We start from the raw sequence: 142,773 nt of genomic DNA, 5'->3' as shown, positions 1-142,773 counted from the left end.
AGATAAAGGCCGTGCTCGACATGGAGGCACCCAAGACTCTAAAGCAGCTTCAGTGCCTCAATGGCAGGATTGCAGCCTTGAATAGGTTCGTGTCAAGATCGACGGACAAGTGTCTTCCGTTCTTCAAAGTTCTTAGGAAGAAGGGACCGTTCGAATGGACGGAAGAGTGTGAGCAAACGCTGGGGCAGTTAAAAGACTATCTCTGCTCAGCACCTCTACTCGCGAAGCCATTACCAGGGGAAAAACTCCATTTGTACCTGGCGGTATCTGCTAGCGCCGTCAGCTCGGCACTGATCAAGCAGGAGGGCGCAAGCCAGAGCCCCGTTTATTACACCAGTAAGGCCATGACCGAGGCCGAGACCAGATATCCCCAAATGGAGAAGCTGGCCCTCGCTTTAGTCACCTCGGCCCGAAGAATTAGGCCATACTTCCAAGCGCACACGGTCGTAGTACTTACAAACCTGCCCTTGAAGAATATCTTCCTTAAGCCTGAAACATCAGGGCGTCTGATGAAGTGGGCATTGGAATTGAGCGAGTACGACGTCCAGTTCGAGCCCAGAACTGCGATGAAAGGACAAGCAGTGGCCGATTTTATCGCAGAGCTCACTCCACCACCTCAGTTGGTCAAATCCGACCTCCCGTGGACGATCTTCGTTGATGGGTCTTCTAACGAGAGGGGGTGCGGTGTAGGAATCCTCTTGCTCGCACCAGGAGGTGAGTGATTCGAATATGCTCTGCTATTCAACTTTCGGATCTCAAATAATGAGGCCGAGTACGAAGCACTCCTAGCAGGCCTGCGCGTTGCCAAAGATCTGGGGGCCAGTCACATAAAGGTCTTTAGTGACTCCCAGCTGATTGTAAATCAGATCAAGGAGGAGTACCAAGCGAAGGACCCCCGGATGGAAAAATATCTGAGCAAGGTCAGATCGCACCTCGCCCAGTTCACGACTCACGAGGTGAGTTAAGTTCCAAGATCTGAGAACTCTAATGCAGATGCCTTAGCCAAGTTGGCGTCAGCATACGAGACTGACCTGGCTAGGTCGGTCCCGGTCGAAATCCTAGACACTCCTTCAATCTTGGAACCAGATGTGATGAAGGTGGATACTCCGTCACCCACTTGGATGGATCCAATCGTGGAGTTCATCAAAGGAAGCCCACCGCAAGAGCTGAAGGAGCAAAAGAAGATGACGAGAAGAGCAGCTCGGTTCACGCTCCGAGAAGGAGTGTTGTACCGACGTGGCTTCTCCCTGCCTCTCCTCAAGTGTGTGACTCCCGAAGAAGGCCTCTACATTCTTAGGTTAATTCATTAAGGGGTGTGTGGAAACCACTCCGGCGCCAGGTCGTTATCGGCTAAGGTAATTCGACAAGGGTACTATTGGCCAAGTGTCGAGCAGGATGCAAGGCAGTTTGTGAAAGCTTGCGACAACTGCCAACGTTTCGCAAATATTATCCACCAACCTCCCGAACTGCTCACCCCCATCTCGGCCCCATGGCCATTTGCCCAGTGGGGGGTGGAAATCATAGGTCCTTTTCCTTTGGGCAAAGGGCAAACAAAGTTCGCCGTTGTCGCTGTGGACTACTTCACTAAGTGGGCTGAAGCCGAGACACTATCCCACATCACAGAGTCCAGAATCACATTGTTCATATGGACAAATATTGTGTGCCGCTTCGGCATACCAAATGCTATCGTGACAGACAACGGAAAACAATTTGACAATGCAAAGTTCAAGGACTTTTACAGAAAACTTGGTATAAGCCACCTCAGTTCGTCCCCTGCGCATCCAAAAGCGAATGGACAAGTTGAAGCAGTAAACAAGATCATAAAGCGAGCACTTAAGCTAAGGTTGGACTCCAGAAAGGGAAGGTGGGCCGAGGAGCTACCTGAGGTTCTGTGGTCATATCGAATCACCCCACGGGAGTCAACTGGCGAAATTCCGTTCTCGCTAGCCTTTGGTTCCGAAGCTGTTGTGCCAGTCGAGATCGGCATACCAACAGACAGGGTAGAACAGTACGAGCCAACGAAGAACGAGGAAGAGCTACTCCTTAACCTGGACTTGTTGGAAGGGAAAAGGGAAATGGCTCAGCTGCGCTTAGCAGAGTATCAGAACAGAATGGCCAGACATTACAATGCCCGAGTTCGACCTTGAAGCTTCCAAGTTGGACATTTGGTCTTAAGAAAAATTCAGAGTCGTGCTGGCACCCTTGACCCAAGTTGGGAGGGACCGTTCGAAGTCAAAGGCATAGTCCGACCTGGAACTTATATGCTGGCCGACTTGGAAGGAAGAGTGCTTGCGCATCCATGGAACGCGGAGCACTTGAAGCGCTATTACCCCTGAAATGTCAAAATCGTCCCAAAATGGGCTTGTCAAAATTTTCAAGGGGCGAAATTTTCAATAAATGGAGTTATTTAATTTCATAACTCCGAGTTCGATTAGAAATTAAATGGGGGCCACGGACTCCCATAGGACTTAAAATTGATCAAATTCGATCCTCAAAACCCACGAGTTCGAGGTGCGATGTCAAGATCAATTACAAACCAAAATGCAATCCTTTGAACGCTTAAGTTAAAAATGCGATGTTGAAGGTTCAAGAAATTCAATCCTCTAAACCTACGGGTTCGAGGTGCGATGTGAATATTAACAACGGACACCAAAATCAACCCTTTGAACGTATAAGTTAAAGGTGCGAGGTAAAAAGGTTCCAATTGCTTCATGTTCTTTCGGACTTCCGAATTCGAGGAGAAGTATTAAAAGCTGATAAAAGAAACTCTCAAATTCAAACCTTAAGTAAGAGGTACGATGAGAAAAGAGTTGAATTTATTTATTGATAAGATCCAGCTTACAAAAGTAAGTCAAAAAAGTTTAAGGAAAAAACAATAGAAGAGTCAGAGCTAGAGGTAGAACTGCAATTAAGTATATGGAAGGAATTCATTAATTGGAGGACAGAGCCAAGGCTTATATAGACCTTGCAGCTCTGCCCAAAAAGAGAATATATATAAACACAAGAGAGCCTCAGCTACTTCCGAGGTGGGAGGACAGCTCGCCTTGGGAGCCTAGAAGGTTAACCTCCTGAGACCCATCCTGCTGAGAAGGAACCTCCTCTTGCGTTGTGTCGATCTCATTGGGCTCTTGGCTAGGAGCGTCCTCTTCTTCCATGTCGGAGTAGTCAGAGTCCAGCTCCCTAACATACTTGTCCACCAGCGGTTGGGGGCCAGGAGTCCCGTTAGGCCCAGAAGCCCACTTCTCAGAGTATTTCTTCTTGAGGTCGCTGAGATCGATATGGAGGTAAGGCATGTCGGAAGCAATACCCTTCATCAAGAACTTGAAGTCGGCGTCGCTAAAGTCCTTGGCGAACCCATCAAAGTCTGGGTGTTACCGGAACGACTCCTCCAGCAGAGGTCCGCAGGTGAGGCACTCCTTCAGGTCTTTGAGCTCGGCTGTGAGACGCCCAATAGAGGCATCCTTCTCCTCAAGAGCTTGGGCGAGATCGTCCTTCTCCTTTAGGAGCTGGAATTTCTCCTTCTCCAGCCCCTTGGTGATCGCATGGGCTGCTCGGAGGTGGGCCTTGTGCTTCTCACCCTCCTTCTTCAAAAGTTCGGCCTTGGCATCCACCTCGGCCCTTAAGATACCCACCTCACCTTGGGCCTTTAGTAGCTCGCCCTTCAGCGTGGTGCAGCCTCTAATGCTGCAAAAGAGTTCTCCCTCTCCTTGGCTGCCAGAGCCTCCCTTCCATCCAGCTCAACCTTGACCAAAATAGCTGAATGAATGGAAGCGACAAACGCCTGCGAAAGTCAAGGAACACAATGGTTAGATCAAGCTGGGAATCGAGAAAAGATAATAATAAAAAGTGATGCAAAGCAGATCTTACCTCGGCAGCGTTATCGATGGTCCTCTGCAGTACGGACCCAGGATCACTCACGAACTTGGATGCTCTCCTCAGACAGCGGTCCAAGCACGTGGCCGAGATGCGGAACACCTGGTCCTTCACCCCAGAGCTTGACGGTTCCATCCTGAACCGCGTTCGCACGTCGAATGTTCCCCCCATCCGAGCTACGGGGTCGTCCACCAGGTCAGCATGGCTCGCGGGCAGGGTCCCACGAGCCTCAGCCTCCGAGGGGGAGGAGGTCTTCTTCTTCTTTCTCTTTCTCCTCAAAGGAGACTCTCCCCTCACCTCGTTCAGGGGAGATACATCAAGCGCCTCGGACTCCTCCCTTGGACGCTTATCTTCAGATAGACCCCCGGACAGGTCCAGTTTGATCACGGGGGTGAGAACTGCAGAGGATGGGCCGGAGTTACCCTGAGCCTCAGTCCGTGGCACCGAAGGCGTCACTGGTTCAGGGCTCACCACGGTCTTGAGGGCGTGAGCACGGCCCTTGGATTTGCGCTTCACACTTCCAGTGAATCTGCACACCATTGCTGCAAAATAAACAAGTATAAAATTAAGGATTAAAGGAAAAATGAAATCAAGACCTAGATCGAGCACGGTTTACCGAGTTCAGAGTTCGGCCTTGAAGCTTCAATTGGCCGAACTAGAGGGTTGTAGTCAAGAAGCCCCGACTGCAAGAGAAGCTTGTCGGTGACCAAGGTTCCGATCTTCCTGCCCTTGGGGAAGTTCTCTTTGTAGAACTTGAGTGTGTCGAAAGTGGCTTGATCGAGCTCGGGGATCGGCTTTGCCAACCTGCTTGTCGGTGACTAGGCACGTCAAAAAAGGCACGACCTGATTCGTCCTTTGCCAACCACTCTCCAGAGGCAAAGAACCACTTGCCTACCCATCATTTGATGGAGGTCGGCCCCTTAACTATGCCACCCGCGCCCTTCCTTGCGCACATATAGTACCGACCTGATTTCTTGGCTATCCTCTTAGCCTCAAAACACCCAAGAAGCTGGTCGACACTTAGCAACTCGGCCTCATCCTCATCCCGAGCTCGCAACCAAAAAAGAATGGCTAAAGCAAAAATGACACCCCACCCATTGGGGGCCACTTGAGCAGGAGCCAGTCCGGTTCGGTTTAAGAACTCCTGAGCAAAGGGATGAAGGGGAAGTCTGAGACCGTACTCAAACATCTTCAAATAAAGAGTGACCCATCCCTCTGGAGGATTGTCAGCTCTTTCCCCTTCCTCCGGAATCCTAAGGAGGATGTTATTCGGAATGTTAAACCCCCTACGAAGGGGTCCAAGGTAGTGCTCGGGCATCCTAGAAGGGTACTCCAGACCCTGGCCCGAGGTGGAGGTATCGCTATCCTCTTCATCATCTGAAAACCTAAAGTTCTCTATTTCCTCCAGCTCAGACTCTAACTTACGAGCTAAGACCTCCCCAGAGTCACTTGGCTTGGGGGGCGAACTACTTATTGTCCGACCTATACTACGCAGGCTATCACTACTGGTGGGGGAAGATAAGAAAACTACCATGTTTTGAAAGAAGAGTAAGAGCAAAGAAAAGTGACTGACCTAGAAGAGAGGGTTCGAGTTGGTTTCAGATCGAACTCCAGAAATTCAGGAAACGTAAGGTTTGACCTGAAGTTTCGGCACTATTTATAGCTGATCGGAAAAACCTCTGCGCCGTACACGTGTAATCAACGAGCGGCTGAGATCTCCTCGGAATACGCAACGACGAAACGCTTGAGTACTCCGACAACCTGACAGGTCGAAATGTATTCCGCAACAGTTATATTCCCTCTACAAATAGAAAGTCGCCACGTGTCCAAAAGAGATTCGAAAGGACTTCTCTGTCAGGTCGAGATCGAACCTAGCAGAGAGGGGGCCAATGTTTGGGGGTAAACTTACCCAGGACACGTGGAGGACCATGATTCGTGTTGGTAGAAATTAGATAAAAATGATTGCTTAGGTCCACCTCGGTCCCGCCGAGGTGAATCGAGTTTGCCCTTTAAAAGATGAAGTATGGGCACCAAAGCTCGACCTGATTGTGGTCCGACCTGCTCGGAACCCGACAGGTACGATATGAGAAAAGACATGTAACCGCCGGTAGTGCGTGCTGTCGGGCCCATTACCTATAAATAGAGAAGTACATTTCGCGCTCAGGTATCGAAGCTGACCTCGAACTAAATAAGGAGTCCGATCTATACTGACTTGAGCGTCGGAGTGTTCGCCCTCTTGTGCAGGTCCACTCTAGTGTTCAGGTCGAAACCGGAGATCGGGTTCGAGCTCGATTCGTGAAGAACCGTTGTGCAGATTCCTGCATAAACAACAAGTACTCTTCGAAGATGATTGGCAAGGGTGACTTATGGCAGGGCATCTATTTGCTAGCTCTTCGGCCGCTGGTTTCCCCGGTTTCCCATACTGTATGCACTAATAGTCATGTTTCCGATACACATGTTTTGAACTGGCACAACAAATTAGGACACCCTTCTTTTACACATTTAAATATTCTGACGAATGTAATGGGTTTTGGTTCCTCTGTTTCAGCTGTTGATTCTTGCTTAGTTTGTCCATTGGCTAAGCAAAAACGGTTATCATTTGTTTCTAATAATAACATTACTGCATCGACTTTTGATCTTTTACATTGTGACACCTGGGGTCCTTTTCAGTCTCCGACATATGCTGGTTACCGTTACTTTCTCACACTTGTTGATGATTTTTCTCGGTATACATGGGTGTTTTTGATGCGGCGTAAGTCTGATTCTCTATCTATTGTGCCTCGGTTTTTTAAGCTCATTGAGACTCAATTTGGGAAAACTATTAAGAAGTTTAGGTCTGATAATGCTCATGAATTGTCCTTCATTGAATTTTTCAAAGTAAATGAGTTATCCATCAGTATTCTTGTGTTGAACAGCCTGAACAAAACTCTGTGGTTGAACGAAAACATCAGCACTTGCTTAACGTAGCTCGGTCTTTATTTTTCCAATCACATGTGCCGATTACTTTTTGGGGAAAATGTGTACTCACTGTTAGTTTTTTTATTAATCGCATTTCATCACGTATTTTGAATTGGCAAACACCTTATGCTCAGACTATATGGCAAAGAGGCTACTTATGATTTTTTGAGAACATTTGGATGTCTCTGTTTTGCCTCTTATTCTCGTGTCAACAGATCTAAATTTCATCCACGAGCTACACCTGCTGTATTTGTTGGATACCCACCAGGAATGAAAGGTTTCTGGTTATCTGACATTGAAAATAAAAAGTTTTTTGTCTGCAGGGATGTTGTTTTTAAGGAATCAATTTTTCCTTTTCATTCCATATCTAGCAAGTGTTGGGGATACTGATCTGTTTTCTGATATTGTATTACCCAAGCCTTTTGATTTGCCTATTGGACATACATCTTCTGATAGGCGTGCTGCACACTTGGATGTTGATGGGGCTGATATTAGGATTGATACTATTCCTACTGCTGGATCTGCTGATAATGTTGTACTTGATGTTTTACCTTCTGCTGCCACTGCTGCCTCTACTGATATTGTTGTTGATGCTTCTGCTGGAGTTGATATTATTTCTCATGATTCCATTGCTGCTGTTGGTATTGATGTTATAGTTCCTCCTTTGGTGGCTCCTACTACTAGTCTTCGTAGGTCTTCTCGGGTACATCAGCCGCCTTGTTACTTGAAAGATCATCACTGCAGCTTACTCACTTCCAGCCCTTTGCCTTCTACGGGTTCTCGGTTTCCTATACAAAACCATTTGACTTATGATTGATTGTCTCCTTATAGAAATTTTGTGCTTAATGTTTCCACTGATTCAGAACTTGTTTTCTATCACCAGGCTGTACCTTTTGCTCATTGGCGTGATGCCATGCTTGTTGAACTTCGAGCCTTGGAGGATAACAAGACTTGTTCTGTTGTGCCTTTGCCATCTGGACATCACTCAATTGGCTGTAAGTGGGTCTATAAAATTAAGCGTCTGATGGGTCTGTTAAGCGCTACAAGGCCAGGTTAGTTGCCAAAGGCTACACTCAACAGGAAGGTATCGATTATGTTGAAACCTTTTCTCGCGTTGCTAAGCTTGTCAGTGTTAAAGTGTTGCTTACTCTTGCCGTTTCTTTGGGTTGGCCTTTAGTCCAACTAGATGTTAATAATGCCTTCTTGCATGGCGATTTGTTTGAAGAAGTTTACATGGATCTTCCTTTGGGTTATAAGCATTCTACGGTTGGCACTAAGGGGGAGAAATTAGTGTGTCGTCTTCACAAATCCATTTATGGTCTTAAACAAGCATCTAGGCAATGGTTTAACAAATTTTCTCATGCCTTGCTTACCTTTGGTTTTAAGCAAACAAAGTTTGACTATTCATTGTTTGTTCGGGGTTCTGGAGACTCTTTTCTGTCATTGCTTGTTTATGTAGACGACATCATCATCACTGGTGCATCTATTTCACACATTGACTCCCTCAAGGCTCATTTGCATGATACTTCCAAACTGAAGGATCTTGGTCATTTGAAGTATTTTTTAGGACTTGAATTGGCTCGCTCTACTGAAGGGATTTTTTTGTCCCAAAGGAATTATACTTTGTACTTGTTAGAAGACACTGGTTTTTTGGCCAACAAACCATCTCTCTTGCTGTTAGATCCTAACATCAAGTTACAAGCTTCAACTGGTTCTTTATTGCCTGATCCCGCTGTGTATCGACGGCTTATTGGGCGTTTGCTTTATCTTACAATATCGCGTCCTGATATTACATTCGCTGTGCACAAACTTAGTCAGTTTGTGGCTCAGCCTCGACATTCCCATCTTGTTGCTATGCACTCTTTATTCAGATACTTAAAATCTTCCCCTGGACAAGGTATTTTACTCCGGCGTTCACCATCTTTCCAGCTTCGGGCCTTTTCTGATGCTGATTGGGCATCCTGTCTTGATTCCAGAAAATCGACCACCGACTAGTGAGCTTGTTTCTTGGAAGGCCAAAAAGCAGACTATGGTCTTTCGTTAGTCTGCTGAAGCTGAATATCGGGCTTTGGCTGCCACGACTAGTGAGCTTGTTTGGTTGTCCCATTTGTTGGCTGATTTGCAAGTTTCCATCCAGCCACCTGCTCTTCTTTTTTGTGATAACCAAGCGGCTGTGCACATTGCTTCTAATCCGGTGTTTCATGAAAGGACCAAACACATCGAGCTTGATTGTCATTTTGTTCATGACAAAATTCTTGATGGTTTTATCAAGCTTCTCCCTGTGCGTTCTGATATGCAACTTGCTGACATTTTCACTAAACCAGTTACTGCTTCGGTTCTTTCTTCTCTGCTGTCCAAGATAGGTGTTACTGATATCCACTCTCCATCTTGAGGGGGAGTTTTAGGTTTATTACTTTCTAATATATTTTAATTGGTTAGTTTTGTTTGTACAAGTGTACTACTATTATGTACAGGTGTTTTTCTTGTTTCGTTCCAGGTAGCCTATATATATGGCTTACTGTTCATTGAATAAAACACCAAGAGTTTAAGTTACTCTTAGTCTCGATACATTTCAGAAAAATGTCCACTTGCGAATTGTATTATATTATTCCATTTAAAAGAATAGTCTTGAATCAGATTGTATTGAAGTCGTTAACTGAAGTAAGTTTGTTCATCGAGGAAGATAAAGCTGCAGACAGCTAGACGATAGAAGGTGGAATGGGGTCGAAAGAGGGCGCGAATTAGGAGAGAAAGTCTACACTTGGCGACCCAGGCCGGCCTCAATCAACGGTCGGCGCCGAGACCTTCTTAGTGCCGAGGGCCTAGAACCGTAAAGGTTCTCTTCGACCATTGTGCAGTTCGATCTGATTCTACCCGGCCCTCGATCTGACATTAGATCCACGATGAAACATACGTATCCAGAAGTTCAGTTCTCCTGGACACACTAGGATTTGATTGTTGTAATTCCTAAAGGTATTAGACTTCGATTTCTATAAATAGGAGTGAAAATCAAACTAGTATGCCGAAATACTCAACTCTCCCTACTTAACTACTCCAATTCTGACTTAAGCATCGGAGCATGTGTGATAGGAGTCACACCGATCTTTAGTGCTATTCGATTTTGCAGGTTTTGTCAATCTCTTTTATTCTTGGAGATTAATGCAAATTTTAGAGGTAGACCAAATTTTTACATCAATAAGGAATGACATGTTGATTGACTTTTTCGAAACTTTGAGTTTTTTCGTGTCGTAATTGGGTTTCCTTTTTAATGGACAAAAGATGCATATGCCACTTAATTTATTTTTACTAATTAATTAAATCAAACAACCTAATGGACAAAATTTTCTAGGCAATCTTGAAATTGCCTAGCTTCTACCACTTGAGTAAAAATTTATCTAATTCAATTTTAAAATTTGAATTATCATTGGCATCATTAGATGCCAAAAACTAAGATGACAGGTATATTATTAGATAAATTTTTGTTATATTGAAATGATGTGACAAATCTTTGAACAAACTAATGGATATATGCTAATGACAATGATGGAATATAAACATAATCTAAAGTTTAAAGACACAATATTTTTTTTTTGTTTTCAAATTTAAGAACAAACAAATACATGGCTTAAAATAGAAGAGATAAATTTATAATTTAACCAATATTTTTATTGAGTTCAACGGACGTGATGGGTGATTCGAACCTCAAATCTTTTAGTTAAAAATTTATATTTTAATTAGCTAAATCGGTTAAAGTATGTTTTGGTTGGCAATTTAACCAAAAACTTAAACTATATATTAGTTTTTCAAATTTCAAATTTTATTTGGTTATATTATTGTACTTTTGTGGGTTTTGTTTTAGTATATGAATTTTCATACAAATCCATTTTCACTTATAATTGCTTTTGGTATTATATATTTAGGGTTAGAGTTTTGTTTAGTATACATTTCCTGTGGAGACTTAAACTCATGATCTCTTAATCAGAAATTGATGCGAATTATAATTGAGTTAAAATTTATGTGGCATACTATTATTTCTCTTACATTAACATACCATGAAAATTTAATAACAAAATAGGGAAACTGATTGAATTGTGTTGGTCCGATTCAATTTTTTGGTATTCATATTGTTAACAAAATATCGATTTGAATGATGTTGTATTAGAAATAAAATTTTAGAAGTACAAATATGAAATTGAAAGAAACTTGCTTCGTTCTCTTAACTTTTTCTTTCAACTTTGAAGACAGTGTCTAATAAATCTAGGTATATAATAAGTCTTTGTACATTCAGTTTTGTGTCTGCTAAGACCATAAATTATGTAGAATATCTCATAAGTCATAGATTTAATTGATATAAAATTGAAAATTTAAGGACAACCATTAGATTGAAACTAAAAAATTGAATACTTTTTAAAGTTTCAAAAGCTAGCTTATTAGACATACAACAGTCTAATAAAGTTGATCAAACAAAGAATTAAACTATTGACATCGAGATCCCAATTTTATACTGGTGGGTGGTGGGCGTAATGGGCTTATGGTCGAATGGAGATACCCTCCTCCTCGGTTCGAGCCCTGCGAGACACGTAGTCGGGGCTTCCTCCCCTTTCGAGGACGAGTCCCGCAACGTTGGTTACAATATTGGTTGGTCGTCGATACCCCGTCCGGTTATCTTAAAAAAATTTAAAAAATTTATGGATGTCTTTGACGATGATATTTCTTTAATTAATAAATTATTTTTTTCAGTTCTTAGATGAGTTATAAACCTCTTTATTAGTATTTATAAATTATAATTATATTAATGACTAATCTATGATATTTTGTTTATGTTAAAAATCACTTTTTTTGGTTTTACTTTTGTTGAAGTAACGATCTCGCTTTGACTTTTAGTTTGTAGCGATTTAGCCTATGTATTTTTAAATTTGTTATAATTTAGTGTCTGAATTTTAGTATGTAACAATTTAGTCTTTGCAGTTTAAAATTTTTATGATTTATTCTATACGGTGGAAAATATTGTAAGAGTTAATCAAATTCTTTATATATGTAGATCCATAAAATGGCGAGGGACTAAATGTTATTTATAAACTAAAAAGCCTAAATTGTTAGGTAATAAAATTTAACACTTAATTTTGATGAGATTTTCCATGGTAGAGACTAAATTATTACAAATTTTAAACTACGAAGACTAAATTATTATATATTAAAGTTTAGAGACTAAAGTGTCCATAATTCAAGAGTAGAAGAATTAAATAATTACAAACTAAAGCTTATGGTCTAAAATGTTACTTTAACTATAAAGTATAGAACCAAAAATACTCTTTATCTAAAATTTATTTTAATATTTCATTAATATTTATACTCGATATCCATCCCTCAAATTTAATAGATATGTATCACAAATATTTTAGTCCTATATACGTATGTTTTGAGTTCAATACCATGTAATGTGGGTCAGCGTCTGGTTTGAAGTCTAAATGTCGATTCAAGTCCAATCCAGATCCGATCCAGACTTAGTCCAAGGTCAACTTTTAACTAGTTCAACCCAGTCCAGTCCAACCCATCCATCAATTAGATTAAAGGGAATTTCAAGTAAGTGGTTAAACCTTGCAATCCACTCAAGAAAATGTAAATTTGTTTATAATTTTGCAAAAATGGCTAAGGATATATTTTGAAATTTGAAATTTCTTAGTTTTCCCCCACAATGCCCTCCCTATGTTTTTTTGGAATTTCCAAATATTTAACCACCCGACAAACTTTCTTTTCAATTCAAATTTTGTTCCTACCTTCAAGGGATTTTAGCTTAATTATTTTAATTCTTTTATTAGGAATTTCAGTTAATTTAAACGTATTACTAGTGTTCCACGATCCTCATCTCATCATTCTGTCATTCTACTGTATCTTCTTCTTTTAAGCTCCTCCTTCTTTCTTTGCAAGAATGATGAATGTAGTAATTACGTTAAAAGGAAAAAAAAATGGGTACAACAATTTCAACACCTTTAAGATATTATAAGAATTATCAAAATTATATGGTCAGTAAATGTGTATATATACCAGTTGATGAAAAACCAAAATTAGAATACAATACACGTATAAATCATAATGCAACTCAATCATCAAAATTAAAACGTCTATATATGCATGTACTAATAATTCAACAATTAACAAAATATGAAAGTTAATAGATGTATATATCAATTCAAGAAACAACCAAATACGAAAGTGAATACTAGTACATGTATATCCTAATAATTATAAAGTCTATATATGTATGTACCAATAATTCAACAATTAACAAAACATGAAAGTCAATAGATGTATATATCAATTCAAAGAAACAACCAAATACGAAAGTCAATACATATATGTACTACTCTACAACTATCATAAAAGCTAGTACATGTATATCCCAATAATGACCTCACTAACAATGTATTATTCCTCAACTATCTTGCGACCCTTTCATTTTCTCCGAAACATAAAAGTAGGATCAGCACACATATTCCTTGAGTTCTTACGTTCTTGGTAGATTCCTTACATGAACCCAAATTCCTTTTTAGGGTCAACTTTAGTATGTTTTATCTTACCTCCAACTAAGTCTCTCCCACCCCTCTTTTTGTTTGTCTCTTTCAATTTCTTATTCTTCTTTCCCGAGACATCATCACATTCTCCACTATTCATTGGAGTCTCTCCTAAGTCCTACAATCTATATATATTAAAGATAAATCAACTATGTGAGATTTTTTTAAAAAACAAACAAGCCATTTATAAATTGTTGCATCTATACCTCTTTTTCATTGCTAAGGTGGTTGTGCAAGTTTCTCTTCGATGTCCTATTATTCCAGCACCCTTTAATTGTTAACTCTATCGTCAAGATATTTCTCCTCTAAGTTTTACCGTAAGTTTGTTGGAGTTAGATATACTCCTCAAATTTGGTTATTAACAAGACGCTCATGTGGTAGGTCCCATATTTATATATCTTTTAAAATACACCTGAAATTTAGGAAGACAAAAAATATCTTTTTAAACTAAGTTTTTTACGCAGAATCAGAACAAAGATTTTACCTTCCTTAAACAGTCGGAGTGGTGGGCAACAGTCATCGATCTGGCGACGATGGGACGCTTAGATCTTGGCCAGTACAGATAGTGCAGCGATGGGGAGGATTGGATATGTGTCAGAAGGAAAGATGCGGCAGAACGACCGAATCTAGGTTAGGATGGTATGGTACGACGGCAGGAGGATTGGATGGCGCGACGACGGGTTGAGCAATGTAACGACGAGTTGGGCAACACGGCGGCGGGTTGGGCGACGTGGCGGTGGAGTGGGAAGTAGAGAGGGCGGTGGAGATGGATAGGGGTGGTAGCGTGAATGGCTTGTGAAAGAAAAAGATGATTAGGAACGGCAGTGTGAAGGACGCGTGAAAGAAAAGGATGATTAGGGCCAAACCCTAATTTGTTAAAAATCCAATAAAAGTAAGTTGATTCCTAATTATATTTACTTTTTATTTGGAAATTTCTATTTTAGATGGGTAAATTTCAAAATCTACCTCAACACAAAAAAAATTCATTTTGCCACAATATTTGGTCATTTTTTAAAACGTGTTATTAAATTTGGCCATTTTACCCAAGATTAAGTATGAATCTTCATCTTTTAAATTGGACCGGTTCGTGAGCCAACCTATTTAAATAGTATTTGGATCAACTCGTTGGGCCATTCAAAGGCCCAATCCAATAATTATTAATATCAATATTGTATAATATATAATTATATTATTTATTTATTATTATTAAAAAACCTATTTAATAGACTAACATGCAAACAACCTTGACATTTTCAGTTCATTTAATTTGCTAACATATTAAGGGCATAGGTAAGGAAATTATCTTCCTTCCCATAATCTTTGTAACTGTGATGATGTTTTCCTTTTTGAAATTTGTTTTTTTTAGAAATACAAAATTTCTTCAATTTTAAATGTTTATTCTATTGTCATTGAAAAGTTTTTAAATTATTTTAAATATATTTATTATTAAACACATCTATTATTTTAAATAAAATTTATTGAAATCTTTTAAAAAATCACACATATACCTGGTTTGAAAAATATTAATATTTTTAATAATTTAAAATAATTATTATATGGGTCAATTCAAGTTTGATATAATATTTGACCCATCGCGTTAGGCTCATGAATTGAACTATAAATCTAGATTTGAGTTGTCAACCCGACCTAAACAGTAGATGAGGTCTATAGAATTTTGATCGTTATTGGTCAGATTCTGATAAAGCTTAGGAATTGATTTCTATAAGTGTGATATTTTTAGTCGAGAATATACACGTCTAAGATTGGATTTTAGGGTTTGTATAGAGTGAAACGTATAATTGAACCTTCTATATACGCAGCTATTGTGGAGGAAATGGTTTGACTTTGATACCGTAGAAAAGCGAGTAGAAAACCGTCGGATCGAAATCGGATGGCGATGGCGTGATGTTGTTGCGATTGGTGGAATTGAAATCAGCGTCGGAAGAACGCGAAACAGGGAAGAAATCCAAGTCCATGAGATAATGAAAGGAAAGAAGTAAAAGAAAAATCTCGCAATAATCAACTCAGCAGTTGAATGTTGGATTCCGCCAGTCCCGCCATTCGACGCCTCTTCTTCGATTCAATCCCTCTTCCGTTTGCCCTTCCCACATGAACACGACCCCATAAAACAATTCGCAAAAACGATCCATAATTGGATCATTATTCAATTATTATCCATAGAATTAGCAGAGAGAGGTGGAGAAACAGTGGGTGTGAATTGAAATGGGGATTTTTCTTTTCCTGTTTTTACTTAATTGATTAAATGGAAGTGGTGTATTTACAAGGGCGTGTGTGTGTGATTTAAGAGTGCGAAGCGAAGCCGGCTCTTCTTCTTAACTCTGGTTTTCATTTTCACTGTACAGAGCCAACCAAGTTAATCCTTCCCACACGAAATCTCTCTTGGTTCTTCGCCAACGACCCTCTCTTCCTCATCCTTTATTGGTATCGCTCTACTACTTGGATTCTTCTTGTTCTACTCTTTTTCTCTCTCTATCCTTCTTTGTTTTCCACCTACCCGATCGCGGGGACTGGAAATTTTGAGGAACGGGGAGATTTCTACTGCCCCTTGATGTGATTTTTGTTTTTGTTCTCGAGATAATTGGATTGGGTTTTGAACCTTTGATCGAGTCTGGCGGCGTCTGAGATCAATTCTGTCGTTTATTTTTGTGTATTTTTGAGGAGGGGAAGGATTTTGAGGATTGGGTTTTTGATTTGAGGACATGGGTTGTTTTCCTTGTTTCGATTCGAGGGAGGAGGAGAAGCTGAATCCTGAAAAGGAAAGCGACGATGGCAAGCAAGACCATCCAATGGTTCCACCCAACATTTCCAAGTTTCCTTCCGGTTAGTTTCTCTCTTCTTTTCGGTTCTTGATCTGACTAGTCTCATCTGGAAAATCTTCTGAGTGTTCCTGATCTAGTTAAAACGCTTCATATTTATTGTTCTTTTTCTTTTTCTTTACTTCTTTTAGCCCAAGAAAGGCTTCTCTCGCGTTGATTTAATGGAGAGAAAGATGTGGAGCTACTATTAGTGGACCCCAGCAGGGGTTTCTTAAATTTGATAAACGGGTGTTCTTTTCCTTTGAGGAATCATGGTGAATTCTGTAGTGTGATATATCTGATTGATAAGTTAGAAATAGGGATCAGAGTCGCAATCAATTATTTGTTGGGTGAACAAATCTGGCAATTGTGTTCTTTCAAATTCTTGTACTCAGAATCAGTTATGTTTGTATGATAGCTAATAGGGTTTTGCAGTATTAGGTTTCTTTCCACTTTGCTATGGCAGCTTCATGATCTTTTCTGTAAATAGAGTTTTAATACTTCAAACCTTTTTCCCCCTATTTTTATGGAGGACAGATCCCAAGCTCTGAAATGTACTAGGGAGGCTGCATGCTTCAAATGGATCTTTTACTTCTTTATTCTGATGGTATGTTTGCTTGCAGGAATAGAGAAACTTAGATCAAAGAGTAATGGAGGTTCCAAAAGGGAACAGCAGAGTCCCAAGGATACTCCTCTTGTCAATATTTCTGCTCAAACATTCACTTTCCGTGAGCTTGCGATTGCGACAAAGAATTTTAAACCCGAGTGCTTTATTGGGGAAGGAGGATTTGGACGTGTATACAAAGGGCGGCTTGAAAGCACAGGCCAGGTTATGTGTCTATATTTTAAGGCATCATATCGATATTGTTACAGAAATCGGGGATTAAAATTTCAATTTTGTATTAGATTTCGATGTCTTTGCTTTTATCCTCTAGTAAATTAGGATTTCCTTGTGCAGGGAAAATAGTTTGGTATTGATATTTTTTTTTTTTTTTACTTGAAGGGAAAGGGGACATGAAATTGAATTAGTCTTGATTTGCACGATACAGTATCAACCTAGGAAATGTAAGAAGAGTGAAATTAATATCAATTTGAACTTCGAAGAAATCATGAGTTAACTGGAAATTGTATGCATATTAAATCAAGATATTATGTCATGGCAGCTTGAATGATAGCTAATAGGGTTCTGTCATGCCTGAATATCGAGATATTATCCCCTCAACTACTTAGAATTTCATTGTTAAAAACAAGATATACTTGTTTCTTATAGTAAATTAGAATTTCCTTGTGCTGGAAAAATAGTTTGGAGTTGATCTTTTACTTGAAGTGAAAAGGGGTAATCAGATTGTTGGAATCAATTAAGTCTTCCTGACTTGTATAATACATATCCATAAAGAAATGCTATCTTGTATCTACATGATTTGTTAAAGAAATATATCTTGTCATATATGCATTAGATGCATATGCATGCATATATGCATCATAGGACTTAATACTGCCCTCATGTTCTTTAAAATCACATTTTATTAAACTGGCACCAAAGATCGTGATAGGGTTCTACTTACCATCTTTTGAAATAATTAGTAGAAGTTACCTGCCATATTACAGGTTCTTTAGAGTTGAGATATGTTTTATATTTGTATATTTTGAAGGATACTTTGATAATGATACTGGAACAACCCCCCCTCTCCCGCCCTCTCTATGCGTAAACAAGCTCGATATGCAAATTCTTCCAACTGAAGAAAAGACTTGTCATGCTCCTGAATCTTAATTGAATTTATTTTTCAGAAATTTGAGGAACAATAGATTTATAGATGTATAGGTTTGAGAACGGTACAATTCCTTCATAATATAAATCTAGAGATTATCAACCAAATTGTATATTGATCTTGGTCTTCCAGTAAGATACTGGCAGCTGTAGTTGCACTTACATTTAACTTAGAGCTTTGTGAATTGGGAGGGGAAAAATTATTACTTTTGAGCAATCTTCCCCCTTCAATGGTAGTTTCTGATTTATATCTTTACTGCAGATTGTGGCCGTTAAACAGTTGGATAGGAATGGTCTTCAAGGTAACAGAGAATTTCTAGTGGAGGTTCTCATGCTTAGCCTTCTACATCATTCAAATTTGGTGAATCTGATTGGTTACTGTGCTGATGGGGATCAACGTCTACTTGTGTATGAGTTCATGCCTTTGGGATCGTTGGAAGATCATCTTCATGGTAACATTTTCTCCTGACTTGAAAACTTATCATCTAGATGGACTACGTGAGAATAAGAATTCAATATATGAATAATATTTTTAGGAAATTATTCATACACCACACCCTACGATTTAGCAAGGACTCGAATTCTTTAATGTTTTTTCTCTATTATTGTGAAATTTTACTTTTTAGCAATAGAGAAGTGAATTTAGGTCTGATATTGATTGTGAGCCACTGTAAACTCTCACCTTTGAACTTTTATCATGCTTCCCTACCTTTCCATTTTTCTTGTTAGTTCAAGATCGATTTAGTCTGGAATATATTTTTGGGAAGGGGGCGTGAGCCTTACATTGGATAAGATCTAGCGATTGGCTTGAGGTAGTCTTGCACAATCCTACTTGTGAGCACTATATGATCTTTGAAGCATAGGTGCCATGAATTTTTTTGAATTCTTAGTGTGTGGGATTTCTGGTTCGGTCATTCTTGATCTAGCATTTGAGATTAGCTTTTAAGTTCTAGTGTTGTGAACCTATTTCAAATGGTAGCCAGATCACTAATTGTCCTGAAATGTTGTGTCAAGACCATTCCATCCGATGAAAGAGCATGCTAGATAGGCCAAGGGACTATTTCTTGAAATGGGGTCGAATTACGGTTTCATGCTATGAGCTAAAAACAGTTTTTCTGATCTAGATTACTTTTTTTATGATTTATTATGTGGAAATTATAAGATACTGTTCGAAGCTAAATCAAACCTTTTCTTTATAGTTTTTGGAAGTAATTGTTATCCAAACAATACATAAGCTTTCACTTAATCAATGACTGCACATATAAAAACACGACTTCTTGTTATCGATTGTAGTTTTGGCTCGATGTCTTTGGAAAATATTCTACTTATTCTTGTAAACCATTGAGTTTCATGGAAAGGAACAGAAGTCAATGTCTCAGATATTTCATTTTGTGTGTGGTTATGTGATTCAAGAGAAGCTTCTCTTTGTTTCCAATGTTACTCATTCTTAGGATTTTGTGAGTGTCTATAAAATGTAGTAAATCTGTCATCTCAATCATCCCATTTGATTATATTTTGGAGTCATTTATAGAAATGTGCATAATAATGGTGTATTAACTTGTTACTTGATTGAATCATGTAAACCCCATTATTTAATAAAAACAGGAATGAGGAAGACCCAGAACAATAATCAATCAGAAATAAAAATTATAGAATGCGAATAAAATTTATAATATTGTCTTCATTAAAATTATTTTAGAATTAGAATCTAAATGTAGAGGAATACCATGAACATTTTTCTACAGATTTTTAGAATGCGAATTGAAGTTAGATTTGGTGTAAGACCTACAAAAGAGTAGATAGAAACTAAGAAAAGGTAAAAATAAAGAAAAAGTAGTAGTACCCACTAAGTTGAGAGAATTGGAATGACATTCCTTATCCTCCCAAAAAGAATGAATCCATGGAAACGATTCCTAATATTTTTATTTTTAGCTTAGGGCTTACAAATTGGGAATCATGCTTTATTCTTGTTAAATTTTTCCCTTCTTTACAGCTCTCTTTCTAAAGATCTCTGTAAGTCTTTATTTTATTACTGCCAACTGGAGTGGGGTTCTGCATTCTCTTTGCTTGTTGCAATTTTTTCTATGAAGAATATCATATAACTTCTCAAGAAAACTTTACGTATTTATATCCTTTTATCATATTTTCTTGATTATAATCTTTTCTTTAAAATCAGAAATTCCACTTGATAAGGAACCCCTAGATTGGAACACAAGAATGAAAATAGCTGCTGGTGCAGCCAGAGGTTTAGAGTACTTGCATGACAAGGCAAATCCTCCAGTTATTTACAGAGACTTCAAATCCTCCAATATATTACTTGATGAAGGATATCATCCAAAACTTTCTGATTTTGGCCTTGCAAAGCTTGGCCCTGTTGGAGATAAATCTCATGTTTCCACCAGGGTCATGGGAACTTATGGTTACTGTGCTCCTGAGTATGCCATGACCGGACAATTAACAGTCAAGTCTGATGTTTATAGCTTCGGTGTCGTTTTCTTAGAGTTGATTACTGGACGGAGAGCCATTGATAGCACCCGACCCCAAGGCGAACAGAACCTTGTTACTTGGGTAAGCCATACAATATTTATATGCTGTAGCACGGACAGACAGGCAATGTTCTGATAAAAGGGTAGTTTAGTTACAGTTTTGTATTGTTTTATACAATGCAGGCACGCCCATTTTTCAACGACCGCAGAAGATTCTCGAAATTGGCTGATCCCCAGTTGCAGGGGAGGTATCCGATGCGAGGTCTCTACCAAGCTCTAGCTGTGGCATCCATGTGTACGCAAGAACAGGCTGCAGCCCGTCCGCTGATCGGAGATGTGGTCACTGCCCTCTCTTATTTGGCAAACCAATCCTATGATCCAAGTTCTCCTTCAGGTCCTTCTGCTCAGCGAGGTTCTGGTGATCGGGATGAAAGACGGAACAGAGATGAGAAAGGTGGAGGGGAAGAAGGGGGAGCATCCGGGCGAAGGTGGGCACTGGATGGTCCTGATAAGGACGATTCTCCGAGGGAGACCGTTAGGATTTTGAATAGGGATTTAGACAGAGAACGTGCAGTTGCTGAGGCCAAGATGTGGGGAGAGAATTGGCGAGAAAAAAGACGACAGAGTGCACAAGGCAGTTTTGATGGCTCAAACGGGTAAGTAATGCAATGCAATTAAAAGAAACAATACAAAACGGAACGAACACCTCTGTTACCTCGTCTCCGTCCTCCCTTCATTCCAGAACGAAGAAACTCCAATGTATGGGCGTATTTAAGGTTCTAAATCGTTGCTGGTATGCTGCTACTTAGTGTCATTGCGAGCAGCAAAGCAATTTGATGTAGGGGTTGGGTTGATCCTATAGAGACTTGGTCAGTACTTTTTCTCAAAACTTTTTGCTCACTTGAAATTTTCCTCCTTTACAAATTCCATACCCAACACATGAGGAGGAAGAAGAAGAAAAAGTAAGCATGGTGGAGGAGAATGTAGAGAGAGAGAGAGAGAGAGAGAGAGAGAGACTCACAAAGAAGGAAAAGAAAAAAAGGAATTGAAAAAGTCAAGGCTTGGCTTCTTTGATTTGCTTTTGTTGTGTATGAATGAACTCAGCACCACAACCAAAGAGATACAAAACTGTTTCAATCAGTCAACTTTGCTATTCTCTTCCTATTATAAACCACAATGAAGCCTTTCTTTCATTACTTCCATTTATAGAAATGTTTAATCAGTCTCGTCCCAAACGAGGTGAGGAATCCCCATTAAAATAGGGTCGAGAAACTTCTCCTATTTCTTCTTTGAGATGGGTACAGGAAATACGCCTTTCCTTATCTCCGTCTCTGTTTTAGTTCTCGACCCTAAATAAGTATATATTATATGAGAATGTATAATATATACTTATTTAGTTGAAAAGGTAACAATTGTGTCCCATTAGTCCACAAGCTTCAAAATTTTGTAACTACACCGGTTTGACATGTTAATTATTAGATAAATGTTAGTTATTTCTAGTACCGTTGATATTTCAATTATCTATCATCTTTTACTTGCAACGACTTCGTAAGAATTACAATTCAACAATATATAGAGATAAGTTTCTTTTAAAGTTCAAGGACATGAGAGAAACGAAGTGAAGTTCCGAATCTGAATGAGAAATGGATGTGATTATAGTAATATAGGTAAAAGTTGTTGGAGAGGAGAGAGAAAGGGCCATTTTGGTAGGGGAGGAGGAGAGAGAGAGGAAAATATAAAGAAAAAGTGGAATTATTAAACAGCACATTGATTGGTTTGGTTTTGTGCATCATTTTTGTTTGCATCAGTAACAGGATGGACCTCAGCAGCTCCACAACTTGTGTTTTTTAGCTGTTCTGGTAGCTTCTCTTTCTCCTCTTTCCTCTTTCTGTAAATTCCATATAACACCATTTGAAGTAACCCCAATATGAACCCCATTACATTTGGAATCTGTCTCAAGCCAAAAAAGAAAAAAAAACAACTTAAATCATATGAGAATTTAGTTAATCTCTATGCATGATTTGGGTTTTAACGAGTTTCAATTTAGTTTCTATGGTTTCATTTATGGTTAACTTTTATATGTCAGTTTCAATTTACCCTACTCACTTTCTTATAATATATATATATATATGTTTGGAGATTACTTACAGCAATGCATATATCTTTTAGGAGAAGGCCATAAGCAAACCACATTATGGCACTCAATGTAAGGAAGAACGACAATGGAAATGGCATAAACTCAACACTCTTTGTTCGAACAACTTGTCTCTGCAAAAAGGAAAAACCAACTACATTAGTGATATCCACGTACCTATTTTTTGAACATGAGATAAACAAATTCATAATACGACCAAAAGTTACTAAATTAATCGTATGTGCCTAAGAAGTAATTAAGTGCAAACAATTTCCGCGTGACAAGAGACCCAAAAGGGAAAGTTTTCCAAAAGTGTAGAAACTTTTAATACCAACGTCGTTTATATTCAACTATATCATTATTTGATCCATAAAGGCATCTAATTATATGAATTTTTTCCATAATATTGGAAAGATGAGAATAAATGCTGACCAGAATGCTCAAAGGAGCTGCAAAAACAGAGACAGAAACAGCCACACAGATCCACCCCACAACTTTAACACGATCCGAAGATTTGGAAATGAAGTGAATTGAAACAAGGATCAGTCCCAACAGCCCCATGTTCATCACACCAAAGATTCTCATCGTCAACCTCTGCAAAACCCAAAAACAAAAACAAAAAACCGTCCGTCACCGTGTCGATATTTTCATATGTTCATAGATCTGATATCAACAGAGCTAGGAGTTTATCGATATTTCCATTATACTAAAATATAAAAAATGACAACAAATATAATTTATTAAATACGAACATAATGTTAATACGGTAAGAATTTTGATTTATTTAAGAAGTGTGAAATTTATATATATATATATATATATATATATTATCTAGGAGTCGGCGGCTCTTTGACATGTATGTCTCTATACTTTGGGTATGCTTGTCTCCGTACCCATATATAAGCAAAGGATTAATTTGGTTGGAGTTGTGTTCCATGCCGCCTGAACCTAAGACCTAAAGATATTCTTTGAGGTCTAAATTTTTTTTATTTATTTTCCATAAATATTGTTGGTATAGATGTTCTATTGATTTTTTTTTTATTTGGATTTCCAAAAAATTAAGACTTTGACATTTTCGTCATATTTGAGACCTGACAGTGAAAACGAATTATGAGAGACTCACCCTGGCTGGGTCCGTGGCGAAGGTGACAAAGACGATGAAATAGAGAAACTCGATGACGCAGCCAAAGGTGTTGATGGTGATGAGAAGGAAGACGTTAGTTTTGAGGAAGGCGTAGTAGAGCCAAAGGGTGGAGCTGAAGAGCGCCACCAGATATGGCAGTGCGTGGAAGCCCTCGGTCGACCTCTTTCGCCATATTCGGTAGAACGTCGGCCTAAGAAATAATTCAAACAAGCTTAACGCTTCAAGTTCAATTTTTGATGCGCCCACCCTATCCCCCTTCTAACTTTTTAAGCGACAATTTAGAGGGAAAATTAAAAAATACTAACTTTTGAATATAATTTTGTTTTAATTGAAGGCAAATTAAGAGGAAAAGAGAAACTCACAGAGGAGCCAAGTAGACGAAGAAGGAAATGACGTTGCCTGCAAGGGAAAATTTTTGAGTTAGTTGAGAAGCCATTAATGCATGGGAAAAATTTAGAAATTGCAAAAATCATTCAATTTCTTTTCTCATTTTTAGAATTATTTCACAACAAACACAATAGAGAGTGGGGTGAAATTTTGAAAGCCTCATTTTTATTAAAAGAATATATACATATATATATATATATATATATATATTTTAATCATACATGAGTGTGGAAATGATAGTCACATTAATACTTTTTTTAATATATGGTTTGTTTTAAAAGGTATTTTCATAAAACTAAGCTATCTTTCTCGGCCAACCTCTCAAATACAATTGTTTTAATTTTAAACTGGATAAATTCTACACTCGAAACACAGGCTACCCGCACTCAAGCTATGTAATTCTCCGTATCAAGTTAAAAGCTCAAGAAAAACAACTTTTAACTCATTGCTGAAAAAGGGTCTTAAAAGGTGATTTCCTTGACTGGGGTGGTGTAGCTTATATATTTTTCTGATATCAATGTGTGGAATATTATTAGATGAAGAATTTTTAAAAGAAAGAAAGAAAAATGGTGTTACCAAGAATGCCAAATGTGAGTACTAAGAGATGGGGACTCTGAAAAATGGCCATTTTCTTCTTCTTCTTCTTGTTCCTGTTGTTGATCTGAATTAGAGGAATATGGCTGTGGGCTTTAAGAAACCCTAGCCTCTCTCTCTCCTCTGTAGCCCTCTCTCTCTAAAGGGATAATGGGGAAGAAGGCATTTGGAGAGATGTGATTTATATAGAGAAACCCAAGTGATATTCTAGAGAGAGAAACAAGAGAGAGAAAGGATTGGTAGGTAAGTTACCACAAAATCATGCATCCAATCCATTTGCTTTGCTTACTCTCACATACCTCTTCCCTTTCACACAAAATTAAGTTCGATCAAAGTACAAAATCGATCATTGAATAATTTTATTAGCCGATATAATCGTAGCTCAACACTAAAGATAAATAATTCATTCTCTTGAGATCTGAGGTTTAATTTAAATTCATTCCATATTTATTGTACTAAAAAAACTTTTTTCGATCCCACGAATAAAAGATAAGGTGTTTAAATACTATATTTTTGTTCTTTAGTTCATTTTGGATTATGTACTTTCAAAATATATACTTTAGTTGCGTAGCTTTAATTCTTAATTTATTTTAACTCATACACTTCATTTGTAGCTACATTTTAAAGAGATTTTATTGAAGGCTAGTGTGGCTAAAATGTGATCCAAAAGAATGAAATAAACATTAAAAAAAAAAAAATTAAGGGATAGCTTTAATTTAATATTTTATTTAGTTTATTGCTCTAAGGACATTTATTTTAAATATTTTATTGCTAATAACCTCTTTCTTTTAGTAAAAATTGAGTTTGTCCGTCCATTGATTATAAGTTGTATTGGTATTAAATTTATTTTTGGCACTTTGAAGCAGACGAACGTGTTTTTCCATTTAGTTTATATATTATAATCAGTTAATACGTACTTGGATATAACTGGTTAAGACTATCTATATTTCAACTAAAAAAATGTGATTAACTAACTAATTGGTTAGGGCTATCTATTTTCAACTAAAGGATGTGAGTTCGAATCTTCATCCTAAGTGATTAAGGCACTGTTCCCATACCCGTACATGTGCAAGAGTTCATTATTTGGTTGGAATTGCATTTCATATGGCTTCAACGTAATTTTATTTAGTTATGGAAGCAATTATCAATGAAATTTTGCCATAATTAATAAATATAAATAAACAATCGCTATTATCGTTTATGTATGTTTTGCACACAATTTTTGTTAGAAGTGTTGTCTTTTAAAAGTATTTTATAACATTCTCACTTCTGGTATTTTGTTTCCTATTTTGGAAGAAAGAAAAAAATTAGAATTGTTCTTAGTAATTGTTATTCCCTTGAAAATATATGAATGTTTTCAATAACTATTTCTTGTTTATTGTTTTCTCAAATATTAAATTAAAAAATAAAAATTTTACATGAAAATTAACTTTTAAAATACAATATTAAAAATTTGTTTAATTGCATTTAATGTTTTAATATTTTTATGCATTTTATAAATTAAAAAATAAAAAATAAAAAATCTTTAGCAAAGTTTCTTTTTTTATGCATGTGATGACTATTTCTGTTTTTTATTTTTCATTTTTGTTTAAATTGTATACAAAAATGAATATAAAACTTCTTTTAATTTAATATTTGAGAGAATAAGAAATTAGAAATGGTTCACACATTTATTTCTTTTTTCATTTAGAAACGGAAAAAAAAAATAGCTACCAATGCAATATATAATTTAATTTAAAAAATACTAGATATTTTTATCAGTAAAATGTTTGATAATTAATGAATATATATTGGATTTGTAAAAAAGAAATCAACCATTAATTTTCGTGTGACTTTTCTTGATGATGTAAAGGCATTTTTGTACTTCCACATGTTGGAAATATGGCAAACTTCTGTACATATTTTACTATATTATTTTTCAAATGAAGAAAACGATGCTTATCTGAAAATCAAAATTAATTGACTGATTATTTATAACAAAAAGGAATCTAAATATTTAATGAAATCTTCTTGAAAGTTACAAAAATAGTAGCTTATATGGACCACTTTTAAGATTTATTTTAAAGGTTGCGGTAAATTTAACATAATTAAGATAAATATTACAAGATTAACTGTTAAGAAAATAATGATAAATATTAAAAGAAAAAAAGCTTCATTAACCATAGAAATATCACAATCTATCCTATCTCTTAAACATAGTTTACCAAACCAAGAAATTGCTATAAAATAAAATATAAACAAAGTAATTAGTTAATGATTATTAAAAGAACACTGATCTTTTAGCTTCTAATTTTTTGTTCAAATTTTAAAACATTTTAAAAATACAAACAATGGATTAATGTAGTCACTAAGCATTATGGATTAATCATAAATATTAGTTAATTAAAAATTGAAATAAACGCATGCTCATTTACCATATTAATTTATAAAAGAAAAATAATATCGTTTCTTATATTTTAGAGCCAAGTAATGATAAACCTAAATTAAATCAAATTTAGTTAAATTAAGAATATAGCTTAATTAATCAAAGACAAGTCGTTCGACTAAAATAAAATTTTAAAATTAATGTCTTTGGTTTCATAAATATAAAATCGAAATTTGAAATTTAGTAGGCAATAAATATAAGGTTAGATTACATCTTTCATCCGTACCCTTTGAAAATTTGTTTCATCTTAATACTTTACATTATTAATCCCAATAAAGACTGTCATCAATGAATTAAAACGTTGATCACATCATTGCCATTAGCCTTTAGGCCATTGAAATTAAAATAAAATTCGCTTAAATTCTAGTACAGTACATCAACATTTATACTTATTTTATTTTATTATTTTTTTAGTATAACAAATGGATCTATTATAATATATCGTCCATGAATGTGAGATGATTCGAACTCATGACTTTTTGATTAGAGACAAGTATCAATTAAACCAAATAATTTTAGATCTCTTACACTCTCAAATCTTTCATTTTAATTCTTCAAAAATTATTTATTAACTCTCAATTAATTATTTAACAAGAATTTTGATTCATTGCAAAATGGAGCGATGCTTATTAGATATCTAATATGTGAATTAAATTTATCCAACCCATTAGTTTAAGCTTTTGGGTTGGGTGGTGGTTTATTATTTTTCATTTTTTTTTAAAGCAAGCTGCTAGTTGTCATATATCGCCATTACCAATGATCTCTTTTACTTTTCTAATAAATAAAGTTAATAAAGGGCGAATGAATTTAAAATTTCAAAATCTTCAGGAGGTAAATGTTCATAATGTCGGCTCTTTCCTCATTTGTTGATCATTGGAGGAGCTAGATAAATTATCAAAAGAATGGGAAATTTTTTATATTCTTTAACTTTGTACATAATTAATGTGCTCTTACCATTTATAAAATTTTGATATTGAGAAATTTTTAAAATCATAACTTTTGATCAATATAATTCTTTTAATGTGTTAAATTATAATTTGCTTTTGTTTATAAACTTTAGAGTTGTGTCTTAATACAGTCTCTATATTTAAAAAAAAAATCTCTAGTAAAAGATTCTAAACAAATCATTCAACTTTCAATTTTTTTTTTTTTTTTTGAAATGATAGCATAAATCTTTAATCTTCATTAGTTTCAGTTTAGCCACATAATCCTTAAATAATATAATCCTTCTATCATGATTAAAGTAGTGGAGGTAACATTAAGACCTTTTTTTTACCATTAACAATTGAGGATTTAACAAAAACTTTTTAAGTTATAGGAATCAAAGTAGTAAGACAAAACATTAATACCTAACAACGTTTGTAATTAAGATGCATGAACCATTACTCTCATTATCAATTGATTTTGAGATAAAACTCATAAATATTGATATGGTATCAGAGTCCAACAAAACTCAAATGAGCGTCCATCCAGTCCAAAAATGAAATCCGACTAAAGATTGTCAAATGATTTTGAAAATGAACTCCATGAATATTGACTAAATACGTCTCGTTCCTCGTTCTCTCAGCGGTTTTGTGTGAACCAAGCAAAGAGAAAGGTTGCAGACATATATCTCCCGATTCTGTTTCTGAATTTGTTTGGGAGTGTTTTTGTTTCACACAGCATTCAATTGAAGAAAACAAATAAAATGAAAAGAAGAGGGTTTCGTGTGGTGCATGAGTGTACAAACTTTTGCTTTGCTTTTTGCCGTTACAACAAAAGAAAAGTAATCGACAAAAAGGATGATCATAACATTCTCTGTCTCTCTCTTTCTACAATAAAAGGAAAGTGTATGGTGGGTGTAATTTGGACATCATCTTCCATTTCCATTTTATGTAAATGGATTTGAGAGCTATTCATTAGGTCCTATTCTATCACTTTTTACACTTTTGTCATCATTTTTCCCCCATCATATTATATGATTTTGAGGGTTTCCTTTATTCTTCAATATATAGCTTTTTGAGTACGACATATAAGATTAGGATTTAAACTCATGTCCTCCAACCGGAGATAGGTGTTGGGAGAATTATAAATAACAAAGGTAATTGGAGTATATATTGAGAAGCAAACACGTAATCAATTTAGCTTTTTTTAAGGATATTTAAGCCCTCTACGGCGTATATTATTTCTTTATCAACCACCGGTGCAGTAGATATTCTCTAGCGCGTCCTTCTTGGATACAACAATCCAATTAAAACATTGTGTAGCTCAAACTACTTTTGTAACCGGAGGTTGAGCAGTACAGAGCTCCATAACAAAGATCAACACCCCTCTTTTGGCCAATTACTTTTGAAAGAGCAAAATATAGAAAATAGATAAAGCGGAGAGAAGAAAGTATGAGTGGTAGGTTGTGTACTCAGAATTGTGGAAACGAGAACTATTTATAGAAATTTAAAGTAGTAACTTAATTAAGTAAAGAAATCATTAACCTCTCTTCAAATACATTTGCAAATCCAATTTGATAAAATTCTCGAAGTTTAAACTCTTCAATTAAATAAAAAAGGAAACTCATATTTAATTAAATATTAAAACGTAACAACAATTGGTGTCTTGGTTGACATTTTTGTTTTCCAAATTTACAAATAATAATAATAATAATAATAATAAAAATGGATTCCTTTTTTCCTGAAAAAACGTAGTTGGTGGTGGGTTATCTTTATGAGATGGAAAAAGGGTTGCTTGTGAGATATTTGATTGATTAACTATATATTTGGAATGAATAGGTCGTTAAAGAAGGGATGGGAATATTTTCATATATTTGTAATCAACTCCTTTTCGAAAAGGGAAAGCTCTATGTATCATTTGTTTCCTAGAATATACATCAATTTAACTCGTCCATCATATTTTAAAAATTTTAGATTTACCTTAAAAAGAATGAAAATTTTTCGATCAAATCCTTGCAAAATGACTCCTTTGTCAATTGATCGTAAGTTTTTTTTTTTTTTAATACAACATATGTGGAAATTTCATTTGAACTCACAACCTTTTGGTCGGAGGTAGTAGGTACTTTAATCGATTGAATTATGTTCAGGTTAGTATTAATTGATAAGCTATAGAGGTAGGTTAAGAAATTAATGGAAATATTCATCTCTTAATTATCTATTAATAGAAATTAATAAAACCCAAAAAGAATGTCAATAGTAATTCTCTTATAAATGTTACTTTTACCCATGTTTTCATTATTTGTTCATTTATGGAAAGCAATTTCAAAACTTTAACCAAATTTTTTAAATAAATAAAATTGAAAATTTTTCTTTTTAGTTTCAAATTTTTGCTAGGAGTCTAGGACTTGAAAAATGTTTATGAAAAGTAGATGAGAAAACGGGAAAAGATGTTAATAAATAAGTATAATTTTTAAGAACATAAAACCCAAGAAAAAGCAAAAAAGAAGGGGAAAAAAAGTTATCAAAGAAGTTAGTAAAACAAAAAAGACAAGAACTAAATTGAATGTCAAGAAGACGCCGAATATTAGAGGACTAAAACATATATCTTGCCTACATATTATAAACAAAAATGGGATGTCTTGCATACTAGAGAATTATTATGCCTAATTTTGTTTTAAGTTTTAACTATAAGGATTAAGGAAAACTTTGTTTAGTTTTCTTCTTCCATTTTCAACTACTTTTCCAAATTTAGCAATAATTATTAGAAAAAGAAAAGATAAATAAATAAATAGGTATGCTAAGCTAGGGTTTCTAAGGATGGAGGGAAGCCATGGGTGGAGCTAGCTAGTTTGATTTCTATATTTTTATGTAAAATTTTCTCTTTTTCTGCCTAATATATTAGCTAGATAACCTAAATCTTGCATACATGATAAAAACAATTCAAATTAATGGTACAATCAACCTCGCACGTGTATGGTGTTTATCAGTATTTTATGTTTGTTTGTTAGCAATACATGTATATCACTTACAAACGTATATCAATGATGGATGTTTTCACTCATAGTTATTAGCATATCAATTTATATAAATAATACATGTCTATTATTCTATCAGAATCGGTGAGTGATAAAAAGAGAATTACATTAAAATGTCCAATTAGACTACACAAAATTTTAACCATTATCATATTTGTCAACTAGAGTTATTGTCTCGTTTGATTGACGAACGTTGTACGAAATTATGATGTTAAAATATTGAGTTCGACAACGACAAAATAATATTGCTTCTATTTACTAAATAGAAATTTGAGAGATACAAGATATCAATTATTGATAAAGACGTGAAAACCATAATTTATTGTAATGCTAATTTTCATATAACTTTCATTATCTTAATATATGATAACAAATGTCTTATAGGGTTGTATTATTAGAAATATAATTTATGTTTAAATTTTGGAAATTGATAAAACAATTGGTAAAACTAATTCAAACAAAAATCAAATCAGTTGAAGATCTAAAAAAAATGAAAATGTAGGAGGAATCTACATCTATAAATATCTGAAAACAATTGTAAAATAATTTAGGAGAAAATAAAAGGAACTCAGTTGGGTTCTAAAAACTGAAAATCTAGGACCTTATATTTCGGGTTGGAATTGTTCAGAGAGAATTTGATTTTAGGAGGGTAAAAATTGGAAAAAGAAATAAAAAACAAGTAGTAATTGTTCGCGTGAAATTCACGTATAATCATTTGGTGCTCTCTTTCTGAGTCTAAACTCAATTTGTTGAAGATCTTTGAGGCCTTCAGCTCTTAACTTGTAGTTTGAAGTTCTTGCGTCTTCAATTCTTGTTGACTCTGAATTTAATTCTCATCGGATGAGGGTGGCCTCCTCTATTTGTAAAGTATTTTACATGGCATTATTTTCGTGAATTTACATGATTTAAGCGCACCTACTTTATGGACTAATTTAATTAACCGATGTCATCAAACGGTCGTAAAAAAGACACATGACATAATTTGTAATTACAATTTTAAATTAATTTGAGGATATGCGTAAATTTGTGATTGATCCTAAATATAATTTTAAAATAATAACGTGACACTTAATATTTGGTCATTTTATTATCAACTAAAAGGTGCTGAGTTCGAATCGAATCATCCTCGGGACGTGTAACAAAACAAAATACGAACACTGTTAAAAATTTTAAAAATATATATATATATATATTGTCAATGAAGTTTGGCCCAATGTTGTATGGGCTCGTAAGATGCAACAAAAAGAATGCGTTGGACCAATAGCCGACCCACTTGCTCGGTGGCAAATTTGATCCACATCAAAATTTATCATATATATCCTTTTATTCAATGAAATTTTCTATATTACCCCCAATAGTGTTTACTTGTTTCAGAATTGACCCTTCAATGTAGGCTTTTTTTTTTCATGTTTTAATTTAATGTTCCAACAATAGTATTACAAAAATATTGGAAGTTTTAAACTTTAAAATTATAACGAGTTCTTTTCAAAAAAAAAAAAGAAAAAAAGATAACAAATTATTAATATGACAGAGAGCAACATAAATTAACAATGTGTTTGATTTAATGTTTATTAAAATAGGCTAATCATATGCAAAGAGCACCTAAAAGAATTTCCTTAGCCAAAACGAATATAGCTCAGTGATAATTGACAAATATCGGTGTGAGTTCGATCCCCCACCTCACATGTTGTACTAAAAAAAAATTCCTTAGTAGTTCCGCCGCATGTTTACAAACTAAATTACCGACCCAACCAAGAAAATAAAAAGAACTTACGCCTAGTTTATAGAAAATAACAAATATATACACACTAAATAAATAAAGTAAAAATGATAATTACCTAAAGTCTAAAGATGTTAAAAGGTTAATTTGTTATAGCTTTTAGAAGTAATAGTTTTGAAGTGAAGCACTTTTCTAAAAATTTCTTTTTCTTTTTCTTTTTTCTTTTTTTGGGAGAAAAGCAACGGTTAAAATATTATTTTAAAAGTACTTTAAGTGCATCGAGAGACGTTTCGCTCAGGGTTTTGAAGTTGAAAAGGTTGAGTTTGTATAATTTATGTTTGGATTGAACAAAGAAATAGATTATCGAAATTTGTGTTTGAGTAACCTTTAAATATAATTTGTGAGTTTTTTATTTGTAGAAAAATGTAGGTTCTATAAATATGAGTTTATATAGCAAAGCTCACATGACAAACATATGTTTGATTTCTTAACATCAAGATTTAGGAGGTTTATCTATGAGCCAAACACAAGTGTTATTGAAATTTTTCAAAGTCAAAATTTCAATATAATTAAGGGTGGGTTTGTTATATATGCTTTTTAGTTTTAGACATTGACTTTTTTAACTACACAGGTGAATCAATTTAAAGTTAATTTTTAGATAATTTGATTTTTAAAAAAGCCTTTTATTTATTACCAAATATGGTAGATTTTTTAAAAATAGTTTTGGTAATTTAAAATCACTTGACAAGTCATACTAAACACACTATGAATTAGAATTTCTTTCAAAAGTGCGGAAAAGAAACATTATTCTTGTTTGAATTTTTACACACTATATAAACATCATGAAAATTCCAAAAATTATTTTTTACTATTTCAAAAGTCATGCCAAACTCACCATTATTGATCAAACCATCTCCGAGCTTCTAAAAAAAAATGTCAACACTAATGCTCTCACTCGTAATCAACTTTAACATATAACATTGTTTCTTCCCTCCAAAATTATAGAATGATGCACGGTGATTCCACCACAAATATATCATCTTCTCTCAATATATATGTCATTCAATCATTAAATAGTTTTGAAATCAAACACGAAAGAATTATTATGAAAATCGTTCCTCCATCAAACAGGTGGTGTGTTTGAAAGAAGAGATTTCGTTTTTAGTATCAACACTTATCGAATTAAGACCATAAAAAGAAGGTGAAAAGCAGAACACATAGCATGTAAATTGCTTCTGCAATTGGAATAAGTAACTTGTAAGTTTCCTACACATTTCCTTTTTTCTTTTTCTTCTCTTTTGAGAATTTTTATGGGAAATTTCCCATAGCCAAAACTGGTTGGCCTTCACATGTTGAATCTTTTTTTCTTCTTTTTTTCCTTTGCTTTTCAACTTTTCTTTGGGGAGTGTGAGAAGAAGAAGGGAAGTTTCTTTCCAAGTGTTTTAAGCTTGAAAGCAACTCTCTTTTTAAATATAATTTTGCGTTAAAAAGAAAAGAAGCAAATTAAAGTACATTTCATGTACCATTAATTTATACGTGCAAGCATTGATCAATTTTTGCAAGTTGTGTTCACAATGCCCATATCAAATTTTACAAGGACTTTTATTCCTATGTATATACAAGTTGAATTAATATAAGCAACATCATAGTTCTTACATTCGTCCAATCAACAAGAATGAGTTTTGAGTGAAGATGTGAATACAAATTCCATATTAATGGGAAGAAGATTTTCGATATATGTGACCAAGACTATACGATATGATTGTTGATGAAACGATCTTATTAAAGTGTAAGAGGCATAACCGACTCAACTTAACAACGAAATTTGTCAAAAGTTATTGATTGAAATCGTATAGAGTATGTGGCTTAACCCCTAGGCGGGCAATTTCATATTAGTATGAAAAATCCCATATTTGAGGGTTTCTATTGAGACGAAATTCAAACAATTCATTCTATCAATTTTCTTTTATTATGATTAATTTATAAGCAATGCGGCCAAAATCATATGTTTGATTAAAGAGAATAGGAAACATCGTGAGTTTTTATGAAAAAGTAATATATTTAGATTATCGGTTTCACACATTTTCACATACTCTAGTAAAAAAAACAATATTATATTATTGAAAATATGTAAATATTTATATATTAAAAATTAGGTCATTAGGATGAAAAAGAAAAAGATGGAAGGTAAAAGAAAAAATATTTGTTGTCCAAATCTCCAAGGTACACAACTTTAATTCAGCGAATAAGATTCCTTGTACAAAAGTTTTCAAAAAAAAAAAATCTTAAAAGTCAATTTTACTGATTAATGTTAATTGTTAATTAGTATTTGTCACATAATAAAATATGTGAGAGTAGAAGAATTTTGAATTTTAGAGTTCAAAACTTAAATCAACTAATTTGATGTATAATTAGTCTTTTTCTAGTACAACTAATGGGATGGAAGATTTGAAATATGACATTTGGATCTGCGAATTACAGTTGAGCTAAGTTTATGTCAGCTATGTTTAAGAATAGGTCTCAATTTGTATATTTTTTAAAGTAATATCATATTATATGATTATTTTTATGACATTGGGGCTTTTTCTTTAGCTTTCATTTTCCGTTTTTGTTAATTTAATAGTAAATTTCTATAAACGTACCGTTTTATTTTGTAATTCTATCTATTTTTTGTGGCCATTACCTTCACATGTTGCTTTCTCATCTAATTAACTTGAGTTTAAATTTTATTCTTCTTTCTTAATATCTCATACTTATTCCACACTTTAAGATTTAAACTAATAAATATTTTGTTTTATTCTTCAACTTTGTATAAAAAGTTATTTTTAAGTCTCGACCCTAATTTTTGTTGACTTTTTAATTTAATCCAATTTTGAAACTCAATTCTCAATCCAGGTTACTTTAAATATTGTCTACGTAAATGTCTACTCATCACATAAACTAACAAAATAAAAAGACGCATCACTTTAAGTTTCTATTAAACGATTTATACTTAGTTTTAGGATTAAAATAAAACATTGGAAATTTTAAGAACTAAAACAAAAATAAGCACAAAAGATTTAATGACTAAAATATAATTTAATCTATTTAAATCATTAGTAGTTGGAAGCTCTCTTGTGTATAATAAAACCTAAAAAATTCATTGTGAACTATTTAAGCGGTTTGTTTCTATCATTCTCGTTTCTCATCGCTCTTTTCATGTTTCTCATTTTTTATATTTTTTTAATAAATAAAAACAGAAACATGTTTGATAAAAATTTCTTATTTCTGGTTCTCTTCTTATTTTCAATTAAAAAATAAAAGTTTTATACAGAAATTAATTTTAAAATTAATTTTTTAATTACAATGAAAAGAACATTAATGGAGAGAATTTCTAATATATTGGCCTCCTTTGTTCTAGAAATTCTCTCCGTTAATGTTCCTTTCATTGTAATTATTTTTAAATACATTCACCCAAGACAACCCAATTAACAAATTAATTTAATGGAAACAACATCAACCAAAACGATTGTTATAAAATTATCATTTTAAAATATTATTAATTTTGTATTAAAACATATATTTGGAAAGTAGCTCAAAAGTGCCTAGCTGTAATTTTAATTTAAGTTTCGATCGAAAAAAGCAATTGACAAATAAACAAAATTATGTTGGCATATAGACTGAATATTTAACAACAAAGGCTGACTGATTTGTTTCACGGGTTATGATTTGAATTCTGTAATAGATTTTTTATACTCGTTTTTTAAAGAGAAATTTTCGTAATGTAAAATTCAAACAACAAACATTTTGAGACTTATAAAGTACTATAAATTATTTAATCAAAATATTATTTAATTTGAAAGTAAAAGTATATCAAAGCAATTAATTTTACTTTCCCTAACAACACCTGCAAAATGAATTGATATATTTATTTTTAGTTTTATTTTTGTTAGTTTCTCAGTGAACGAAGGTTATGAAGCTAAATTTAGGATTAATTTTTACACTGAAAAAATAGTCTTTTTTTTTTTGCTTTTTGGAATCGGAGGGTGTTGGAAAAAAACATTTTCAAGTAAAACTTTCGTTTTTGTAATTGAAAATTTTAGAGAGGAAGCTATTAAAAATACTTATCAAATACATTTTTATTTCTTTTTTAATAAAAAGCAAAAAAAAAAAAATTATCCACCAAACACGTATTTCTTTTTATTTTCTAAAAATAAAAAATAAAAAACAAAAGATAAGATACTGACTCCAAAGAAGCAACAATCTATCAAAACATTACCAAAAATAAATTCTTATTTCTCAAATGTCGTATACCTTTCCGTCATTTAAATTTGGGAAATTTCACTCTCAGAATTTCATTATTTTTACTTACCAAAACAAAACTCACAATTCAAATAGGTCCCAAAAAGACCTAAAAAAAGGAAGGAAAAAAAACTCGAATTAATTCATGGAAGTATACAATACATGCATGAATGATACATTTTTTTGTAATTAATTAACTTATTATCCGACAATGATGATAAGATTAAGTCGGTCACGTCTTTTATTTTAAACATTTTTTTTACAAAGTTCAAAGAATTAAGTTTGCTAACCTCCTAAATTATTTTATTTATTATTATTCTTTTTTCATACACTAACCTCCTAAATTATTATATCATTTGGTGCATAGATAAAATTAATTAATTAAACAGCCTTCTTTTCTTTATTTTGTTAGCTTCCAAACACTTCCTCCAAAGAGGACAAAGATTTTCTATATTAAAACACCATCATGTGTAAATGATTGGTATAAATTAATTAAAGGATGAAGCACTCTATTTTTTATACATATTCTTTATTAATCAGAAGCACTCTATCAATATATATTATCCATTATTTTTTAATGTCTTATAATGGCCCTCCATTAATTTTATTGAATAGTGGTGCAGACTTAATGGGTTGAAAATTGAAATTATATTGATATTTTAAAAAAGAAAAGTAACTCTTGATTTAGTAGAAAAGAACATTATATTAGTTAAAATCTAGAGTCTATTTTGAACTTGAGTTTGTGCTCTTAGGTTGTCTCTTTTTTCTTCCATCGTAAAAAATAAATGTAAAAGAAATATTACCTTTTTAGATGGTGTAATGTTTTTTTTCTATAACATTAATTTTTTTTTCCTTTATTTCACTGTTAGAGTGGAGATTCGAACTCGTGACTTTTTGTCAATAATATATGGTTAAGCTGAACGATGTTTTGACTCAATTATTTTCAGAATAAACTTTTGGCAGAATTTCGCAATAGAAAATAGGGTATCATCAACAATAACTTACGGACAATTTGTTTATTAAAGACTGTATTTTTTCTTTTTTTTTTCTTTTTAAAACAAATATGGTATGGTTATTTTTTCTTTTAATTTTTTTTATCTTATTAGGAAATTCAAGCCTATATTTAATACATTTTTTTTTATATCCGAGTGTCTGGATTACCGCTTATGCGCACCCCGACTAATCTCACGGAACCAACTTGAACTCTAGATCAATAGTAATACAAATTACAACTTGAACCTATACTTAATACATTAAATTTCCATATCTCTAAGTTATGGATTTTTTCGGTCAACTTGAACCTATATCAGTAGTAAATGACATTATATTTACTCGTTTTCCTCAAGTTTGAAGTTTAAAATCTTCTCATCCACATATTTGTTGTAAAAAAAATGTCTAAATTTTTTTAATTTATCGACAGCCGTGTAAATCAAAGTTAGTCCTAATTTTTAAATTATGAACTAGCTAGGTTTTACAAATCGCAAACCTATAAGCCAAACCCAAGTTATACATCGATATGTTCTAAGAACTTATTCATCTAGACTATTTGAATACAAATTGCCTAAATCCACGAGCCAGCTATTGTCTAAAAGTCTTCCTAAGTTAGAACACACAATATAAAAATGGATTAATCGCACGAACTCACATGAAAAATGAAGATAGCTTGAAAGAGGGGCAAAGCCCAAAAAGAATGTGTTAAAAATTTATTCAAAGCGGAAGAAAGTAAAGGAGAAAAAAAAACACACACAAAGTTGAAATTGGGTGTCACAAAGGCAAAAAGAGAATGAGGGAAGAACCTACTACACCCAAAAACTATAGAGACTTTTATAAATTGAGAGGGAAAAAAAATAAAAAGTTGCTTTTTTTATAAAATTAAAAAAGAAAATAATATAATACTAAAGGGAGAGAAAAAAAAAACGAAAAGGCAAAAATTCCACTAATGAAGAGAAAAATAAAATTGAAGAAAAGAAAACACAATAATTGCATCCTTTGACGTTTCAAAGCCTCTTCAACACCCACACGCAAACTCCTTTGACCTCCCAATATTATTTTAATTTCAAATAAATAATTCTTAGAGGGAGAAAAATCTCAGCCGCAATTTGGCTTACGAAAGAAACCTTTTTTTTTTTTCTTTTTTATTTTGGGCTTTTGATATGCTATTGCACAAGTGGTGGGATGAGAGAGAAAGCGAGGGATTTTTTTTTCTTTTTTGTTGTGAGAATCTGTCTTTTTTTTTTATTAAAAAAAAACAGTTTTGTTTTATTTTCTGGAGAAAATAAATAAATAAATAAAAGAAAGGTTTCCCTTCTCCCTACGGAATCGAGAGAGAGTAGTTTCGTCAATTGTCAATGTTTGAGGCTCTCGTTTAACTAAATCTCAACCGTCCCACGTTACTCCCCCTTTTCTCTTTCTTCTTTTTTTCCATATTTGCCCCTCTTACTTCATTTCTTTTTCAAGGATTTTGGAGATATAATTGTAGCAGCTATAATATGTTTAGAGTGAAATAATGTGTGAAGTTTTGGATTGAATACAAATTCGAACCATATAACATATATTTTTATAAAAATCATATGATTTTCACGATCTAAATAAACAATATTATTTTAGAAAATAGATAAATTTTAATTGTGGCTTTTTCAATTTTGGATGTATGGTCCAATCTTAACGAGTTATATAGTTCGAAGAATTTAACTTTAATAATCTTTGTAGTTTAATAGTGGTTTCTGTATTTTTCAAGCTGTCGTTATAATGAATGTTTAATTATGATAAATGTCATAAATTGAAGGGTAATTTTGTAAATTAAAAGATTGAGCACGCAATTTGTAATAACACGAGTTGGTTCAAAATAGTTTTTGTTTTTTTTTTTCTTTTTCTTTTTGTTTTCACTTGAAATTTTGTAGGGTTAGTTTAGTCGTAGGAGCTTTTGAAAGTTGTAGTTTACTTAGTGTTTTTGTTGTTGATGAAGGATTACATGTTTTCAACATGACAAATTACAATCGACAATGCAACCAAAATTTATGATGAGAAAAAATAAAATAAAATTTAACATATTGACAAAACTGTCCATACAGATACAAATGGTTACTCAAGGGCAGAAAAGGTATAGAAACTAATGGTTACATAAGTTCAAATATGAAAAGAAAAAAAATTATAGAAATGTGAATTTCGATATTGATTGATATACTTGAAAATAAATTATAAAAATAAAGCGCATACTATTATTTAATTTATTTAAAGTATTTCACATTCTTAAATAAACTAAATTCTATATATTATTAGTATTTATATTCCTAATGATATTTTTTGTTACATTTTTTTATCGGTCAAAAACATTTTAATTATGGGGTGGAGAAATATCAATACATCTCTTATATAGAATCCAACAAAATCAAAGAAATTAATAAGTGATCAATTAGGGCGGTTAGAGTAATGTGTCAATTCAATTACAATACATAGGATCAATCCTGCGACGATTCAAATTTTTTTTAATGTCATTTTCAATACTGTCTTTAATTTTTTTTTTTTAGATTTTTTAATAGGCTTACTCGAAATCTGATTTCAATAAAAGAATATAGTCGAATTGGCTCGGTTATTATAAAGAAATAATGAAAATTGGTTTATAAAGAAATGTAAAGTTTGTATAGGAAAGAAAAACGAATAGCAATCATAAATTGTTGATGTTGATGATGATGGTGGGAAATACCTATGAGATAAGGAAGCGAAGGCGATACGTTGGGATATGAAAGATAATATGGAAAATGATTGAAATGGAGAAGTAGAGTTGGGGCATGGGGGTGAAAAGAGTAAAATTGGGGGGCATGGTGGGACAAAATAGATATTACAAAATCTTTCAGTTTCAGATGGGGCACTTTTCAAGTTGCCGTTTTTCTCCCTCATTCATCCATCCGACGTGGCTGCCCCTCGTTTTCGGACACCTGTGGGGCCCCCAACTTCTCCTTTATTCCCTCAACTACCCCTCACCCCCACGCCTTCATATCTTCTTCCGTCAATTACCTTTCTACCCTTTCACCCTCTAAATTATTATCAATTTTCCCCCTTTTTTTTTCTCTCTTCCACTATCAAATTTTAAAATGCGAGTTCCCTTGGTTTTTTTTTTTATCTGAAGAAAATTAGGTTAAATTATATATGTAATCCGTAAATTTTAAAAGATTCTTAAACTTTAAAAATTATCTGAGGTCTCTAGAGTTTTCTTAATTAATTTCTAAAAATATTGACATCAATTTTATATTTATTAAATCCCTAAAATTTAAGAGTGTCTAATAGATTATTAAAATTTCAATTTTTTGTGGAGCAGAATTTTGACTTTCCTTTTATTGCATATTTGTTTTAATTATAAATGTTTTCTTGTTGTGTTTTACTATCAAACTAAATACAGATTTGATTTTTTTTTTTAACAGAAAAAAAGTTTCTCAAAGTTTTGGTTTGCTATCACACATATATGTTAGGAAAAATGTAAACTTTTTTTCAAGACAGAAATCTAAGAGTTCATGTTACTTTTATAATTATTTTGAATGTGTGTCCTTTCTATACATTTTTTTCTAACAGATTTGATATATTTAGGGAGCTAAAACTCGTTATCTGGTGGCCAATTTTTATTGTATATCATCAACTAAGATTTTGGAGGTGATGAGGTGAATTATCACCTCACACATGTTAATATCAGAAGACATCATTATCTCAAATGAAGGGAAGAACTGGACGAAATTTATCGTTCCGAAAATTCCAAATAACTCAGCATAATTTGTCGAGTCAAACAATATTTCACACATTGGTCAACCTTGTTAAAGGACAACCGACCTTGAATAGCATGCACAAATACCAAACAGAATCTCCAACAACACGCCGCGTATCTCAGGATGGTTGGAGAGTTGTTGGATTGTAAGTATTGACTTAAGCATCGAGGTGTTAAACTCTATTTTACATATCCCTCCAATTGTCGATATCACTTGTCCGAACTTCACTGACTTTAGATCATTTTTCTTGATCAAATATGAGACAGAAGAAAATATATATAAATTTACATGGAAAATTCTTACCGGAATTTGCATACAATAAATTCATCTTTCTTACGTCTCACAATCATAACCATTTCAAGCAAGACTACAAAAATTGAATTTCTTGCAAAAATAATAAAAATAAATAAATATTTCTCTGACTTCAAATTATACAAATTTGTCTTGATTTTTTTTTTTTTTTGATAGAATCTCCAGCACATTGTCAATCTCTAGCAATTGTGCTCTTCAAAGGGAAAAAAAAAACAAAACGAAGAAAAGAAAAGAAAAGGTAATATTCTAATTCCTTTTTTTTTCAAAAAAAAAAAAGAAAAAGGAGAGCTAATTAATCACGGATTTGATCTTTTGTGTCCATGGGATTTTATAAATAGACATTTCCCAGTTCGTTGTCAAACTACTTTAAAAAGAATATTAATTAATTAATCATGCAACATTATCATGACAAATAAGCAAAAAAAAAAATATCTGCTTTTTATACATAGAAAAAAAAAGGTTAAAAGATGCCTTTGTTCTTTGTACTTTCACTAAAATAACGATTTAGTCTCTAAACTTTAATTTATAACAATTTAGTCCATTTACTCTAAAGTAACAATTTAGTTCCCGAAGTTATTTTGTAACAATTTAATCCCTGAAGTTTAAAATTTGTAACAATTTAGTTCTATCGTGAAAAATCTTATTAAAATTAAGTGTCAAGTTTTATCATATAACAGTTTAATCTTTCTAATTTATAAACATGTTTTGTCCCTCATTGGTTTATCAATCTATATATATAAGAAACTTACAAAAAAAAAATTCACGATAAGGAATATAAATAGTTACAAACTTTAGATTACACATGGACCAAATTGTTACATATTAAAGTTCGGGGAGTAAATCGTTACCAATTTGGAAGTACAGTGACTAAATCGTTACTTTGACCAAAAATGATTTTTAGTCAAAAAATAATTATTTAAATTTTATTTTGATCTTCCTAACTCCCTTATATATGATAAAAATCTAAGTGTATATTGAAAAATGGCCTTGCCAACTTTTTCGAAATTGAGGATTAATTTCGAAAATATAGTTTTATGGTTTAATTTTAAAAATAATGTTAAGAATTCTTTTATTTCACGAAGCATACTTAAATGTCTATATTATTTTGAATAATATCAAACAATAAAAAATTGTTTTATATGTATGTATATAAGCACAAGAAAAAACTATTTAATTTCTGTTTGCATTGTTCTTTTAAGCATTTAAAATAATTATGAGAGAATTTTACTGTTTTTAATGTTGTATAATACATATTAATTAATTCAAAATTACTTTTTAAATACTTTGATTTGTAAAAATTTTAATTTCATGAGGGTGTATTCATAATATTCTCTCTCGAGTGAAGGATAAGATTAAATGAGGAATAAAAAAAATACCATGAAAAAAGGTCCAACTCCAAGTAGATTGTGCAAATCTTTTGATACGCTTCTATAGGGCCAACTTAGCTATCTTGAAAAGTATCATTTATGGCATATTTTTGTATACAATATATTTCTACTCTGTCAAATATACAACATATTTCTACTCTGTCTTTATGAGATTGATCATAATTTAATGGTTAAGATAAATTTAATCTTATTTAAAAGATTTTATAGGGTTGAAATTCTCTGTTCATGTATTTGTAATGTAATATTAAAAAAAATATATTCTTCTATAACTTTTTGTCCATTTTAAGGTTCAAATTTCAAATTAATATTTTACCGACTTTATTTGAAGATCTTAATTGGCAACATAATTTTATATCATGGTATTGATCACCCTAGACGTTATATTACTTTATTTGATAATAATTTCACCTTTGGTTTTCGAAAACAGTTCTATGATTTATATTTTAAAATTTAATTTCACCAAATTTCAAAACAAAAAGGAGAAGAGTAAAAAATAATTCTCTTCTAATTTTCAAATTTTACTTTCAATGCCAACCATACTTAAAATAGGTTACAGAAAATAAATATTAACAAAGAATGATTTTCAAAAATTAATCTATCTTGTTAAAAGAGTCAATTTAAGTCTAATATCATTTTTAAAAAGTTGTTCTCGTGTTATATATATTTTTTAAATATAATAAATTAAATAGTAGGAAGTAATTTTTTTAAAATGAAAAATAAAAAAATTATCCAATATACACAAATTTCTAAATGGATAATGCTTTTGTTTCTCTTTTTCCATTTTTCTCCTTTTTTAGAGAGGGAGAGAGAGATTTGAAGTTTGGGTACGGAAGGTTTACATCGCGGGGGGCAACTTGGGAAGCAATCAAACGCAGCTTGTTCCCCACACCACAGCAATTCAAATATTTCACGTTTCACAAGGGTAGTTTTGTACTTTCCCCTCCCCCAACCATGACATAATCTCACGTCATCCCCCTCATCGTGCAAAGACCAAAATGCCCCTTCATTTGTTTCTAATTTCCGTCTTTACATAATTGAAATTTGTACTTTTTTCTTCAATCACAAACTTGCAATATAGTATTTAGTGATTAATCAAAGGCAATTTTTTTAAGCCAGGGGAAAAAGGAAAAAAAAAAAAAGAAAGGAAGGCTGCCATGTCTTTGTATTATTACTCTCATTCTTCCTTATTAAGTGAGAATGGAGTCACCTTAAAATTTTGTCCTTTATACACGTGGATACGACTAAATACTCACGGTATCTTGAATTTCGATTAGATGAAGCTGCCCCTCATGAACCATGCATGTTGGACATTATGAAATAATAAAAAAGTGAGTAAATGAAACTATGTGAGGAAAAAAAAAACTTTTGTTTTACATTAAAACAATCAATTATATTTGTCTCTTTTAAGTTGGGTCCAAATGACCTAGATTTTGGAGGAGTTCTTGAGTCCAATATTGTGTAACTAAATGTTAGAGACAGGAGAAAAGAAAAACCTAGAGGGTGAATTAGCCTTCAATTTACTGCTAATAAAATCAATTCCATTTGGAGCTGATGTCCCAACTCATGTATGGTGTAACAAGTGTCATGGAAATATAAGATTTAGAGTAGTGTGAGTAGAGAGATACATACTTGTTGGGAAATCAGATGCTTCAAAACAGTTTCCCTTTCTACGGTTATATCCGGTTACCTAAGCCAATCACACAATACAAGAGAAAAATAGGGAAAAATAGAAAACGACACAAAGAATTTATACTGGTTCACCCCAACCGTTTATGGGCTATGTCTAATCTTTCGCTCGGATGCGAGTTCCACTATAATTAAAGATTGGATACAAAGCAGTCAAATATCTCCTCATATATTCATCCTCTAGAGGTCCCGAGATGTGTATTGAGGTTACACTGTCCACAGCCCACTCTGATGCCTGCTCTACAAATGTTATGCTAATCTCAATCTAGCTAGCAACACTTCAGCTGTCAAGTAGTTTGCGTCGAATCTTCCTTTTCTTCATCCTTCTTGAGTTTCCTGCAAAATCTGTTGATGTGTTACTTCTTATGGCAATAAAAACATTCTCCATCTCCACTGCTACTCCCACTGTCCTGATTGCGTCTCTGTTGTCTTTTCCCATATTTTATTTTTCCTTTTACCCTTGCTCTGAGCTACCAATGCTGATTTTATCCCCACTGGAAATGGATGCGGAATTCTTCTCACTCCCCTTTCTTCGAACCTCCTCAACAATTGCAGCGTCACAGATATATGAAAATTTCATACTCTTATCCCCAACAAGTTCGACACCGCCGTCTTCATCGTCTCCTAACTATCAAGCAAAGAAAACAGCAGTTTTACAGCCTTCACCTCGTTTGAAAAAGTAATCTGCATTGACTCTAGCTTGTTCATCAGATCAATGACCTTATTTATGTGGGAGTTCATTGAAGTACCCTCCTCCATGAGAATGTTGAAGTATCTCGTAAGAAGATACACTTTGCTGTTGACAGAAGGTTTTTCATACCTATCAGTCAAAGCCTTCATCAACCCCATTACTATTTTCTGGCTCGCTACGAGACTCGTCACGTTCATTGATAAACATAGTTTGATGATTGCTACTATTTGCCCATCCATCTTTGTCCAATCTTTATCTATTATCCCAGTGATCAGTCATTCTTTCAGGGTTTTATGAATCTTCTTGTACGTAAGAAGATCCATCAATTGCATCTTCCAAAACCCGAAGTTCTCCCCATCAAATTTTAACACCCCCCTCAAAGTAGTGATGTGACTTTTGGCTGGATCCCATGATACTACAACCTACAGCTCTGATACCACTTGTTGGGAAATTAGATGCTTCAAAACAATTTCTCTGGCCTTTTCCACAGTTATATCCACAAACCTAAGCCAATCACACAATACAAGATAAAAATAGGGGAAAGCATAAAACGACACAAAGAACTTATACTGGTTCACCCGACAGTTGATGGGCTACGTCCAGTCTTCCGCTCAGATGCGGGTTCCACTATAATCAAAGATTGGATACAAAGCACTCAAGTATCTCTCCAGATATTCATCCTCTAGAGGTCCCAACAAAAGCCGCCCTAGCTTTAAGTATTATAACACACTATACTTAGGTACAGGAATGAAAAAATCACAATAGAATCAAGATCTAATTATCCCGAATATGTTAATCTTGATCTATCCCAACGCTTCTGCCAATACCCTGAGCCTTTGCCTCAAAACTATCGTAAACTACTCCGAAAACGGCTCAAAATTCGTTGAGAAAAAACCTAAACTGAAGCTGTTGTATTTATAAAACATTGTAACAGCGCCATGGCGCGCTACCCATAGTGTCATATCGCTAGGGACTAAACAAAATGCCCACGCACACCATCAAGATAGCGTAGCATCTTGCCTCTTAGGCCCTTCTGGTCTGAATTAAACCCGCTTCTTCACCTGTTTTTCATTCCTTCTTCGTCCCAACGCGTTCCTAGCTCGTTCCCACACTTAGATTTGGTTCCACCAATCCCAACAATATTCTATTAGAGGACTGCACGAACAAATTCATGGACATGAACGACCTTGAGAACAAGAGTGCAAGACACACCACTTACTAAGGAAAACCTAGATACTAACTATTCTAGGTATGATCTTCTCATTTAGGCTACATAAAATTTAAAGACACAAGGAAAGGCCCCAATGACTTGAAAATGATGGACATGAACTAGATTACGGAATGCACATTGCTTTTTTTTCCCCTAGCTAATAATGTTTAGTACCTAAATTACCCATTCCAAAATAAAATTTTAGAAAAATATAATTGAAGAGTGATGAATGAAAATAAATAATAGAATTTACAATCGTCAAAATAATGATAATGGATCACTTAATATTGAGAATGATGAACACATGGATAACATCACTCCTCTTGATATGTAATAATCGCAATTAAAGCTAAGAATGTTGGTTTTATTTTACCTCTGTTCTAAAAATAAATAAATAAATAAATAATCATAATGAATTTGTTTTTAGATCAATAATTATTCATTAAAATAAAACTCATAAACTCCATGTAATGCACTAATAAACTCATGTAAGCAAAAAAAAATCTTAGGTTTTGAAGAGACAATCTGGTATATTTTATGAACTCATATCATATATTATACGTTGTATCAAAACTCACGCAACAAACATCTCGATTAAACTACTTTTTTATATTTTAAATAAGAGTAAGAAAGTTGGTAGAAATGATCAAACTTGATAATCCCCATAATAAAAAAGAGGAGAAATACCACTGGGCTAAAATTTTAGATGTCTTGTGATTTTTATTCTCATTGGTCAATTCACTGATTTTCTCATAAAAACTTTATATTTTGTATATCAAAATAATGCTTTCGTCTAAATTGTGCGTATTTGAATTAAAATTGTAGTCCAATTGCATGAGATCGTATCTTATAGATAATTGTATAAGTTTAGTTTTGCATATAATACTAAACTTCACATTTATAATATAAATATCTTAATATTGAAATGAAGTAAAGTTTTAAAGTAACTTTGTTTATCTCTCCACCTATCGATTAAAGAAAATTACTAAACCAAATCTATTTAAAAAGAAAAAAAATCGACATTCTTTATATTTAAAACGTGAAGAAACTATTGAACATTATCATGTTAAGAAGTATTAAGTAGCATATATAAATATTAAGATTTTTCTAATCAGAGTACATTTCTTAGAGAATAAATTTATACTCTCTTAAAGTAAATCAAATAATAGTTTAAGAACAATCAATATTAAAGGAAGGAAAACTAACGATCTCTGCTCTAATACTATTTTAAATATGTTAAATCACTCATGAATCCAAAAGTTTAAGTTTATGAATTAGCTTAGAGTATATTTAATCTATAATTTAACACTATGACTTGGATCTATTTAGTTAGGTTGCATGAGTTTTTTTTAGTACAACATGTAGGGTGGGGATCGAACTAACAACCTCTTGATCGGAGATATATGCTCGTCTGGGATTAATGCACTTCTAAAATTGTTCAAAATCAACAAAATACTCCAAAGTCAGTTACAATTAACCAAAATTGAATCACTTTAAGGTTTTAAATTCAAGAAGAAAGTATTAAATTTTCATCACTTTTAAGGTTTTAAATTCTAATTGATTCAACACACAAGTGTAAAATAAAATAAAATGAAGTAATCAGTCTCCAAAACAAATGAGTAATATATAATTTCTTACCATTGCATCACTTTTTCATGCAAGTATATGATTAAAGTCACAACTTATTCTTCCCACAAATTTTAAAACCCAACCCAACCAAGTTCATAGTCAAAGCCTTCCCTTTAAAGACAATTCTACTCTCAAAATTTATTGTCAAAACCAATTTAATTAGACAATTAGACAACTATAAAGAACCATTTCAAAACCAAGTTCAAAGTTTAGATCATATTAAACATAAATTATCTAATCTAAAGTTGAAGAGTTAAAATAAATATTTAACCCTAAAAAAATAATTTAAAGTTGAAGAGTTAGAATAAATATTTAAGCTTACAAATAATCTTTTCACACTTATAACTAGAAAATACATACGCTTTGTTTCCATTCTTATATAAAATAATAATAATAATAATAATAATAAATAAATAATAATCAAGTGTTTCCATTCCATTTCTTTCGACTCAAACTCAATATTAACTACAATATTTTGAAGACATTTTAACTAAAAGGACAATATGTAGCTTTGATCTCCAACTTTTATCAATCTTTTATTTTAATTTTTACATTTGTATCTACTTTCCTAATTTAACTATTAGATCTTATTTTTAGTTCTGTAACTTTGGTTAAATACTACATTTAGTCTCTAGTGACGCATTAATCTAAATAGAAACTATATAAAAATTTTGGATACCAAAATGGAAAAAGAAAGACAAAAACTTATAAACAAATTTAATATTATGCATTAAATATACAAAGGGAGTTTTTGTCGATTTAAACTCAACGCTTAAGACATCAATAATGAACAAAGTCGAAAGTTTAATCTCCCGTCTTCGTCTTCGTATAAAAGGGGTGTCTTTTTTTTTTATATATAATTTAGAATGATGTTGAAGAAAAGTTAATAAGGAAAAATGGAATAGATAATTGAATTGAAATTGGTGTTTGGCCAAAAAAGAAATGAGATTGAGTCTTGTTTACGCCAAACATGTCGTCCAATTCTATTCCTTCTCCTCCTTTGGTTTCCTTTCTTTCTCTATTCTTCTTCTTCTTCTTCAGAGCACCCATTACTATAAAGAACCTTCACTTTCCTTCTCACACTCCCACGCTTCTTCTTCTTCTTCTTCTTCTTCTTCTTCTTCTTTGATTTCCCCTTTCGCTTTTTCTTTCTTTCTCATGATTCTCCCCCGCTTTCTCCCACTATAAGAACTCCCCCCCTCCGTTTGCACGAGTTGCAGCAGATTGGTGGGTCTTATACAATTTCTTCTGCGGCGCCCATGGAGAAGATTAATTTTGTCAGAAATGGCGTCCTCCGGCTGCCGCCTGGCTTCCGATTCCACCCCACGGATGAAGAGCTTGTGGTTCAGTACTTGAAGCGGAAGGTGCTTTCGTGTCCGCTGCCGGCTTCGATCATCCCTGAGGTCGAGGTTTGCAAGGCCGATCCATGGGATTTGCCTGGTTCGTTTTGAGACTTCCATTTCTGTGCTTTTTCTTAAGATTGGGATTGTGGGTGTTGGGGTTCGTTTCTTGAAATTGGGGGATTTGGATTTTGTAGGGAATATGGAGCAGGAGAGGTATTTCTTCAGCACCAGAGAGGCCAAGTACCCGAATGGGAACAGATCAAACAGGGCCACGACTTCTGGGTATTGGAAAGCCACGGGGATTGACAAGCAAATCGTGGCTTCCAAGGGAAATCAAGTGGTGGGGATGAAGAAAACTCTGGTTTTCTACAAAGGGAAACCGCCCCATGGCTCCCGAACCGATTGGATTATGCACGAGTACCGCCTCGGCTGCCCGCCAACTGTTTGCTTTAATTCCTCACAGGAGAATACCTCGCTTCAGGTGATTTTCTTCTTTTCTATGCCATTCTTTTTAACAAAATCATTTAGAATTCAACACAACATCTTCCCTTTCCCAGCTTTAAAAGCTTAAATTATCCGCTTGAGCTTTTGAGTCTATTGGTAGCTTAAGTTCATCTAGAGCCAAGCCAACTAAAAGGAGGAAAGGATTGGTGGAGAGTCAAGTTCATCATCCTGTGTTTAAACTCTATTTCTTTCCCACAGATAATACTAATTTGGAGCTTTAAAACATGAACAAATGGTTGAATATATCAGTAAGCTTTTGGGTGTATCGGTGATTTAACAAGAAGTGTGTTCTTTGTTGGTGAATTTTTGCAGAGCTCTGTGGCTCCACCAATGGAGAATTGGGTTCTGTGTCGCATATTTCTGAAGAAAAGAAATGGGCAACAAAAGGAAGAAGAGAGAGACAGCAGAAAGGCAAGGATTGGGAAGCCTGTGTTTTATGACTTCATGAGAAAAGAGAGAGACTTGAATTTGGCTCCTTGTTGCTCCTCTTCAGGGTCTAGTGGGATCACAGAGATCTCTTCCAATGAATTGGATGACCACGAAGAAAGCAGCAGCTGCAACAGCTTCCCCTACTTCAGGAGAAAACCTTAAAACTTAAAAACAAGACAGCTCATTTTGTGTGTTTTGTTGTAGTGCAGTTGCAGTAAATTTCTGTGATTTCCCATGTCGGAAAATAACCATGAAAGGAAGAAATCCTAGTCCTAGTACTTGGTCCTGTAGTTTTTGGGGCTTCTTGTCTGTGTTCTTATCATTGACATATATCATCAGCCAAATGCCAAATGAGATCAAAAGAAACTGAATCGGCGTTTTAACTTGTTCTTAGTCACCCAGAGAAAGAAAGAAGAAATGGAAGAAGTTTATGTAATGAAATCCCAAGTTTTTCAAATTCATTTAGTAAATTAGTTGAGTCTCAAAAATGGTGTCTTTTTGCTTCATAACTTTGAAATTTTCCATTGTTGTTGAAGCCATGCAGTTAGATGAAAAGGGTTAGGGGAAAGGAGGGGAAAAAAAAGAACAAGAATGTGATCCTCGGAGGATCCGATTAATGAAGAGGTTGCTTTTTCTTTCAAGGAAAAGGAAAAGAAAAAGGAAAAAAAGAATTGACTCTTTAAAATTAACAAAGAGAACCCAATTCCAACAATTGTAAGCAGAGTATATATGCTGATTTTTTAAATCTTCAAATTCACTCGGAATCAGTTTAAAGGCATTGTTTTTTTTTTTTTTTTAATTCGAATCCTCTAATCTCTATTTATATCTTTGTAAATGATTTTTTTTTTAAATTAGAAAAAAGAAAAAGTCAACTTTCAATGTTCCAAATGTCAGAGCTATGTCCCCCATGCCTTCCCAGTTGAAGAAAAGCTATCTTTGGGGAAGCAGGATTTAACAAATTTCTGAAAATAACTCTCTAATTCCCTAAAAAGGAAGAAAAAAAAAACCCATGTCGTTAAATCCAAAAAGTAAAAAGTAAAAAAAAAAAAAAAAAGAAAAAAAAAATTTATGAACTTTTCCCATTTATAAATTCTTCCCAACTGCTCCGTAGATCGAATAAAATACGTATATACTAATTAAGTGGAATCAATGAATTAATTAATTGCTCTAATAATTTTTTAATCATGTTAATCTTTAAGTGATGGAGCCGCGACACGTGTCACCCATGCAAGAGCATGTCGGCCTGCGGTTGACTCACCCACCGTGCCGTGCGTATTATTAATTTAAAAAGTATCTGAAGCGAAGCATAATAAGTTACCAAAATTACTTTTTTATTTTTAAGGAAAAAAATAATCAAATCTCTTTAAACTATTTATTAAAATTTACGTGAGAGTATTATAAGGGGTGGGTAATCACCGTACGCAAACTTGGTGATATCATACCCGTGGGGGTTAAAAGCGTGGGCCACAGACCAATGAATGGCCGCCAATTGGACGCCAAAAAGGCAAAGGGCGGCATATTTTAACACTTGTTTTAATTGCAAATATGAACCCATAATTCATAATTCTGTGATTGAAGGGGAAAAATAAAAAAATTGACCAACAAAAAAACTAAAATAAAAATAAAAGGGTAATGCTCGTCAATTTTTTATTGTATTAATTTTGGTCAATTTAAGTGGTTTTAATCTTCTACTTTTAGTAAATTTCAATAGATTTGGTTAACCTTTTTTATTGAAAGGTTCATTTTTTTTGCCTTGGTTTTTAATTTATCTTAATAAGTCAATTCAACCTTACGAAAACCTATCCTTATCAATCTTTTGCTTAACCTCTTGGGAATTGTTTGGCCCATGAGCTCCAAAATTGTGAATATAAATCAATATTAAGATTATCTCACACTACGAGTTTAATCATTTCGCAAGCTACTTAAACCCAACTTTTATCACGAGTTATATAAACTCAATCCAAATACTTGTTTAATTCCCAAGGTTTTGAGTTCAAAAACACTATCGAGAGAATGGAATGGAGGGATCTGAATAAAAACCGTTTGAAAGGACAACTAGAAATCATTCTCCGTAAGAGAGCGCTATAAAGAAAAATAAAAACATAGTCAATACAAAAGGCGGGTTTTTTTTTTTTTTGAAAAAATAATAAAATGGTGGGCTTGGAATTTCTTGTGATGGAAGGTTAGAATCATCAGCAAAGGCTGTTGAAGTTCTTCACGTCACCTTTTTATGAACAAATTTCATTGTCAAGACAGAGAGAAAAAAGAAGGCAAATAATAATAATAAAGTAATTGGGTTGGGTTGTGGATTGCTGACTTGGGGTTTCTCATTTGTCAATCACGTGGGCAGCACGTCATGGTAGACCACAAAACTCACAGCTCCAACTTTTGATTTTTTTAATTGTGTAGGCCAAACTGATAAGGTCAACAACATTTAAAAGAAAAATGCAACCAAAAGGCAACAAGGGAGGGAAGGGCAGTTTAGGAATTATGAAGAAGAATGACCTATCAAAGAAGGAATTTTCTTTGGTGAATAATGTGATGTAAGTTGACCAGTTCTTGAGGCAACCACTGTTACAAGCTGTTTGTTTTGGACAAACATTAAATAACAGAGGTTGCTTTGCATCCCTGCAACAGAGACATCTATCTGTTCCTCATTCTCTGCTAAACAAAATCATCTTATGCAAATAATAATAATAAAGAAAATTCTCATGGGTGGGGTCTCCACTGGAACAATAAGGATTCCTTCCATGTCTCATACTTCTCCATTTCAATGGTTAGTAAATTCCTGACATTCTTAGACCTTTCTTTCTGCCAACAACTTTCAAGAAATATTGCAATATTCGAGTTATATGAGAACATGGCAGAGATGAAAGGTAATACCTGCACAAAATGCCCACTTCTCACTCCCAGCAGTTATGGAACCGAAAGCGATTGCTGCAAAAGAGGAAAAATTGTTAAACGTGGCAACCAGGGTGAGACTTGCTCTAATAATCGTTGAATGCAGATTCGAAATCTACACGCTTCCCCAAAACTGTTGGATACATGTTCTACCAGCTACATTGTTACAACCTTCTCTAATAAATTCTCTTAGACTTGGGGTCTGGATAGCTCAGCCTAATACACAAAGTGAATGAAGAGAGATCTCTCCATGATGATGGAGGGCAACCCTACCCATACCCTATTTTACCATTGGGAGCGCTATCTTAGCTTATGATACAAGTTGAGCATTTAAGTTTTGAACTGTACAAACAAGTTTGTCCAGAAAATTTAGAAACTGCGCTCGCCTTTTGCAACAAGTGAAGGTATAATGTTGAGGTCTGAAAACAAACAGACTAACCAAGGAAAATATCTGCAGAAATTTCTACTGAATAAATCAGAGCTGTATGCAAAGAGCAGATCAGTCCCACTCAATACAATAACTCGAATTTTTCAACTCGATTAAATAATTTCGGTTCTCGTTTTCATCCGACTTCTTTTCCCTGATATGAATTTGGATAACACAATACATACCATATTCATATTTTCTGCCAATCCAACATAAAGGAGTAACCATTCCAACAAAGGTTCACATATAGTTCCTTCAACCTTCCAACAAGAAGAATTCTGATCATACCAAATCCATCTCATGTTTTTAAGTGTTGTGACCAGTTAAAAATACAATACAGGAACACTACTACAGATTATGAACTTTCTCTTGTAAGGCTTGCCTTTACCCGTTCAGATATTTTCAGCACCAAATTTCAAGAGTGAGTTTGCTCAGAAAGCAAATTAGATCAAATAACATACAAGAGGGAGCTAAGGACTATGAAAAACTAATCATGTTAGATCAAATGACAAAAACAAACAAAAATGATGTGAATCTCAAGGTCAGTAATCCACACTAGTGTATTGTCATCAAGGATGGAAACTTTTGAACACTTCTATCTACTTAATGTTTACTCTTCCCTTCTAGAAGAAGGCCCAAAAAAATGGGAAAATTTGTCACTGCAATGCCAGAGTCGCCAATCTTTCGGATCCCTATGGTGTTCTTACTTATTTTCTCCAACTTGGCTACTTGTGCTGTCTTTGCTGATACCTCCTGAAGATTTAGGAGGAGGTGGCTCAGAACATGCCCTCAGAACAGCCTCGTTCTGGTGAAAAGAAATACACATTTAGAATGCGTTATACAGAAATTCAACAAAATAGAAAAAGGTAGAGAAAATGCAATGACTCTAGAATGAACCATCTATAGAAGGATGTATTTGATAAGTATAATTTATACAAGTCAACTAAACATGAACCTAACAGCCAAATAACACATTTTGCATCATAACTATGACCAAACAAATGACTCCAACATATTATTAGAAAGATAGAATCCACACATGAAGAGTAAAATTAAGACTACAAAATTTCTTTTTTAGCATATAAATTTGACACTTTTAACAGGGTAAATCAATTAAATAAAAAATATTTAATTAAACCTCTTAGTCACTATGTCAAGACTTGTAGAATGGTATAGCTTATGCCTTAATTTATAATGCAATTCTAATAGCTAAATAGTAAATATCTAAGCTGACCCTTGCAATTTTTATTTCATTGAATACACATTCCACTTTCCCACAAGTAAGAGAATCAGCCTGGGCTTTGAATTCCATTCACCGAAGCAGAAAAGCCTTTTTTCCTTCCATTTGTTTATATGAGACAATTAATTATTAAATGAACGGCAGAATGAAAAGGAAAAGGGGAGAAAGCCCACACTAGGAAAGTTACCTCAGGTAGGAGCTACAGAACGAAGATTTTGCCAAAAAAGAATCAAAGATCTACTGTTATTTTTTCGAAGATCTACTGTTAAAAATCAAAGATCTTCTTTTTTAAAGGGGCAACCGTCGAAGATAAGAGAAAGGTTGCCTTCGAAGTCATTTAGAAGAGAACTGGCCCAACTGGAAGTGCTGAAGCCAGTTTTCCAGAAATTCCAAGAATATGGGCAAGTTAAGAATACGTGTTATTCAGATTCAGAGCACGCAAGAGAGAAATATGCTGGTGAGGGAGATCCATTCCTATGCCTCTAAGTTATAAATATTTCTTCTAGGATTGAGGTTCTATCCCTCCTTGGAGGTGGTCCACATATGGGCTGATGATGAGAGATTGTTGCCATTGGAGAGAAGGTAAAGTCTGGGGAGGACAGCCGAGAGAGGGGAGGAAATCTTCAAGGGCATCCAAAAATCTTATTTCACTGTTGTTGCCCACTATGAAAGAAACATTCTGGAAGAAAACATCTTGCGCTCTCCAAGAAAATTCCAAGAGCCTCTGTGCTTCCAAAAGGAGGAATGAGTTTTACTTTCTAGCAATGGTTTCGTGCCATAGATATATTATTTTCCAAAGGAAACCTCCACAGCCATTTTGAAAGGAGGGCAATGAACTTTTGTAATTTCATATTATCAGTGAAATTATTTCTTTCACAAAAAACAAAGAAAAAAAAGGAAAGGAGGGCAATGTTCTGGTTTCCAATATTACCAATGCCTAGGTTCCCTTAAGCATGATTCGGAGTAACATTGCTCCAAAAAACAAGATGGGAACCTCCATTCAATGCTCCTTCCCAAAAGAAATTCCTTAAAATCGTCTAAATGTTGTTCACCACCAATTTTGGCATTCTAAAGAGGAACATCTATGTTAGTATTAATATGAAAATATAGGGAAATATCGGGAATGTTATTAGGATATTAATGGTGGTATAGTTGTAGTTACTTGGTAGTTTGTACGGAAAAAAATTGGTTATAAATAGAGGGCGTAGGAGCTTAGAGGACATGCATAATTTTTGGAAATCAGTCCATAGTGGATTGTGGAGAGAGATAGTCTTCTTGAAAGATTATTGTTGTTGTAGTTTTCTCTTTGATGTTGCAATATAATTCCAAAGTCATTCATTTTCTTATTACTGGATCCTAACAATCTAGTAAGTTGGAAGGCTTGCAAGGACAACTTGGATGAGGATGACACTACCACCCCTCGGGTAGGGGAGTTCTTTTCCATCTATCTAGCTTGCTAGAAATTCTTTCAACAATCAAGATCCAAAAAGAGGCTTCTTGGGGTTTCCATAAAGAGGTACTGAAGAGGTACTAAGCTAAAAGTAGGTAGAAGACCAAACGCTCTAGATACGATTTTAGGCCATTTATACATAGGAGCTTTTTTTGGATGGGACACTGTTTGGGACTAATACCCTACATCATTTCTAGATATAACAACAAAGTTATTGAAAATTTTCCTTTCATTTGTGGTGCTACAGAAATTTGTGGACAGTTCCGTGATCTGTATGAAGCCTAAAAGCTTAAAAGCAGTCCGACCATTTATTCTTAATTATTTGTACCATAGGTGAATTACTTGAGCAGAGAATAACCATGAGACCTATCTAATGCACTAAAAACAATGGGAAATGATGTCAAAATGCAAAAGTACTGCAGAAATAACTTAAACAAATTTCTCAACAAAATGGAAATCACCAATCTCACTGTTAACCATTTTAAGAATGATTAACATGGTTGACCTTTTTTACATTACAACAGAAGTCCATTCCAGTGCATAAACAGAATCAAGCAGGAGAATCTCCTTCCCTGGCTACCCATGTGTTTGCCTCGCTTTGGAAAGTCAATATAGCAAAGAAGATTAAGTTTTTCATGTGGCATATCTTACTTGGGAGAATCAATACCCTGGATCGTATCTAGAAGCATTCTTCTTCCTGTTTGTATCCGCAATGGTGTGTTCTTTGTCAATGTTTTAAAAGGCTTTTGAGGCTTACGCCTTGAGGCCCGTCTCGAGGCAAGGCTCTAACTTTTAGCCTCAAGTCTTACGCCTTCTTTGGACTATAAGAGGCTTACGCCTCGCATAGAAGAGGCTTACACCTCTTTGAAAACGCACTGAGGCTTAAAGTATACGCCTCGTGTAATAATTACAATACTATTAATTTTTCCAATTCTTAAAAAATATCAAAGTTTTTTTTGTATGGAATCCTAAGCAGGAGTTGTAACAATTCAATCTATTACTACTTTTACTACCTAGACTTTAAAAATAAAAAATATTGAAGACAATAATTTATAGAATAAGTAAGTTCTATTGGTGATAATAGTAGTGATGTTATGATGTTTTTTTAGAATTTTTTAGTAGTGATGTTACGATGTTTTTTTAGAATTTTTTTTTGAGTGACAAGTAACAGGTAGATATTTTGATAATTTTATATAACTATTATGTTTGGTAATACTTGACCACACAAATTTAGGATTCGTTTAGTTCTTTTAATTAAAATTGAGGTTTACGCCTCATACCGCCTTGAGGCTTACGCCTTGCCTTTTCAAGAGAAAAAGCTTCGAGGCCGCCTTTAGCCTTTTAAAACATTGTTCTTTGTAAACAAGACTCTGAGAGTCTTGATCACATGTTATGGCATTGCATTTTTGCCTAGAAGATTTGGAGTCAGTTATTTGAGATGTTCGAAGCTTCTTGGGCTTGCATAGAGATTGGGGGGCTATGGTGGAGGAAGTGCTCTCAGCTTCTCCTTTTTGTGAGCAAGAAAGAAAGCAACCTGCCAAAGAAACATCTCTCTATCACTAAAGGGAGTGGAGAAAAACTTTGTCCATCATAATCTTGCACAAACTACTGCAAGCCATCTAAATACCAAAAGTCCCCAGGAATCTGACCCAAAATCTTTGAAGTATACTAGCAATCCTACAAAATATGATCTAGACTTTCCACACCACAGCCTTCTTACACAATCTACACCACTAAGACCCTAGCTGCCTAGTAGAACAAAAGATGACCTCTACATATGGTGTTAATCCTTCCATGGGAGATCTGCTGGGCAAAAACATTTAACCTTCTTGAGAATTTGTACCTTCCAAAGCAAGGAGAATATAAACCCACTCGGGAGACCCTGACACGAGAATTTCCTAGATGGGCTAGGAGACCAAAAACAAATATCTCTAACTCTTGAACGAGGATAGAAATTAGCCAGAAAAGGAGCAAAGAGACATCCGAAGACTCTTGATCAGACAATGGTCGGCCAAACCCAAAGTTAAACGATAAGAATTCCCCAGAGCAAACAAGGATAGATGCTAAGAAAGTGGAAGCACAAGAGGCTATCCCCCAATCAACAATTCTTCTAGAAGAAAATCAACGACCCATCCCCAACAATGAACCTAACAAAGATAGAAAATTCTGTGTATCCCAATGCAACAGATCTACACGAGTCAATGGTTGATGACCTGATCCAAAAAATGGTCGAGGTTGAGAAAATCGAAATCCAAGCAAGACAATCCCCGGTGGAAGATTTCGGCTTGGACCAATCATTCAAGGACCCCTGTCCAGGCGCTCTATTTTTGAGCAACCCTTTTTTTCAGTTGGGCCTATACAATTGCCCTAATGCAGGCTATATCCCTTCCCATGGAGGTAGATCGAGATCAATGTCCCACCGAGGAAAGGTACCTTTGATCCTAGAATTAGAAATACAATTAGAAGGAATAGAACCATACTTGCCACAGAGCATGGATTTCCAAGATCCAATATTATGTGTATTGTATGGTTCAAGGTTTTCATCTTGTTCTTTTTTCTATCCTTTATATCTAACCCACCAAAGTTCTACTCCTTAAACCAACTCAGAGCAAGGTATTGTTCGAGTATTTCCACACAAAACTCCAAAGTTCTTTGTAGCATAGATTCTGACAGAATTTTTTCTAAATAGATATGAAGCACCAATTCATGGAATGGAAAAGAGTAGTAACGCGAGTAATAGAAGAAGAGAGATAGAGAACCTGCCAAACACGAAGAAGCCTTTTTTTGGCATTGGCTTTACGGGTGGTTGTGAGCTTAATTCTCTTCCAGACTAAACCTCCAGAGTCGTGCTTCTTCACAATCTCCAAGACCCGAGTCCCCCAAAATGCACCCGCCATCTCCCTCGCTATGCCGCTGCTTGATTCGGAGCGTGGCAGTCGCAGAAGCTTTATGCTTTGCTAACCAAATTGGCCCAAATATATATCTAGTTCTTACATAGAGAGAGAGAAGAGGGTTAGAGAGAGTGGGAGATAAAAGACAGGGTTTAGAAGAGAAAAACGAGAAAATGGAAGTGGGCGATCGCATAAGTAGCGAATTAGGGGAAGAAGAGACGAAGGATTTTGGAGAGAAGAGATACCCACATGGAATTAGTCGCCGGAATTTGTGAATATGTGTTGTGCGGGGTGACTGCGAGCGAGTCGCCGGAGAGGGCTGGGCTGCGGTACCCTGGTGGCGGCGGCGGAGACCTAAAATGAATGCAGTCTTCAACTAAGAATAAAACCAAGGAGTAAACCAGAGGCGGAAAAATAAAAACATCTTGAAAATGTGTTTGTCTTGTCGGTTCCATCATATCGGGTCGCCCCAAACCGATATATCGAACTGATTTTGGTCGGATTCAGTGAGAAAATAACTCGAATCGGACCGTGGACCGATCAGACCGTTAAATTAGATTCGCTTTACTCGGTTCGGTTATGTAGGTTTTCTCAGTTTCGACTTGTGCCCATAGAGAAAATAGGGAAAAAGTAGTAGGTTGGATGATTTGCGAGGTTTAACAACACGATGACGATGAGAATTAAATTGAAACTAAAACTTAAAACATATTAAATTGAAACTTAGGTAGATTTGTGAGCTTAGTTTTTTTTTTATTATTCAAGCCAACTTACGGCAACTCAGCTGATCTCACAGAATAGTTGTTTGATCCTACAACATTTGGTGTCGGAAAACATATAGGAATTAATTCATATAATAGGTGGTGTTGATGCTGGAAATTTGGTCTCCTTGGTTCTCACCAAATGTGCACAAGCTCGACAATCACGGGACCGTATACCTGCAAAACCAAACAACCCTAATCCAGTATGACTTTACTGGCTCCGATACTTAAGTCAGTGATGAGAGAATTACTAAGTGAAGTACTTAGGGTTTATTTGCTTACCTCTCGTCACTGGATCACAAGGATTCATGTATGGACCTAGGCACCTCAACCAATGGGAGATGAGAGAATGTGGGCTCAGCCAATGGGCCAAGCCCTGGTTGGCGTCGAGTTGGGGTCGAGACCGAGCCCCGACTCACTCGGTCTATCGTTGAGTTTGGGCCTCTCTGGTCTATAGAGGCCCATTTCCTTGACCCTCTCTCAATTTACCCTAATCTCTCTTAACCAATGGATCACCACCATGATAGTTAGATTTGTGACATTAGTTAGTGTTTTTTATTTTTCTTTTTCTTTTTGTGGTGCTTTGGTATTTACTTATGTTGGGATTTTGATTTTGAGGTAGGTTTATATTATAACTTATTTCGAAAGGGTGGAATAGGGGTAGATTGTGACTTTAGTCTTGAGCTTTGTATATTGTATTGTTGTTTTGTTTATGTTTGAGATTTTGATTTTTTTTTTTTCATAAATATGCTTAGAATTATTATGTTTTATATGGTGGGATGGGGTGGGGTAGATTGTGACTTCAGTCTTTAGTTTGATGTGTTGTGTTTAAGATTATAATTTATTTTGAAATGGTAGGAGGTATAGATTGTGACTTTAATTTGAGATTTTGATTTTGACGTATGTTCCATATTGTTATTAAGTTTGAGATTAGGGTGGGGATGGGAGTAGTTATTACCTTTTTTATGTTAGACTTATGTTTGAGATTGGGACTTATGGTAACTTTAGTCTTTGAGATTGGTGTTATGATTTTTATAGTTGAGATTGGGGTTATGATTGTGACTTTAAACATTAGTTTGGTGTATTCTAGTTGTAAATTATGTTTGAGATATAGATTTGACTTATTTCGGGGAGAAAGGAAAAGGGTGGAAGTTCTTGTTGGTACTGGAAGAGAATTTGGATGAAAATAATTTTTGTTGTGCCATGGAAGAAATCTACCGCCTTGATAGCAATTTCGGCATGACCACAATGCTAAATCGTTTCCTATTGGTTGCTCCCAACATTAATACAGCTTCTTACTCAAGCGTACACTTGTCGGAGATGAATGAAATGAAAAACGAGCTCAGAATATTTTTTGCAAAATCTCATGGAGTAAAAAACGTATTTGAATAATCCTCCCACTTCTAAATCTATAGTTACTTTGCTTTACTTTTTTTTTGTTTGTACAACACGTGGGGTAGGAGATATATGTCAATTATCAATGAACTATTTTCATTTTGGTAGTTACTTTGCTTTACTTAAACAATAAATTGAAGGTGAAAAACATTTTTCTTTTTGACATTTCCAACAGTTCTTACATTATTAATCATGCGTTGTCTAAAATTGAAGGTAAAAAAATTTTCTTTCGACATTTTTCCAACCGTTCTTATGTTATTAATCATGTGTTGTGGCACGTTTTAACTTCGTGATTGAAATTGTGACTTGTATATGTTTGAGGAGAGAGAGTGTGGGGTGGGGGTTCATTCACATTTTGTTTGTGACTTACCATGTAGAAATAGTTTGATTCGTGACTTAGCATGTAAAAATATTTTAGTTTTTGACTTATCGTGTAAAAAATGGTTTGGTTTGTGATTTGTCATGCAAAATAGTTTTTTTTTTTTTTTTATTGTACTACCCTCGTAATTAAATACATGTATGTTACCAAAATAAGGGGTATAAATGTAACTAAGAGGGTGGGCTTTGATTTTAAAAACAAAACTAAGTTTAAGTTGCAAAGATTATGCAATAAAAATCATTAAAAGTGTATTTAGGAGTGATGGTAGAATGAGTGATTTTGAAAAAATAGATTTATGTATAATTGATTTTCTTAAATCATCATTTAAAGTGATACCTTAAGAATTATTAAGATACTTAAGATGTGTTTGGGAGTGATTTTGAAAATACCAAAATTACTTCTATCACTGTGAAAATCATTTCTCTTCCCATTAATTATGTTTGAGAAATTAAATATTTGATTTTAAGAAATCTTAAAATCACTTTAAATTGATTTTTAAGGTATCACTTCCGTGGTTATTTTGGAAAATCAATTATACTTACAAAAAGATTTTCAAAACCACTCAATCTACCATCACTCCCAAACACACCCATAATTAGTTACTTAGTCATTGGTTGGTTGTACCATTGATAACTAATTATTTTTTGTACTTGCTTGCTTGGTCTATAAGGACCTGACCTGATATACACCAATAAGAAGATAAAAGATAGTTTAATTTACTCTCGCTTAATAAACCTTTCTAAATTCAATTTTTTAATTTGTTAAATATGTTGAATGAAATGGTGTTGATTTTGACAATGACAGCTGTCATGCTAAATCACTCCAAAACACATTCTAAGAGTCACAAATATGGGCTTCTTTAAGTCTGGCAACTCTAATGACGAAGATAAATTGCAATGCACGTATATATTTTCATCGCTACGTGGCGACAGAAAAGTGAAACTAATGCTAGCAACGTTTCATGATATTGTTGTCATAGTTCTACAATGACTGATATCTAACGACTACAATTGTTTTGAAAGAGTTTTCGTCCATTATTGACGGTTTTTAAATTGTTAAAAAGTGATAATTTTGGTAGTAACTCAAACCAAAGTATCTTTCCAACCCTCTAAAAACTGAGGATGAGATAATTTCTATGTTTGGAAAAAAGTATCACCCATGCTTTTTAAAAGTGTATTAAGAGCTATTCTCTTCCTTTCACGTGCAAGATAGGTTATTTGTTATATTTTACAAAATAGTTTTGACCCTTTTTATTGATAATAAGATTCTACACTCTTTTTTAATTGTCTCGTGGGTTTTTTTTTCCCGAAACAGAAACCCTTTCACTAAAAAAAAAAAAAAACAATCTATTATGTGGACCATTTAGTTTGAGCATAGCAACATTATCCATAATAACACATCCAAAATGTACATATTTTTGTCGTTGAGTTTGTTGGGCTAAAGGTATGAAAGCTCACATTAATTTTTCTCAAATTCAACATTTATGTTTTTTAGTACAACAAATGGGATGGAGGATTCGACCTCATGATCTAAATAGGTGTCAATTATCGATGAGTTAAGTTCATGTTAGTCAAATTCAACACTTGTCGATGGATGGAACTGAAATTTTAACATAATTAGGCTCGATGGTTAAAGAGAAATTTTAGAGTACAAAAAAATGGCTAAATTTTCATTTGATTGAGTTGTATGACCTAAAAAATCAACATAACAACTTATTCATACTAAACTAACATAGGCAAAAGACTAATATACCCCCACGAGTGATAAACCTAAATTAAAATGTGAAATAAACATAATTCAATAGATATTAATCTAACATCCCTTGAGTTTGTAAAAAAAAAAAAAAAAAAAAACATTAATGCCAACTCTAACTCCGGAATCTCAACTTTTCCTGCTAAGTAATTTCATAGAGATCAATCTCTTATGTGATCACTAAAAAAAATCAATCTAGATCATTACGAATTTCATTGAGAAGTGATAGAGATCGTTGAACCACTCAATAAATCTCTTACCTATAGAAATGTAAGTAATGCTTTGACAAATTTTACGTATACCCTACCCCTGTGGAATTTGATTACTTTATTTTAAAATATCATTTTTAAAATGTTTACGTCAACATTATAATTATTTACTATTTAGTACTATAAATTTGATTGAAAATTTTGTAACATGGTACTCTAGACAAACTTGGATTGAAAAGTTTTGTTACCTATATATTAGTTATATATTTTTTAATATCTGCGAGTAATGGGTCAGCTTGCACACACCTCGACTAATCACACAGGATAACCGCCTGACCTCTGAACTTGGTTGCTGAGGAATTACGTAAGAAATTCATTCTTAGGTAGGTGACCGTCATAGAGTTTTAACTCATTCCTTTTAAAGTCGTTTCTACCAATATTATAACAGATACTTTTAAAAGATCACTAAATTGAAAAATATGTGTTCATCAACGAGAGTACAATGTTTTAGTTCAGCAAGTTCTATCTTCTCTCTTAAGAAGGAAATTCTTTAAAGCCCTAAGGACTCGTTTGGTAACCTCTCTTTTCTGGATCTGTTTCTTCATTTTTAATAAAGAAAAATATAATTGAATAGCGCAACACCCATGAATTTAATGATGATCAAATAATATTTACATTTATGTACTGTAATAAATTGAAAACGGAAACAAGAAATAAGAAGCTTGTTTTTATTGTTTCCAAAATTTCTATAAAATTTTAAGAATGTTTCCAAAAAAAATGAGAACCAAGAAACATATTTAGTTAAACAATGCTTAAATTTCTTAATAAACTTTGGAAACGAAAACAAAAAATGGAAACGTTACCAAACAGACTCTAAACAAAAGCACAAAATATCCCTCTAAACATTGATATTGAGCTATGAGATCAAATCACATTTTTTTAGAAAAAAAATACATCAGATTAATATTAGAATAAGAAAATATCAGTTTAAATAACTACATCGCGGTCAAAGTAAACCTAACCTAGCGGTATATCTTCAACCAAGAGGTTGTGAGTTAGATCTCCTCCCCCAACATGTACTCAAAAAGAAGAGAAAAAAAACTACATCACGGAGCCAACCAAAAAAGTCAAAAGAACACTCTTCACTCACGCCACTGTTCATCACGCTCCTCGCTAACTCGTGGACATTGAGTCTTTCTTGCATAGTTGTTTAGCTCGGTCAAAAAGAAACTCATCGTAAATCTCAACTAGTTGATAATTCGGCATCAATATTACGTTTGAGAGATGTTAAGAGAAACAAAGATATTGTCTAACGGCATAGCCATGGTAATGTTGTTTTTATTCAAATCTTGTCTTACGAGATTTTTTAAGTAAAGATCAAATTGTTACAAATTTTAAACCGTAGAGAATAAATTGTTATCTACTGAGTCTAAAGATTAAATGGTTACCAATTTAAAAATATAGAGATTAATTAAATCATTAGTTCGGTAATTTTTTAACCTGGTAATAAATATAATAATGAACTTTGGGGCAGAACCCTAATTTGGCTCTATCGGAGTGCGTAAGGTCGTTCCATTTCCCTGGGACGGAATATCCAGTTCCAAGTGATGGAGTTCTGTTACATAATTTCTATCTATTCAATTTTAATTTTCGTTTTTTTTTACAGCAATTTTAATTAATTGAACGAGAAAGAAAAGAAAAAAGAATCTTACAAGATTTCAACGTGAAACACGTGTGGCTTTTTGTTCCCGTACTCAAGCGTGCGATCAAAGGCTGGCGTGACTCGTGTCGCGACCAATTAATCCCTTTTCCCCAATAACTAACTGTATAAATTAACGAGTTTTGAGTTAAATTACATTTTCTGTTTCATAATTTTAATATATAGTATATTATATATATGAAATATTAGAGCATTAAATTTTTATCCACATATTATAAATTTAGATTTCCATGTATTAATGAACTTGACATTATAAAAATCAATCGACATTTTCACCAAATTACAGATATATATACAAAATATTACTATGAAGGTAATATTAATATTGGTAAATTTTAATTTATTTGAAAAAATATAAAATATTTATATATTAATTTAAATACATTTGTTATTTTTATAAATATCCCATAAATATTCATGAAGTTGACACTGTTTTTTAATCTGAGTAAAATGGAATTAATACTTTATCGATATTTCTACTAACATTTTTATAAAATTGATGTCTCGATATTTTCATCGACATCGACGCTTAAAACCTTGTGAAATATACGATATACTATAAGAATCTTATAAAAAAAAGAGGACAAGCCTCCTACATTTTTATTTATAATTATATTTTAACATTTTTTTTAGTACAATATGTTAGGGTATGATTCGAACTCACAATTTTTTTATGGAGATACCTATCATAACCAATTGAGTTATGCCTCAAAGTTGGATATACCTTAACATTTATGAAAGTTGCTTTATATACTTTTCTAAACTTATCTATTGTTAGTCTTTTTAATTAACATTTACGAAAACTTTACCCTATTTTTTTCCATAATACAAATGGGGATATAAAAATTTGAATCTTCCACTTAAAAAAAACCTATTATTTCAATTTAAACATAGTTAAATGGACAAGTCACCCATTACCTTTCTTGAGGTAGGAAATGTGTGTAATTTTTTTCTTGAGTTAGGCTAAATTTAGCCACATCTTTATCATTAGAAAAAACTAACACAATCTATTAATTCAAACATCACTTAATAAATAAGATTATAGTTCGACGCTTCATTCTCCAAGTTTTTTTACTTAAAAAAGAAAAAAAAAAGTTCGAGCTCACTAATCAATATTTTTATTAAAAATGGTCCATGTGTTATCAATTGATTTTTTCAAAGGAGGGTAGATTCGAACTTTTAACTTTACATCAGATAAGTAATGTATTAATCAATCGAACTGTATTAATATCGATGATATTAATTGATGTATGATAAGGATCAACTATATGTTAACATGAGCCTGAGTTAATGTACCTATTTTTAACAAAAAGATCGTGAATTTGTATATTTGCCGATGTATTGTATTAAAAAAAGATACAATATGTAATTGTAAATATCTTATGTAAATATAATTGGAATGTTTTAAAATCTTGAAATTAAGACAAACTTTAATTTAAACCATCAAAGAATTATTAAAAAAAAAAAACCCCACAAAACGATAAGACACGCAGCGACGTCAGTGATTGAACAATATCCGACTCCGTCGTCAATTTGGAACTTTGGGTTTTACTTGAGTGGACATGTTACACACGGTTGCTACTGTAACCATCGCCCATTCGAACCGCAGATTTTACATTGGTTTAATAGACAAGATCGTGAACGTTGGATCTGTTGACTAGTGAGAAGTCGTTGGTTCGGGTACACCATATTAACATGTGAGCTGCTCCACCAGAATGTAGACACACCGACTCTCCGTCTCCGTTGCCTCACAGTAGCAGTACTTGGCGGAATTATAATTATTAGAGAATAAAGGGTAATTAAGAAAATTAAAAAAGAATTCCAAAAGTAGAAATTCGAAAAAGAAAAATAAAAAATTTTAATTTTAGGAGAGTTTGGTAAGGTGGTGGTGGCCTGCCGTCTTCAAGTTCGAAGCCCTCCATTTCCCCAAGTCTCCCGTCTGATCGGATCCAACCCTTGCACTGATCTAAACTCCGGCCAGGTCTGGTTCTGATTATTCGCGTATTTTCAATTATTGTTCATGAATCTGATTTTGTTCTAGCTGCCGCTTTCTCCGTTGTGAAGCTTTACGATCTTTTTCAATTGCTTTTAGAATTCAGGTTTTCATTTCTGCTGCATTTGTTGTCTCTGTGACTGCATCTTCTGTATCTGATATTGGTTTTGATTTCTTTCCTCTATTGCTGAAGTAGAAAGTGAAACTGCTTGGAAATTGCGCGTTGGTGAATTTATGTTTGTGTGATATTGTAATGTTTGAAATAGAAGTACGATTTGGATCGTTTCAAATACGTGAGTGTTTGTTTCTGATTTCCGCAGAGCTATCTCTCGCGCGAGAAAAATGTGGGGAATCATTCGGCAAAAAGTCGGCGCTGGAGGCTCCTCCATTCTGGTCCGGTTCAATGCCTTTGGATGAAAAATTACTTTTTTCCATCACACATACGATTATTCTCTGAGGATTTTTATTCTTTCTTTTGTGTGTGTGCGTGTGTCTGTTTTTTTTTTTTCCAGATTTCCGGGCAGTCTTTGCAGCGACTCCGCCCTGCTGCATCAGCATCGAGATACTATTCTTCTGCTGCAAAAGAGGTAATTCAGTGTCTTGTCTTGGGGCTTTCGGTACTTTACCTATTCTTATTCAGTCTTAGCTAGTGTTTTTCATAGTTTCAATATATCGTGTCCTTGTTACTCTTACTTTAGGATCAGGTTTGTTAGTGGCCATGCCTAGTTACTGTATGCTGAAATTTTTTAGAGTAAAATAATATGGTTTCTTGTCATCCAGTATGGTTAAGATTCCTTTTACTTTTGAAGAAATTTGAAAATCATGGGAGTGTTTTTTTTTAAAGAAATAAATTGTTCAGGACCATATTTTTCCTCATGTCATTGTCCAGCGAGTTATTCAGAAATGTATCTTTTAGATCTTCGTGCATAATGCAATTACCTTCCATTTACTTTCTTTTTCATATACAGTAGCATTATAATTTAGGAATGTTTGTCCCTGTTGCTCAATGTTGTTTAAAAGCAAAAGGCTAACTTTTTCACCCTAAATTTCATTCCAAATATGCACAGATGACAGTGAGAGATGCTCTAAACTCCGCACTTGATGAAGAAATGTCCGCTGACCCTAAAGTATTTTTGATGGGTGAAGAGGTGAGGCAGAATAAACATGAGCGTTTCTATTTTTATGTTAAATTGATGTGTCTATCCTTATGGCTTACTTCAAACATTCTAATGCAGGTTGGAGAATATCAGGGTGCATATAAGGTTAGATATGTCGAAGAGATGAGATCTAATACATGTGATTTTTTAATGTTGTATATGTTTATATTGTACTATTTAAATAATTGTTTGCCTTTATCTCCTCTCAAGTAGATAACCAAAGGGCTTTTGGACAAATATGGTCCAGAGAGGGTTCTTGATACCCCAATCACAGAGGTTGTTACTTCACCCCTGAAAATATATTTTTTCCGTCAATTTTATTGATCTAGTTTGAATTTTCACCTCTATGCCCGTGAAATATATGAAAGTAAAAGGATTATATTCTTTCTGACTTCAGTGTTCTCTAAATCTTTGCAGGCTGGGTTTACTGGTATCGGTGTTGGCGCTGCTTATCATGGTCTGAAGCCTGTTGTGGAGTTTATGACATTTAATTTCTCTATGCAGGTTATATGACTATTCTAAATACAACTCCATGTCATATTAGTGTTGTGTGCTTGTACTAGCTAGCTTTAAAAACTTTATATTGAAACTTTGTCCGTAAAAAACAACTTTGATGAATATGTTTGTTGTTGCCTTGTACTATGCTGCCTTATTTCATTAGCTGAGTGAAGTAAATTTTGACTCCAAATCATCTGGTAGCAGTGACGCTGACTATTGACTTTATTTGGTATTTCAGTTTTGGAACTGGAATAATTACATTGTTGTGCTTTCAATAGTTATAACTCACGTCCACTAACTTATGGAGGATCAATGAGAGAAAACCTTTGATAATATTGAACTCTTGGTGCAGTTTATTCCCCTATGGGTTGTGTGCTAATTTATGTTAGATCCTTGTGAGGGCTTTGACTAAATAAAGGAAAAAATGGAAAAAGAAAAGGAAAACTTGTGTTGAATAAGTGTCGTACCTAGCATTTTAAGTGCAATGTAGTTATAATAAATTCAGTATATCATATATTAAAATGTATTTGCTATATAGTTTACACTATTGATTCCTTCTATTGCTTTGCTTTCCACTTTTCTTGTCATCTGGAGTTTATCTTTCTTTGTATTAGAGTTGGCTTTCCAACTTAAATGTAACTATCCTTTAAGGATTTTGTTTGTATTAATTCTTCTGGTTCTATTCTCCATCTTTTCCCTTCACGAAGTTTGTCTTATTCACATTGAAGTTGCTTCTATCTCAGTTGGATAGTGGATTGTACCATCTTTTAGCTTTCTTAGGGCTCAGTAGTCATGATGCCATCATTACATCATTAATATAAATGTGCTAGTCTAATGTAGTTTTCCTTGTATTGATTCTTTCTACTTTTTTGTACTCCAACTCTCTTTTTTTCAATCACTGCTTGTCTCAGCTCCTTTCTCATTGCTGTAGGCAATTGATCATATCATTAATTCTGCGGCAAAAACAAACTATATGTCAGCTGGCCAAATTTCTGTGCCAATTGTCTTTAGAGGGCCTAATGGTGCGGCTGCTGGAGTTGGTGCCCAGCACTCTCAGGTTGATTTTTCTTTCTTCCCCTTTTATTCTTTTGCGGGTGCGTGTGAGCTTGTATATTCATATTATGTTTGTTTCTTGTATGTTGGGAAGCTTTTACGACCTAAAATTTTTAGACTTAACTTTAGATGGTGCAAGTAAGAAATCTTGAAATGCGCTTCAAATTTTCCTGTGCAGTGTTATGCAGCATGGTATGGCTCCTGTCCCGGCTTGAAAGTTTTGGCCCCATATTCATCTGAAGATGCTCGTGGACTTCTAAAAGCTGCCATAAGGGATCCAGATCCTGTGGTGTTTCTTGAAAATGAGTTATTGTAAGTAGTTAGTGAAAGTGTTTATATACATGCTAAGAAAATAATTAATAATTATGTGCACTGTTGCCTCAGATATGGTGAATCATTCCCTGTTTCGGCCGAGGTCCTTGATTCTAGTTTCACCGCTCCCATAGGAAAAGCTAAGGTGACTTTGTTGTTGCATTTTAATACATTTAAGAAGATAGTTTCTGTTTTTCTATCCTTCTTCTGTGTGTAAACTTTTTATCATTCATTTCTGACTTATGGTTTCCTAATGTTGATAGATTGAGAGAGAAGGGAAGGATGTGACTATTACTGCTTTTTCAAAGATGGTGGGCTACGCACTTAAGGTCAGTGTCTTGTATTGTGCAGTTATTTGGATCGTGGGGTTTGGTTGTGATAGGTATCTTGTATTTACTTTACTAAGAAGATCTTATAAAAAAAAACTTTACTAAGAGGAAAATAACAAGTTTACCACCTATCTCGCTCATGATCAGTTTGAAGGGTCATCTATCTCTCCTACATTACTTCAGACTCCACAAAAACAACACACGTGCCCAGACACAAGAACTACTTTATTTATAAGTAAAACAGAGCATAATTGACCAAGGTGTTATATCTTCCTCTTGAAACGTTTTCAAAACATAAAGGAACTAACTAAAACTGTTCACGGAAGTTATCAGGCTGAGACATTCTCCTTACCCTTTCTCTAATAAACTTTAATCACAAGAGGCCTAAAAGGTTCTTATTTTTAATTTTTTTAACTTAATTTGCTATGTCAAGGACTATGTCAATCTGTGAGGTAATGATAAGTTCTTTGGTGGGCCATGGGCGAGTGTGATTTGAAGTAGAACTCTCTTGAATATGTATCACTGGACTGGTTGGTGAGAAGCAATTATTTTAGTTGTGACATTTTTATTACGTTAGATATCAAGGAAAATTTATTCAGGTTCCAGAATATTCCTTATGCACTTGATGTAAACGGTGATAATTTTTCATAATGGTGCTCTACCGATTAAAAGTCTGGATCTGAAGATCGTACCCCAAGATGCAATATTGTTTTCTTGGCAGCAGCTTTTAGGTTGGAATAATGGGCAATTAAAATATACTTTCCTGGGTGGATATCATCATATCTTTGATACACATGTTTAGTGGAATTTATAGTTTCTAACGAGTTAAAAATTTCTCTCATCTCTCCATCCATTATTAATTCTTGCTTGGATTATCAGGCAGCTGAAATACTTTCCAAAGAAGGAATTAGTGCTGAGGTAATTTTTTCAGATGGAGTCTTCATCTTTTAGATGTTTGTACGCTGATTTTGTTTGGTTGATCAAAAGTGTAATAACCTATCTTGTCCATATAGGTTATAAACCTCCGCTCTATTCGCCCACTAGACAGAGCAACAATTAATGCTTCAGTGAGGAAGACAAGCAGATTAGTTACAGTTGAAGAAGGGTTCCCTCAGCATGGTGTTGGAGCTGAGATCTGGTTTTTTTCTCCCTCTCATGTTCACTCATCTTCTTGATTGATTTTGAAGACACCCTGTTAACTTACAGTGAATATTTCTTTTTATACAGCACATCTGTCGTCGAGGAAAGTTTTGGCTATCTTGATGCACCAGTGGAGAGGATTGCAGGGGCTGACATTCCCATGCCTTATGCAGCCAATCTCGAACGGATGGCTGTTCCTCAGGTTTATTTCCTTTCCTCATCCTGAAAATTTCTCTACTTTCAATAGCGAAAGAAAGAAGAAAGAAACTGTATATTGAGATTTATGTTGCTGATCTAAATTCCCGGTTTTCGCTGTTTGATGGTAATATTTGTATAGGTGGAGGACATTGTTCGAGCAGCAAAAAGAGCATGCTACAGAGCCGTACCATTGGCCGCAACTGGTTGATTTTGCCCTTCCAATCTGGAATTTTTTTTCCATCTTAGGGTAAGATTCAATGACTTCATTGTCCCTTTCAGTTTCTGTTCCCATTCCCTCATCCAAGAAGAAATTTCAGTCTTCCCTTGTACAATAAAAACCTTTTGATTTTAGCCGAGACATTTTACAACCATTCCTTCAACGGGCATGTCCAATCAAACTTGGAGATATTTTTATGAGCAAAAAAGAAAATCCATTTCTTGCCAAAATTAATCACAGAACATTTGACAGTGGTAAAATAATAAGTGGCTTAGCAGATGCAGGAGACTGTAGTGTACATTGTTTCTGTGATGGCGTCTGGTCTGTGAGTTGTTAAAATAACTTGGGAGAACATTGTCGAAGATGGGAATTTCATTTTTTGTCAACTCTATTCCATAGTCAGATAGATTATTCCTCTTCTGCTCTGCCCAAATTCAAACCTTTTGTTTGTCATGTAAGTTTCAATCTTCCCTTGTTCTTCGTTTTCCATTATGTCAACACCAAATCAGACCTACTGCCTTCGAATATAAATATATATATGTATGTATATACTATTAAATTTCTTTACCATTGATCTTTTTAACATGCATACATGGTTTCTGTGTTCTTGCCTCTTGGTTGGTATAAATTGTCCGTTTATGAGTATATGTTCAAATGCAACATATTTTATATTTATAAAAAGAGAAATGTGGGAACATAGGCTTTTTGTCATTGACTTTAGTTTCGTTTCAGTTTCTAAAAATATCATTGAATCTACCATTTCTTCTACTCCACAACCACTTAAATGACGAGCTAAATTTGTGACTTGAGAAACAAATCTCAATACACAAAATTAGCAATGCTCATGATGAAAATTTTGAACAAAAAACAAGGCATTAATGATACAATATTACAATAAATACACCAAAATGCTTTGTTCGAAAGCTTGGAACCCTTCTTGTTTTTGGTCAAGTAAGAAACGAAACGAAACAAAACAAAGTCAAAGTTGTTGAACAAAGAAAAGTCTGGTGTGCAAAATTTGTGTGGGGAGGATTCGGTTTCTATTTCTAGTTTCTTCTTATTTGCTAAGACCTATTGAATCTTTCACACTTTCTTCTCTCCATGTTCTTATTTCACATTACAAAAACAAATACAAATCTTAATTTACAGGTGATCCAAAGGAAGTTGGTGTTTTAATATGAATTTAACATTTGAATTAATTAGATTGCTCTTCTAATTCAAAACGGCTAATTACATTGACTTTTTGGTTTACATAGTTGACAATATGTTTCCATCACAAATAATTGAATTCTCAATTGATGATCATTTAAATCCTATTTTGATCCATACCTCTCATACTTATTTTGTTATAGTTCCAAAATTTCAAATTTATTTAGCTACGATCCCTAAATTTCAAATGTTATGTTTAAGTTCGTAAATTTTGTATAAACAAATTATTGTATAATTATTCTAAATTTTTCATTAATTTATTTAACATGAATTTGAACTCTTTTCAAAATTGAGCGCCCAATTGATTGGAGGTAGTTTTAGGTACTTACTCATGTAGAGATTTACCCACCATATTAATCAACAATGCAAATACTTCTTTTAGATTTCTAGTAAATAATTTATTGAATGTTAATAGCAACAACTTTAACGATGTTTTTAAATTTTGAAAGCCTTAACGGCACTTTTAAAATCCACCTTAAAAATTTAGGGTGTGTTTGGTTTGTGATCAGAAAATAAGGGATTAAAAACAAAGTTGTATTCTTCATTTTCAATGTTCTTGAACAAAGTTGAATCTTAATTTAAGAAGTTGTTCAACGTGTGTCTAACAATATATCTGTAAACTAATGGTAATTACCATCTAAATATTTAGTTTAATCTAAAATAACATTAATTAATTTATTAACATTTTTTAATAAAAATTGTATAATAATTATTTTACAATAATTTATAATTTATAATATATTATATGTTTTAATTTTAAAATAATAAAATTAGTTTATAAATAATTATTTATCAAAGTTTTTATTTTTTTAATTTAATGATGTATTTTAGAGTTTCAAATCTAAAATATGAAAAACTAAAAAAATAAAATATTATTTTATGTTTTGTTTGAAAAAAATGTGCAAACAAAACATTGATTCAAACACTTAGCAAATATACGTGGTCATCGCCTATTTTTAATAATCACATATATTTTGTCCTTGGTCAAATTAATTTTTTACTACATATTATATATAAAAACAAAATATACTCCAGTGATTTTTATGAGTGAAATGAAAAGAGATGACGTCTAGTTGGAGTTTTTATCTGAATCAAATAATTCAAAATTAATTTTCAAAAATACATATAACATGTTCATTTGATTCAATGAATTGTAAAACAAGAAACAAATCTTATACAGTCTTGTAATTAAAAAAAAAAAAAGAAAAGAAAACAAGGGTGTGAGAGGGATGATTGTAATGATGGTTGTTTTAAGGCCGACAACGTGGTATACAATGTTTGATCGGCTGTTGACTTTCATTCTTTTTTCAACCTGTTGACCTTTCAAATTTTGAACATTTGGAAAAATATCATCATTTTCCCTTTTTTATTCTTATATTTATATATACACACACACACACATATACTTTTCCTTCTTCTCTGAATAATAAAATAGAACAATACTTTATTGACAATTTCTTGGTAAATTCTGTTGTTGGAAACCGCTTTTTTTTTTTTAATCCAATTTTCAAGAACTTAAAAAATGAGTTTTTTTTTATAAAAAATAAATTATAGATGGTTATTTAGTACGCTTGATTTTGAAAAAGAATAAAATATAATTATAACAATTAACCGGTAATCTCGTCTTCCTTTTCGTTTTTTATAAAATGAATAATCACAAAGTTGATAAAGATTTGTTAAACTTATTTTGTCACGGCTTTGAAATTTTTATGTTTTAATAACTAATTTTTCATTCAGAAGAAAATATTTGGTTGTCATTGATTTTTAATGTTACATCTATCGGACATTTTAAATTATAAATTTTTAAGACTTGAGTGTTTAGAAATACTAATCTTCCACTAAAACAAAATTTAATCCAGAATATGAAGCAAAAAGAAAAATCGAAATAGGGGAGACATCCAATTAAACCATAATTAAAACAAAAAGGATGAGACAACATCCTTTTTCCCACTTAATGATCATAAATATGTATAACCAAATTAAAATTGAGTTGGACCAACTTGAGTGAAAAAGTAGTAAATTCAAGAAATGAAAAATAATTGATAATCATGTAATAAAGAAACCCAAATGATTTCTCTCAATTCTCAAGTAGCTTTAAATGCATGTGGATTAGATATCACGTGCAATATCTTAAAAACACAAACTCGTTATAATAAAAAATAAAAACAAACAATAAATGAAAAGTTAAACTGCAAGTAAAAGAAGATACACGCTTTCCAACATACTTATAAAAAGTCTCCTTTCTGTTTTTTGGTTTAATTAATAAATTTTATCATTTTTCTATCTCCATCTTTTTGTGAAGTTTTAAATATAAATACTATTTTTGTCCTGGTTCTTGTGTTCGTCCATTCATTTTCATTTTTATCTCATTTATTATAATCAAAATTTTAGTAGACAGACCTACTAAATTTTCTAAAATTTAACCATAAATTTATATTAAAAATATCCATCGTGTATAAATATTATGTAAATATGGGTCTAAACGAATGTTTTGAAAGTCAAAAATTTTAAATGAACAAAAATTTAAAGTGTAGAGATCGAAATTGACATTTTCAAAGTATACAGGCAGAAATAGTATTTAAATCTTAAAAAAAAAAACTAATTGTGTGCTTCGACTTTAAATTGTACTCTATCTTAAACTTTTGTCATCAATATTAAATAATGCGATACTTTATGAAATATAATTTAAATAGAGCAAGACGATCTAGCTATCAATTGAAAAAGTTACAAATTTTGATAAATAAGCAGGTACCAATATTTATGTTTATAATTTACCTTGTTGATTAATATTATTTTATTTATATTTTAGTGGCATGACAAATAGTCCAATAACTAACCATGTAGGATGCTAAAAATACAAGACGAAATTTATAATACAAGCTACGATAGGAAAACTGTTGGCCTTTTCTTTTTTTTTTTTTTTTCTTTTTAAATAATAATTTGCGTGCAAGAAATAACTCATGAAGTAAATATAATTTTCAATTGTAATGAATTAAAATGTCGGAAATTCGGCTGGCCTTCAATTCCCTAACTATCATATTGAATTATTATTCCGCCACATCTTTATTGTTATATTTTTATACTTTATTGTCCCAAAAATATTAAACTAAAACTTTTATATTCATGTTAGGAATTTTTTATGGCACTTATAAGTTTTGCTTAAACGTCTTGTTCAACTCAAAAAAAAAACAAAAAAAAAAACAAAAAAATAAATTAATTAATTAAATTAAAAAATGAAAAACAAAATTAAATATTTTATTTTAATATAGTTCGATTATATGTTTTATAATAACATCTCTATATTTAAAATTAAATTTATTTTTAGTTCGGTTTGACAAAATAAAACTTCCATCGAGTGACTGATTTATATTTAAGAACCACATAGACATGACATGAAAATCCACGAAATAAAATTTTGATTTATCCTATAAAATATTATTTAAAATATAATTTGAACAAATTATTTGCTCATTCATTTCCAATTTATTTAATCGTTTCAATTAAAGGTTATGATAAATAATTATTTAGAGTCTAAGTGTATCAACGAAATATATAATTTTATTCAATTACATCTATAAATTTTTAATATGACATGACCAGCAAATAATGTCAACATAACAGTATATAAAGTACTTGCATACATTTTTAAATTCAATATAATTTAGCTAAAATCTTAAAAATAATTAAAAAAACAATATATTTACAAATTATAGTCGCAAAGGAAAATAAGTACCAAACAAAACGAATTGAATATTATGAATAATTAAAACTAATGATGGAATGGAAAATGAACAGAGCAGCAATTGACCATTGATTGTGGAACGCAAAGAAAAGGAATTTTATAATAATTAAAATATGATTCGAAGATTACAACAATAATATTTAATTAAATCAGAATAAATAAAAAAAAAAAATTCTAAATCACAGTCAAACGGAAATGATCAATTCCACTAATTTTGCGCACTACTACGTGGCGTTCAGACACTAAATCTGAAAGAATACATTTTTTTTAATAAAATGGAAAAGAGAAGTCAAGAGGGAGAAGAAGAACGAAGCTTTGGGATTTTTTTTTCCTTCGATCAAATTGGAAATAATAAAAATTTATTTATTGATATTTGGGTCTTCCATTTCTGGCTGACGCAAGCTGAGAATGGAGGAGTTTGAACGAAGAAAAAAGTGGCATTGATGGCTTTTCTTCATCTTCCACTTTCCTACTCTCTGCGTATCTTTTTCCCCTTTTCGACTTCGAATTTCTTCGATTTCTTTTCGCCTTCTCCGATTTCGTGGAGGGACGCACCAGAAAGGAGCAGCTATGAAGACTTCTTTGCGGAAGTTGCGGGGTTTAGGACTGCACAAGCACGAAGCTAAGGACCGTATAGATCTTCGTCCTTTGGCTCAATTGGATGAGCTTGCTCAGGCTTCTCGGGTATTTTGCTTTTACCCTTTTGGGCTTTCTGGGGATTGCGGGAATTAGCGAAATCTATGAGGGGGCTCTCCGACATTTCTTCAATTTCTTCCTGGGTTTTTCTTATCTTCTCACTCTTGTGAACTTTCTAGCTGTGGAACTGATCCCTACTAACGGGATTGTGTTTCTTCAATTTGTGTCTGGCGAATAATTGAGATTATTAGATGTGCGGGGAAGAATGGAAATGGGAATTTTAGGGTTTTGGCTGTGGTGGGAAGAGATTGGATTCTCTTTTTCTCTCCTCTCTCTCTTCCTTTTATTTTTCCGCCCGGGGTGGGGTTAATCTCCTAGCAAATCATCGTAGGAATGCTATTCAAAGCTTTAGTGCTTTTAAGGCTTGTTTTAGGTGTTGATTAATATAATCAAATTCTTACTGCTTAGTCTGGCCTTGTGATTTCAGGACATGGAAGAAATGAGAGACTGTTATGACAGCTTACTTTCTGCAGCTGCCGCTACAGAAAATAGTGCTTACGGTAACTTTTAGATCAACTAATTGTTACAACTTATTGACTTTCAGTTAACTTTCCTGTATATCTCTTTCCAGCTGTTTGAATCAACAGCGCCTATCCATTCAGTTTTACTTCATTTTGATGTAATGATGTGCATATTTCACTTACATTTTCTCTGTGAACAAAATGCAATATGATACTAATTATGCATTACGTCTGCAATGGTCTTATTCTATTGTAGATTTGGTGATAAGCTTAATTTCAGTATATATGCAAAGGAATGAATGATCGAGATTGCCACCAATATTATTGAATCATAAATAGGATGCTATAATGCACAATGCTCAATGACGTGAATTCTGTGGCTCTTCTTAGCCAATGTTGTTGCACTGTTAATTATCATTCGTGGTGGGTAATTTTCAAATCTGGAGCAAAGTGATTTGTGGGATTTCTTTGAATGCACAATGTAGCATGATTCTTTTACTTCCATTGTATTTAGTTTTGATATTGGGCCTATGGGTATGTCAGATCTTAAGATCTCTAACCAGGTTGGTATGACTAGTCCTGTAACTTCATTATCTAACAGTTGTACTTTATTTTCAGAATTCTCAGTCTCATTACAAGAAATGGGTGCATGTCTTCTTGAGAAAACAGCACTGAATGATGATGAAGATAGTGGTACGTTAAATGTAAATTTTTTTTCAATGCCATTAATTATAATAGGCATGTGGTGTTAATGATGGTGAAGCTAGTTGTACATTAAATGGTCTAATTGACATTAATCATCATAAAATAAATGTACTCATATGCCTTTTTAGCCAAATAAATCTACTGTGAAGATGAAAAACTAAATGAAAAATATTTTGGGGCTCTCATTGAGGGTGTTGTTAATGGAAATGCCTGCTCGTATTTCTTCTTGCAATCTATGCTGCGACCATTATGGTCTCAAGCATTTTGCCTGGTTTTTGAATTGGTGCTAACTGTTAAGTCCTGAGATTTTGGTGCATCCTTTTCAGTTCTGCTTGTCTTTATTTTAGGTAGACATTTTTAGTTTAACTTCTATTCTCTTCTCTCTCTCCCTATCTCTCCCTCTCTCTTATTTTTATTTTTATCATCTTCTAATTTTGTGGATGCCTCATTATTTTAACTTATAGCTATCCGTTTGCTAATTCATAATTTTTCTAGAATAATTTATGCTAATTGCATGAAGATACTTCCTGTTTGAAGCTTAATTGTTCGTTGGATAATTTCCTAGTGTGGTTGGCTTATTTATTTCTATCTCAAGCTTGGGAATGATGTGTTACGTATCTTCTTACCTCCATGCAGGTAAGGTTCTGCTAATGTTGGGAAAGGTGCAATTTGAGCTCCAGAAACTTGTTGATCGATATGTGAGCTGGCTTCTCTCTCTCTATTTGTCTGTCTGTCTATCTGATGCCAAATTTATTGGTTTTGAGGGCTAAAATTGAATACTGCTTCAATTTGTCAGCGTTCTCATATTTCACAAACAATAACTCGTCCATCTGAATCTCTTCTGAATCAACTTCGAACAGTTGAGGTATGTCTAGATGGATTGTTTATCTAATTGTATTTGGCTAGTGTTTCTTTCAGATCTTGTATAGTGCATTAATTCTGCAACTGGCCATACTACCTTGTTTGTGGACATTGGTTTGTTATTTATTACTGTTGTTAAATTTAATGATCCACAATCGTAAATCCTGATATTGTTTGAGCATTCACGTATGTATGGGCATCCAGTTCTCAGCAACATATTATCCAGTTGCCATTTATGGCAATGATTATATTGTTTTTATCCTTCAGTGAATATTGTGCTGAAGATTGAGGCTGTACCTTTCTGTTGATCAATACAAAGTTGTTTCTTATCTAAAAAAAGAATATTATGCTGAAGATTGAGCGAGTGCCACTGCCACATTACCACTACTTCTAAATGGTGAATGTTTGTGGTTGACTGCTGTTCCCATCCCCTACCCTCTAGTTGTTTGTGGGATATTTTTACTGGGATGGCACCTACTGGATAGTGGAATACCCAGGAAAAGAGTCTTAAAAGGCTGAGATAATTTTTTCTCTTCCTTTTTCTTTTCTTGTTTTGGGTAGTAAATGGAGGATTCTTCACTGAAGGTTGAAAATTTTTCCAAATTATAAATCTGAACTTTTCAAAGAAATTATGAAGGCCTTGTTCACTGTAGCTAATTATCTCAAATTGTCACATGTTCAAGCGTTCGATGCATGCAAGTTTCTGAAAAAACTCGATCTTATTTATGATAATAGAGTAAACCATGGGAGATTCGAGAGCTCCTCAACTCTCCCAAGAACTCTCAAAATATGAGCCTCACAAAAGATATAAAAAACATACCCCTCCTATCCAACCTCCGACTCTATAAAGCACTCGCAAAAACATACCTCATGACTCTCCCTCCCTAAATAACAATATTCTTTGGGGTCCACAAATCATATACCCTCACTCACTGCATGGTCCCCCTTTCTCTTTCCTCTCTTATGAGTGTAAAACTTTGTGACCTGAGGCCTATCAGTTTCACGACAGATTATTTTCTTGTTTTCAGTTGTTATCCTTTTGCCATTTTCTTGGTCGTTGGTTAATTTCCTATGTTGTATGCATTTGCAACTTTTCTGTGGGGATGTGTGTAAATCTTCACATGGTTATTGAATTGTATTTAAACCTCAACATGATTACTGAATTATCTATGTATAACATATTATGACTATGATCTAGATTTCTCTCTGGGTTTTGTACCTTTTCCTGTACGCCATTTATATTTTATTTTGTTTATGAATAGCTTGCACCCCTTTGGCACGCTGTGAATTAACAATACTGTTTTATCAAATTGTATAATTGTTTCAATTTTGACAATCTTGTGAATATTGATGCCATACTGGCCTTTCCTTGGATGCAGGAGATGAAGAGACAATGTGACGAGAAAAGGTTTGTTGCAAATAACTGTTGTTACTTAAGCCCATGTGTACTTTAACCCCTGTGCATATGAGAGCCAGGTTGGTGATTAATGTTCTGTCGATGATGTTCTCCCATTTCATTGTATAATTCACAGAGAAGTATACGAGTACATGAGACTGAGGCACAAGGAGAAGGGGAGGTCAAAGACTGTTAAAGGAGAGAGCTTTACATCGCAACAGTTGCAAACAGCTCGAGAGGAATATGATGATGAGGCAACCTTATTTGTTTTCCGGTTGAAATCGTTGAAGCAAGGACAGTCTCATAGTCTTCTCACGCAGGCTGCTCGTCACCATGCTGCTCAGGTTCAGTTGTCTATTTCATGGGTCTTCTCCTTTTTCCTCTTTAGGACCGTCCTATGCATTCTCTATTTGATGATTCACACCATCTTTTTGAAAACAGCTATCTTTCTTCAAGAAGGCACTTAAATCTCTTGAATCTGTGGAACCACATGTCAAATTGCTGACAGAACAGCAGCACATTGATTACCGATTCAGTGGACTAGAAGACGACAATGTCGATTATGGGAATAATGATGGTGTTGATGATGATGATGGTTATGATGATGGTGATGATGGGGAATTAAGCTTTGATTATGGGCAAAATGATCATGATCCTGATATTTCAACATTTCGAAGTCCTGAGGTGATTGTTTAATTTATAACACTGACCCAATAATTTGAGAAGGTCTTTCCTTTCATCTGTGCATTTTGTGGAGACATCTGAAATAGGGTTTAGGAAAACAACTTATTGTATATGGTCTTTGTTGATTTATCTAAAGAACTAAATTCTTTTGTAACCACTTAGTTGGCCAACTGATGAAAGGGATAAGCTATAATCGTAGATATCTTTGAGGTCATGTGTCTATAAACCCATGATGGTCACCTATCCGAGATATTAAAGTACTTTCTCTGGATTTCTTGATGCAAATATTGTAAGGTCATAGTTGTCCCATAAGATTAGTTGTGGTGTATATATAACTCGAATACTCACAATCTTTAGGAAAAAAGCACCCAAGTCTATCTTTACCAATTTTGCATTTGGGATGATGATATGCTTTGCATCATGTTTATGTAGTGTGTGGGAAAAGCAGAATATATGTGTAGGGGAAAAACATCTTACATGGTTTAGTTGTTGATTTAAGCTCTCAAGTATTTGCTAATTGAGTAATGTGTCATTGATGCAGTTGGATCAGCCAGATCTTGCATTTCACCACGTGGAAGCTGTGAAGGTAAACATAGTATTCTTCTTGTACTTTTTGTATTAATTATGACTCCATTTAAAATTTATTCCCTTCTTTAGGATGTGCTGAAATGTGGTGTGGCTATTGATTATTTTATTTTTTTAAAATTATCTTTAGATATTTTGTCATCACGGAGAGTTATCATTTATTGCATTGATCGTGCAGACTTCTAAATATCACTTTACTTATTTTTAATGTTGGTTTAGCATTTTCTTCTTGATGAAGCGTTGGCCTTTGTAAATAGCTTAGTTTCTGTTCCTATTTCACATTTAATATCATTGATACATGAAAGTACAAAGAACATGAAGTCTGCCATCGTCAGTGATTTCTTTTCAATGTGGCTTCCTGCAGGAAAATCTTGACAGAAATCGTAGGAATTCCTTTTCTTTTGGTGCTAGAACAACAAGCCAATCTGCCCCACTTTTTCCTGAAAAAAGATTTGATGCTGCTGAAAGAATAAGACAGATGCGGCTTTCATCAACCCGGAAGTTCCACACTTATGTTCTACCCACCCCAGCTGATACAAAGGGTTCAGTTTCTGGGGGCCCCGGAAACCCGGTGCCTAACGCCATACAGACGATACATCAGCAAAATTTGTGGCGGCATTCGTCACCACTGGAACCTAGGAAGTACGACAAGTTAGTCGGAGATGAAAATATGTCAGGACATGGTGCTGCAAAGACGCAGTCTGTACTCAAGGAGAGTAACACTAACACAGCATCCACTCAGTTACCTCCTCCTTTGTCTGATGGGTTGCCACGGCACAGTCCAGCTGCAGCTTCTTATGCTAAAAAAATTAAGAGACTAGCCTTTTCGGGTCCTCTAATAGGTAAGCCATCAGCTAACAAATCTGTTCCAGTCGAAAACCCCCAATTGTTTTCAGGACCTCTCTTACGAAATCCAATGCCCCAACCTTTATCATCATCACCAAAAGTGTCCCCAGTTGCTTCCCCTACTTTTATTTCCTCACCTAAAATAAATGAGCTTCATGAGCTTCCTAGGCCTCCCATTAGTTCAACATATAAGTCGTCAAGACCTTCAGGTTTAGTTGGTCACTCGGCTCCATTGGTATCCAAAAGTCAAGGACTCTCTACTGCCACTAAAACTGTAGTAAGGAGTACAGCGTCTCCATTGCCAATGCCTCCCCTCCAAACCATCACACGCAGTTTCTCCATTCCTTCAAGGAGCCCTAGGGAGACAGATACCTTATTTCATGAGTCAAAGCCTCTGGAAACTTCTGAATCTTCTGCAATGGCCTTAGACACGACGTCACCTCCCTTGACACCACTTACCTTATCTAACAACCAGAGTCATCCATCAACAGGTTCGGAGAATGTGGTCCAAGTCCTGCAAGTTAAAGGTAAGAAAACCCTTCGCCATTGATTATCTCCATGTCTGGAAGTTAGTTATCCTAATTCTCTTAAGATATCTCGTGAATTAGGTTTTATATGAATTGTGATTATTCAGGTAAACCTCAATATTTGTGGTTTTAAATTGAAGCACGTGGTGGTTGAATGTGTAGTTTCTTGGATTAATATGAGAAGTGGCATTAATTTCAGTTTGGAGTAGTTTATGGACCATCTCAGTTAACTGCCGAAAATGCATGGACTAGGCACCTGGATATTTGATTCTCAAAAGATATTTTACTTATTCTGTTTCTAGATTCCACAAATTTTATTATTTTTAATGCTTGATTGGACATTAATAAATTGATAATGATCTTAGCATATTTTGTTTGCAAGTAGATAATTAGTAACCATGTTGCTTTGCTATTAGTATTCATATCGAAAACTCATAGCTTTTGAATCTATATGGATGTCTAGCAATGATAAGGTACACGAGTTACTGAAAACTTATTAATTTGTGCCAAGCATCGAAATATTACATGCAACAACAGCGACAGTCAAATGCAATATATCTTTCTTTGATTTTTGTCATTGTCCAACCTTGGCCTACACAGAGATTTAGATTTGGATATTCTTTCTCCCCTTTGTACTAACTATTAGATGAGGTCAATTGAGATGGACATCATAGACGTACTGAGGACGAGGAATGAGACCCAGTGGAAGCATGTTAGGAAGCGATGCGGGGTAGTTTGACGTGAATAGAAGGAGATCGATAGTATTCTGGGTAACTGGGAAATGGGTTCATAAGGAACTCATAACTGTTGAACTGTGCTGAGTCGAGTAATTGCTTGGAATTAGGTTGAGTAGGATAAAACTGAAACAAATCAGCAAGAGATTGCCTTCTTTTATGGTAAAGACTGGAAACATAGAGAAAAAAGAAAGATCTGTGGCTTGTTTTGACATCATTAGCTTTGTCTTCTGTTTCTGAGAATGTGTGTCTTGTTTTTTCCAACATTGATGCATTTATTTGAAACAGGTGCAGATTGATGAAACCTTATGTGGAGATCATTGTCTGTTGATGGCAGTCAGAAATGGTCGGGGCCAAAAGTTAGTTGTTTCCAACCATCATCCAGTACAGGTCTTTCCTATGTTGTAAATAATTCCTCATCTATTCTGTTCTCATCTCATGATGATTGATGACCACTTGGCTCGTAATTATTTAAATAATTGCCATTTCGTTCATCACCCAACGAGTTTTGTATCTCCCCAAGCAATTTATGGTGAAAAAGAGAGAAAAATCCCCCCTACCACCCCCCAAAAAGAACCCACAATAACAAATTATTTTCCCTTCCAATTTTGTACCCTTTAGTTTACACTTTCTAGGTTGAGAAATTAATGCTTCTACAAAATGTTGAATGTATTGTGACTTTCTTCTTTCATTCATGGATCAAGTGGCATTTCTTCAATTGATATGAGAAGATTGTGTATACAAATTCAACTTCAGATGACACTTGTTATCGATTTGCTTGTATTACTATTTATTTATTTGTATATGAATTTAGGCGTTTTTGGGTAACGAGGTAGGTTCGAACCGTGACCCTAAGTTTACATTTATATGTGAGATTCTTTTTGAGATTCTTTTTAATCTCAAGTTACGGGTTACTGATCTTGTGTTAACGCAAGATTTGGATTAGTAATTTCTTTGCATTTTCTTCCCTACAGCTTATAATGTGCAGGCTTTTCTTTTACAACATTGTTCAATCCTCAAACATCTGCCTCGATGTATTAGAAACTGATCGACCTCCCAAATGCTTGCATTGCAATCTTTTGATATGGAGTACTATAAGTCATACTTGTTTTACTTAAATACAGAAACCTCTTTTCCCTTTCAACCGAGAGCGACCACGTTAAGTTAAACATCAGCAGCTTCCTCCATTTTCGTACCTCACAAACCCCATCAGTTCTGGCCCTTCCAATCTCGGGTTGTTCTTGAAGCTACATTGAAACACAGCAACTCGGTCAAAGAAACATTTATTAGGAGAATGGGGTTGTAAAAACTAATCAAATCGATCAATAATCACCTTTCCTCTGAAAACTTGGAGAAGGAGCCCGATGTCGGGATCGTCCCGCACAAATCGTTATCCGACACATCGCTGTGAAGATGGAACAGCTAGATTATAACATGTCATCTAAGGTGACAACATCGATGGACGGACGAATGAATGACAAGAAGGTTATACTAACATGATTTTGAGGTTGCCAAGTTTGGTGAGTTGCCTTGGTATTCTTCCGGTGAGCCTATTCCCATTCAATCTCCTGTAGTTCCATTTTGGAATTTGATTGGTTAAATTATAAGTTTGATAACTCAACTTTTAAAGATGTGTAATAGACGAATGACAACGAGAGGAGACTCACAGAAAGTTGAGATTGGAGAGGTTGGAGAGGGAAGGAGGAATGGGCCCAGTGAGATTGTTGTGGTAGAGATCTAAGCTGATGAGGCTGTTCAGCCGTCCGATCTGATTGGGTATGGGACCCACTAATTCATTCATGTACAATTCCCTGCAAGTGAAGAAGAACAACCACACCCAAACGCATTAAAGTTTGCAATCAATGAGTTTCCCAAATCCAAACTTCACATTCAATTTCATTATCACCACCATCCCTAATTCAACTTTCTATTTCCCCCACCCCATATTAAATTTTCCATTAAATTACAATTTTAGTCATTCAATTTTCATAGTCACCTCCGACACCACCACCACACGTCCTTCGTCTTTGAATTATCATGCTGTCTACTAATACGTGACTGAAAATTTATAGACCTATTAGACAGTTCTTCATTAAACTGTGATAAAACGATATTGTTGAAACAACTTCTTCTTGTTCTAAGACATATCAAACTAATATTGAATTTAAAAGCTTAAGTCGAGACTTACAGATACTGAAGGTGTCCGAGGTTCCCTAGCTCAGGAACTAAGTTGCCAGACAGCTTTGCATTTCCGAGATCACTGCACCAAAAGATTGCACACACATCTCGAATCTAAAAGTGATTTACGAAAACATGCATCTAATTTGCAAGAGTTTGAACAGAAGACGAGGGACGTACAGGCGGGTGACGTGGTTATCGGAGTCGCAGGTGACATGGAACCAGGTGCAAGGATCCACAAGAGTGGGATCCCAGCTCTGTAAGACATTGTTTGGATCCTTGACTGCTCTTCTCAGCGCGTACAAAGCATCACCTTCAGAGTTGGGTGTTATGGGGACCAACAAGTTTGAGAGCACAAGAAGAAGAAGAAGAAGAAGAAGAAGAAGCCTCGCCATTTTCAACCACTGAAGCTTTTTAATTTCACAAACACACACACAGAGAAGTAAGGGATATATATATTTATACAAGGAGAATTTTATAGAGCCCATAAAAGGGGCTGCCCAATGGCTTAGTGTTGTGTACCACTCTTGACGTCTTGTTTTTGTTGCATACTTTCCCCTCTAAATTCTCCCAATTTTCCATTTGGTACCACACAAAAAACTGTAAAAACTTCTTTTTTTTTACCTTCCAAATAAAACTCTCTCTCTCCCTCTTTATTTCAGGATCGAGGTACGACGATAAAGAAAGAAATATATGTTAATTATCACTAAATTATTTATGTTGGCGGGTTCTAATAAGTTTCTAATTAAAATCCTATTTAGTGTCTAATATTAAGGTAACGATTCTAATAGATTTATGGGGTTGAATTTGTTAATTTACTATTTAATTTCTTGGTTTAGTGAACACTAGATCAATATAATGGGAAGAGTATAAAAAAAAGAGGGAAAAATTCCAAATTGAAGTAGTAGAAGAAATAATTATATGAGGAAGTGTGTTTGCAATTGGGTAATAAATTTGATAGAAAGGGGATGTGGTGGGAAGAAAAAATTTGGTAGAGGGACAAATTTGTCAAATGTGGTCCTCTCCTGTTGATGGAATGTGACACCACCTTCATACCCACCCAATGTCTTCTCCTTTTATTCCTTTGTTTTTAAAAACTAACAAAATTTGAACAAATAGGAATATGGTAAGAAGAGCAATAAGATGGTGTTTGTGTTTTTTCTTTTTAATTTACACTATTCATGAAGAAAGACTTTGAACTTATTCTTAATCGCTAATCACTTGTCATTGTTAAAGAAGCACTCCTCGAAATTAAAAATTATTTTAAGAGCACAATTCAGAACAACTTTTTTTAAATAAATATCATCAACCTACATTTTCTAATACATATCCGAATTCTACACTCACCCAACAAAATTATCATATTTCTATAGCTTATTCTTTGTAAATATGACAAAATTATTTACCACACCCACAAGTGAAGTCAAAATAATGAAACCATTATTCACGAGTGGATTCAAATAGTAGATAGTGAGTTCAACCCTTTATATTTTATTATTGCGTTAAACCATTATTATAGACTACAATGTGAGGTAAATTTTAATATATATTTTTCCAATAATTATATAAACAAAAAGTCAAAGAACAATATATATATATATATTTTGTTTGAAATACCATTCATAAATACATTTTAAAAATAAGGAGCAGAGAAGAAAATGGGTGAGTGGTACGAAGAATCCCACGCTTGCTAAAAATAGGGTTCTTCTTGCTTCATGGTGGGGGTTTTTCCCTCCTTAATTATTAAAAATGACTTTTTTTTTTTAATGAAAAAGATAAAACTTTAGAAAAAAGAAAGTTTGACCCATAAAAGAATATGGTATTGTGTTATCTTTTTGGTATTGGTGGGCGTAGCATAGTTTTATAGGACCGATGGAATTTCCGAATAATGTCTCTCTTTTGAGATTCGTGGTGGTCGGAAGGAATCCCATTATGATTATTTTTATAATTTTATCTCCCAAGTTCGTGAAGGAATGACGAGATATTTACTGCTAGGACGATTCAAAACATTTATTGTGGTTTTTATATTTTCAACTTTCGTGTATTTTAGTCTCCGAATTTATGACTACATCTCCTAAAATATCATGCAAAAATTATGATTGGAAGACGTGAGATAAAAATGAAAATAAGTGGTTACTTTTAACATGGACCAAAATAAAGTCTTTAAACTTTTATTCCTACCGAATGACTATCAATCAACGTAAATTGGAAGAAAAAAATGTCATTGTATACACTCATCTTTTCTACTCTCATATCTTATTAAATTGTCAATAACCTCATACAGTTAAACTATTTACTAATTAGTACATAATTATTCGCTTACCTTTACTCTTATGCGTAAAAAAGCAAAAGAATAAAGTCATTAATTATTAAAAATTTTGTGTCTAAATTTTTAAATTTTGAAGTATCTTTCTCAAAGGCTTCTTTCTTTTTTTTTTTTTGTGGCATTTAAACTAAGGGCCTCCTTAATTTTGTTTGACATTTGAATGATTTTGAACTGAAAGTAACTAATGGAATACTTTACTTTCACATTAATTCTTTTAAAGGCAAAGCATCTTCCTTTATTGTTCTTCGACTACAAAAGAGGGTTATATTTTCACACATATATAGCTAACTTATATTGACAAAATTTCAAAATTTCTTTTCATGAATATGGTAAAAATGGCTGTTCCGATAATATTTTTATCACATATTTCATCAACAACATTAACCATGTTTTGAAATTTCTATATAGAACTAAAAAAGATATTCTTTCAACTCTCAAATGATTCATTTTTAATCATAGTTAATTATAGTTAAAGCGAACATAGCTCAGCGGTAATTGACATATACCTCTCCCCAACATGTTGTAATAAAATATTGTTAAATCATAGTGCATTCTTTTAAAATATTATTTTTTTAGTTGAACAAATGTAAGAGTTGGAGATCAAAGCTTTGATTCACTAAGTTATATTCCGGTTCGCAGTATAAATAGATATAAAATTTAAAGTAGATTTAATGATGTTTTTGAAATTTAAAAAGGAGGGAAAAGGAAAATGTAATTTGTTGGAAGGATTAGAATGGGAAAAGGACCACTTAGAGGTGTGAAGAAAAGGAAGTGTGATTGCAGATTGCATGTGACTGTGAGGATTGAGGACTCTTCTTTTGATGCCTAATGCTTCATAAAAATAGGTCCCTCCACATCTTTTAGTTTTGACTTTCCATTTTCATCAAACAAACCAAAACTAAATTCAAAATTTTGTTTTTGTTTTTGTTTTTGCTTTTGCTTTTGCTTTGAAAGAAACATTAACGACACAAAATTAAATCTCCCTATAGATATTATCATAGAGTCCTATGTTCACGACATAAGGATTTCCATATTTATTTAGGGTAATATCTCATTCAATTTTCCTATCAAAGATTAAGAAAAGGTACGTACTTTGATCAAGTTACTATGTAAAAAAATAAATATTAATGTCACATTATCATCCTCTCAGTGAATCTTATCATGCAGTAAGGTAAGTCATGATTGAAAAAATTCAATATACTACTGATAGAATTTTAAAATAATAATAATAAAAAGAAAAAGAAAAAAATTATATAAACATTAGAAACCCTAAACTATTTATGAAGCTAAAACACATAGAGGTGTTTTTATGAGTTGAACTTTAAAAGTTTGATTTTGATCCTTAAACCTTTGTTCATTTTCTATTTTGATCTAACATTTCAGAATTAGTTAAAATCTCAATTTGGCTGTTATGGTTTGAGCTTACTTAAAATTATCAATTTGGTTCTTATGGTTTGAGCTTACATAAAATATCATTGTGGTTCAGACTAAGTTAGAATTTAATTTTTGTCAAAGCGAACATAGCTCAGTAGTAATTGACATGTACCTCCAACCAAGAGGTTGTGAGTTCTATCCCCCAACCCGACATGTTGTACTAAAAAAAAAAAAATTCATAGGGTTATAAAATTTTTCAATTTGATTCGTATAGTTTGGTTAAATATAATATCTCATAAATTGTCAATAAAATATTTTATACTCACATGAAAATACACCTCTTTTCTTCGATTTTTTTTTTTTACTTAGCCGTGAACTAAAATAAAGTTAGTCAGCATGCTTAAATAGAAAATACTAACTCATTATCAAATAAACCAATATCATTCTTAATCTTTTAAACTCCACATGAAAATTTTATATTTAGTATGTATGGTAAAGATATAATATGTTTTTTTTTATATAGTTATGACATTTAGATGAATAAATGAGTTGTATCACATTTTCAACATTTTAACTGTTTATTGTTTTTATGGTAAGGTATTACAAATAAACCAAAAGAAATAAAAAAAAAAAAAAGAAAAAGAAATGGTGGGTAGTAATCATTGAAATGAAATCCAACCATTTGAATATGATGTTAGATTAGATGGGTAGGATATTAATGATGATAAACATGTGTCCTTAAAAGAAGTGACTTTGACTACCCAAAAAAAAAACTACTTTAATAATATCTTTTGTTTTCCCTCCCATTGCTTTTCAATTCTTTATGAAAAGGTGTAACAAACAAATAATGAAGGGAAAAAGTTTTGTTCTAGTCTTTGGTTAGACATCTCAAGGACAAGGTTTTGTCCATCACACCCCATTCGGTGTTTAATCACACAAAAAACCAATTTCTCCCCCCTTGACTCTTCGAAACTATAATCCACACGTTTCACCGTTGACCTATTCAAACTTTATCTCGATATGACATTTTCTTTGAGACACTATGTTATCATTATAAGTTGTAATTTAAAATTTTCTTTCAATAGTCTTGCAACGATGGTAAGTTATTTGTTGAAAAATTCTTTCATCGAGATTCTAATCTATGGAGGGAACCTTTTAAGAGTGTAAAAATCCTATATTTGAATTGTTGGGAGTATAACCAAAGTCTCATATTGGCTACATAAACGAAAGGCTCGTGGCGTTGGAAACTATTCCTTTTCAAGTTAGAGCAGACCTAACCAATTTCTCTTCCATAGTTAGAAGCATATAAACAGTTAAACCTTAATAGAAGGAATTAAACCAAAGTAAGGAAAGAAAAACTAACAAACTAGATTTATCTTGGTTCGTCTCAAGCTCTGGACTATGTCACAATAAGCTTTTTCTAGATACCCTAAAAATACCTACCTGACTCTCTAAGGGCAAGTCCTCTCACTCTCCAAAGAAGAACTATTGTCGTTCCCTTCTCTCTCTCTCACTTATCCTTGGCAGCCACTAACGACTAACATCTAGAGAGAGAGAAAAAGCTTCATTTAAATAGGAAACGTCTAGACTTTGTTGGTTAGCGAACTAACATCATGGTCTTATAAGTGGGTATCATGGCGCTCCAACATTAGACGAAGATGCTTCAAGTTGTAGTGTCAACACTCTAGGATGGAGCATGGCACCGTGGATAGCACCTCACCTTAAGCACTGTTTTCATGGCTTCTTGGCTGCTCATGTGATGTAGCTCTTCTTTACTCTCTTTCTCAATTTTCCTTTATATTTTGAAAACAACATTCCAATGAGTCTTCTTATGATTTGGGCTCCACAAAACCCAAATATGTGATATACAAGTGAGTGACAACATCTCAATTTGTATGAAACCTTTTAGGTGAAAAAAAAAATCTATTAAGACTTATATCCAAAGTGGACAATATCATTGTAGACATTACAAAAAGCGCAGATTGCCTTGTTAGAATCTGACCCAAACTTAGTCGTGTAGGGTAGAATCCTCAAGTACTAAACAAAGAAATGCTATGAGTCTTGGAGACATAGCCATATGAAATTGTGGATGAGCTCTAGATGTCAGACAAAAATGGCGAGTAGTAGAGCTCAGTTAGACAATGTTGACTATCTAATTGATGATCTTTGTCTGAGATTAGGAGGATAGTTAAAAAGGGTGCAAGGAGTGGTGAACATTGTGCATATTCCACAATGTGATCCACAACATTATGCTCCATAGTTAAGGATATACAAGGTCCTATATAGGAAGAGATGACTTGAATATCAGATGGGCACAAAGAAGTTGATGACCTAGATATCATACATGATGTGTTCCAAAAGAGAGAGGAGTTAGTAGCAATAAAGAGTAAATCTCGACCAAACTAAGAGTTGATACATAGTCGACTATTTAGGAGAAGTATGTGATATTTTGTTCGAGGGAAGATCGTTAGAAATACGAAATTACCTTCCAAAGTACACATTATCCTTACTAATCATGTGAACTTTTATTATTTGATTTTTGTTAGTATTAAAAAAGGTGAACTTTAGACATAAAGCATAGTATCTTATTTGAAAAAATATGTAAGAGAAAAAATTTGCACACATGGGCCAAAGCATAAGAATATATATATTTATATATATACCATTTGGTTAAAAAGTAAAAACAATGATGAATTGGAGCAGCTCCAGCTGGTTCATGTTGATGATAAAAAAGCGAAACAGCTAAATTCCCTTTGATTTTGCTTCTTATCTATCCATTTTCTTTTTTCTTGAAATTGTATTTCAAAAGCATCTTCTAGAAGTGTGGACTTCATTTCTAATTCTAATTCTAAACAGATCTGATTTTGACCCTGTTTCCCACTTACAAAATCAATCATCACCAGGAATCACAACCTGCAAAGAAAGTTCATTTTACTTTACCCATCAAAGCTGCTGTAAAAAAAGAAAAGAAAAGATTTATTGATATCAAAACCTGAAATGAAATGACAACAGGTACATCTGTTTCTATAGACAGTATTATTATTATTATTTATTACACAATCTATGAAGAGTTGTGGGATTCAGACAGAAATCCCACAGTTTTTATTTTCTAATCTCAAGGTTCTGCCATGTCTCTTCATCTTCCTTTCTCAACTTTACTTTTGAGCTTGTGGGTCTTGTATTATTGTAGTTACTACAAACTCTGCAGTTCATCAGAAACAGGATTTGGAAAGTTAATGATATCAGATCAGTAGCAGAATAACTCTCACAGTTTAATTTGTAATTCATTTTTAACATTTAGTCTTTCTGTTCATATTTAGTTACCATGTCATTTTGTTCATTTACCTGATGAATTTGTTGGACTAACACTTCCAGCCAAGGCATTTCTCGAAACGTTCCTGAGAAAAAACAAAGCAGAGAGATAATAATACTTTTATTTAAGATTTGATTCTAGTTTTCTGTAACTTTTCTAATCTTCCTCTATTTTAATTCTTGTAATTTCAAAATATCCGATTGATTCCTATCCCGTTAAAAGATGATTGTTTTAATTTTTATTGGTAAAATTATAATACAATGTCGTTATACATAATATTTCAAAAGAATTTATTGAAGGTAGTATTGCGATGAGACCGAAGCTCGACTTAATAATAGTATTTGAGTTAAAAGAAAAAAAACAGAACTTTTAACTTGGCCTTTCTTTTTTCCGTTTGCACTTTTTGGTTTCTTTTTTCAGCTAACAAATTTGAAAAACAGGGAAATTTTGATGGGAAGCAAAAACTCACAGAAGCTGAAGATTGCCCAAATGAACAAGTTGAAGAACTGTCAAAGGGATGGATCCAGTAAGATTGTTGTTGTCCAATCTCCTGTAAAAACCAGTTGCTTAGATCACCATTAATAGAGAGATTAGAGAGCTTAAAAATGGGTACTCATCACTTAAATTGGGAAACAGAAAGGCTTACAAGGTATTTAAAGATGTCAAGGCCCCAAAAGATACAGGAATGAATCCACTAAAATGATTGTCATACGCTTCCCTACATGAAAGAAAAGGCTTTTTTAAAACCATATAACCATATCATCATAGATTATTTGAAAAACTAGAGATTTTAAACCTCAGAAAATGACCATTGATTTTGAGGTACTTACAAGAAGCGCAAAGAGCTCAAATTTCCCAAAGAAGATGGTATTTGCCCATTGAACTTGTTCTTGAACAGACTCAAACTTCTCAGATTTGTCAATATCCCTATCTCCCTTGGAATTGCCCCACTCAAATTGTTGTCATTTACGATCCTGCAAATTTCCATATGTTACATCAAAATAAAAAATTTTTGGATGCCAAACTATTAAGATAACGAGTATCTTCTGATTATATAATAGTACGATATTTTTCACTCTAGATTTGTGCATGTGTATGACTTTGTTTTTAGTTTTCTTCTAACATGTCTCGTATTAATAGCCAATCAAAATGTTTCTTTTACTTATATATTAAGTAAAGATCAAGAATTACATTTGCATCCCAACAAGCTACTCTTGGAAAGAATTAGTGATCTTTTTGTTTGAGAGAGATTTTTAATAGTTGGACCAAATTTTCGTATTGGGATAGATCTATATAAAACAATAAAGATATTAGACAATGTTGACTTTAAATAATTTTTAAAACACATGATATTATACCAATACGAAGATTAAAAAAAGAATGTCGAGATGGATCAGAAGTGAATATATCTTACAAAAATTGAAGATTTGGCAAGTTTGCAAGTTGAGGAATGAGAGGTCCGGAGAGATTAGCATTGCCAAGATCCCTTTAAAGAGCAAATATAGAATTGTGTTAAAAAGTCGATCATATGTATAAAAGATTAAATACACATCATAATCTATCTGCCTAAACTTTTGAGTGATAAGAAACGATTAAGAGGAATGTTACACTCTGATGACACTGTTATTGAGGTTGCATGTGATATGGAACCAAGTGCATGGATTCACAAGAGTGGGGTCCCAGCTTTGGAGGACATTGTTTGGATCTACCAGTTGGGATTTCCAAGCAGAAAGAACATCCCCTGTAATTCCAACCACAAGCTTTCTAAAAAATCATCAAACCATCAACCTAGCAACTCAAAATTTCGTCTCGCTTCTCAGGAGCGGAGAAAAGAAGGAAGGAAAGAGGCAATTGCGCCGTTTAATTCGTCCGAAATTCGAAAATGTATACAAAAAGAAAGAATATTTTGAAGTTTTTTTCTTCTAAAGTTGTTGTTTCTCTTGTATGCTTTTATTTTACCTTCTGAGTTGCAGAGGACTGCAGCAATGGCAGAAGCAAATGATAGGAAGAAAACTAAATTTCTGAAAGTGGCCATGTTTGGAATTGGAGAAGCTTGATAATTTTGGGACCCAAGTCTCAGTTTTGTGGCTTCTTTTTTGCTGCTTCTTTGGTCTCTTTTTATATGATTTTGCTGCTGATTGGACAATAGATGATGAGATAGTAAGCTGAAAGTTTGTGGCATGAAATGGTCTAAGCTTTGGACAATTCAAATGTGTACAAGGAAGAAACAGCTGTTTATAGTTTAATGAATATTTCTAAGATGTTGACTTACAAAATCTATTAATTTTATCAAATGTTTCTTGTCATTGGTACTGTCTACATTGAATCTAAGTTTGTATAATTTAAATTTCAAAATTTACCTAAAAATTTTCTTTTCCTACTAGTGAAAATAACGAATGGAGGAGTGGTACTGATTTCGTGCCTTCACTTTCTCAAATGTTTCTTGTCATTTATATTGTCTACCTTGGAGGACCTAAAAAGCTTCATCTCCTAGTGAAAATAGCGAATGTAGGAGGAGTTAGGGCTATGTTTACATTTTCAACCTCAATTTTATTTGTTTTTTCTTAATAGGGGTAGATTATTTTATCAAATAATGTAATTTGTTCTTCATTTAAAAAATAAAAGTATTAACCTTAATTTACAAACACATTTTTTTTAAAATGTTGTTCAGAATCAGCTGTTGCATGACCGAATTGGTTTTTGTATACACCAACTGCTGAGGGGATTCAAGCAGTCAACTTTTTTGTCATTCTAATATTCAAATTATTTAGTAATCGTCAAATGGCAATTAACAGAAAATATATATACCGTGGAAGAGAACAATCAACTCTCTATTAATTTAATTAGGCGTGTTGCCTTCAAAACTCGAATCCAAACTGATTTGACTGCTTCAATGGAACTAGAAGATTACGACTTGGGCAATATGTTCATTGATTAAAAAGTTTTGTTAATGTTAAAAAAAAAAAAAAAAGAGATTGTTAAGAATGAAATTTAATTTAGTTAAGCTAGACATATCTCGAACATTGTTCTATCTATCTATTTAATATTTCTTGACTCGATCTCCTTTGTTGAATTTGGGGCAGATAAAATAATATTAAATGCATGATTTCGGTGAAAACAAAATAACCTTTTTTTTATTTTCACATGTCGGTCGGTTGCGGTTGCAGCTAAACTTTTCCTAGCTACCAACCATAGCATTGTAATTTGTGCAGTTTAAATTTGCAAAAGGTGAAAACTATACAATTCTATTAACATGTATTTCATATACATAAATTCTACGAAAGGTAAGAGATAGAAGGATATAATTTGTGTGAGTGCATGTATTGTATTTGTAGGCTGAAAATGAGGACAGGGAATGGACTGTGGTCTCTAGGGTGAATGCATAGAAAGATTCTCTGAAAATAAGTGTTGGGTTGGGGCAAAGGCCATAATGTATAGAAGTAGCCAAGAGCCATTTTACAAATCCAATCATACAGAATATATTCGGAGACAGAAACCTCGATGAGTGTGGAGTAGCAGTGGTATATTGTTGTGGAGCTCCTAATTTCAACATATAAACCAAACTCCAATGCACACAACACACAACCAAAATCTCCCTTTCATGGCGTTCAACAAACAGAGCAGCTTTAATTCTACCTGATTTATGAGGAAGGAAGGAAGGAAGGTCCGGCATGGGAATGGAGAGTCATGTTTGTATTGTAGCCAAGGATGACTTGCCTGCAAACCCCCCATCAAGTTTCACTCCAGGACCCTGCCATCGCATACTTGCAGGCAGTCTCTTTGGCTAACGAGACCGGCTCTTGTTTCTCATGCCGAACCTTCCCTTCCAGATTCAAACCTCCGCAATCGACTTCCATTCTTGTTCTTCCACCTGCTCCTGAGCAACACCCAAATGAACTCAGGTACATTATCTTTTCAGTTTTCCCACATGGTTCTTCATTGTTTACTTACGTAGTGATTGGCTGGTCTCATCAAAGATTGCAATTCAAATCCCCTCGAGACCAAATGGGCAAACCGCAAACCAACGATGATTCGTCCAAACGGTGAGGTGCACGGTCAAAACGTAAATTGAGAAGTAAAAACAAATGGTGATAGGAGATACAGATAGTGATAGCTCACAGGAAAGTAATTTGACAAAGGTATATTGTTTTTCTGTGAAATGATTTGACCGAAAAAGGCTAGCAGTATGGTATAGAAATAGTAATGCCAATGTGAGAACAAGGTATGTACAAGCTGTATGATATAAGAAGCATGTATTTATCACAATTATACATATGCACCGATATCCAATCTTTCCCTATCCCTTAGTGTAATAAGAACATCTCAAAAATGGCACGAAAGCAAAGCAAATACTGACTGACTGCAGACAATGCATCAAAATCAAGCAGGCAACGCAAAGCTTGGCTGTGTCCAGTGTGGAGGATCCATCACAGCACACCTATCCAATTTCTCAAAATCACCAACCTAAACAAAAGATGGATAGAATAGTTAATTACTCCAATTATCTATACTAGAGCAAGTGTCAAATTCCCAATATGCATATTAGAAGAGGCAACTGACAGAATGAAAAATGATGGGGGAAAAAAGCCATACCTTTTCCTTGCAGTTGGGGCAATAGTGATACTTATGCCAAAGGCAGTTCATTGAAGGAAAAAGAAAGCATACTCCCAACATAAATGGTACCATACAACCGACGACAGCAGCAGAGCTTATCTTGGATCTGTATGTCACAAAAGTATCATAACCAGATGGAGAAGAAGCATAACTATTCTACTGAACCCAATCATACAACATCCACCTCTCTCCCCTTCCTACATCTTCTTAGTCAAAATAAATATACACTAACTTTTGCTGCCCAACCATCGTAAATAATATTGATGCCCTGCTACAAGAAGTCTTGAGCTTATGAGCAACTACACTTTTGTAAGTGTGTAAATCATATTGCTGCCGTGCTACAAGAAGTCTCAAGCTCATGAGCAACAACATTTTTCTAAAGAGTGTATATAAACCCAACATTTGGACTTATATTTCTCTATGCTGCTTCCAATAAAAACAAAAATTGCAAAATGATAAGGATAACCCACTTGATTTGTGTTAATATTGTCATTAGTCATTGTTGTTGTTGAATTAGTAATAAACAAAGCTGAAACATGAACACAATACCAACGAATTAGATTGATTGACAGACCCTGCATGATAAAATTTCTAAAGCGCGGGTTGCAAGGCAAATTAATGCTGCCTCACACTCTATAATGCTATTTTTCTAGAGAGGGAGCATCTTATATAAGAGTAATCCATAAAAATGTTTCTAACATAAAATGGATTTACAACCAACAAGACTTTATATGGTGTACCAATTATTCAACAGTGCCATGGAGTCCTAAAACTTTTACCATCTTGTACCTGGACTGAGTAGTGGAACAAATACGAAAACAAAGTAACTGCCATGGATCCAGTTAGATTTATGCAAACTAAGGTATAAGGAACCGAACAGCAATCGCTAAAAATTTCCACAATTCGGTAAACATTATTGGACAACAGTAAAGTTGAGTTGGAATTTAAACAAACACAAACAAAATAGTATTCATTTCAGTGCAGAGTCAGGAGTTAAAACATCCAAGCAACAACCATCCGTAAGGGTATAAGTCAGTGAAATAATTTCAATTAATTTTTAGGGCATATTAGCCACCCACGACCAGACAATTCCTGCCTTATGTTGAAAGCAAGATGAAGTTTCATGACCCACGATGTTTTATGAGTACAAGTAGTTGTAATCCGAAAGAAGAAAATTAGGTCAAAGACAAAATATGGGGAAGGGCCATTACAAGTTTCAATAAACGAAATCGAAAATTTCAGTGCCGAAAACGAGACCTGAATTCACAATTGGATTACAACTACCAAATTTCAATTATTTTGCAAGTGAAGATTAACAATCGAGAAACAAAAACAGGGAATAATTAGGTAATCAGAGAATTAGAAATAGATCAAAGGTAGGTAGAAAAGAGAAGGCACCTGACGGAGGTGAGTCCGGAATTTCCACAATAAAGACAGTAGAAAGGAGCAGGAGTGTCGCGGAACATGGTTTGCTGGATAGGAACCCCCTGAGGATCGCCATAAATGGCGTTGGAAGGGATCTGTCCGGCCTGATACGCGTTGTCGCCGGCATATAATGGAATTCCGACGACCGGCTCGTCGTTCTTCGACATTTCCCTAACTCTGACTGCTCCGCCGGTGATTCTGAAAGTCGTCGGAATGGAAGTCAATGAAAATTGTGGAAGATGACTAGAGAGAAACCGAAAACGAGAAACTGCTACGGAGAAATAGAATTGCGATCGAAGCAAAAGAGAAGAAATTAATTATTTGCTGTCATTGGGTTAGCTTTGGCCCCACGTGAAAACGCACCGCACCGGATTTTTCTAAGTAGTTTTGTCATTCGTATATGGTAATTGACATATAATGTTGATATGTTATGTTTTGTTCTAACAAAAAGTTTTTATTTGAAATTATTAATTGAAAGTTCAATTTTATTCAAAATTAGACACTTTAGATAATATCATAGAAATCTTTTTCCTAATCCAAATGAAATTGTTAAAAGAATCATTCCTTGCACATTTTTTTTTTATCATTTGGAATTAAGAGATTATCTAATAAAAGTTCTGACCTTTAAACATTGAAGGAAATATAACAAGATTTGGCCTAAAAGAATTATGTTTGATCCCTCGTCAAAATTTGTGATGAATACCCTAAGGGCCGTTTGTTTTTTCGAGATGTAGATGTCCGGCATGTTCAGATGTCTGAAATCTCATATGCCCCGGTATTTTAGATGTCCGGAATTTCAGATAGCCACGTTTGTTTTGTTTTTACAGAATTTATTCGTGGGAATATTGTAAATTTATGTAATGTTCCAAAAATGTCAGGCATCATATTATTTATAGGTTAAATCTAATATTATTTGAATTCATATAAAACTTTTACTTTTATTAATTTAATATTATATTTTTATGTCAATTTTAATTTATGTTTGGTGACTATTAAAAGAGAAAAATAAACGAAAGATTGCACGCTAGATTTGAATTGAAAATAAATTAAAATATTATACCATTAACTAATATTAATAAAAGTGTATTTAGACATTTATCAATGAATTAGTGCGTAGATTTATTTTTAAAATAAAATAAAATAAATATTATTGATAAAAAAATATTATAGAACAAAAATGAGGAGGGTCAAAAGAAGATGCCCTCAACACGAGAATCTTAAAAACCAATGTTACAGGAAGACATCTAAAATTGTTCAGATACCTCTCGTATAGGCATCATAGTATGTCCGGACATCCAAGATTCATATCAAACAAACATGGGAATTTGGATGTCCGTTCTATGAGAATCTCATATTTTCACGAAACAAACGACCCCTAAATTCGATCAAAGTTACCAAGAAAGAAAAATAATTCCTCACATTAGGGATATCATAACAGCTTTCCATATAGGTTTTGAGAAAGATGATATCATGGTAAAAATTACCAATTTGATGTAATGTACTTCAAATTGGATATATAAAATATATAATGATTTATATACTTCACATGAAGAGTATATTAGTTATGAATGATGTATTTCATATAATGTATATCAATTATAATTAAATATACATAGTATGTAGTACATCAAAATTATATCGGATATTCTTTGATGTTCATATAAGATATGTCAAGTTTATCATTGATATAAGAAGTCGTATATCGATGATAAATGATACGATATCAATAATAAAGGTACCTAGTATGAAAAACATCAAGATCTATAGTTAATTGAAGGGTCTCTTTCCAGACTTGAACTTGTGACATGAGTGTTGACACTCAAACATCACACCAATGTGCTAACAGTTTGAGATATAAGCTATGACCCTTTTAAAATACAAATTTTGTATTTTTTAATTTTGTTTTAAAAAAAGAACTCTAAATGAAATATTTTATTTAAAATAATTATTTAGTAAAAACAAATGATAAAATGAGGCATTCAAAGACTCGAATTTAGAGAATCAAACATCTAACCACTATTGCCAACATCCTACGATGTAAACATAATATTCTTTTACAAAAACAAAGTTTTAATTTATTTTTTAAAACTAAAAAAACGAATTTTGTTAAATCCACATTGGTTTCCATTGTCTCGTGAACTCATGATTCTAGCGCTTCATATGTGGACCATCTTCCTTTGAAAACTTTAGTCATCCTGCCTTCATTAGAACTTGCACTTTATGCTTCAGTGAAGTACAGTTCTCAGTTGAATGACCTACAGCTCCTGCATGGTAATCACAATGAACATGCGAGTCGTATCACTTTAGATAAGGTGGTTGTAATGACTCTACGGCTACGGGAGCTAATAGATTACCTTGAAATAATTGGGATAACAACTCGGAATAGGATGTTGGGATCGGATTAAAGCTCTCTCGCTTTAGTTGTCTCCGACTACTATGATTTTCAGGAAATGCTGGCAAACTTGGATGTGGGCCATTCTACAGAGCCAATGAGTTTATGGGTACTGTAGACGGATTGTATACCATAAATCCTTGTTGGTGCCTCCACTTGTGCTTCGAGATTATTGTCTGGACTTTATTTTTCCTTTTAATAGAGTTTTTACTATGTGGCTCTTTATCAATTAAAAGCACTGACAGTTGTTCGTTTGCCTCTCTCCATCTCCGTGCACTTTCTTTTCCTGCAGTTTCTTTTTCTATTATCTACTCAGCATGGGTCATACCTATGTCATGCTTGTATTGATTTAGAAAAGAAACTTCCCCAGTTTCTTCAGCATTTCCATTGGTAACATTTCCTCTACCTTTTAAATTATCTGAGTAATTGGCATTTGATGTTTGTCCATCTTGGAATGTAAATTCAACCTGACAGTTTGTAGGAGCTTGTTGGCCTTTCTTGGAAAGCTGAACTTCATGTAATGAATTATGCTGGGGGAAACTCTCTGGTGGTTGACAAAGAGGTGGGTCCACCCTAGGTGATGAATTATTATGAGGTTCGACTAAATTGTTAGGTTGAGAAATGTCCCCAACTGTAACAATATTCTTTAAGACATTGAAAATTTCTTTAACTTGCCCCTGAATCTTATCGATGTCTTGTCTCATCTTCTTTAGCTCTACATCATGCACCTCCATGACCTGTTCTTGAATCTCGTATCTTATTTTCTTTAGCTCATTATTCAATTCTTCCATGACCCGTTTGTGGATTTCGTCTCTAATTTTCTTTAGCTCAGCATTAAGTTCTTCCATGTTATGCTACTTTATGTACCTTGTATATAAAGAATAGTAAATATGTGGTTCTTGAGCTATTTTTCTAAGAGTTCGTGTTAATGATGTAATGGAGAATGCATAGATTTTGATTTTTTTAAGATAGAAATTGATATGCATGAGACGATGTGATGCCAATGTTGGATCACCAATTAGGGGAATTATGCGAAATAATGCCTGCGAAAATATTGCTCTTTTTTTTTAATATATATATTTAGACATATGAAATGATGCATTTGAACGATAAATTTTTTAATTTATGATATAGACATGTAAAATGATGCATGCAAAAGATAGATATTTTTTAATTTATGCTATGGTCTTGCAAAATGATGCATAGGAAGAATATGTTTTTTTTTTTAATTTATTTTCTTTAAGAAGGAAAAAAGATTGTTATTTAAATATGCTACAAATTACCCTAAAATAAATTAGTACATTCTAACTGCATGCAAATGTAATGGTAGACTCTAATTCACCCTAAGAGAGAAACATGAATATGTACATAAAATTAAACTCTAGAGTTATAAAGTTGAACTCCTAAGTTTTCGATAGAAGCGAATAAATTCGTAAGTTTTTTGTGGGCCTACATAGGGACGTTTAAAATAACTTTGAAAGGCAACACTTCTACCAAAAACTTAAACAAATAGCTAGCAAGAAGTAAGGTAAATGATTTTTTATTTTTTTCCTTTATTTTTTTTTTAAAAAAGTGGTTCATTTAAAACCTTATGATTAAAACTCTAAATCAACCCTAAATTTTTTATTAAAACAAACAATATGCCATGAATGACATAACAACCGACATAAAATGCAATATGAATATGGTGTGAAGTTATGTACTAATAATGCATCCTATAGGATAATGACCCTCAAATCTTCCATATATTTTGGCAATATGGTCGACTTGAGTAGAGAATTCCATGCGTCTGCACGGGAACTGAAATTCCACGAAGGTCACACTACTCAGTCTCCGACCTAATCCTAAGGGTAAAGCCCGGGTAGGAGGCTTGTGAATTTGTGTGATATGCATGGATAATGCAAACTTATAAAAACAAATAATTAAAATATAAAATGTGCAATAAAAGAGGAATGGATCAAAATATTTCATAAACGGGATACTAAATGACAAAAATAAATGGCTTGACTCTCAATAGTCCCCAGCGGAGTCGCCAAGCTGTTGCAATGTTATTGCGACGCGGAGCGGCCGACGTCCTTTCCTGAAGGGCCTCTTTCGAGATAACGGTTTTGCTTTTAATTTGAAACGTTTTATTTCTTCCCAACAAGCCACTGTTTTAAAAAATAATAATAATAAATAAATAAATCAAATCTTTAATTTAAAAGAAGTATCCTAGATTTCACTGTACCATTGAGTTTTGCCACCGGAAGCAAGCCTATCGTCTCTGCTCGCGCCAATCAAGCACACTGCCTCCTTCAGGAAAGAAACGAATGACCTAGATCGATCGACCGACCAAACGCGGAGACGTTATGTAGTTATCCCCCATATATAATTTTCTATGATCAAACTTTGACAATGGAACTGGCTGAAAAATTCTAAATTCGCCAATTCCAACGATGATAATGAAATTGAGACGTGGAGGAGGAGTAGGTTAGAACACAATAATAGGCAAATTTGAGCGCGTCAAACTCTTGTGGTCCAAGATGGTAAAGAAAAGGGATTGAGAAGTAGAGGGGAGGAGGGTATGAAGAAATTATGAAGAAGATGAGAGAAATAGAAAGGTAAGGGGATGAAGGTCTCAAATTTCCTCTGCTCTGTCCTCTCTGTGCTGTGAAACTTTCTTTTAAATAAGTAGAAGTGCAACGGTAATGTAGAAATGGTAAAAGTGAGTTAGAGAAAAAGAAGGGAAGGGAAAAGGAGAGAAAGCCACGTGGTTTGGGCTTTGACGAAGGAAACAAGGAATAAGAAACTTGAAAAATCAGTTTTAGTATTTTCTTTTTAAAATTAAAAGAAATCATTTTATTTAAAACAAATTTTTTATTTAAAAATGAAATCTTTTATTTATTTGCCCTTGTCAAAATCACTTCTCTTTCCATTGATTTCATGAAAGTTTAAAATTACTTTAGATTTATTTTTAAGATATCACTTGATGGTGATTTTGAAAAATTAATTATACTTGAATCTCTTTTTTCAATATCACTCATTTCGTCATCATTGCCAGATACATTCTTAATAGATCATAACTTTTATTAAAAAATTAAATGTTCATGTTCTTATTAGATACTTTTTAAAATTCAAGAATCTAATTAGACAAAGCATTGAAAATTTAAAAATGTATTAAAACTTTACAAAATTCAAGGACTTACTAAACAACGCCCTTAAAATTGGATTAAAGCCTATCGTGTGTAATTTAGGGATTGATTGGGAATGATTTTAGAATAAGTGATTTTAGCAAAAAGAAATTTAATGATAATTGATTTTGTAAATTAAAAGTTATTTTTATATTATTATTTTAAGTTTGGTTACACACTTTTTAAAGTGATTTTTATGTAATTAAAAATGATTTTGGATGATTGTTATTTAAATTTTAAAGAGAAAATTTGACAAAATTTTTAGAGAAAGAAAAGTTAGAGAGAAACAAAAGTCTTACTTAGAGAACAAAAGTCTTACTTAGAGAAATTTTAGAGGGTGCGAGACAAAAATTTTATAAGGAGAAATAAAGATAGAAAAAACATGGTAGCTACACTAAAATTTTAGAGAAAAAATTAAAGAGAATAAATAAAATAAAAGATAAACCAGGTTAAAGGTGACAAAAATTTAGAAAAAGAAAAAGAATTTTTCTCGAAATTTAAGATAAAGATAAGTTAAATAAAAAGATAGTTTTGAAAATTAAAATAATAACCCTTCAAAAATTTAATTTTCTATTAATTTTTATGGTAAAAAATTACTCTGAGAACCACCCCCAAGTGACTGACTAATTTGTAATTTGATTTTAGATTTTTCCAAAATAACTGCTGGCACGTTGATTTGAATTGCCACCTTGCATTCTTAAAGCATAAATCAAAGTAACCGGTCATGGACACTAAGAAGTTTATCTTGTGGAGCATATGAGTTTATTAGCAAAGGACATGAGATAAAAGGTGGGTGAGTGGGATAAGAAAGGGATCTATAAAAGAAAAATATTTAGGTTTTGACCGGTGAAAATATATCTAATCATATCCATCTTAAAATATTTGACAACAAAAAAGAGAAATGTAAAAATAGAGAAATTATTTCTTAAAAATAATGAACCGTCAATTTTTCAATGGTGGTTAGCATAGATATAAGTTCTCTCACACGTTAGTACCTTAAATATTTTCCACTATAAAAATAGACTTAGGATAAAAGAATAGGATCCCAGGAAAATTTTGGTATGACATTTTAACATTTTCAGCATTTAAGTGAACTTTCTAAAATTTTGTAAAAAATAATTCTAAAAATACTTTTAAAAACATTTGTAACAAAAAGAAAAACCTTAAAAACATAATTGAAAGTAATTTTAGATGCTTCCCCCTCTTTTTTATAGTTGCCAATTTTTTCTGAGTGTGGGGTTCACACACCTCTATTGGGAGTCAATATTAAAAAGATTCATAGGACTCTAGGATTGGACTAGACCTTCAGATGATTCTTCTTACTTTTCTTACCAAATGATTCTTCTTAATTTTCTCATTAATTATTTATGTTGATGTAAGATTCTGGTTGAAAGTTGCATGTATGTTAGTAGGTGATTGGAAGTGAACTTTGACGTGGACTAACAAGCGATTGCAAATAGAATCTTACACTAATGTGGTACTTTGACCATATACCCTTCGAAGTTTAAGTTAGTGTTGAGTACGAGATGGTGTCAAGATGAACTTAGTTTTAATGTTAGAGATTGCGTACCTTTGAAAAGGTGAGACTCCGCCTTTTATAGAAGGAGCTTTGGAAGATGGCTATCTACATAGACAGTGTCCATACATGTCATTAAGTAGATTTTTGGTTAAATAGGCACAAGATTCTTTACCAGCAAAATGGAGCCAATAGATATTATGTCGGCTGGGTTCTATTCCTAGGTTAAAGTCGAGATGAGCTTTGTTCTAAAGAATGTTGGCCACTACCTCCTCGTCTTCAGCGTATCCGTTATGTTGCCCGAATACACGCATCTCAAGGGAGGGATGTTCTGCACGTCTAAATTGGGACCTTTAGCCGGTTTTAGCTGGGAAACATGAAACACCGAGTGAATAGAAGTAGTTTCAGGAAGGTTAAGTCGATAAGCCACCTTGCCTATGCGTTGAAGGATTTCAAACAGCCCAAAAAATTTGTCATATTCCTAAGTAGTCATTGTCACGGTGCTTAGAGGCTAGATAGCACAGACTTAGAGTTGGTAGATTCGATAGGAGTCGTAGTTAAATTAATGTTCTTTGTTTGTTTGTTCTTGTTCAAAAACATAATAATGATAAGACAGTACAAAAGGAGACAAGACAGACGAGAAGAAATTAAAAAGAGTAGAGAAGAAAATTATAAGGTGAATGAAAAATTTCCCTGGTGTCTCCGTGTAGAAAACAGCACACCCATACCACTGCATATCTAGGAAATATTGAGTAAAAAGACAAGAAGCAACTAAAATTGAATTAGAGTGAAGAAAATGAGTGTAGTAGTGATTGGTAAAAAGGGAAGAAAAGGCAACTAAAACGTGGTATGCTTGAATATAGTAATTAAAGAAAGTGATAATCGAGAAGGGTAGTAGAGGTAGATGTAAATCGATATGTTTGGGAAAGATTCTTATGAATAAAGTCATAGAGAAAGATGAAAATGGTGTTGAGACTGAGAGGACAGAGTGTTTTGTCGAAAAGTGTTGAGGAGATGAGGAAAAATGGAAGTCAAGTTGTTGGAACCGGAGAGATAATGAACATGTGACACTCAGGCTCAGGGGAAGAGGATAAATGATTGAAACAAACAGCAAAGAGAGAGAGGTGAAATTGAAATATATGGGAGTGCTTTGAAAGGTAACAAGTAACAAAATTTACACGTGAATCCGCAAAAAATTAAATGAAAGAGCTGCTGCTGGTGCTGCCTCTGCCTCTGCCTGGGTCGACGCAGAAGCCACAGGGAATATTAGTGCAGAAACAGGGAGAAGCTCATGCTGTCAGAACTTTGGTACGAAACTTTTCAGACCAAAAAAATCAAATAAACAAAATTTCACTTTTGCCCTTCTACTTTTCTTCTCCCAGAATAATACTACTGCCTAGACGAAAATACGAATCTACCACTCATAATGTAAACTATCCCTTCTTTTGTATATGTGAATACATTTTCTTTTAACAACATGATATTATATTCGTGGGATTGGGAGTGTGAGTTTGAATTTTAGCGAGTAAGAAAATGCTACTAATTGTTAAGTTTATATTATAAATATATATACACTAAATAAAAGATGGAGCAGAATGATTTGAAAATATAATTTATTTATATTGGACATAAAGGTTTTCTAAGTTTTTTGAAGAATATTATGTCAGAAACGTGTCAGGTAATGTAGAAATTTAAATTTAGATGGAGATAACTTAAGAAATAAATTATGTTGATGTGGGTGGATATATTTTAAAATTGAAGTATTTAAAAACAAAGAATATGTTCTCCAGTTTATATATAATTTAGGGAAGAGAAAAAAAGAAAAAGTGAGGAGATGTCGAGGAAAGCTCCGGCATTCTTTTTGGTAATGAGCGGATCACTCGGCCCAAAAGAAAAAAGGGAAAAATCTCACGCTCCAACCGACGTGTTTTCTGTTCAGCGGTTGGCGGGCGATTGGGGTTATGCGCGCGTGGGGCTCATCCGTTTTCTTTTCGTTGATGACACGTGGCATGCTATTCGGTTGCTACAGTTCGGAATCTGTGGGTCCCAGTGGAGATATTCTCAACAACTCCCACGCGCACTCACGACGGCTTCGGCTGGCTTGACCCGTCTTGGTTTTGTTGTATTCTATAATTCATTTCTCATCCGATGGCATAACACAACACAACACAGCCTTCGTTCTTTTTCTTTCTTCCGTTGATCTTCTTCTTCTTCTTCCTCCTCCAGATGAAATCTCCGGATATGGCGGCGATTACTGATTCTCTGGAGCAGTCTTTCCGTAACTTCTCCCTCAATCATCGCCTCTCCTCGGCTGCCGCGGCCTCCGCCGCAAGGCCCCGGAGGTCCTCCTCCTCTTCCTCTTCACCTTCTTCTTCCGACGACGAACATCATCGCTTCGACACAACCTTGGAACTCAACTCTCACATCTCCCTCCCTCCTTTCTGGGAACAATGCCTCGATTTAAAGGTGAGCACACGATTATATTAGGATTCGGATTGGAATTAGGACTAGGATTAGGACAGGATTATATTAGTTTTCTGTGTTGTGAATTTCATCCCGAGCACCAGACCGACGACTCTCGGCTTTTGTTTCTTGTTTGTTTTCTTTTGCTCGAGCCTTCCGATGCTTTCGTTTTCCTCTTCTAGAGCCTTCATTTAATGCGAAAGCGCATATGCCAGATCTTTGCAAATTCCGTTGTCTTGTACTTTGATTAATTTTCTGATGATTGTCGGAGAGAAGGCGTTGATCTTTAATGCGTTTCTGAATCCATAAATTTGTCTTTGTGATTAATGCTTTCTTTTTTTCCCCCTATCTCTTCCCATGTATGATGTATCCTTCCCCTTCGTTCGTACGATCCGGAATCGAAACCCTAAAACTCAAAAACCAAGCTCGCTCGCTGTTTGTTTAATTAATGAATTCATTTATTAATTAATTTCCATCTTGCTTTATCCTCCGCCATTTTCAGACTTCAGTCCTCTTTTCGTACAACAGATCAGAAAAGCTCTCTGGATTTCGGATTCCTTTGCTTTTTTTTTTCTCTAATTTCCCCCTCGGGAACATTAAATTAACTTTTCTGTTGAATTCCGCTTGGGTTTGTTTGTAGACAGGGGAAGTGTACTACATCAACTGCCGGACCGGGATGAGAGTAAAGGAAGATCCTCGGACGGCGGAAGCAGACGGCGGAGACTCTTCGTACTACTCGGAAGACGAGGAGGGGAGCTCGTCGGACGACGGCGGGAGCGAGGAGTCGTGTTGTTCGTCGTCGTGCGGTGGTAGGAGAAAGCAAAACGAGGAGGACGTGCTGGTGGTGGCCGGATGCAAGAGATGCTTCATGTACTTCATGGTGCCGAAGCAGGTGGAAGATTGCCCCAAATGCAGCAGTCTTCTTGTTCATTTCGATCGCTCCGACGATAATGGCTTCCCATGAGAGAGCCAACCACATTTCCAAAATCAAACTGTATTTGGTATTTGGGTTAACCTGACAAAATCATTGATTCTTTTTCCTTCGATATTATTGATTGGGTGCAAACTGCAAAGGGCGAACGGAGTTTTAATTTCTTTTGCTCGTCATTAATTAATTTCCTCGGTATAACATCTCTCTGTAGAGTGTAGTTTAATTAATTTGTTGTCGTTGTTGTGGTTTTCCTTATGGATTGGAAGTTTTTATTGAAAAGAAAAAAGGAAATGAAAAGAATCTTGTGATGGGGGTTCTGCCATGGATGGTCTGTGGAGGTGTGAGTGGGATGGTCAACGACTCTAATCGAAGAAGAAGGAATAATATTTGCTCGTGAAGACAGCGACTTGTTGCTTTCATTATTCCACAACCCTCACTGATTGAAATGTACGCAATAAATAAACATATATATATATATATATAATTGCTCTCAAAATTTTTAATTAATAATGTAATTGATACTAAATGAAAATGATAAATGAGAGAACATTAAATATAATGATCTTTCAAATGGATGCATAAAAAACATGTTTACCGGTAAGTTCTTTGTTTTATGATCAAATAATTGAAAATAATCTTTAGTGAACAACCTCAAAAAAACAATAATAATAATAACAAATTAAAATGAACACATAATTTGACTTAGTTTTGGTTTTGAAATTTAAACAAATTATTTTTAAAATATAAAACCAAAAGAAAAGAAATTTCAAGTCAAAAGAATTGACATTTTTTGAATATTGAAAATTAAAACAAAATCATTATGATTCTCAAGATTGGAATGCTTTGTTACTTGGGGTCTAATGTGATAATTAAGGATGTGTAAGTTTGATTTGTGTAAAAGTTGAATATTATTTAAGTGGTTTGGTTAGCACTCAGTACTATTCAAGGCATATTCATTAGTTCGTGCTTATTTTTCACCGAATAAAAATGGAGCAAAATTGCTTAAATGGGCACCTTGTCAATTTTGATCAATTTTTACTTTACAAGTTATTTCTGATTCATTTTCTACCAAACAATTGTATTTTAAATGGATTGGGCCTAGAAAATGAACTTCAACTAGGTGGAAGCCTGTGACCTAATATAATTTGGAATAACAATACATATAACCATTTAAAATAGGCAATTTTAAGTTTTCAATAATCAGCCAATAGAAAATCTCTATTAATTTTTTAGTTACGAAATTACCCTCGCTAAAATGATTTTAAAATGAAAATATTATTTCCCCTTTTTATAAGAGAATCCTACCTATTATTTTCTCTGTCATGTTTGGAAAATTATATTCATTAAACAATAAAATCATTATTGAAACCCAAAACAAATAGATGAACACGATGAAGAGGAACAAATAACAAATACGTTGAACAGAAGAATAAATAACAAATATGTTGAAGTGAATAGAGGAACAAATACAAGGTGAATATATAATATAAGAAATAAGATGTATTTTTATCAACTATTAATACAAAAAATATAAAGTACTCTACCTACACAATAAGTAGAAACTCAACATATAGACCTCTCAATCTACTTGTAACCAGCTCTAGATCTTTTTCTATGTGATGTCTCCTTGAGTCGTGTCTCCACATATATATCAAACAATAGTGGTTGTGTGATGTCTCCTTGAATCCTGTCTCCGCCTATATATCAAACAATAGTGGTGGTTAGAAAAAAAAAACTATAATCTAGGAGATAATGGAAGTTAGGATATTTGATTTTAAAAATAATAACTAAATAGAAAGGATAGAAGTGTCAAAATCAAACCTGCAAAACAGATAGAAAAATACAAATGGACATTTTTCATTATCAAATATCATCTAGCCATTTTTCAAAACGGGACGATAAATATGGACACCTACTATAAATTCTCATAAACTGTAAATGAGAAATCCTGAGTAATGACTACATCTCACACACGTCAATATTTTCAAAATCATGGAAGGGTATTTACCCTGCCCACATTTGCTGTCCCTAAGTTTTACGGGACTGTCACTACGTCATTTGTCAATTTTAGCCCAAGAGCCACATATTATGGTTAGTTGTGAGTCCGTAGAATTTCTATCTAAGTTATCAAACTAGAATATCTTTCGAACTAATTAAAAGTCATATTAAATCATCCATATTCATAACCTACATAACTGGAAACTAATTAAATTACAAAATAAATCTAACTAATTCTTTATCAACCCAACAATAATCTCAAGTTCCTCGAGACATGGAGGGATCAACAAATCGAACAGAGAATTACTTGTAGAGACTGAGCCTCTGATTTCGTGATCGAAATTCATCTAGTAAGCATTCGTATTATAAGAAGAATTCAATTCAACACGGAAGAATTCCTTCTTCTCCTTCATGGTTTTTTGCTACAAATATGTCATCCAAACTATTTGTTGTCACATTCGTTCGAAATGAAACTCTACCCTAGCTTGATTCTTTGGTTTCATGAATTGCACAATTTGATCCTCATTTTAATTTGCACTTTGAGCCTTAATATGCAAAAATTAGAAGCAAAAATTGGAGGAATTGATATTTAAAGTAATATAATTGTTGAGGGTTGAGAGAGACGTAGAAGATGGAGAAGATGATTGGAAAGGACAATGAGAATTATAAGTAAAACAGTCGCAAAAAGAGAAAGTCACCCTTTTCAAACTGAAATAAGTTAGAGTATGACAGCCTTTAAACTCGACAGAGACTCTGTAATAAGAAGCACATGCCACACGCGTTCTTCAGGAAATGGAAAAATGATAGAGAATGGGAAATGACGATATTTCTATATACATAATGCTGCTGTATAGTTGTGGATACCGACCTCGTACATAGTTCTATAAACCAAAACATGCAGACGCACGATTGCAAATATATACTTTACTCGTATGTGTCTCTACCATGAGAGTCTCTACGTCTCTCGACTCCCTTTTTCAGATTTCTAATTTTTTTGGTACAAGATGTGGGGATGGGAGATCAATCTTACCACCTCTAAAGTTTGAGATATATGTCGTTGAACTATGCTCACTTTGGCTTTTAGATTTCTAAATCAAAGAGAAATGGAAATGGAATTCCATTGGGAATTTTATCATTTTTTGCCATTATAAAAAATAATATACATAATAGTCAAAATACCCACCAAATCTACAACTTAATTAGTCAAAACTTATTAAAATATTTTTCAAATTAAGATATCCAATAATTAAGTTTACCCATTCCCTCAGTTTAACCTAGATTTGTTGGTGATTAATTTTGTTTAAAATGCATGAGAACGTCCTTCAATTTGTATTTTTCTAATTTTTTTTTAGTTTTAATTTTGACCATTTATCCCATCGTTAAATATTTTACCAGTAGAGAAATGTAGAAGGAGAGATATTTTCTGTTTTTAAAAAGTTAAAAAGCCATTAAAAATTTTATTGGTTATCAAATAAAAATTAAAGTTATTATTAGATGCACCCTAACATTGTTAGATGTTTTTATAAAAGTTTGATCGATTCTAAACAAACAAAAATAAATAAATAAATAAATAAGATGTGTTATTCGGGCTAAAATATTGCCTCCTCATACAACACTTTTTGGTAGGTTGGATAATTGACAAACCCTTTAAAAAATATATTATTTCAGTGGAAGAGATATATAGTCTAGGGAGAGGGGACGTGCTAGCATGATATAGGAAAAAGAAAGAGTTAGGAAAGAGGGACCACTGTACAAGTAAAAAGGACAATATGGGTATTTTGTATTAGGGTATATACACCTTGGGTAGTGAGGTGAGGGCTATATAACATCAATTCAATAATCTCATTTAATTAAGAGCTTATTCATCAAGATTAACAAAGGAGTTGGATGGAGGATTAGGTCTCATGAAAGGCATGAGCTTTAATCACTTTGTTCAAGTAATTGTGTCCAAGAAAGATGAATTTAACTAAAGAGAAAGGAATATTTGACACCAACATCTTGCCATTACCTCTTGAGAGACTTGATAATTTATATGATAGATGAGATCCATGACTAACTTTACTCCGAGCCAAGAAAAAGTAAAATTGTGTAAATTCTGTCCATCCAAATATATAGTGTCGGATAGGTCACTTTAACCTTTAATCTTGACTCTAATAGGTTATCGACCTTTCAATTTCGTGTCTAAGTTCGTAAAAGTTTGTTAAAATGTCTAATTATAAATCATTGATTTATTAGACATAAAATTAAAAATTCATGACCCTATTAAATACTTTTTAAGCTAATGACATATTAATCACTAAATCGAAAGTTTGGAGACCTATTAGACAAGTTTGAATTATATTAAACACAATGTGAGATATTGAATGACTAAATTACTTGTAATTTTACCTTTAAAAAGTGTTTGTTACACAATCTTACTCAATTTTAGAAATTAAAAGGTGTTCACCAACAAATGTAATTTAAAAAATAAACTTAGAAAAAGAGTTATCAAATTTGACCTTAAGATTGGTGTTTGGTGGGATGTTTTCTTATGACTTGTGTACCTAGTTAGGTTTAGCCAAAACCCTTTAGGTATTGAAGGTTTGTCTTGAGGTTTTGGATTATTTTCTAACTTGATTTTGGGAAAAAAAAAACATCAATTTCTTTATTTAGTCCAATATTCAAAATTGTTGAATTCAAAATTTCAAATTAAAATAAATAATTTAGACAAAGTTGAGCCTTCAAATAGACAATTATTTCATATAATTCTAAGATCTTTGAGTCAGCCATGGATAACAACTTGCATTTCTAACCTCTATTAAAATTTTGGGTAATCCTCCTTTTCAACTATAGAACTTGGAATTTTTGCCATATCAATATTTATTCTATAATTCTACTTCAAGTTTATCCAATTAGGTATATAACATTAGTCTCATAATAGATCAATTCTAATGAGCTTTTTAAATTAGAATTTTATTGTAACTGACTCTTTAATTACGTGTACAATGGTTAAAAGAAAATCCACATAATCGTTAATATATTCTTTAGTTTAGATGAAAAGACAAGTGGCAAATCAAAGCACGCCAAGTTGCTTGAGTCCAACATTTTGCTTCACGTGAATCCAACCAAATCATGCCAAATGGTGCATTCATTATGACAACGCAACAATTAACATGCTTAATTCCTTATTATAATCACAGTTGGCTTTATTTTCCTATTCTTTATTGGACAGCTAATATAATGTGTTTGGTTTCTTAATCAAAAGTCAGCGCTTAACACTTCATTTCCCAATCACGACTATCATTACTTTCATAATATAGTTTTTTTTTTCAAACCATTTCCATTTTTCAATATTATCTTAATACTTGTAAGCCTATCATCTCAATGAAAGTAACTCGATGAAATATTGAAGTATTCTACTTTAATATTTTTATATTTCGTAGATTTAATGATAGTTTAACAAGATCTTGCAAGAATTTTATGTTTTTCAGATGCTATAAATTGTCCAAAAAACCCAAGAAACAATGGAAAAAAAAAATTTTGTCGACAAAATCATCGCCATAGGTCTGTCGTGATATGTTTTGGCGACGCTTTCTCAAAGTAGGCTATGTCCGCGCTTGATCAGAAAGTGTCGACAAAAGTAGGATAATGCCGACACTTTAAAACTTTCCCAACGCTTTTTCCAACTCTTTTTAGATGACATTTTTTTATTTTTTCATTTTATTTTTGTAGTACTAGATAGTTCGATATTGGAACCTAATATTATCAATAGTATCATTTAACACGTACATAATACGTTAAAAGTCAATTCATTAAACTGCAAGTATCTGTACACAAAAAAAATTGTATACGTTCTTCATTACAATCTAGAGACTTTCAAAATACATGAAAGACAAAATAAGTAATCCTAAATGTCTTTAGTCTTCCCTTCCTCTACATTTACATTTTTACATAAATGAGTTTTAAGATTATACAGTTACACATCTTAATGAACAAAACGAATAATATAAAGTGTTCTAAAACATAAACAAACGAAAAAATTACAAAAATACGAAAGAGATTTTCAAAATATTCGTGAGGTAATAAACCCATATAAGAAAATTTATCCCACCAACAAAATTAAAAACCTAGAAAAAAAAAATGGGACTAGTAGCTAAAAAGTGGCCAAGTAGCTATATGGTGGCCAGAATTTACCAAGCATCCAAAATGGGACTAAGGGCCTAAGGGTGTTTTTTTAGACAAAAATGAAATTGAACATATTATAATCGACCCTAATGCACTTAACTCACCCTCCGAGCTATGTAGGTGCCTTAAAAGCTCATACATGCTATTTGGGTCAATAGCTTCAAATGACTCCAACCGTTTGGCCCACCCCTAGAAATATCAAAGTAGCCAAAATGAATCTAAAAAATACTTCGATGAACTAACATATACGTAGTATGTAGTATGTGTGTATATGTACATAAATGAAACAATTGAATCAATCTTCAAGCAAACAATCTTTTAACATCTCATGTGTTAAACACATAAATGAAAAGTAGAACTTGGAAATAAGACAAATTATATATATTCTTCTACCTCTCTTAAATTACTCACTCACAAAGATGAGTAAGTCAAAAAAGAACTATATATAATTGGATTAAAAAGAAAAGTTCAAATAAAGTTCTAAGACCTACTCCGAAAGAAACTCTAAAACATTAGCGAAAATGAGAAAGAAGGGGGAAACTTTTTTGCTTATTTTCGGCACAAACTTCTTCGCTTGGTCTAGCCGACTTACAGATAAGTTTTAAAGCATAAGTGGTACAAGCTCATATATATCAAACACACCAACAAATATGAATCACCAAAGTACAACAAGCATATTAATATTCATGGGATTCCATCTCAAAACCAATTGACAACGAGAGTAGTACATGTCTATTATAAACCATTGTTAGGTTTCCTCTCTTTTCAACGTGAGATTCTGAACAAAGCAAAATATTAAATAATTCAATTTTAGATACTCTATTGTGAACTCACTTGATGGATATAAGCTTATTTTTCTCCCCACTTTATGTTGAAAATCATTAGACATAAAAAATGAAAACTCGATGGTCAATTTGATGTTATTTCATGGAATAAAGGGGTAGGAGGGCTTTTCTGCAAGAACATTGTATGTCTTTGTCGGGGGCAGTTTCGGTGCACGCCGATCTTTTGGGAAGAAAGGAAATGGGAAAATAAATAAAAACTTTATTCTAATAGGTTATATATTTGGGCCAAGCCCATCCCCACCTTCCCCTGAACAGAGCCCATTAAACCTAAAACTGGTATTGTCCTTTATTTTCTATTTTGGCCCCCAATTTATGTTTTTTCAAATGATAAAATCTTCTTCTTCTTCTTTTCTTTTAATTTCAGAGTATTTATTCAAAATTTAAAATTTGTTGATTTTATTTGGTGACTAGAATTTTTTTGGGGTGTATTCTTTTAAAGATGGGAAATTATACTAAATGATATGAAATAAATAACTATGTATTTATAAAAATATCATATTTTTTTTTAAACAAATGTCACAAATGTCGTGAGTTTTAGGTGATCTATGTGATTATATGAATTTGCAGTTTATGCAATTTTTGTAAAATTATATAAGATGTAATTCTGTCTTTAAAGATTTATGGTGCGGAAAGAAAAGTTGTGTTTGTTGGTTTGATAAGAAAGACACATCCAGTTATCTGTATTGATTGGTTGAATTAAATTTTAGGATAAATCGGAGGAAAATTTTGGAAAAAGTTGATGTCAAACGGTGGTTAAGAATAATTTGTTTTTAAACAGAGAAAAATGGTTGAACGAAGAAGATGGAGATAAGATAGTATAATAATGGAAGAAAGGAGTAGTTGGTTTGGTGGTCAAACAAAGGCTACAACAATCGAGGAAACCAAATCAGTTGGAGACTCACAGGATTGGATTTTTTTTTATTTTTATAATATATATATATATATATTGGAGGGGTTGAAGAATCTCCAGCCAACTAAACCAATTATGAATTTTAATCAAAATTTTAGAAATTTGTATATTTGAGAGTAGGCAGAGGCATAGGCGTGTGTGAATAGTTAATGGCGGTATTGCTTTAATGAGATGGTCAAAAGGCTATAAAACCACGTGAATCATTTCAATTTTGGAAAATTATCAATACTGCCCGCCCACCACCTGCCGCCCTTTAATTTAAACTCTCGTTTACCTTTTTACACTGATGCTAATTTTTCACTCAATGTTAATTGATATACATTTTAATCGAAATGAGCATAGTTCAATCTCTCACCTAACATGTTTAGGTTTACTAAAAAGAGTACCAAAATTTCTACTCAAACATCATGGCCTACCTGTTTATCCTAATAATAATAGTAAATATCTAATGTATTCATTTGAATCTCAAATCTCATTAATGGTACCATTATGAAAAAAAGAGAGGGAATTAAAAATGCCTTCAGAGACAATTTCAACCTAGGGAACTAACAAGTTGAATCCGCCGTTTATGATTTTTCCAAATTATAATCTTTTTGTGGAAATGTTTTAGAATAGACCCAAATACAAATACATAACACATGCTTCAATAACAAAAGCTAGGTTGAGTTGAAAAGTATTAGACAATTAATGTAGTTATCCAATTTTCCAAAGAAACCAAATTGGAGTACAATTTTGAATCATCAGATTCCAGTCTTTATAATTAAGAAGGAAAGAAAGGCATAAAGTTGGGATTCAAGAAAAAGGAAGGGAGGCTGCATATGAATTAAAAAATAAGAAAATAAAGCAACTGCAGAGTATGGTTCAAAGTCCACCACCAACACTGGCACTACACGTTGCCATAACAATATGTGGGCTATGGTTATACAAAAAATAAAATAAGATTATATAATCATATGATATGTTGTCATAATCCAAATCCTTATGAATATAAGTTGGAGCGAAAGAAGAATAGAGAGTTGTCTGTGTCAGAAAACGCGTAATCTTCATCTTCTGTTCTATGTTAGCTGGGTCTGGGTCTGGGTCTTGGGGCAGCCGTATGGTGCAGCCGTAGTCATCCTGCAGTACACACAACAACCAAAACCCTCTTCATTTATTATTATTATTTTTTTTTTTGTTTCCCTAAAATATAATACCGCCAAAATTTTATTTTACTTTTCCATCCCCGAGAAGCCATAATTTGTTATTTATTACTTTATTGCATAAAAAAGAAATGCAACAGAAGCAATAAATGAAAGAAAATCACCACACAACACCCCCTAAAATCTTTCTTTACCCCTTTCTCTCTCATCTCTTTGATGAGAAGCATCAGGGAAGGTTCCTGGAATTTAATTTTCCAGTCAAATCCAAATACTCAGTGCTTTAACAAATGACGGTTCAATCCAAAAGCTGGCAAGGATTCTAACATTCTAATAAGATGAGTAAACTACACACGACAAAAAGCTCAAAAAGCTTAAATTATGACTTGAATAAATTATATTGAATATCTATCAATATTTACTCATTTCCTCCTCATTCTCTAAAGCCTAACTATACTTTCAGAATTCCAAAGCAAGATTTACGGACCTAACTTTTTACCCTTCCTTAATTTCCCACAAAGAGTAAAAGTAGGTCCAACCCCATAACATATTCAAAATATTTTCCAGAAAACAAAAGAAATTAATTCAATATTAAATTTTCATAGAATAAAATTACTCGTGATAATTAAGAATTTTAATAACGCACCAGAGAAGGCATGAATGTATCAAGTGTTTATAAAAATAATGAGAAAATTTCTAACAAATTTTTATATCATCATTTCCTCAAAAAGGCATCAATGGAATTTCATTGTCTCAACTCTAATATCTTCCAGACCAACATTTTACTTTTCCTCTCTCGCACTCCTCGTAGGCGATACGAACAGAGTAACATAAATCAATTAAATATGAGAACATAATTTTTTGATTATCATTGATTATTATTTAGGAATCGACGGACATCAACCCATCGTTGTTTCCAATATACCGGCCTAAATCAAAAGCGAGCATAAACAAACGAAAAAAAAAAAACAAAAAACAGAGCATCGGTAAATAAATTGGAACTGTGTGTGATGGTGATGTATGCAAATTTAATTTTGTGGGAGTACGAATCGATTACCTCTCCTTACGCTTCTCCAAGAATCTCTGCAGCGACTTCTTCCTGGCAATTGGAAGATCTGCAGGAGAAACATATAATTAACAACAGAAATGGTAATAAATGCAGAGAAAGAAAAAAGAAATGAGTTGAGAAGTGACCTCCGTCGAGAGAGGCAAGCAAGTGTTGGTGGTGGTGATCGGTGGATGGAACTGCAGGCGTTGGATCCGCTTCATCTCTTCCTTCCGCAACAAGTTTGAGAATGCTCTCCGCCTACACACGAGAAAGAATTAGAAGGAGTGATGCAAAGTGGTATGATGGAGATGAGTAATCAACCTTATGAGGAGGAAGGTGAAAAACGGCAACGGTTCCATTGTAGAAGATTGTCATGGGAGATGAGTCCGGCCTGAGAGAGAGAAAAGAGATGAAATCAAAGGAAGAGATGAAGGAAAGTGGGGAGAAGAAGAGAGAGATAGAACTGACCTGATGAAGTGAGGGAGAGCAGGAGGCAGGGAAATGGAGGCAGAGCCGATGAGAGATTTGATAAGGTCGGGGTTGATCTTCGAAATGCCTGCAGAAGAAAAAAAGAGATGAATAAGAATGAAAAAGGAGAGTTGAGAGGAAGAGGAAAGGAGAGTGACCTCGTAAGGTTGATCGGTTGGAGGAGGCGTCCTTCTGGAGGCCGAAGAAATCGAGCTCCACAGTAGCCTTAGACATGGCGACGGCGATGGAGAAGAGAAGAGAAGAGAGGGAAAAGGGTTTTAATGGTAAATTGCAGCAGGGAACAGGTACATGTACATTACATGATGCCTTATAGTTATAGTTATAGGTGACACCGCTTTCAATTTTTAATGCCGCACGCCTCCCTCCCTAAAACTTTTTGTATTTTTATTGAACAGAAGCTCCTAATTTGGATCATTAAAAATTAAAATTATGAATAAATCAAAGGGCCACGTGGTCAAAACACTACGAATTGCTTTTCATATGTTTCAGTTTGAATAGTAAAATCAAATTTTAGGAAGTAACGTTAATTATTAATTAATTTGATTAAGAAAAAGTAAAATTAGATTTTGCAAAAGTAACGTTAATGGTTGAGATTGCGATTTGGATGGAAAGGAAAGAACGTTGAAGAAGCAATTGAATCGGTCACTCTGGACTCTGCAGTTTACTTTCGCTTTCCAGCTGTACGGAAAGCATTCCCCAATCTGCATCTTCTGTCTATAACAATAAAAAAAAAACAACAAAATATTTAATTTATCACGTGCCTTATAAGTTATAACCATTCAACTTCAGTTTTTCTTTTTCAAAGTATGAAATAATAAATCCTAGGTCTAAAATTCTTAATTTTATTCTTATGTAAAAAAAAAATCTTTATATAGTTATTAATAAAATATGGTTGAGAATTACCAAAAAGTTGATAATTATTATTTTATTAACCCATTTGAATAACCGAAGATGCCCTTATAAAATTTTAACTTATTATTAAGATTGAAAGTAAATAATACCTCTCATTAATGAAGAAGAGGAATATAAATAGTTAATAGACCAATTACATAGGTACAACTACCCTATTAACTAACTAAGCACTCTATAATAAATAGTTCAACACTTATCCATAGACAAAATTTAGACTTTTACAATCCGATAACAATTTCGTTTAATTTTTTTATTTTAAAAATACACTAATTCAATTTCTTTATTTATTTATTTTTTTTATTCAAGAACAATTTCGAAAATTCTACGTAAATTTTAAAAAGAAGTTTTCAAAAACTAATATATATTTTTCAAAATCTAATTTTTCTTTCACATATTTATCTCTAACAAATCTTTTTCTTATTCTAACTTTTTTTATCCCTAAATTTCTCCTTGCAAAATTTATTTTTCTCACTCTAAAATTTTCATATTTTGAATATTTATTATTATTTCTCTTTTCAAAATTTTCATATTGGCAATTGCAAATATCACAAAAAAAATTAGTAAAATAAACAAAATAGCAATTTTTCCAAAAAAAATGGAAGTACGATTTTAAAATTACAATTTTACCCTACAATATATCTTATATATATCTGTAATATATTTGACTAGTGATGTATGCCTCTGATATACCACTGATATAATAATGATATGCAATTGATTTACTTGTGATATAACTATGATATCTACACTGATATATATTTGATATATACTTAATATGCTTCTAATTTACTATTGATATACCTCTGATATAACCATGATATCTACTGATATAACTATGTGTTGATATAATACTATTATTATATCCACTCTTTTTTCATATGAAAACAATGGTGCAAACAAAAATTTGAATATAAAGTTATTGTATAAAAGGTTTATAGTATATCAACCAACAAATTGTAATGATAAACTAGAATTTAAACAATTGATATACCTTATATTTAGTATATCAGTTGCAAATATATTTAGTATATCATAAATTTGAGAGTATAATGCATACATCTAATAACGTATATTATGGATACATCTAATAATGTATATAAGGAGATACAGATATACATTGGATATATATCAACTATTGATATACATCAACTACAGATATATATTGGATGTATATCAAATACATATATACATTGGATGTATATCAAATATCATAAGGGTAAAATCGAAATAATAAAAATTTCGAAAATAAAAATTTAAATATTTTGCTATATTTGAAATTTTGAATAGCTAAACATTTTTTGAAATATATAAATTATTTTTACTACCCACTACCATTACCCTTACGTATTTTTAGTTTTTTCTTTTATCTTTTTATTCTACCCTATCACTCTTTTTTATCTCGCTAAATATTTAATATTTTCTTGAACTATTCTCTCTCTACAATTTTGATTTTTAAAACTTTTCTTTCTCTTCCTAATCTATCTTTTCTTATGCTCTTCGAGAAATGAAGGCAAAGGCCCCTCGAGCCCGAGTTTACCAGGGTATTTTTGTGTCTCTCTACATTAGGGAAGACAAAAAATTTTGTAGAGTCGAGTTCCTACTCCAAGAATAGGAAATGCATGTCCCCGATTTCATGTTTTAAATAATTAATATATTTTAACATATTTACTAAATAATAAATTCTAAAAATAATTAATATATATTTATTACATTTTTTAACTTTTTAAATTCTAAAAAGAATTCAAATTAATTAAAAACGTTATTTTTTTTCCAGGAGTATCTCGTCCCCAAATAAGGATTCTTTAACCTAGTTTTCGATTCCCAAATCGAAGAATGAAGTGGAGATGATAGACTAAAAATTTTTACGAGCACAAGAATGGTAGAATGCATCTTCACTCCCGTCCCACACCATTTTCATTATCTCTCTAATATATACTTCTAATTTCTAACTTTTTAAAAACACAAAACTAAAAAGGGTTACGTTTGAAAAACAAAAAACAGTTATAAATTATAAATGGTATTTATTTTTTAAAAACCAGAAACCACAAAAACCAAAAGCAAAAAGCCAAAAACAAAACTGAGTTCTTGATATTATGATAAACTATTGCTATCAACAAAATTAATTTCTCTCAAGTGACTTGCCAATATCTAAATATATTAATAAAATAACAATTTAAGGACACATTAATTTTATCTCCGAATTATAATACATTTCTTTATAGATTAATTTAATCGATACTTTTTAATTATATTAAAAGTCAAATTGCAGAATTTTGAAAGATTAAGAACCACTAAATTCTAATCCATAGAAATACGGTAAAAAAAACTAATTAAAATATGAAGGAAAATTGAGGTTATTTGTAACCATTTTATTTGAAAAAATGAAAGAATAAAAAACTCATTAATTTTTTTTTTTTACCACCCTACTTTAAGATTTCAATTTCGCTGCATTTATTTTATTTTTATTGTGGAAAAAAATCTCTAAATTTATAAAAATATGTTAATTGCAACTTGAAAAAAAAAAATGCATTGCTACAACATGTGGGGTGGGAGATCCAAATTAAGAGGAGCCTCTTAATTTGACTAAGTTATGCTTACTTTGGCATTCTAGCTACCAATAAAGATAAACTATACCCTTACCTAACATCAAGTTTTATATGAAATTTTACTATTTTTAAAGATTTATCGATTTAATTTTACAACTTTTAGCCCATAATCTTTTGGTTCTATTAAGAATCTTTCATCAATTTTACTAGCTATGCAAGAATTTTAGTAATGTTCTGAACCTTATTATCTTGAGATTATAAATATATTTATGTAAGTTCTTAATTAAGTTGAGATAGGTGTCAATTACCGCTAAACTATGCTCGCTTTGACAATCCTAAGTCACAGTTAAATTATATGATTATTGCAGCCGTAATATTAAAGTTATGAAATTGTAGCTATATAACTAAAGATTAATGAGTTACAACAATTTTATTTAATTGTGATCCGTTCGTAATTTTAATAGGATAATTTTTCATATGAAATTTTATTTTTCTAGTACAATAAATGAGAAGATGAAAGATTGAGCATCCCATCCTTTCATAATTAACAATAGTCATTATGTTATATTTACGTTGAACTCAAATAAAAAATCTGAGTGTGCGGTCTAGAAATTGGGTTGGTTTTGTAACTTTGTATACTTTTTAATAAAAATTCTTTAAAGAAAAAAAAAAAGATAAGGTGGGGAGAAGGTTGAATGGTGGGATTATGATTTGAAAATTAGACTAATTTGTGCCGACTAAAAAAAAGAACTTGTTGACAATTCCATTTCCATCCACAAGCCATGGTTCACGAGATAATTGTTAAATCGTTTTCCTTTTATTTTATTAGAAAAATAAAACCGGATATGGTTTTGGTGTAACGTGGTTATCGTGTCGGCAAGGACAGTGGACAGTGGACACGGGCATTGGGTGAGCTTCATTAATTGGAGGAATTTTGGGCCTGACCTCAGGGCCCATTCCCCATCACTCTGGGCTTTCCTTCAGTTCCAGGTGACTTGTAGATCAAGAAACACGTGACTCCAATGTCCTCCTCCAATCACCTTCTTCCACGTGCAAGATTCCCTTTCCTCCACAGCGCGCACGCTCAAATTGTGACGCCCAATCCCCACTGGGCCCCACTCCCCCCCCCCCCCCCCCCCCCCACGGATTTTCCATGCCGCGCCTTTCCAGGAAACACCCACTTCCTCTCCTCTCTCTCTCTCTCTCTCTTTTTCAGTATTTATTTCCTCCCCATTTATCACCACATGCCAAATTTCCAACTATATTCTATTTTACCATTTTCATAATACTCAATATTTGTACTAAAACACATTAACCTTATTTTATTCATATCAATTATTTCATATTATCAAACATTATAATAATTCATTACTTTATAAAATAAGATGCCTTCAATTTCACATGCAATACACAGGTTAAATAATTAAAAACCACATCTCAAATTGTTATGAAGAATAAAATATTGTATCTTATCTCAAATTTACAATTAAGCCTTTATTTTATAACAATATCATTTTTAACTTTTTTTTTGTTTTAAAAAATTAGGCTTGTTATTAAGATTTTCATTGTGGTATTTGGTGTCAGACAAGCTTGGAGGGTAGAGCAATTGTAGGTAAAAATAGATATAATGTTTTTCGGCATTTGTAGGGTCATGAATTGCCCTGTGAAATTAGTTGAAGTCTACATAAGATGGTCTGAACACCGACGAATATAAAAAAAAAATTACATAATTGGAGTGTATGAATTTGAGAATTCCTAGATGCCACAAATGGATTTGGACATGGATGAAATGGGCTACCCTACCATTAAGGACATATGGGCCTTTTCTTTTTCTCCTTATGGGCCTATTCACGAGCTTGGGTATGAGGACACTTGGCAGCATATGCAAAGCATATATGATTTTCTTAAAACTAGGGAACTTTAATTGGATGGTCTATTTTCTATGTACATGCTTTTTAGCAAAGATCTCAATAGATTTTTCGCAAATATTTGTACACATGTCAAATTTTTGTTAAAGAAAGTCATATAATTTATTTAGTGAAATAGTTATGTTTTTAATTAAAAAAATTTTACATACATTGGTGATGATTATTCAAACCAACAAACTTTTATTGAGGTAGAGATGTTTAACCACGGAGCTACGCCTATAATGAAATTGGCATTGAGAAGAGTAATAACTATGCATTTGCAAAAATATTAATTAACTATAATCATAATAATCTTATGGATCTAAATTTTTTTTGATAGGATCACAATGGTTGGAGTTGTGAAAAGTGCAAAGTCCCCATATTTACTAAGAAATGGAGTAATATATGGTATATATGTGAAAATAATTATTTCTATTGATATCAGAGGATGAGACTTTTTGGATGAAACCAAAAGCAAATCGTGAGAATTAGACCCAATGCAAAGAATATCAAACCATTGTAGAGAAATGACGTGCTGAACAATAATAATTATTTTGTTGACATCTTGTGTATTTTTTGTTACGTCGATAAATATTTATTTTAGCTACTATTTTTGCAATGTTTGTATCAATTATACTATATTCAAAATTATATCTACTAAAATAAATGACATGTTTGGTAACGTTTTTGTTTCTTGTTCTCAATTTCTAGTCTTTTAGAAGCATAAGCGTTTGATAAATTTTCATGTTTTTCCTTTCTCACTTTTAAGAGAAAGGTTTCCAAATTTGTGCAGAAATTTTAGAAACAACAAAATAAAGTTTTTTATTTTTTGTTTCTTTTTTCAGTTTTTTTTTCAAAAACTATAAATAAAATAATTATTAAATGCATATAAATATTAGAAATAAATATAAAATAAAATTTTTGAATATTTAATTATTTGAAATTTTGGAGAACAAGAAATAATAAAAAGTTTACTTTCTATTTGTTTTTTCAATAGAAAAAAAAAAGGAAAGAACAGTAAACAAGAACCGTTATCAAATATAGTTCTAATTTCATTTATTAAAAAATATAAAATGAAAAATAAGAAATATTAAGGTTACAAAATAGGTCCTAACCAACCTAACCTTCTCGGTCAAGCGACGATAAAATTTCATACATTGGAAAAATTAGGTATATTAAGGGTGTGTTTGGACCAACTTGAACATAAAGTTAAGGCACCAATATCCGACTACATGAGTGAGTTTGAATCCCCACGTTTAAAAGTGATAGTAAAATTAATGGTTTTAAAAAATGAGATTTAATTACTGTCGGTTTTGTAAAATTAATTTAATTACTATTGATTTGTGTTTAGTTTGGAGTGATTTTTATATAATTAAAAGTGGTTTTGAATTATTAATGTTTGGTTTCAAAAGTAAATTTTAGAAATACTAAACTCTTAAAAAGGCATTATATTTGAGAAGTTTAATTAAACCATTAGTGAACTATTTACTAAAATAAAAAATTATTTATATTTTGTAATTTTTTTATTATGAATTATGGTATAAATAATACTAGTACCATTGATTCATTGTTCTATAAATATCTATTTTTATTAATTTATTTTGTAATTAAATTTTACGAAAATGATTTCTGGGGCTAAATATAAATATGCTCTTTTTATTAGTGGTGCTAAATATAAATATCTTGAAATATTTTTTTAGGGACAATTTTGATTTAATATAATAGGAACACAGTTTTAAGTTTGTAGTTAAAATGAAATGAAGTGAAGTGAAGAGTTTGGTGAGTGGAAAGTGAATAATGACAAAAAAGACTTTGTATTAAAATAATAATTTGGCAAAAACGCAGCGGCTTTGCGATGCGTTGTTGTGTTGGAATTATTAAACCAACTTAATCATTACGACAATATATTCATTATTTTAATGTTCAAAAACCAAATTGTTGTTTTAAATTAAAAAGAAAAGAATTAAATTAAGAAACGAGATGAAGTACGTGAGGGCCCCACCGGGGGAGACCCCCCCATGAAGTCCGGCTTTGCACGCGCAGTCAGGTTCCGGTGGGACCCACTTCCCACGCACGTCCATGCCCCTCTTTTTTTCCCCCTCCCCTATAAATTTTTGCATTGCATTCAACTCATTAAATAATATTTACCCTTTTAATCTTTTAAATTTTCACACTCTAAAAACAATTCTAACTTATTTGATCGGATATTGCAATTACATATGCACTCGTGGAACCTAGTTTTTTTTTTTTTTTTAATTTGTAAAATTATTATTCCCTATAAATGTTCTTAAAATAAATATGAAAAAGCCTTAACGTAACCCTTAAATCAATGGAGTAGAAAAAAACCATTCAAGCTTAACGACAAATATTAATACTCCGACGCCAAAGTCAGTAGCTAGCCGAACTAAACTCGAGAGAGAATTTAGGATTCACGTACCTTAGAACGGAGGAAATGGATCCTATTTGTTAGAGGAAGTACCCGATCGTGTTCCCGACAAGACCTCAACATCTCTTTAAGATAACTGTGAAACACACCGTGATGTTGCAGTGTCTGTCAAAGAATGGGTTGAGTCGAAGTGGGAGAAGTCAATTCAATCGTATACTTTGGAATATGATCTAGAACTATTTGATTGGCTTGACCACTCAAGAGATCGGCTTGTTATAAGGGATCATAGCTGAGGTAAGAAAATTTGGGCTTCTAGAAGAAGATTCAATTGTTGCATGCCACGTGTGAGTTTTTTTTTTCTCGAAAAGATACCGGAATGATTCATTCAAATATGTGAGAAAAATACGTACTTGGACGAGATATCGTAGTTACAGAGACTTGGAAGACTAATGAAAGGTATTTAATAACTTTGTAAATTGATAGTCAAAGAGCAATTTTGAAAAAACACACACCTTTGAAGAGGGATTAATGGGGTTATTGATGATTAGAGTGATGGCACTTAAAAGGGAGAGTTTGGATGTGAAAAAAAGTGTGTTTTGGGATGCATGATTTTAACACTCATAACCCATATGACGGTTGTGTACTGCAATGGATCTTCCGTTTCTTGATTTGAAGTTTTCTTTAAAAGAAAAAAAAAACATTATTTATTTATATGTGTTGATGAAAACAACCCACCTTTTTTAAGGTATGCTTGGGATGAATAAATGATTCAAAAGTTCACATAATTATAAGTTTTTTTTCCCAATCTAGATAAATTTCAAAAAGTATAAATGAAAAAACATTTGAACTTTCCTCATGTTAACATTTAATTGAGTAATCAATCAACTTCAACTCAAAATAGTTTTATTTTCACGATGACTTTAATTAGCATTTTATTCTGATATTTACTTTAAAATGGGTTAAAATTTTAGGGTTAAATTTTAAGACTTGGGGTGAAGCTAGAAATTAAATTTGTGGAGGAGCAAAATTTTATCTTCGAACTTTCTATATATATATATATATATAATATTTCTTCACTCACCCTTAATTAATTAGCATTGGAAACTGAATCTTCTCTAATATAATTTATGTTTTTCTCTAGGGATTCATAGCTGGTTTTGATATTCCAGTGGTGTTAGATAATTTGTGACCCAATAGTTTAAAGAGAATAATAAATGAAGTAACAAAAATTGTCCCCCTTGAGAAAAAAGAGAAAATATATATAGAGAATACAATACGTAATTATTTGACTAGTTTCTGAAGGGTAATGGAATAGTATGGAATCGGGGGAAAAGAAAAGAAAAGAAAAGAAAAATTTAGAGGGGTGGTGCAGCTAGATGGCGAGTGGGGAGACAAGAGAATATTTAGGGTTTGGTGACATGCAGAGCAGAGATAATTGTCATTTGTTTCTGCAATTCATTATTATATAAACCCTTTCTTTTTTACCTTTTCCAAATTTCCAAAACAACTAGTTTATGGTATACATCCCATTCCCTCAACCTACCTCAAATCACGGCCTCTACTCTATGACTTTGGTCTCATTGGAGTACTTTTACATAGTGTCGCTCGTTGTTTGGGTTGAACAAAATTATGACCACGGCAAGACTTGAACGCAAGATTATCAACCATTCCTAGATACGTTTTAGGGAAATTAAAAAAGAAAGGAAAAAAAAAGTGGGGAAGTAGTTAAAACTAAAAGAGGTGAGGTGTTGGCTTATATTGGAAGGCAACAAAGCAAAATTTAAGAGAAAGTCGGAACCCTTTTGCCTTTGTAATGATGGCTCCCACAGCCCCACTAGCAGTACAGAAAGAGATCAAACCTCTTTCAAGTTTCAACTTGAGATATATAATAATACGTATTTAATTTTAAGATTTTAAATTTGAAAGAAAGTAGAAAAAAGCAAAAAGAAAGAAAACTGAATCTTAGCTTTGGCTCTAAGACTTGTCTCGATCAGAAGATTGTGTGTTTTCTTGTTGGTGGGCTACCATTTCATATCTTTCATTTCTCACCACCATTTTCCACACACTGATCATCTATTATTTTGTTTTCCCACCCCCACTAAAATTACACATTTACCCTTCTGCCTTGGGAAGACTTACTGTGTGCGGCTTTGAAATTTGAACTGTATATGAATTTCCATTCCATAAGATGAGCGGGTAATTAAGGCCAAGGGAACCAGCTGATTAATTAAATTACATTAGAGATGAGGAATTTCTTAAAATTACGAGTGGATCGGTTGTTTCCTATGGTTGAGTAGTGGGGGGTAAAAAGTGCAAAAAGAAAGTGGTGAAAAGGAAAAGGAAAAGGTGGAATAATGAAGTGAGAAGTAGTAGAGTAGGGATTTGACCAAAACTGAGGCTAAAGCTTAAAGCCTAACATCAAAGATGCTTCGCTCTGATGTTCTGAAAAAACAAACTCAAAACCAAACCACAAAACCCAATGCCCTATCTTTTACCTCAGCTTAAACCCCCAAAAAACCCTCTTCTATAGTCTATACTGACAAAACTGCACCCCATATTCCCATGCCCTTTGTGTTTTTGTCTGCAAATTTAAAATAAAATTACAGTTCAACTTCCACCACATGCATGCACTGACATGCACACTCATTATATCCACATCTTCATCTCATTTCATGCATACACATTACACACACCCATCTCTCTCTCTCTCTCTCTCCCTAACCTCCAACTCCCAACTATACTTCCTTTTTTTCTTTTCTTCTTTTGATCTTTTCTACTTAATAATTTATTTTTCTTTTTAATTAGTGCTTCTCTACTTCTAATCAATAATCATCTACATTTTTACATCATTACCTTTAGGTTTATGGAAACCAATGCACACAACCATCAAATGGGATGGGATTGTGTAGTGTTAGGTTTTTTCTTTTTCCTTGAATTATTCCATCATCATTGTAAGTTCATTTTTCATTCATTTCCACGTAATAATACAAAAAGAAACGGCTGTCAAAAAAAAAAAATACAAAAAGAAACGTATTTTACTTTTTACATTTATAAACGGCCTACCTCTTTCTTTCTTTTTTTTGTATTTTATTTTTTTGTTTATTTATTTAATCTCTCTCTATATATCATATTCATGTTATTCACTACAAATAAAAGGTTAATCAAATCTAAATGAATTTGCAAGTCTAGATCAAGAATGTCAAAGACAGGTGATGAACGTATACTAAACGAGTGGTTGATCCGGGAGGCAAAGCTAGGACATATTAAAGTTATTTATCTTAATTAGTATTTTAATTTAGAGAATAAAATTGCGATTGAAATAGAGAGGGATAAATAATGGGTTAAATAAGTGAATTAATATTTATTATAGATGAGGTAGGGCGTGCATGAGTGGAGTTAGTTGATTAAAGATGAGGGTGTGTGTGATGATGGAATTGATGATGGCATGATGATGAGATTAAAGGAAAAATATGAGAAATTTAGATATTTGTGTTTTGTGTTTGGTGGGGTTGAAAAATGGAGAATTATGATGAGTACATTAGAGGGAGGGTATGAAGTGGAGATCAAGAGAAGTAGAGGTTGAAGGCGTAGGAATATGAATAGGAGAAGGGAACACACACATATATATATAATATATATATAATTCCCATTATTCAAAACCCTTTTTCTTACAACACTTTTTGAGTATTGGTCCCTTACATGACGCTTTATGATCAATACCGTACCATCCACAATATAAACGTTAATTATATTATATCAAATTCCCATACCATTTTAGTTTTACATTATAATCTCACCACAAAATTATTCATTTCTTTTTTCTTTTTTATGAAAGAGATACCAATCCAACTATTCATTAAAAGGGGTATGTGAGGAACATACCAAAGAAGGAGACTAAATGAAAGCACTTTAGTTTAGCGAAAGGATAGAAATATCGTAATTACAAAATAGGGGTGACCAGGACGATGTAGCAACTCTAATATCATTCGAAATGTGTGCACATGGTCTAATAACATCTGAGAAAGTGTGGTTGTTGCATTCCAACCAAATACGTCAAAAAGTGGAACAACTGCATTACACCGTAAAACATTCTTCTTATTTTTTGCACTGGAAGAAAGGGCCTCTGTGAGAAAAGCATCAATTCTCTCCGGGAGCGGTAAAAGAACGCATTGAACAAATAGAAAACATGCTGCCAGATGGAGGTTTTGGCTCCACAAAATAATTCATTTCTCATTCTATGCTCTCTAAATATGGTAGTCCATGCAATCCTCAACCATATTATACTGTTGGAAAAATTTACTTATCAAGAAAATTTTCCCCAACATAGTTCTTAAGTGAAAGCTTAAGTCCAACAAATACAATAATAAAAGAATACGAGGGAAGCACAAAAGCGACACAAGATTTATATTAATTTACTCAATCATTGGCTATGTCAAGATTTCTGCTACATGCGGGTTCTACTAAGATTTTGGAATACAATCTCTCTCTAGAGGCCAACTAGCTTCTAGAAACTACAACATGATCCTAAGAAATAGGAATGAAAAATCTCAACAAATACTCATGAGAATTAGTTGTTGACAATGCACTGCAATCGTGAGAGCTCAATCTCTTTCTCTGCCACACAAACTACTGTTGCGACCCATTATTGTGCAACAACACAAAACTCAATTTTTTGGCTTCAACCACTAAAGGAAAAAAAACCTAAATCGAATAAACAATACTGTAGCGTCAACGCTATGAGCTCTTGGCTAGCAAGCCCTGCAACTTTCCAATCTTCAATTTCATTCCTCCTCTTCTCTTCTTCCATTGTTTTGGTGAGCCACCAATCCCAACATGTACTATAAAAAAAAAATCAATTAATTAGTATCTTTGACTGGTAATTATAAATGGGTTGTAAAATTTAGTATATGTAGATGGTATAAAAGGAAACTTGAAGCGTAATAGACATGAAGTTGAATTGTTAATTTCGTTGGAGAAAGAAAAAGAAATTAAGAAGTGGGAGTGGAATAGTTAAAAGCAAAAAGAAATGAGATTGAGAGAGAGAGGGAAATTGAATTAAAAGCAGAAAGAAAGAGAGGAAGTGTGTGTCTTCTGTGTCCTTACTAAAAAGAAAAAGAAAGAAAGAATGAATGTGGAGGGGAGCCCAAGAGCATGTGTAAGATATAAAATTGGGGGATTGACCCCTCATGCAAAAGTCCTCATATTCCCCAAATAATGATGTTCTTTCCAATGTCACTCTCTCTCTGTTTTCCCATTTCTAGAGAGAGAGACCCAAAAAAGAAAAAAAAAAAGAACTTATATATATGTATATAATATGGTTGATGGGTTGGAAAGAAAATGGTCAGCTTTTTCAGGATGAAAGAGAAATAAACACCACCAAATATAATTTGCGACCTGAGCTTGAGCTTGAGGTAGCAGTTAATATTAATGAAAAAGAAAAGCTACAAATTGGCAGAAGCTGAACCAAAAGCGCAACAATTTTTAACCAAAAAAACTGACCAAACTCTCATATTATATTATATGTTATTTTGGTGAAGTGGAGTGGAGCGGCACATGGTTAATTTGGGTACGTACCATAACCATACCAATTACCAATACCATGCCTGATGCCTGTTTATTAATATATTAAATTTCTTAATTGACAGTAATTAACAGAAGAAAAAGAGGCCAACGCCACGCCAGCCTCCTTCTCGGATGGAGGAAAAACAGCATCATCATCACTCTGTGTTTTGTTTTGTTTTGTTTTATTTTATTAATAATTGCCTATTTATTATTATTCTCCTTCTTCTCTTCTCAGTCCTTACATGTTTTGTTTAATTAATATTCTCCATTCCTTCCTTCTCATCATGCCCTTCCACTTTTTATATCTCTCTATTATAAAAATATGCTTCTCTCCAACTCCCTCCACCAAGACACACCTGTACATTCTCACTTTTTAATCACACTTTACAACTTCTATTTAGTTTTTGGTTCTCAAACTTACTTCAGCCCCAAAAATACTTGTCTACTTAATCCATCAATTAGGCTTAACTTGTTTTTATAGTTCTATATTAATTACTCCTTGTGTAACCTTTAAAATTAAACACTTATCACATTATTCAAATTTCAATTTTCTTCTATATAGATAAATATATAGAATTAGTATTAGTAACGGTTGGGTTTATAAGGAATGTAAACAAAATCTTATATTGGCTAGGGAAGGAAATGATCCATCATACATAGATGAAGACAATTATCTCTATCTGTATGAGATATTTTGGGTGAAACCAAAAGTAAAATTGTGAAAGTTATATTCAAAACGAACAATATCATACCATTATAGAGATACTTGAGGGTACGTGACAATAGCGTACTGGACACCACTTGAAAAGTTTGATGGCAGCGATTTGGAAATGAATTATGGGAGAGTAATTAGTAAAAAAGGGGGAGGGGAGAGGGTTAGGCTTGTCTTCCCCAATTCCCGAAACAAAAATGGGGATGGGGGTGGGATAATGAAAAGGACCTTTTTTGTGATATTGTAAAACAAAGAGGCTTTTTGGACACATGGCCTTTCAAAAAGTTATATATGCCATATGGTATGTTATGTTGTTTACCCTTTGATCTTTGATCCTTCATCCCCTCTTCTCTCTTCTCTTTGATTTGGTCTCCATAAAGTCAATATTTCCATTACTCATCAGATGGATCCCTCCTCCTCTTCGTCCCCACAATTCCATTAATTTTATATATATCTTTGTTTTTTTTGTTTGTGTGTGTGTGTATAGTGTATAGGTGCAGTCTTCCCTCGGCATCGGGCTGGGCCTCATCCGCAAGCTTCCAAACAAAGAGAATTAATGGAAAGTGAGATTTATTCTCTTCCCTTGTTGTCCTCTCAATATTATGTCTCTGTCCACCTCCATCAAACCAAAACCTTTATCTGCTCGATCCCCCCCTCTCTGCGCCTCTTCTGCTCTTTTCTTCTCAATTCTCATCATTAATTCCCAAATAATACCATTCTTTTTTCTTTTTTCTCACCTCAATTAAATCAAACCATATGCCTTCTTCTTCTTCTTCTTCTTCTTCTTCTTCTTCTTCTTTGGTGTTGGGTTTGAAATATAACCAATCTTCCTGCAGCTGCTAGCATGATCCAACATGGTTCCTCCTCAAAGTCTAAATCATGATCAAAATCTTCACGCCGCCAGTTATGGTGGCTTTGCCTTCAATATTTTCTCACAGCAAAATACTACTTTGGGTGTGATGAATCGGTTTGAGGGTTTTAACAATCATCATCTTCATCATCATCATGATTCTACTACTAATTCCTTCCTCCCCGAAGAAGATGAATCCACCGGCCCCCATACTCTCAGCGACACTCCTAAGGATGTCCTTCTCCAAGACGCCGCCGATAAGAGCTGGCTCCGCCTTAGCATCGGCGCCGACGACAAACATGATGCAGCTCAACCACTGGATATATTACCTGGCGATGGCGGAGGCGGCTCCAAATTCGGGCTTGAAAACGAGTCGTTTGGCGCAAGGGAGTTTTCGCCTCCGGCCGAGGTTAACTGGAGTTTCACGCCAATGATCTCCCACAACCACAACTCCTCCTCCTCCTGTTCTTCTTTTGTTCCATTTGGGCCCTACTTCTCCAGGCCCTTCCAACTCCACACTGGAATTGACTTAGTCGCCGCGGCGCCACCCGGACCTAGCTCTGATACCATCACAGTTATCGACCCTCCTCACCGGCCCCATTCTGGGATTTGGTTTACGCTTCAACCATTGGAATTCAAGCAGTAATTAAGATCTCAAAATCTCTATTTCCAATACTTAATACCATTCCAACTTCCAACTAACTGAGATTTCTTCTTTTTGGTTTAATTTTGGAAATGCAGAGGGAGTTTTCCTCACAGATCCAGCACCTACTTGAGAATCAAGTATATATGTGTATATTTTTTGTTTACATAAATTCAATATTATTCGTTACCTAGCTTAGCTTCAGCTTGTGGAGTTTTGCATCAGTGTGTAATCTGTTATTAATATAATCTAATTATGGTTTTGATTTTGTCTTTTTGTTGTCCTCAAGGGATGGAAGGATGACAGTTCGATTACTAATCAAGTATCTGGTGAAAAAGCTCAGACTTGATAGCGAATCACAGGTAAACCCTTCTTCTTCCTTTTCCTTTGATTATTGCTGAATAATTTTCGCATCATTTTCTAATTTATTTTTCCTAAATTATATATCTTCTATGGATCTCTTTGTTTAACCTTTAACCTTAACCTCATCTTCCTTTGCAAGAGGGTTCTCTCTCATTATTTTTTTTTCCCATTTACATTACAAGTATAAAAATACAAAGAAAAGAAAAAACTAAACTTTGTATTATTACTTTGTGTTGAAAATTAAAGCTTTTGTTGTCTTGTCGATATCTGGGGAATTGGGTCTTTTCTCTACAAACTTGGCCACAAGCTTTTCATTTCTGGTTCGTTATGAATAGGAATGCTTTTTTGTTTTTGGGGTTTTTTTTTTCTTTTTTTTTTTGTTGTAACTCGAAACTAGCAATATAAAGTGAAAGTTAAGAGAACTAAAAAATGATGGATTAATGAAGTGCAAAACAAAAAACACACCAACCAACAAAACAACCGCTCCCTTTCCCAAAACCTAGAAAATTTATATTACAAATTTATAAACTTACAAGTTAGAAGAGTGCCAGGGTTGCTATTTTAAGAATGAAAGCAACTTCTCTTACTCATTCATAGCTGTTCCTCAACTGCATATAGCGAACACCCAAAGCAACAACCTTAAAAAATCCAAAAAAAAAAAAACAGTCATAACTTTAACGCCTAGGTTATGTTGCAGCTGTAGCTACTACATTTAGAGAGATTCATGAATTGAAGAGAGTTTAAAGAATGCAATATTATTGAAATGTAATGATTTTAGCTATCATATCCATATACATGTTAATACTGCAATGAATTCAAACTACTAAATGCTTTATGATGTGCCCAAATCAACATTATCCCTAGCTAATAGTGTGAAAGATCAGAAGTCTTTGAGTTCATATTCTTAGCTTTTAATTCCGTCTTAATATTCTTCGAACTTTTGGGTTTGATGAGGGTGATTTAACAGTACTATAAAGTGAAGAAATCATATATAACTTTTGTTTTTTCATATTTTGATGTTTGTTATGTATGTGTGTAGCTATATAGAGGAGGTTATAATAGTTGAGGAGTAGATGAATGATGGTAGATTGGTCACTGAAACAATTGTTGCATTATATTGCTTCTGTTTTACACTTGATGATGAAATACCCACTATTATATGTCTTCTTTCCTAATAATTGCGTTGCCCTAAAAGTTTTCTTACTACGCATTATAAATTTATTTTCATTATTTGTGCCTAAAGTTACCCTAGTTTCGCACGAACGCAAGTTTTTCTCTTTATCTACACATCACATATCATACCATATCAATTTCCCTTCTACATTCATTCATTTCAAATTTTTTTCCTTTAAAATAGGAGGAAAAAACCATATCTTGTGACAAACTCCTCAATTCTCCTTTTGAAAGTGGAATATATACAATATAAATATAAAAATCAGGAAGACTTAAATGTTAATGCTTGATTTAATTTCACTATTGACGATTAGCTTAATTAATTATAGACGATTGGTTTTTGTATATATTTGTTATGTTTCGAAATGTTAAATGGTGATATGGTACACGTATAACCCCCAGTTAAAGATATAAATAGACATATTTAATAAGAACATGAATCATGCATGCATGATCATATGATGTATAAAGTATAAACATGTTAATTATTCCCATGATGATCCTTGAAACACATTTGAATGGAAGGTTTCCTAATTCCTGTTAAGCAAATAATTAATTAACTTGTGATGAAAGGTATATTTGTCTTTATTAATAAAACTAATATTCTAAATTAAAATAAGCAGTATTTTTAGTACAACGATACATGTTAATTAAGCTAAGTTGTGTGTTGGTTACAAATACATATGTGTGATTATTTAGGATAATGTGTGAGATACCCAACATTCCCTTCCATTAAACTAAACCAAAAAATTGTGTGTTAAGTAATTATTGTTTTATTAGAGGTCAACTCTAATTATGGGTTTATGGATGCATAATAGTATTTTTCGTTTGTTGTCTTCTTGCATGCGCTTCATGTCATGAACATACAGCTATTGCATATACCTTATTCTATTGAGAGAGAGAGAAAGAGAAGACTTAGGATAACGGTTGACTAATTAGGGATATAGCTCTCATTCTGATCTCCTTCCTTGTACAAATTAAAGAAAAGGAAACTCTAAGTCCACCGTTTAAGGTACGAAATTTGTATATCTCCTCCACGTAAACTTTGGGCAATAATTAAAATCCCACCCAACAAAACCCAGAACAACTTACACTTATTAATTATTATGTAGAAATTGATTTTTACCCGAAGATATTGAAGTAAATAATAATGGATATGGTGTGTTTGTACGTGGCAACTACTTATTGGTATTATATATATTGGAGGACATACAGAGATTGAGAATGGGAGTGGCATGCATGGAAAATGCAGATGGTACTTTTTTTTTTTTTTGTTTCCTTAAATAATAGAGTGAATACATATATAAATTAGGGAAAAGGAAAAGAAAAAGAAGAGGTAGGGAAGGTGAGATTGTGATTGTTTGGTGGTTTCTTATGTCATGCTTGGGTGTGTGCCACCTCAGCCATATTTTAATTTTGTTGTGGAATAAAATTGAGTGAGATGTTAATTAATTAATTGGGTGTTGGTGGTGTGTTCTGTGGGTGCAGATAGAAATAAGGTGCAGAGGGGAAAAGCTGGAACCTTGCTTGACGATGCAGCATATAAGAGACAATATATGGACCTCCAAACACAAAAACTCTCTTACTTTGCTTCCACATTCCTCAACCATTCATCACATTATGGTTCTTCACTACGCCACTCCTTAATTCCCTCTCCTTCTTTCTATTTATGCCACATTAATTATATATATATTGCACCTCACCCCTCTCACTCCTCGCTTTATTTATCATTATCATTATTATTTACCCCTAATCCCTTGTTAATTATTACTTTCTTTTCTCACCTCCTTAATTATTTCCTATCCTACACTCTCTCCACCCATCTTCATGTTAATTTGCAGCAAGGTGAGTGTACATCTGCCGTAGTTGATATATATCTCTAATCAAGAGGTTGTAGGTTCGATTCTCCACTTTGGTAAAAAAAATCTCATCTAACACCTATATCACATGACTTGAGAGCCCCAACTCTCCCTCAAGCAGTAACTAACAGATTTTTTCTTTTGATCCTCCCCCTTCTTCTTCTGAGCATAAGACAAGAAAAGCATACAAAAATTAAAGCATTATATATATATATATTCACTAGGAAGAACCCCACCTCTTCATGTCATAGCCCATTTTTTTTTAAAGGAAACCATTTCATTAAGAGGTATGCATACAAAAAAGAGGCTAAACAAATGCTCTCCAGTTAAGCGAAATGGTCTATATATCATAATTACAGAAGAAGAGGAGATTTTGAAGACCGTGAAGATGTTAAGGTCTTAATATCTTCCCACAACATTGCTCCAAAGGATGGATCTTCTGTTGCGGTTCGGGTCACCTCTTCACGTCATAGCCCTACACATTATTTCCTCTCTCTAACTACAAATATCTCTAGGGCCAACACAAAATCCCCTTTCATACTAAATACCCGATCCCTCTTGTCTCACACACATACGTATCTCGCGATTTGGGATTTATCATATTGTTATTCCTTCTCACTTTTCTTTTTTCTCTCCCTCTTTAATCTCAATAATATATGTGGTGGAGATTTTTCAAACGTCTTATCTTTTGATAAACAGTTGAACTATGCTCAATTTGACATTGTTTGTAATAGGGGCATGTATGTATGTTTACTTGCTTTTTTTTACCTTTATTTACATATACTTTTATTTCATAATTATTCTAGTTCTTTAATTGTGACGCTTCATGCAATAACTGGAGACAACTGCCTCCACTTTGTTGCATATTCAAAGTGTATATTTAAATGCTTTAAGATTTTATAGTTTTTCTTCTTTAGTTTATCCCCTGAAATATAATTTTAATTAGAATTGAAGTTATAGGTCTAAAGTTTTAGGGGTAGAACTTTGCCGAAAATTTTCTGTTTCACCCCTGGTCATAATGTAGTGGTTAAACTTTAAATTTGACCAATTATATTACTTAGCATAACAAAAAATTGTCAACGTCCATCCATTAGTTCTGCTAATAAGTTTATTGATTCCACTATTTTTTCTTAGTCTTGAAATATTATAAAAGAATTGGAAAATAGTTGTGAAGTAAGTTTTAAATTAAAAAAAAAAATTAATTTCAAAATTTAAAACTGTGGTGCCAAGGTGGCTAAATTAGTAATAGTGAAATATAGTGAATGAAGATATAGAAATAGTAGCACAGTAGTGAGAGAATAATGTTTGGAAAAGTAATGGCGATGAATGTGGATGAATCGATGAGATCACATGGGTCGGACTGAGCCCAAATAAATGTACGGACAGAGGCATCAATCGTGGCATGGGCTTGAGCTGCACTCTTGGCTCTGCGGATCATAAGAGCCCATTTAGTAATGTTGATATTTATTCATTTCTTCTTTTTTAATATAGAAAACAATTATATTTGGAAAATAGTTTTTATTTCTGGTTCTTTATTTTCTATTAAAAAGAAAATAAAAACATTTCTTATTTTTTATCCTCTACCATTTTCAATTCCGATAATGATTTTTGTTTTTAGTTTTCCATTTTTAGAAATTATGCCTGTTTTCTCAATTTCTTTGATATGTTTTTCACTTTTTCTTTATTGTTACCTAAATTAAAAAAAAAGTCTATGCAAACTAATTCTTTGATTTTCAAAGTGAAAAAGTTTTTATAAGATGGTAACAAGATAAAGGAATATATGTGGAAGTACTAGTTGTAACCTTAATTTTCAAAAATAGAAAACAAAAAAAGTAAATAATTATCAAGTGAGGCCTAAATTTTTAAATTAAATATTCAAAAATTTTATATTTTATTTATTTATTTTAATATTTATCATGCATTACATAAGTAAGAATGATAAAATAACACGGAAACATGAAACAGGAACAATAAACTTGGGATCCATTTGATGTTTGTTCCTGTTTCTCATTAAGTTGTGTTGATTGATCGTCCTTTGACC

General features: G+C 33.3%; 12 protein-coding genes across 14 annotated transcripts; 6 read left to right on the top strand and 6 right to left on the bottom strand.

Annotated features, from left to right (window-relative positions):
- The first annotated feature begins 15,249 nt into the window (after positions 1 to 15,249).
- On the top strand, positions 15,250 to 21,669 carry PBS1 (Protein kinase superfamily protein). The gene is made up of 5 exons (XM_022293229.2): positions 15,250 to 16,244; positions 16,843 to 17,048; positions 18,250 to 18,439; positions 20,164 to 20,555; positions 20,657 to 21,669. Exons 1-5 carry the CDS (start codon positions 16,124 to 16,126, stop codon positions 21,131 to 21,133), a joined length of 1,386 nt encoding a protein of 461 aa, XP_022148921.1. The 5' UTR covers positions 15,250 to 16,123; the 3' UTR covers positions 21,134 to 21,669.
- A 423-nt stretch (positions 21,670 to 22,092) lies between these two features.
- Positions 22,093 to 24,899, bottom strand: SAG29 (senescence-associated gene 29). Its single transcript, XM_022293251.2, has 6 exons — positions 24,715 to 24,899; positions 24,114 to 24,150; positions 23,731 to 23,941; positions 23,040 to 23,201; positions 22,622 to 22,741; positions 22,093 to 22,423 (listed from the first exon to the last, which is right to left on the bottom strand). The coding sequence occupies exons 1-6, from the start codon at positions 24,764 to 24,766 to the stop codon at positions 22,229 to 22,231; spliced, it is 777 nt and encodes a 258-aa protein (XP_022148943.1). The 5' UTR covers positions 24,767 to 24,899; the 3' UTR covers positions 22,093 to 22,228.
- A 24,850-nt stretch (positions 24,900 to 49,749) lies between these two features.
- NAC083 (NAC domain containing protein 83) lies at positions 49,750 to 51,550 on the top strand. Its single transcript, XM_022293177.2, has 3 exons — positions 49,750 to 50,226; positions 50,324 to 50,610; positions 50,946 to 51,550. Exons 1-3 carry the CDS (start codon positions 50,046 to 50,048, stop codon positions 51,222 to 51,224), a joined length of 747 nt encoding a protein of 248 aa, XP_022148869.1. The 5' UTR covers positions 49,750 to 50,045; the 3' UTR covers positions 51,225 to 51,550.
- A 3,125-nt stretch (positions 51,551 to 54,675) lies between these two features.
- On the bottom strand, positions 54,676 to 60,404 carry LOC111017505 (uncharacterized). Of its 2 annotated transcripts, none has more exons than XM_022293276.2 (3): positions 60,221 to 60,404; positions 59,840 to 60,069; positions 54,676 to 55,195 (listed from the first exon to the last, which is right to left on the bottom strand). In XM_022293276.2, the coding sequence occupies exons 2-3, from the start codon at positions 59,975 to 59,977 to the stop codon at positions 55,094 to 55,096; spliced, it is 240 nt and encodes a 79-aa protein (XP_022148968.1). In that variant the 5' UTR covers positions 59,978 to 60,069; positions 60,221 to 60,404; the 3' UTR covers positions 54,676 to 55,093. The 2 variants fall into 2 exon arrangements, with proteins under 2 accessions (XP_022148968.1, XP_022148970.1); XM_022293278.2 differs by having other exon boundaries at positions 59,840 to 60,063; positions 60,221 to 60,403.
- Positions 60,405 to 68,007: 7,603 nt separating this feature from the next.
- On the top strand, positions 68,008 to 73,648 carry MAB1 (Transketolase family protein). Its single transcript, XM_022293239.2, has 15 exons — positions 68,008 to 68,165; positions 68,498 to 68,570; positions 68,690 to 68,764; positions 69,245 to 69,325; positions 69,413 to 69,439; positions 69,548 to 69,610; positions 69,752 to 69,838; positions 70,764 to 70,889; positions 71,064 to 71,197; positions 71,270 to 71,342; positions 71,461 to 71,526; positions 72,406 to 72,444; positions 72,540 to 72,664; positions 72,754 to 72,868; positions 73,004 to 73,648. Exons 2-15 carry the CDS (start codon positions 68,520 to 68,522, stop codon positions 73,070 to 73,072), a joined length of 1,131 nt encoding a protein of 376 aa, XP_022148931.1. The 5' UTR covers positions 68,008 to 68,165; positions 68,498 to 68,519; the 3' UTR covers positions 73,073 to 73,648.
- A 4,709-nt stretch (positions 73,649 to 78,357) lies between these two features.
- On the top strand, positions 78,358 to 86,282 carry LOC111017454 (hydroxyproline-rich glycoprotein family protein). Its single transcript, XM_022293205.2, has 11 exons — positions 78,358 to 78,716; positions 79,156 to 79,228; positions 79,808 to 79,882; positions 80,531 to 80,592; positions 80,691 to 80,759; positions 82,135 to 82,163; positions 82,288 to 82,495; positions 82,593 to 82,835; positions 83,377 to 83,421; positions 83,785 to 84,793; positions 85,816 to 86,282. Exons 1-11 carry the CDS (start codon positions 78,603 to 78,605, stop codon positions 85,824 to 85,826), a joined length of 1,938 nt encoding a protein of 645 aa, XP_022148897.1. The 5' UTR covers positions 78,358 to 78,602; the 3' UTR covers positions 85,827 to 86,282.
- Positions 86,283 to 86,463: 181 nt separating this feature from the next.
- On the bottom strand, positions 86,464 to 88,189 carry LOC111017455 (leucine-rich repeat protein 1). The gene is made up of 6 exons (XM_022293206.2): positions 87,886 to 88,189; positions 87,716 to 87,787; positions 87,195 to 87,338; positions 87,024 to 87,095; positions 86,861 to 86,932; positions 86,464 to 86,774 (listed from the first exon to the last, which is right to left on the bottom strand). Exons 1-6 carry the CDS (start codon positions 88,098 to 88,100, stop codon positions 86,699 to 86,701), a joined length of 651 nt encoding a protein of 216 aa, XP_022148898.1. The 5' UTR covers positions 88,101 to 88,189; the 3' UTR covers positions 86,464 to 86,698.
- Positions 88,190 to 94,355: 6,166 nt separating this feature from the next.
- LOC111017491 (uncharacterized) lies at positions 94,356 to 96,836 on the bottom strand. The gene is made up of 8 exons (XM_022293254.2): positions 96,678 to 96,836; positions 96,327 to 96,459; positions 96,133 to 96,204; positions 95,549 to 95,692; positions 95,365 to 95,436; positions 95,188 to 95,268; positions 94,751 to 94,803; positions 94,356 to 94,607 (listed from the first exon to the last, which is right to left on the bottom strand). Exons 1-8 carry the CDS (start codon positions 96,751 to 96,753, stop codon positions 94,561 to 94,563), a joined length of 678 nt encoding a protein of 225 aa, XP_022148946.1. The 5' UTR covers positions 96,754 to 96,836; the 3' UTR covers positions 94,356 to 94,560.
- A 2,107-nt stretch (positions 96,837 to 98,943) lies between these two features.
- Positions 98,944 to 101,054, bottom strand: GILP (GSH-induced LITAF domain protein). The gene is made up of 3 exons (XM_022293282.2): positions 100,731 to 101,054; positions 99,312 to 99,438; positions 98,944 to 99,182 (listed from the first exon to the last, which is right to left on the bottom strand). The coding sequence occupies exons 1-3, from the start codon at positions 100,922 to 100,924 to the stop codon at positions 99,099 to 99,101; spliced, it is 405 nt and encodes a 134-aa protein (XP_022148974.1). The 5' UTR covers positions 100,925 to 101,054; the 3' UTR covers positions 98,944 to 99,098.
- Positions 101,055 to 109,704: 8,650 nt separating this feature from the next.
- LOC111017445 (ATP-dependent RNA helicase) lies at positions 109,705 to 111,551 on the top strand. Its single transcript, XM_022293190.2, has 2 exons — positions 109,705 to 110,301; positions 110,939 to 111,551. The coding sequence occupies exons 1-2, from the start codon at positions 110,062 to 110,064 to the stop codon at positions 111,260 to 111,262; spliced, it is 564 nt and encodes a 187-aa protein (XP_022148882.1). The 5' UTR covers positions 109,705 to 110,061; the 3' UTR covers positions 111,263 to 111,551.
- Positions 111,552 to 119,937: 8,386 nt separating this feature from the next.
- On the bottom strand, positions 119,938 to 122,147 carry LOC111017446 (protein TIFY 9). Of its 2 annotated transcripts, XM_022293191.2 has the most exons (6): positions 121,957 to 122,139; positions 121,799 to 121,886; positions 121,652 to 121,721; positions 121,477 to 121,588; positions 121,340 to 121,397; positions 119,938 to 120,262 (listed from the first exon to the last, which is right to left on the bottom strand). In XM_022293191.2, exons 1-6 carry the CDS (start codon positions 122,030 to 122,032, stop codon positions 120,202 to 120,204), a joined length of 465 nt encoding a protein of 154 aa, XP_022148883.1. In that variant the 5' UTR covers positions 122,033 to 122,139; the 3' UTR covers positions 119,938 to 120,201. The 2 variants fall into 2 exon arrangements, with proteins under 2 accessions (XP_022148883.1, XP_087982490.1); XM_088126364.1 differs by lacking the exon at positions 119,938 to 120,262 and having other exon boundaries at positions 121,336 to 121,397; positions 121,957 to 122,147.
- A 14,006-nt stretch (positions 122,148 to 136,153) lies between these two features.
- On the top strand, positions 136,154 to 140,584 carry LOC111017490 (uncharacterized). Its single transcript, XM_022293253.2, has 4 exons — positions 136,154 to 137,336; positions 137,436 to 137,477; positions 137,627 to 137,699; positions 140,362 to 140,584. Exons 1-4 carry the CDS (start codon positions 136,699 to 136,701, stop codon positions 140,518 to 140,520), a joined length of 912 nt encoding a protein of 303 aa, XP_022148945.1. The 5' UTR covers positions 136,154 to 136,698; the 3' UTR covers positions 140,521 to 140,584.
- The last annotated feature ends 2,189 nt before the right edge of the window (positions 140,585 to 142,773 follow it).

Source organism: Momordica charantia, assembly GCF_013281855.1.
Source record: "Momordica charantia cultivar OHB3-1 chromosome 7 unlocalized genomic scaffold, Mcharantia_2.0 BLBB01000007.1, whole genome shotgun sequence".
NCBI classification, from domain to species: Eukaryota; Viridiplantae; Streptophyta; class Magnoliopsida; order Cucurbitales; family Cucurbitaceae; genus Momordica; species Momordica charantia.
The sequence above is the reverse complement of the archived record's forward strand: the minus strand, read 5'-3'. Positions and strand labels throughout refer to the sequence as shown.

What these genes read in the sequence shown, in the direction of transcription:
- LOC111017445 (XM_022293190.2), top strand. Translation starts at nt 110,062, where the DNA reads ATGAAATCTCCGGATATGGCGGCGATTACTGATTCTCTGGAGCAGTCT. An exon ending in AACAATGCCTCGATTTAAAG is followed by an intron (nt 110,302 to 110,938) that starts GTGAGCACACGA and finishes GTTTGTTTGTAG; the next exon opens with ACAGGGGAAGTGTACTACAT.
- LOC111017505 (XM_022293276.2), bottom strand. Translation starts at nt 59,977, where the DNA reads ATGGCGGGTGCATTTTGGGGGACTCGGGTCTTGGAGATTGTGAAGAAG. An exon ending in GGCTTCTTCGTGTTTGGCAG is followed by an intron (nt 55,196 to 59,839) that starts GTTCTCTATCTC and finishes TCTTTTCACCAG; the next exon opens with AACGAGGCTGTTCTGAGGGC.
- LOC111017491 (XM_022293254.2), bottom strand. Translation starts at nt 96,753, where the DNA reads ATGGCCACTTTCAGAAATTTAGTTTTCTTCCTATCATTTGCTTCTGCC. An exon ending in AATAACAGTGTCATCAGAGT is followed by an intron (nt 96,205 to 96,326) that starts GTAACATTCCTC and finishes TGCTCTTTAAAG; the next exon opens with GGATCTTGGCAATGCTAATC. An exon ending in TAGTCCAACAAATTCATCAG is followed by an intron (nt 94,608 to 94,750) that starts GTAAATGAACAA and finishes GATGAACTGCAG; the next exon opens with AGTTTGTAGTAACTACAATA.
- LOC111017490 (XM_022293253.2), top strand. Translation starts at nt 136,699, where the DNA reads ATGGTTCCTCCTCAAAGTCTAAATCATGATCAAAATCTTCACGCCGCC. An exon ending in AGCACCTACTTGAGAATCAA is followed by an intron (nt 137,478 to 137,626) that starts GTATATATGTGT and finishes GTTGTCCTCAAG; the next exon opens with GGATGGAAGGATGACAGTTC. An exon ending in GACTTGATAGCGAATCACAG is followed by an intron (nt 137,700 to 140,361) that starts GTAAACCCTTCT and finishes CTGTGGGTGCAG; the next exon opens with ATAGAAATAAGGTGCAGAGG.
- PBS1 (XM_022293229.2), top strand. Translation starts at nt 16,124, where the DNA reads ATGGGTTGTTTTCCTTGTTTCGATTCGAGGGAGGAGGAGAAGCTGAAT. An exon ending in GGCTTGAAAGCACAGGCCAG is followed by an intron (nt 17,049 to 18,249) that starts GTTATGTGTCTA and finishes TCTTTACTGCAG; the next exon opens with ATTGTGGCCGTTAAACAGTT. An exon ending in GTTGGAAGATCATCTTCATG is followed by an intron (nt 18,440 to 20,163) that starts GTAACATTTTCT and finishes CTTTAAAATCAG; the next exon opens with AAATTCCACTTGATAAGGAA.
- MAB1 (XM_022293239.2), top strand. Translation starts at nt 68,520, where the DNA reads ATGTGGGGAATCATTCGGCAAAAAGTCGGCGCTGGAGGCTCCTCCATT. An exon ending in ATTCTTCTGCTGCAAAAGAG is followed by an intron (nt 68,765 to 69,244) that starts GTAATTCAGTGT and finishes AAATATGCACAG; the next exon opens with ATGACAGTGAGAGATGCTCT. An exon ending in AAGAAGGAATTAGTGCTGAG is followed by an intron (nt 72,445 to 72,539) that starts GTAATTTTTTCA and finishes TTGTCCATATAG; the next exon opens with GTTATAAACCTCCGCTCTAT.
- LOC111017454 (XM_022293205.2), top strand. Translation starts at nt 78,603, where the DNA reads ATGAAGACTTCTTTGCGGAAGTTGCGGGGTTTAGGACTGCACAAGCAC. An exon ending in ATCAACTTCGAACAGTTGAG is followed by an intron (nt 80,760 to 82,134) that starts GTATGTCTAGAT and finishes CCTTGGATGCAG; the next exon opens with GAGATGAAGAGACAATGTGA. An exon ending in AGACAATGTGACGAGAAAAG is followed by an intron (nt 82,164 to 82,287) that starts GTTTGTTGCAAA and finishes TATAATTCACAG; the next exon opens with AGAAGTATACGAGTACATGA.
- GILP (XM_022293282.2), bottom strand. Translation starts at nt 100,924, where the DNA reads ATGTCGAAGAACGACGAGCCGGTCGTCGGAATTCCATTATATGCCGGC. An exon ending in TCCGGACTCACCTCCGTCAG is followed by an intron (nt 99,439 to 100,730) that starts GTGCCTTCTCTT and finishes TGTGACATACAG; the next exon opens with ATCCAAGATAAGCTCTGCTG. An exon ending in GCCCCAACTGCAAGGAAAAG is followed by an intron (nt 99,183 to 99,311) that starts GTATGGCTTTTT and finishes TCTTTTGTTTAG; the next exon opens with GTTGGTGATTTTGAGAAATT.
- LOC111017446 (XM_022293191.2), bottom strand. Translation starts at nt 122,032, where the DNA reads ATGTCTAAGGCTACTGTGGAGCTCGATTTCTTCGGCCTCCAGAAGGAC. An exon ending in GCTCTCCCTCACTTCATCAG is followed by an intron (nt 121,722 to 121,798) that starts GTCAGTTCTATC and finishes TCTCTCTCTCAG; the next exon opens with GCCGGACTCATCTCCCATGA. An exon ending in TTCACCTTCCTCCTCATAAG is followed by an intron (nt 121,589 to 121,651) that starts GTTGATTACTCA and finishes TCTCGTGTGTAG; the next exon opens with GCGGAGAGCATTCTCAAACT.
- LOC111017455 (XM_022293206.2), bottom strand. Translation starts at nt 88,100, where the DNA reads ATGGCGAGGCTTCTTCTTCTTCTTCTTCTTCTTCTTCTTGTGCTCTCA. An exon ending in CTCGGACACCTTCAGTATCT is followed by an intron (nt 87,339 to 87,715) that starts GTAAGTCTCGAC and finishes CTTCACTTGCAG; the next exon opens with GGAATTGTACATGAATGAAT. An exon ending in CTCTCCAATCTCAACTTTCT is followed by an intron (nt 87,096 to 87,194) that starts GTGAGTCTCCTC and finishes ATGGAACTACAG; the next exon opens with GAGATTGAATGGGAATAGGC.
- SAG29 (XM_022293251.2), bottom strand. Translation starts at nt 24,766, where the DNA reads ATGGCCATTTTTCAGAGTCCCCATCTCTTAGTACTCACATTTGGCATT. An exon ending in TCGCCACGGACCCAGCCAGG is followed by an intron (nt 23,202 to 23,730) that starts GTGAGTCTCTCA and finishes TGGGTTTTGCAG; the next exon opens with AGGTTGACGATGAGAATCTT. An exon ending in CAGCTCCTTTGAGCATTCTG is followed by an intron (nt 22,742 to 23,039) that starts GTCAGCATTTAT and finishes TCCTTTTTGCAG; the next exon opens with AGACAAGTTGTTCGAACAAA.
- NAC083 (XM_022293177.2), top strand. Translation starts at nt 50,046, where the DNA reads ATGGAGAAGATTAATTTTGTCAGAAATGGCGTCCTCCGGCTGCCGCCT. An exon ending in CGATCCATGGGATTTGCCTG is followed by an intron (nt 50,227 to 50,323) that starts GTTCGTTTTGAG and finishes TGGATTTTGTAG; the next exon opens with GGAATATGGAGCAGGAGAGG. An exon ending in AGGAGAATACCTCGCTTCAG is followed by an intron (nt 50,611 to 50,945) that starts GTGATTTTCTTC and finishes GAATTTTTGCAG; the next exon opens with AGCTCTGTGGCTCCACCAAT.